This window comes from Haliotis rubra, unplaced genomic scaffold (genome assembly GCF_003918875.1).
Source record: "Haliotis rubra isolate DU_JTF1 unplaced genomic scaffold, ASM391887v1 Scf779, whole genome shotgun sequence".
Taxonomy (NCBI): Eukaryota; Metazoa; Mollusca; class Gastropoda; order Lepetellida; family Haliotidae; genus Haliotis; species Haliotis rubra.
The window spans coordinates 119,966-245,138 of NW_025767500.1; the positions used below are offsets into that span (position 1 = coordinate 119,966).

The 125,173-nt window shown below is 40.8% G+C and overlaps 1 protein-coding gene across 1 annotated transcript; it reads right to left on the reverse strand.

Annotated features, from left to right (window-relative positions):
- Positions 1-7,025: 7,025 nt before the first annotated feature.
- Positions 7,026-121,016, reverse strand: LOC124260839 (neurofibromin-like). Its single transcript, XM_046695159.1, is given in 67 exon segments — positions 7,026-15,884; positions 16,555-16,601; positions 17,941-18,080; positions 19,542-19,642; positions 19,947-20,189; positions 23,488-23,786; positions 24,497-24,628; positions 25,466-25,592; positions 26,723-26,863; positions 27,446-27,526; positions 30,002-30,121; positions 30,626-30,740; positions 31,610-31,671; positions 32,997-33,217; positions 34,432-34,572; positions 35,389-35,506; positions 36,624-36,743; positions 37,874-37,960; positions 39,277-39,364; positions 41,449-41,632; positions 42,347-42,464; positions 43,067-43,129; positions 45,225-45,362; positions 46,337-46,438; positions 47,591-47,755; positions 49,465-49,611; positions 52,921-53,044; positions 53,457-53,503; positions 53,506-53,626; positions 57,379-57,471; positions 67,841-67,987; positions 68,930-69,104; positions 72,193-72,329; positions 77,326-77,418; positions 78,720-78,898; positions 81,226-81,297; positions 81,739-81,855; positions 81,857-81,951; positions 82,593-82,771; positions 83,656-83,695; positions 83,698-83,771; positions 84,969-85,105; positions 86,086-86,158; positions 87,219-87,358; positions 87,851-88,022; positions 89,303-89,484; positions 91,158-91,264; positions 91,267-91,333; positions 92,020-92,093; positions 93,192-93,378; positions 93,824-94,007; positions 94,694-94,773; positions 95,818-95,931; positions 96,559-96,687; positions 97,280-97,402; positions 98,280-98,492; positions 99,267-99,443; positions 100,420-100,485; positions 102,385-102,488; positions 103,031-103,106; positions 103,536-103,606; positions 104,984-105,090; positions 106,986-107,104; positions 108,415-108,483; positions 109,627-109,710; positions 117,856-117,999; positions 120,887-121,016. Coding segments are annotated over 67 exon segments (8,382 nt in total). The 5' UTR covers positions 120,947-121,016; the 3' UTR covers positions 7,026-15,554.
- Positions 121,017-125,173: the final 4,157 nt, after the last annotated feature.

Genomic DNA, 125,173 nt, shown 5'->3' on the forward strand with positions numbered 1-125,173 from the left:
AATAATCTCTCAAAAGTATTACATGACTCAATAGATGGGTCATTGTTTATGGATGATTTTAACGTTTCATGTCGTGGTAAAAATATGCATACCATCGAGAGACAATTGCAGATGTGTCTAAATAAAATTTATAAATGGTCACTTGAGAATGGCTTTAAATTTTCACAGATAAAGACCAAATGTATACATTTCTGTCGGAAATATAAGCCTAATAAAGATCCCAAACTGTACTTGGATGGCTCTCCAATTAACGTTGTAAAGGAAGCCAAGTTTCTGGGACTGATTTTCGAGAAACATTTGACCTTTTTACCACATATTAAGTTTTTGAAGACCAAATGCCTGAAGGCATTAGATCTATTAAAAGTCGTGTCCAATTCAAAGTGGGGAGGGGATCAAACTACCCTCCTTCATTTGTACAGATCACTCAACCGGTCAAAACTTGATTATGGCTCCATCGTATATGGTGGAGCCTGTAAAAGCAATTTGAATCTACTTGATTCTATCCATCACCAAGGTCTAAGACTTTGTCTTGGATCTTTCCGAACTTCTCCTATTGATAGTATTTACGTTGAAGCTGACGGACCTTCTCTAAACCAACGCCGTATCAAATTGTCTTTGCAGTATCTTACTAAACTATATTCACATCAGTCGAACCCTGCATATAACTGTGTCTTTCATCCCCTCTATGAGGATCTGTACAACAAAAAGGTCTTCTCTTGTTCCACCTCTAGGGGTAAGGATTAAACCCTTCCTTTCTGCTGCTGGCATTAAGCTTGAAATTATTTCTCCCTCCCGTCTGATTTCTTCTCCTCCTTGGCAATTGGTTAGGCCACAAGTCGACCTAACATTAACTACATTTAACAAATCAGAAACTAATGCATGACAATATAAACAAGAATATAATCAATTAAAAAGTAAATATAATACTTACAAATCCTTATTTACAGATGGGTCCAAGGATGGTGGCGTAGTGGCATGTGCCACCGTTATTTGATCCAGGACAATATCTTCTAGAATACCAGATAATAGCTCTATTTTACAGCAGAAGCAAACGTCATATTAATGGCTCTTAAATATATTCAAAAGACACCCTAAATATAAACAATATATAATCTTTTCTGACTCTCTTTCGTGTCTTCAGGCTATTAAAAATCTTTCTTGTAAACATCCACTTTTAATAGAAATCATTGAATTATACTATGATCTTGCTACTGGCCAATGCGACATCATCCTCTGTTGGTTACCCAGCCACGTTGGCTTTTCTGGGAACACAATGGCCGATCTTGCTGCCAAGGCAGCGCTCAACAAATCTGTGACACCACTTCTTATTCCATACTCTGATTACAAAGCTAGCATTAGAACCTACATCCCTGATCTGATGCAGAAGAAATGGGACATCCAAGTAGGTATCAATAAATTACATGACATAAAACCTTATATCGGTTACACTTACTTGGGTTGTCAGTCCAGATTTGAAGAGGTCATCATGCGACGATGTCGCATTGGCCATACAAGGTATACTCATGAATATTTGTTAAAAGGCGAAGATCCCTTGTGATGAACGAGTCACGGTCAAGCATGTCCTGCTTGACTGTATTGATTGTTCCATCACAAGGGATAAGTATTTCAATGTAAAAACTGTTAAGGATCTTTTTAGTACTGTTAATTTTCATGTAATTATTGCATACTTAAAAGAAATAGAATTACAGTAGAACACGGATATAACGAACTCCACGGGACCAAGAAATTTAGTTCGCTATATCCGTTGTTCGTTATTCACATTTGACCGCCATCTTGGATTGTAGAGATGTAGACATTCACAGACATTACCTATATCATGTTGATAAATATGAAGTTTATTTTTATAATAAAATTGAAATAATACAACTACAACTTTACTATTTATTTTTTAATGAAAATGCAAGCTTACATTTATAATGTCCAGATAAACCACGAAAGAAGCAAAAACTGTAGCGATTTTTTTCCATTTGTGACATGTCATAACATGCCTGTGCCTTTTTCTTTATATTTTCATTTTTATGTAATCAGGCTTTCCGTTCGTTTACATGACACAACAACGGGAAATACCTCCGTTTTCGAAGCTTCGTATGAATAACATGCGAGGCGAATCAGATAATTTCTGGGTGTTCGGTACCAGCACGACAACGCCAGGCCTCACACAGCTCGTATTGTTGTGAACTTCCTTGCCGCAAACAACGTCGACGTCTTACCGTGGCCGGCATGCTCTCCGGACCTAAATCCCATACAGCACCTCTGGGACATCTTGGACAGGCGTGTTAGGCTCCGACAACACCCTCCCACCAACAGGCAAGAGTTGGTACAAGCTCTACAGGCCGAATGGAACCGCTTGCCACGTAACCTCATTAGACGTTTGACGTCTTCGGTCCGACGTCGAGTTCTTGCATGTGTGGCTGCAAGGGGTGGCCATACACGGTATTTAAGTGACACATTTTGTGACTGGAACCACTATCTTGGTTTGAATGAATTGTACTGGACATCTGGATAACCGAAATTTTACCCCCTACTGGCTTTGGATGTCTGTAGTGCAATGTGTGATCGCAGAACACCAATTTTCTGTTCTTCAATGTTTTCTGGCATTGTTGATATATTAAATATACTTTACCTCAAACTTCTATTGTTTTCAGTTTTGGAATGAGAATGATTTCAATCTGGTGAAAAGTTTCTTTTGCCGGTCGGTTTATATATGTTGTTTTAGACACGATTTGGCTGAAATATTGCCAAAGTGACTTTAAATTTTAACTCACTCACTATTAGATCAAACATATCAAGACGGAACAGAAGGCCACACGAAGGAGATCAAATGACTGCAAAGTAAGCATCTACTGTATTGTGCTATAAGAGAGTGAGTTCGGTTTTACGCCACTTTTAGCAATAATCCAGCAATATCACGGGGAGTGGGGGTGGGGGTGGGGTCACGAGAAATGTTTTTCACACATTGTGCCCACGTGGGGAATTGAACCCGGGGCTTTGGCGTGACAAGCAAACGCTTTAACCACTAGGCTGCCCAACCGCCCTTTTTTCAGAAATATTAAAATATTAAGGATAATGTATGTATTTGAGTCTATGGCATTAGAACACACCGTTATGCCCTGGTAGTGAAGGCATTCAACTTAATGAATAAGCCCTATAGTCCCTCAAGCATGGAGTTAATAACAGTTCTATTTGTTACGTTCATGGTGACAGTCACGTAAAATGAAAAATGACCTTCGGTGTAGCCATTAAATGGCTTGAGCAATCAAAAATTCAAATTTCTATCGAATGTCTATTTGTGTGTTGCTTGACGCCGCACTTAGCAATATTTCAACTGTGTGACGGCGGTTTGTAAATAATCGAGTCTGGACCAGACAATCCAATGATCAACAACTGAAGCATCGATCTACGCAATTGGGATACGATGACATGTGTCAACCATGTCAGCGAGCCTGACCACCCCGATTCCGTTAATCGCCGGATTAATGTGTTTCCATTGGAAGTACATATGAGAGAGAATCATATAATTACAAAATGACACAGGTTGAGTAAATTTCACAGCTGGCTTCCGTCCCGGCCGTAATGCCTAGTCCTTCAACTTCCACTGTCCATGTATCCCACATAAAACGTGGCATGTCAGGTCTTTTCCAAATTTGGGAATAGTAGGGTGGTTATCAACAATTATTTCCGTGAATAAAGTTAGCGGCGACTAAACTTAGCGTGTTCACGGCCTGAATTTGGGCGAGTCGATTGTCATACAGTAGGGGAGATCAATAATTCGCGTAAGAAAAATCAAATAAATTTACTTGCTCACAGTATAAACTGTATTTTTTTTATGTATGCTACTTGTTACAAATACAAGTATACTGGTTCCTGAAATATAGCATTTATTTTGTTCATTACACAACCCGTCCCTCAACGGGACGATTCCAAACGATTTCCAGGAAAAAGGCCCCTTTGCGCCTTGTGTTCTTGCGCGCCAAACAGTTCGGTTTAAAAACACTTATCAGTCATGCTAGAATGAAGATAAAGCTACTCTGTTTTCAATTTTGCGGTCCATTAACGCGTTCGGTTTTTAAATTTAATCGTTGATTTAAGACCGTTAAATGTGTAATTTCAAACCTCACGCTAACGCGTTCGGTTTTAAATTACATTTAGCGGTCTTAAATCAACGATAAAGGACTTCACAAAATTGAAAACAGAGTAGCTTTATCTATTAATTATTTTAAATCGAAATTTCTTTTTGTTTATCTTTTCGAAATGCCGAGTTTTTCATTGTCGCGTCGATGACAACTTCTTATTTTCGATTATTTTTTGTTATGTCAAGAAACGTTTTTTAATTACTTGAAATTTTGATTTTTCTCTTATTGTTTCGATTATTTTCTGGTAATTTCAATTGTGGTTTCAACATTTCTAGATTTTGGTCGTTATGACAAAGTAGTTTTCTCGTATTTCAAAACAAATTCTCGTTCGTTCAAGGTAATTTAAACAACGCGAAACATTTATCTGAGAGTGGTTGAGTTTGACTTTGAAGCAAATTTCCAGCACTATAGCAGCGGTCTGTAAATAATCGAGTCGGAACCAGACAATCCAGTGATCAACAGCATGAGCATCGATCTACGCAATTGGGATACAATGACATGTGTCAACCAAGCCAGCTATGCTACTTGTTACAAATACAAGTATACTGGTTCCTGAAATATAGCATTTATTTTGTTCATTACACAACCCGTCCCTCAACGGGACGATTCCAAACGATTTCCAGGAAAAAGGCCCCTTTGCGCCTTGTGTTCTTGCGCGCCAAACAGTTCGGTTTAAAAACACTTATCAGTCATGCTAGAATGAAGATAAAGCTACTCTGTTTTCAATTTTGCGGTCCATTAACGCGTTTCGTTTTTTAAATTTAATCGTTGATTTAAGACCGTTAAATGTGTAATTTCAAACCTCACGCTAACGCGTTCGGTTTTTAAATTACATTTAGCGGTCTTAAATCAACGATAAAGGACCGCAAAATTGAAAACAGAGTAGCTTTATCTATTAATTATTTTAAATCGAAATTTCTTTTTTTTGTTTATCTTTTCGAAATGCCGAGTTTTTCCTTGTCGCGTCGATGACAACTTCTTATTTTCGATTATTTTTTGTTATGTCAAGAAACGTTTTTTAATTACTTGAAATTTTGATTTTTCTCTTATTGTTTCGATTATTTTCTGGTAATTTCAATTGTGGTTTCAACATTTCTAGATTTTGGTCGTTATGACAAGTAGTTTTCTCGTATTTCAAAACAAATTCTCGTTCGTTCAAGGTAATTTAAACAACGCGAAACATTTATCTGAGAGTGGTTGAGTTTGACTTTGAAGCAAATTTCCAGCACTATAGCAGCGGTCTGTAAATAATCGAGTCTGAACCAGACAATCCAGTGATCAACAGCATGAGCATCGATCTACGCAATTGGGATACAATGACATGTGTCAACCAAGCCAGCGAGTCTGACCACCCGATCCCGTTAGCCGCACAATACGACAAGGATGACTTGCTTGAAAATCAATTCTAACCCCGATCTTCACGGGTGAGCATCTCATGTATGTGGGTATGCATACATACTTACCGTCTAGGGAATCTTATTTACAGCTATCAGCGATTTGAACATCCACCGATAGTCCATATTTATAAAACGACCAAAAATCAGATAGGATATGCAGGGATTCCTGCCTTTAGAGTGAGTGAGTGGTTAAAGCGTTCGTTCGTCACGCCGAAAGCCGTGTTCGATTCCCCACATGGGTACGATGTATGAAGCCCATTTCTGATGTCCCTCGCCTTGATGTTGCTGGAATATGGCTAAAAGCGGTGTAAAACGATACTCTTTCACTCACTTTACTGTACTAACTGGTAAGCAAAATTCAAGAATCAAATAGTATCAATGACAGATTCAAATATGACACTCTGATGTTCTCCAGCATAGTAACGAGGTTATCTAAATACTGAAAGTCGGATGAAGGTGTCTGCAACTTTAGGATCCGGAATAGACGATGTCAGAGTCAAATAATCGAGTGGTGGCGGAAGACTCTTCCCGATGGTCCCCAGCTCATCAGGAATACGGTTGATACCAGTGCATGTTTTCCAGGCAGCAAATGCTTTGGCTCATAGGACGACTGCGTCAATTTGGCTCCAAGGAGACAAGAAGAGGCAAATGTGGTGCACCAAGACAACCAGAAGGCTGGAGGTGAAACCCTGGCGTCCAGGCAAAAGGTTCTCATGTAAGATGATCGCGCTTATCCAGGAGTGAGTGAGTGAGTGAGTATGATTTTACGCCGCTTTTAGCAATATTCCAGCAATATCACGGCGGGGGACACCAGAAATGGGCTTAACACATTGTACCCATATGGGGAATCGAACCCGGGTCTTCGGCGTGACGAGCCAACGCTTTAACCACTAGGCTACCCCACCGCCCCGCTTATCCAGGAACCAGAGCACGCAATAAGATAATACTTGGAAGTAATCTTCTGCACTTGTGGCAACCCAAAGTTTCCAGCTTCAGCAATGTTGCCCGCTAGTTTAACAACGCACTGAGCAATATTCCAGCTATAGGAAAACAATGTTTAAATAAGTGAATCTGGACCAGGCAATTGAGTTTGTCATTACGTGCCTCTGTGGAATTTGGAATACGATGGCATGTATGAATCTCAATCACGTCAACGAGCCCGACCACCTGATCACGAATCACCCTTTTAAATGGGTTATGGGTTATGGGCATGGGTTACAGAATACTCAGTCTAGTCCGGATCTTCACTAGATGTATTGGAAGTGTATTGTTTATGAAATCTGTCGAAATGTGGTTTAGCAAAATCGAATTATTTAGCAGTAGTAGTACTCAAACGTGAGCACACACTTCAAGCAACACATCTCACTACCCTTCCCCTAAACTTGGTTGTTCCATAACGTTTGGTAAAAGAATGCAGGTGCAACGAACGTGACTGTTTCGCTGGGACTTGATGAAGAAATAACAAACACTGCCAGTGACTTGAGTGGTTTACTTCGACAATGTCCCTATTGATCAGTATTGACCACAATGAAATAATGATGACAGGACATCATTGACAAGAACAACATATCATTATGCACCAATCAGACATGCGATGACCAACAATGTAACCAACCAATCAGGCTGCAGAAGATTGTCACATGACAAAAACCAACAGCGAACCAGATTGCCCGAAAAGTTGACTGTTCTAAAGTCTGGTTGGGGCTGATGCATTTCCCATTCTACACATACGTCAGTTAAACTGTTTTCCGCAAATTTACATATACACAATTTGATGCACTAATGTCATTAGCCACTTCAACTATAAATGCAGTGTTTACAATACCTTCCATAACTTGATAACTGAGTACCACATTGCACTTGTAAAAACCGGAACCATAAAATATTCAAGGAAGGGAATTTGACCTTTGCTCAGACCTCTATATTTATCTGTGCTTCAGATTATGTAATTCTTTTCCTCGGATGAGGGGCGAACATTTTTATTACAACGCAGTCGAGTCCGTACATCGCTTATGTCTACACAGCAGTTATGCGTGTGCGCAAAAACAAAACGAAGAAAAAACCCAGCCCTATGTTTCTGGTCTCTTAGTTTGTTCTAAAGTGACGTGACGACAGATAATTTGACAAGCCTTTGTGTGAAACAAACGGGGAATATCTCCAGCATGAAATGTCCTTCTTGTTTTTGGTGATTCATTTAAGTTTGATTAAGCGATGGCTAGCCCCTACATGGTTTTATGTTCAGAGAACTTGCGAAGACACATGAGGCATCACGGCAGTTCGCACATTCAACGTTGTGAAACCAGTTTCGAGTTACCTTCCCTTTGTTCAGCATACAGAAAATATGAAAGGACAAGGGAGGTGTGAAACGTGACAGGAACCAGAAACATAGTACTTGTTGGCTGGACCCTTTAAACCAAAATCTCTTTCGCATTTAGAATAATGTGGCTGGCTAATTATTTGATCTCATCTTTATTTCAACAATACCCACCAGCTCATCCTCTTTGCTCGCCCGCAACAGCCACAGACACACTGACTTGTCACCTCACCATGCTAACACTTAACAACTACAGTCGATACTAATACCTAACAGCTAGCGGCATACTGCAGAGGAAATGAACATTGGTTATATCTGCAATGTGATGTGGCCTGTAAACAGTTCAGCGTGAGGAAATTGATGACATCAGCATCAAGCTACATCCCATCATCCGTATCCTGCACTGTCACCGCCTAATCACCCATAAAAATAAAATCCCATGCTATTTGAAAGGCCGTTCGAGGGATTCCATTCCCGTGTTTTCATCAAGGAAAGAATACCATGGCATTTGGATGGCTAACCAAGGAATTCTTTTCGTTGGTTTTTCATCCAGAGAAAGAATGGGCCACTCTCACTTCGGTCTAACAGTTTCATTGGCTGGCTTGTATTGCATTACTGTTTTGAAACCTGATCTATATAGCCATCTACATGTTTATGGTGTGAAAATCTGAGAAGGTATTATTGCGGCATATCTATTTATGAAAATAGGCTCCTGTATGTCTTTATGGTGTTAAACAAGTAAATAATAATGCTTACAATTCGCCCATTATGTTCACTTCTGTTTAGTTTTATAACCCAATAAACGTAAATTTTTAGTTGGCTGGAGCATATGGTCAATGACCTTCTGCACTAGACCTTACATTTAAGTCAATATATCTATAGTCTCATGTATGCAACCCATTCTGGTCGACTGCTGGTTGGAACCATATCTACAGCCTGGTTGTCTTGGCGATCGTGTTTGTGAAAAACGAGGATCAAATGAGAGCATTTGAAAAAGGTTAAGTGAAAACGCAGGCATATCTCCTGATAATGAACAACAGCAAATCACCATGGTAACACACAGATAATAGGACATGATGTTATTTGATTCTGAAAATGTCTGACAAAATATGTTTCATGTATAATATGTTCAATGTGACAATTTCTTCAAGGAACACAAGAAAACCATTTGAGGACAAACATACTTCTCTCAGACACATCTTGAAGAATTGTCAACAACATGAAAGAAAGACCATTGGACCTTGAACAGATAAGTCAACTAAAAACACATCCTTCTAGCGATAAGCCTTCTATAGATATGCTAAATAAGCAGTACCCAGCAGAGCCACTTCAAAGAACAGGATCTTGTATTGGTTAGCCACCTGACCAAACAGAATCTTGTTCAAGTGGTCCACCTGAAAAACAGGATCTTGCACAAGTGGTCCACCTGAACAAACAGGATCTTGTTCAGATTAGCCACCTGAACAAACATGACCTTGCACAGGTAAGCCACCTGGACAAACAGGACACTGCACAGTTAGGCCACTTGAACAAATAGGACCTTGTTCAGATTAGCCACCTGAGCAAACAGGACCTTGTTCAGATTAGCCACCTGAACAAACAGGACCTTGTTCAGATTAGCCACCTGAACAAACAGGATCTTACACAAGTGGTCCACCTGAACAAACAGACCTTGCACAGGTAAGCCACCTGGACAAACATGACACTGCACAGTTAGGCCACCTGAACAAATAGGACCCTGTGCAGATTAGCCACCTGAACAAACAATACCTTGTACAGGTGCTCCACCTGAACAAACTAGATCTTGCACATATAAGCCATTAATAAGAACTAGCCTCTATACAGATAAGCCACCTTACCGAGCAGAAGAATACAATTGTGCAAAGAAGCCACTCAAAGGACACTGAAAGGTCCGTTTACATTTGGACAGAACCATGCGGAATTGAACAACTCAAAATGGTGTACTGTATCTTTTGAGTCTTTAAATAGAACTGGACAAATGTTTTCAAATCATCCAGACGACACAATAAAGTAAACGAATAGTTGTAGCAGAAACTATGTGAGACATATTTCTTGATAATAATATTGTGTTACCTGTGAACACAACCAAGAGACACCAGAGTACAGTCTTGAAGAATTCTGAGACAGTCTTGACCACACAGACATTAATCATTGAATACTGTCAGGGGCCTGGAATCATATTTGAAAAAAATAACCCTAGTTTTTTAAATAATAAAACACAATACTTGGCACATTCAATGTCCTAAAAACAAGTTGTGCAAACAATAAAAAAAACTTTCTGTTTCCAATGAAAATTTCATCAAATGCTCTACTGCTTTGTGACTTTAACCACTGACAGAAATTTAGCCAAACACAAGTTCTGTTTCCAACAAAAATCTCAGCCCCATGCTCCATCACACTTCACTTTGAACTGCTGGCCCCTGAAAGGCTATCAAACGATTGTGTCCTTAAGTACTGGCAGCAGTACACATCAGTAAAGACTGACTGACTGAGTTTTAGTTTTACGCCGCTTTTAGCAATATTCCAGCAATATCACGGAGGGGGACACCAGAAATGGGCTTAACACATTGTGCCCATGTGGGGAATCGAACCCGGGTCTTCGGCGTGACGAGCCAACGCTTTAACCACTAGGCTACCCCACCGCCCCCATCAGTAAAGACAGAGACTGAAAACAGGATTGAATACAATTCTGAAATCGTCCTCTGCAAAAGATGATATGTTGAGGCCTTGGAACAATGTCCCCATCCACACAGTTACTATTGATACTCATGTCATAAGTATACAATGTTAAGTAACCAAACAGAAAATTTAAGTAATTTGCACGTGTAACTGTCTAAGATTAGAGAGATCTTTAAACTTTAAACCATAACAAAACCCTGTTTAGATATAGGCTTGCACTCTCTAGCCACACACACTCCCCTTTGTTGGCAAGATTATGTGACAGGCAGGTGCTACCGCTAGATCAGGACATACACTTTCATAAAACTGGATGTTTAATATTTAGAGTACAAACAAATGAGATCTAATTATAAATGAAGTTCAGAAAATCATCTTTCATATTGACTACCAATATTCCATTGAATGATCTCTCTGTGATATGAGTTACTTGTTGACATCTCTGGCTTGGAGGACATCTAAAGACTTCATCCTATGGCCATTATATCCTGACACTGTGCTCCATCCTCTGTTTGAAAGCTGCTGAAGATCCATATACGTCAAGAATTACACATCCACCTTGGCTTGGGTTTGTGGCCTTGGTGGATTGAGGAGATATGTAAGCGCTATCTGTTCCCGGGGAAGACATTGGTCAAATCCAACCAGTTCACTGCTCTTTGCCGACTAGGTGGTCAAGTGATGGTCAAGTGACATGAGCAGATACAACAACTCACCAACCAGGATGATCTCTAGTCGTTAACTACACATGGAAACTTAAATGTACATGTGATTGTATCTATGCCTCTTATTCACCACATATCCTGATATGCAATATATGAAACAGAGTATTTGGGTGTGCTCTAAGACAGAAGGCTCACAATAGAACAATTGTGAAAACAAGTAGGCTTTGCTTTGCCTTACCCTTTGTTCTCACAACCATAATATTTTATTCAAACAAAGTAGTCATTCATTTTCTACTGCATAATATTGCAATCCCTTGCTTATCACTGCCCAACTTTCTGAGAAAGGATCAGACAAATATTTCTACGATCAACTGTTCTTTCAGATGTGACAAATAGCTTGCATGTTTTGGTTTTTTCTTTAAGAAGATACTGACTGTAATGTATGGTACCATGCATGTATGCTGTCTTTCCAACCACTTCATTTCATTTTGGCATGCTGATATTATAATAAATGATAAATAAATGGACCACAAACTTGATGCTCTCATCTGACCTAATTCTATATAACATCTTCTTACTGTATGTACTTTTAAAGATATTTGCATTTATCCTATGTCCTGATTTGCTTGCCAATTTGAAACTTAAAACAAGATACTTATGGATACCAAGATGGTACAAGAATGATCCCACCATGGCTTTGCACTGATATTAAAACAACACTGAAATGTGAAATGCCACTGATTTCAACATGAAATAACACTGATATTACCATGGTATAACAATCATAAACACATGGTATAACAATGATATAAACATGATGCATCACAATCAATAGTAATGCCACTGGTTTCATCATTTTACATTGATATCATCATGCCTTATAACAGTGATATCACCAAGTATAAACAGAGATATCAATAGGTCTTAACAATGATATCACAATCTCTTATCATTGATATCACAATGTCTTCAGTGATATCACCATGTCTCAACAGTGATATATCCTAACACTGATATCTCAATGTCTTCAGTGATATCATGTCTTCATCATGATGCCATCACTTCTTAACACTGATATCAGACATCAAACAGTAAACACTGATATCACCATGTTATAACAGTGATATCACAGTGTCATACATTGATATCACAATATCTTAACAGTGATATCACCATGTTGTAACAGTGATATCACCATGTCGTAACAGTGATATCACAATGTCTCACATGGATATCATGTCTTAACACTGACATCATCATATCATAACAGTGATATCAGCATGTCCTAACAGTGATATCACCATGTCCTAACAGTGATATCACCAGAACAGTGATATCAAGATGTCATAAACTGATATCACAATGCCATGACAGTACTATCACCATGTTGTAATGGTGATATCACCATGTCAAAACAGTGATATCACAGTGTCTTAACACTGATAACACTGGTACATCCTCTGATTTTCCATGGTCAATAAAGTTACCCAATGGACAATACAACCACTGATATCACCACTTCAACAAAAACCCAGATAAAACATAGCATGAAATGGACTCTCATGTGGTATAACACGAACTTCACAACGCAGCAAACAAAAGCATAATGGTAAACACTATAACAAATAACAACAAGAGTTCCACAGACATACAAATGGCAGTAACAGTTTCCATGGTGACAGTAATATTAAAACGATGACAAAGGTTCATAGCAGCCATGGTGCTTGCTAGTGCCTCCACTGATAACCCCCTTATAATTCTGAACAGACTCATTCAGAATTCTTTACAGAAATGTTAACAAAAATAATACACGTCTATCTATTTGAATAAGTATTTTGATTATGGTCACCTGGTGCTCTGTCATAATATTGCCATTTACTTGCTGAGCAAATGTTTGTATGACGTTCACTCCCAACAGATATTAATAACCTAACTGAGAAGTAATGGGTATTGAACACTAATGCATTATCTGACTCCCATAGTATGAACAGGGCTCGAAAATTCCACTCGTCCACTCGTATTGACAAGCAAAATTTGTTTCGGGTAAGTGAAAAAACATAATTTGCTCGTCCTAGAGGACGAGTACGTTTTCTGAACCTAAAGTAACATTTTTCTTTTTCCTTGAAGTTCAGCTATCTTAAATGTTGAATAAATTCAATTTTGTAAAGATTTTGTACAGAAGACAAAGTAAGTAATGTTTATTGTAGTTTTATTCCAAGCAAACATTATGAAATTAAATAATTTAAATTTATATTCATTGTGATGCATGATCTATAGGGAAAGTACAATTCTAGAAGGACAAGTGGAAAGTTCATATTACTTTATAGGATTTTTGAAATTTTCGAGCCCTGATGAAGTTTAGACATTGCTGGTTGTTATCACATGGCTGACATATCAAAATATCATCACTGTGAAAAGAGTGAGTGAGTTAGTAGTTCGCTGCTTTTAGAAATATTCCAACAATATCACAGCGGTTGACACCAGAAACGGGCTTACTGTGAAAAGAAAGGATACAAGATGCTTTCTTCCCATTCAGCCTGTTAACAACTATCAACAGTTAAAAGAATTTCGTTTATAATCTAAAATACACATGAAGTAACTAAAGATTTTACATTAAGTGTGTTGGAATTAATGATGCTTGGAGAAATATTATATTTCAAAAAGAACTATCCAATCCATAGGGTATTTTTACCTTAATTCCAACACAATGCTTTTATGAATTCAATTTTTTCTCAAAGAAACAGTGATTCTGATTTAATGTTACAGTTTTGTTTTTATCATTCATAACTTTTTATCAGCTAAACAAACCAAGTAATAACAAGAAGATATGTCTTGGTACTATATCCTCACCAGATACTGAATTCCTGAAAGCTACATTGAAATCTTTTTAACAAGTGTGTATTTTTTAGAAATAAAATAAGCATATATTTACATTTGTTAAAAACTAAAATTGAACATTTTTATATTTGTTCATATAAAGGATTATTGTCTTTGTTGAAAGTGTGTCAATTTGTGGATTGTAACAGGGTTGTACATAGCTCTTCGAAACTGGGAGTCCTAGTGACTCAGGGCATATGTATTCTGAGAGTCCATTTCCAAAATTGGGAGTCCATGAATTTGCATGCAATAATTGATCATGGATGCTTCCCATTTGATAATGATTAGGTTATAATATGTGTTACTTTCTATGTCATTAGAAAAATGATTGCAAACAGAATGTTTATATTTTAATTACGGGATAACATTACAAACTCAGAAAGTTCTTCCCAGAAAAAAATTATTGCGTCCACAAGGACGCACAGGATTTTAGTTTGGGGGTACTTCATCAAATTTCTGAGGCCAATACGCAGGAATCACGCGTCCCGTAAAACCCTGGTGTAGAAGTTGACACGTGTCATATGCAACTAGCCTGCAATTTCAGACTCGACAATGCAAACATTTTAGGTGTTTGAAATAAACGAACATGACTTCTTGATTATGTTACATCTCTAGTGATGCAGTGTCCATGTCTCACTGGTGTGTAAATAGAAGTTTTAGAAAGAATCACTGTAGATTTCAGGATTTCAAGCCCCCTCAATAGTCTATATTCTATAGAAGTTTGAAACTGGAAGAATTAGCCTTGTCTTGAAATATCACAGATATCTTTCATTTCAAAATATAGTTGATCTCTTAAAATATATCATAACTGTACAGGCATTTATGAGAGGAGATTGAACATTCACTATTCTTTTCCATTTTGATGAACAGGGAACTGAGATATGTATCAACACCATGTCAGAACTATAAAAGGGTTTGATAAAAGTTCATCTTAATTGATTAAAACTCAACTAAAATCTCCTTTCGGTAAAACTTACAGGAATAACTCAAAAAATGTTTAACAGATAACATTTACTGACTGATTTTAAGCAGCACGTAAGACAGTGTTGTATCCAATGGCTGACTGACAATGAATGTACATATTTTTGTCCATATTATGAATATGTTGCTGTGGTCTACTTTCTACATGGGCAATGGCGACAGATCTGCAATCAAAAATAAAATTGATAAACTGTACATAAAACTCTCTCCATACACTCCCCACATAAATATTCTCGAAACACATTCAGCTAAAATATCGCTATGGATCTCTCGCCCCATCCCTCTGGTCCCAGGAATCGGATTTCCACGACAGGCAACGTGCTACTTCCGACAGTTCGCGAACAATGGCAGTTAGATACCTTACACAGCGTCCACAAGTCACATGACTTCCATCAACCAATGAACAACTCACATATCCTGTACATCAGTGGCCAACAGCCAATCACAGTCAACCTCAGTGTTCATCAATGTCTCATTCAATTGGTTCCATTAATTTTTTCTTTTCTTTTTGTTTAAAACTCCCAGCTCTATTTTTGGTTGGCAGATTGTTTGCAGAGGCATGGCGTATCCTTCCGCCGTTTGTGCCATTTTTGTCCACAATGTCCTTATCCGTCGGAGAGTGCATGCTCCCAACACTGAGACTCGACATGGAACTCGACAGATTCAGATTGGAGGAGATTCCCAGAGAGCTTGGGTAAGGATTAAGAATGTCAAGGTCATCACCAGGGAGACAGGATTCAACCATCATTGCCTTTTCTAAACAATTCACAAATAATTCCGCTGTGTCACTGCTGCCCGATGACTGAAACAGATGATTGGATATCATTAATTGGACATTTTTACTAGAAAAGCAGCAATTAAACGTAAATTAAAAATCATAGATGTAGTTTGTGATGTTTTCTGCCTTAGTAAAACCCATGAGCATAGTGTTGAGAAATCAGAAATAAATGCCGAAGATACAACCCATACAGTGAACTTTAGTGCCTGAGATACACATTCCACCAAATATTCTTTGAGATTTCAACCCAATCATTTTCTGATGCACATGACCGAAAGCACATTTGAGCACTATTCTGGAAAGTGTGCTAATTTGAACAGTGCACCAGTTATATCGAGTTGTTCCAGCTTGAAGAAGGAAAGTCTGAAGTGAGGCTGATTGAGTTTTGGCTTTAAGCCGCTTTTAGCAATATTCCAGCAACATGACGGGGACACCAGAAATGGGCTTCACACATTGTACCCATGTGGGGATTCAACCCGGTCCTCGGCGTGGACGAGCCAACGCTTTAACCACTAGGCTACTCCAATCGCCCGTGCCTTAAGTTAGGCATGTCTCTGATCTTTACCATGTTGGTGCCGACAAACCCTGAATCTGGAACTAAAACACACAGGTTTCTGGTGGTACAATTCGGCATTGCAAATGCGGCGCTTTACACAACTGAGTCCGTGACCCCCACAACATCATAACAGCTCACCTTTGTGAAAGTACCAGCAAACCTCCATAAACCTCCAAATCCAATACCTGGAACAGTGCATAAGCTGAATTAGTCAACAAGGATTATTATTATTATTATTATTATTATTATTATTATTATACAATATTTACATAGCGCACATATCCAGGCAACTAGTGCTTGCTCAAGGCGCAATATTTTCCCACTAGATCATTGGATGTCAATCTCAATGGCACATCGTATTATCAATCTCAACTCCCTGGGGAGTATACAACTCTTGCAGCCACTAGGCGCACCGAGTTATTGTGGCTTTCTCATCCTAACAAGGTACCCATTCACAGCTGGGTGGACTGGGACACATAGTCACAGTATTTTGTCCAAGTTTACTGCACGTTGCTGTACCCGCAACTAGGTGTTTGCACATATTCATGTGGCCACCATCTGGTCATATACCAACGGATTTGTGGGTTCTTTTAAGTGCACAGGGTTGTGTACTGTATACTAGGGGTTGTGACAACACGGAAAGAGTCTGCACACAAAGTTGACTCCAAGGTTTTTACACCCGGTCACAGGTGGGCTCGATCTTGGCACCTCAACCTTGCTGGATCACTAGCCTGGCGCCTTGGCCGGCTCGCCCACCGCGCCCCTGGTGATGACAGAAACAGATGATGGTCCATTTGGGAGGTAGTGGGAAAGGGCTTTCTGGGGGAAAATGATGGTGACGAGATAGAGGTTATGCTACATTTGGACGAGGTAAAAGCTGCAACTATTTTCAAAAGGGTGTGTGGGTTGTGCTCCATGGAAAGTAGTGGTCCGATGGGTGCTGGCTGTTTGGGGGAAAGAGAGATGTGTTTGTAGGGTGTTTGTATGGGTGTTGCACAGCTCTTTGGAAAGAGGGAGGATAAGGTAATACAGCTTTTAGGAAAATTGTTGGTGAACAACATTTTCGGCAGATTATGTGGACTGTGATGAAACAAAAATGGTAATTGAAATAATTCAATCAACCATTTGTGTCTTCTAGCAAAAACAACCTAAAACTATTTTTTGTTTATTTGCATAGCTTTTAAAAATTCCAACATAATCAGTTTACTTCCAGGAGATAAACAGCTACATGAGTATTGTTGCAACACTGAACTACAAAGTGAGTGAGTGAGTTTAGTTTTGCCGCTTTTAGCAATATTCCAGCAATATCACGGCGGGGGACACCAGAAATGGACTTAACACATTGTGCCCATGTGGGGAATCGAACCCGGGTTTTCGCGTGACGACTGAACGCCTTAACCACTAGGCTACCCCACCGCCCCCTGAACTACAAAGAGCAGCCTTCAATGATTATCCAACCATAAGTTCTAATTCCTACACTCATTACTCTACAACATAGATACCTACATTCCCGCGGACACTTACTCTGGAGGTAGGACAGCTGCTGTTGGGAGGCGTCCTCACACGCAATCATGTTCTGGATAATGCTCTGCACTGCGTTGAGGATGGCCTGGTCGTGGCACAGCGACAGAACATTGTTTATCTTTGCGTCAAGCAGACTGTGACTGTTAGAAAGGGAAGACAGTGATTATTTTTTACTGTCAGAACCGAGTTCTATCGAACATTACAAATAAGTGCCTTTGGCAGACAAACTGAAAAGAATTAATTTTTTTATGTTTTTTATAGGATATTTATATAGTGCACCTATCCACGCAACTAGTGCATGCTCAAGGTGCTGGTAGTTTTCCCTCAATCATTGGATGTCAACTCAACAGCTCATTGTATTATCAATCTCAACTCCCTGGGGAGTATACAACTCTTGCAGCCACTAGGCGCACCGAGTTATTGTGGCTTTCACATCCTAACGAGGTACCCACTCACAGCTGGGTGGACTGGGACACATAGTCACAGTACTTTGTCAAAGTTCACTGCACGTTGCTGTACCTGCAACTAGGTGTTTGCACGTATTCATGTGGCCACCATCTGGTCATACACCAATGGATTCGTGGGTTCTTTTAAGTGCACAGGGTTGTGTACTGTACACTAGGGAATGTGACGACTTATGAGTGAGTGAGTGAGTTTAGTTTTACACCGCAATTCAGCAATATTCCAGCTATATGGCGGCAGTCTGTAAACAATCTGGACCAGACAATACAGTAATCAACAGCATGAGCATCGATCTGCGCAATTGGGAGCCGATGACACGTGTCAACCAAGTCAACAAGCCTGACCACCCGATCCCGTTAGTCGCATCTTACGACAAGCATGGGTTACTGAAGGCTCATTCTAACCCGGACCTTCACGGGTTGTGACGACTAATGGTTTTCTTTGTGGTTTGTCTTTGATGCTACGAGTTGTACTCAGCAATGTATGTATGATGGTCCTTGAGGCAGCCAAGTGATTGACGTCATGAGCACCAGTCGATATGATGACAAGCATCAGCCAAGTTAGCCTGACCTCTCAATTTCATTAGTCGCTTCTAACAAGGATGAATTCTGTGGACTTCGTTGATACTGTTTTACACCCCATGTCTCACTTAAGAATATTTCGCTCATATGGCGACCTGCATGCGTGTGTATGTGTGGCTGCTTGTACTAGCCAAGACTTAAGCTGGTTTTATAGTGCTAGCTCACTGAGATACCATGCCGGAGTGAAGCATGAATACCCCACTCAGACACATTATACTGACTCCGAGCCGACCAGTCCCTGTTGTACCCATTAATGTCGAGCGCCAGGCAGGGACCAACGAGTACCATATTTTAACGTTTCTTGCTATGACGTGGCTGGTATCGAACTTGCGACCTTCCACTCTCTGGGCTCTCCACTACACCACGCAGACGGTGTAACAAGGACAAACCAATAAAAACAAAAAATAATTCTGAATTGTCGCTTATGTAAATTTGCCAACAAATGTGAAAATATGCATGAATTGGAAAAGGTAATAAACTGGAATTGGCCAGACATATTCTGATAGATGTTCAACAGTATTTCAAAGAGTACTGTTTTGAACAGTAGCTTTAACTTACATTACAGGAAAGACTTTGGGGAATACGACTGAGGCTTCAGCTAGATACTCATACAATATTCTTGTCTCGTTCTCGTCTGTAGTGTTCCGAACAAGTGTTGCCTGAAATATAAAGGATACATGGAGTAAGCCCCTTTTCATACTACACACCTCTTGATAGTGATAATCAGATATGAAATATAGTATAAATACACCTGACATATTCTGACAATCAGTTTTGAGAAATCAGTATTTACCTAGCACACACAGGACAAATATAATATTGTGGAAATGCCAAAATGCAGGATTTATGACCATGATGTAATAAAGGCAATGAGTTCAAAACAATTATGGGCTTCACACAACGAACCCAAGAGAAGAATCGAACCCAGGTCTTTACCCACTAGGCCACCCCTGACAGACTTACCAAGACTGTGAGGACTAGAGCCTGTGTGGGGTAGTCCATGAGAATGTCGGGATCTAGAAGAACATTGTTTTCATTGGACACGGAGCTCCGCCCACTGCGAGGCTGCTGGATGGCTGATTTGGAGGACTCCAGCTTGTTGCTGCCAGGCGTCGGCATGGAACTGCTGCGGAACTTCGTCAGCGGCGGCCGTGAATTTTGATCAAGGTCAAGGCTGACGCTCTTGCCCTGCAACAGGTGTTTGAACTATGTGGAGATGAAAATGTCTTTTATTTCACTGGTAGTGGAAAATGAGATTTTTCGGCTGCAGTAAAGTTATCTTAAAGTTTTATCCATGTTATATTTATTACTTTGTTTGCAAATATGTTGTTAAACTCCACAATCAGAAATATTCCAGCTAAATAGCTGTGTTATGTAAATGACCAAGTGTGGATGTGACAATCATGTGATTGACATCCTGATGATCAATCTACACAACTGGGATATGATGACATGCATTAATCAAGCCTGACCACTCAATTCAGTTAATCACTTCTTATAACAAGCATTGTCACTAAGGTGACATAATCCCCAGCTGCAAATTATCAAATCAAACTTAAAAGTAATAAAAGTTAAGATGAAGTTAATTGTCAACAAAAACATGACCAGTCAACCGCTCTTGATATCTTGCTCTTTAGTTGTTCAAACACACAAATATTTTCAAGACTGACTTTGACCTTGAATGTCATAGTGAATGAAATATGCAAAAAATGGTACTAAAGAAATTGCTTTATGAAAAACATTCAAGGGAAGTCTTGAAAGTCTATGAAGAAAATCCAGTGAATTCAGGTTAACATGCTGAAATCTTCAAAGTATCGCAGTGACCTTGAAATCATGTGAAGGTCACCAAAATTGACTGGGCCCTGCACCTTCATTAGATGAAGCTTGGTGTCAAATTAAAAAAAAATCCAGTGAATTGTTTTGCGATATCTTGCTGACCATCTTAACATGCGATTTAACATGCTGAAATCTTCAAAGTGTCTTTGTGACCTTGAAAATGAAGTGAAGGTCACCAAAATCGACTGGGCCTTGCACTTTCCCTAAGTGATGCTTGGTGTTGAAAATCCAGTCAACGGTTCTTAAGATAGCTTAACATGCAGGTTAACATGCTGAAATCTTCAGAGACGCCATGACATAGAAAAATATTTGGAGGTCACTAAAATCGACTGGGCCCTGCGCCTTCCCTAGATAAAGCTTGGTGCTGAATATGAAGAAATTCTAGAGAACGGTCCTTGAGATATCTCGCTGACAAGAGTAAAACGTTAAAGTTCCCTTGTGACCCTGAAATGAAGGTCAAGGTCACCAAACCTGACTGGGACCTTTCCTATACTGTGATGAACTTAGGAACCAAATATGAAAAGAATCTAGTCAACGGTTCTTAAGATATTCCAATTCGTACACACGGATTGATGGACGGAGCCTAATACTATATCCCCCGCTTCGTGCTAAAAGCGCGGGGGATAACAAGCATAGTTTCCTGAAGACTTATTTTAACCACAAACTTTACAGATCTGTTTAATACTTGAATGAGACCATGACACAGATGTAATTCAATCACCTGTCATATAACTTAATTGAGTCAACAAATACATATAACATAATGATGATTATTGTCTAATAACAATAAGCCAGTGATCTGACACTAAAATACCTTTGTATTAAACTGTATGTATTGTTTCGACTTTGTCATACATGATTTGTTACATTTGAAAATTTAGCACTATCCTATGTCACAAACTATATTAAATTTCAATTATTTATTTGTGATATCTTTAAACGAGAGTGATTGTTTCATATCAGTAATCACACTGTGTGATATCAACACTTCTTTCCTCAGACAAAATGTTCCAGGGCCTAGATTTTCAAAGCTCTCTTAGTGCTAAGATAGTCGTAAGTTAATGTTAAGGTATGGCACTTATGACTATCTTAGCGCTAAGAGAGCTTCGAAAATCTAGGCCCAGGTCTACAAAAATATATTTGAATCACAATTTTCAAATACAATGGCTTCTACTTCTAAACATTGTATTAATGGTCCAGCATCAACTAGGCATACTATCTATTCTGTTACTGAAGGTCATGCGAACTAGTGGTCTAGTTCTAGTCAGTCTATCTGTCTAGCCTTAGATTCCATCATGCTATAAAATATCTAGCATCAAGCAGCCTATTTGTCTAGCCTCAGATTCTGGTCATACTATCTGTCTAGTCTAGCATCAATCAGCATATCTATCTAACCATTAGATTCCGTCATGCTCTACATGGTCTAGCATCAAGCAGCCTGTCTAGCCTCAGATTCTGGTCATTCTATCTGTCTAGTCTAGCATCAATCAGCATATCTATCTAACCATTAGATTCCATCATGCTCTACGTGGTCTAGCATCAATCAGCCTTACTGTCTTGCCTTTCTCAAAGTCTAGCATCAACCAGCCTAACTGCCTAGCCTTTAGATTCAGTCCATGCTATCTCTCTCGCATAACACTGTCTATACCTAAGCCAAATGTAGAGATAGCATCAAAATCAGGTAATATGATACACTTGGTCTTATCACCCCTACTGCATATATTGACCATGTTGAACACCAGTGCTTATAATAATAATAATGCATTTGTTTAAGCGCCTAATGTCCAACCAGTGCTGCTCAGTGGCGCTGTGCAGAGAAAGTGGAGAAACTAGTAGGTAGCTAGAAAAAGATGAGTTTTTAGTTGGCTCCTAAATGCTTCCAGGGAAGATACTGATCTCAGTTCAACTGGCAGAGAGTTCCACAAAGCTGGTGCTGCAGCACTGAAAGCTCTGTCTGCCATGGATATTTTTGTAGCTGTTTTTTTCAGGCTGTCTCTTTTCTCAGACCTCAAGACACGAGTTGGACGATAGTTTGTGATGATGTCTTTGAGGTAAGCTGGTGAATTGATGTCATAGAGGTTGAGTAGGTGATGCAAATTATTTTGTACTGTATTCTCCTCTTTACTGGGAGCCAGTGCAACGGCCTCAGCACAGGGGTGATGTGTTCCTGACATTTTGTCACAATCCATTAGACCATGTGGTAAACACTCATACAGTTGGTCTATGAACATGTGGACTCAACAGTGGGGTAAACCTTGTTTGTGTTTAGCAACCTGATGCATTTTGTGGCTAGTTCTATACCAAGAAGAATTCTAATTTCTGGAGATTGGGAGGTGTGATACTCATTACTGATAACCCTTTTTCTGCTGCTGAGAGATCCTAAAAGATGGGGACTTTTCTAGCATTTGGCCTAGGACTATCTAGCCTTTCTTCATGGTCGAGCATCAATCAACAACACAAACCCTTAGATTCAGACATGCTCTGTCAATATGATCTAGATTACACGCTAACCTACTTTTCCAGGCTGATACAGCATGTATTAGATTCCAGCTCCAACTACTCTACCCTTTCAGCCAACTGATAGACAATGCTTTCTACCTATGATGTCTACACGACTAGTTTAGTCTAGCAAGCAGTAAGCAAGCCTCTGCAACACAGCGCCACCTACCTGACTCTGCGTCAGCTGGACGTTCTTGCCCATCCGTGCTGCTGTCATGGCGTTCTGGTCCAGGAGGTCACAGCTCTTTTGTCGCCGTGGGAGAGGGGTGGAGGCATTTGTAGGCGGGGCATTCTGAGGGGGTGTGACTACAGTGGTGGTGGGTGGGGGAGCAGAGGGCGACACCCCCTGGGATGATGACAACTCAGTATTGAGACTCTCTGTTGAAGGGGACTCTGATATCATGTAGTTTGCTGTCCGATGTTTTAGATGGCACCGACTCCGGACCTCTTCTGACACTGATACTAAGGCTGAAGCAAGACACCAAAGGTTTTTCAGTTTTCTGAACCGAATCAAGAAACGTTTAAAGATGCTACATGTAGGAGGAGGCAAATACAAGACATCTCTACTTTAACTGCCATTGTCCTCTGCTTTGTTTTGCTTACTTCAGAAGATTTCATCAAAGTCTGCATTACAAGGACAAGGGAAGTAACTCTACATTTATCAAAGAAGTTTTGCTATGATTCAATGACTAAAATGAAATGAAAACTTCATTAAATATGAAGTCAAACTGAGCATCATATGTTTAAAGTGAGTGAGTGAGTTTAGTTTTGCCCCACACTCAGCAATATTCCAGCTACTTGACGGCAGTCTGTAAATAATCAAGTCTGGACCCGACAATCCAGTGATTAACAGCATGAGCATCGATCTACGCAATTGGGATACAATGACATGTGTCAACCAAGTCAACAAGCCTGACCACCTGATCCCGTTAGTCGCCTCTTACGACAAGCATGGGTTACTGAAGATCATTTCTAACCCGGATCTTCACGAGTCTCATAAGTTTAAAAGATGATGTTCAAACAAAAGTCATCTCAAAACAATGACGTCTGTGTTGGCAGAAAAAGAAAGAACATATATTTTAAAGTAAACAACGTCTGATACAGCCATGATATAACACATAAAATAATAATGGCTACAGATCATATCGCTGTATCATTCCAGTCATAGAGCTACTCACCTGCAAGGTAGGCCACAGTCTGTGTGGTCACCTCAAACTTGTCCCTGACACTGGGTTTCACGGTAATACTGAGTAGCTGATGCAAAACACGGATTGTCCGGGACACAGTCGTGGGGGACGGGTGTCGGAATCCTGTCAGAGAATAAATTGCATTACGAGACCAGTCAGTCAAATCTAGACCGAAAATAATCTGAAATCAGACTCACCATTATACAGACAATCGACATCATCAAATGACATGAGTAGTATATAGAATAGCGGTACGAGATCACTTCTGACAAAAGACTCTGTAAAGCTTTATTTTTGAAATAAAGCTTTACAGAGTCTTTTGTCAGAAGTGATCTCGTACCGCTATGCTATATACTACTACATGTTAGAAAATAATAAGACTGGTTCAGAGTGAGTGAGTGAATTGGTTTTAACATTACTTTGAGCAGTTTTCTAGGTAGGAATGTGACAAGTGAAGTAGATCTCACATGTTTACCACTTTGGGAAAATCCACACCATGGTGCTGACGAACTTAGAAACATATTCAGGGCGATTGAGATGTGAGCACATGATTATAAGCTTCTGAACAGCGAATTGCAGCACCTTGGATGATGTGCATCTATGCCCCATTTCACAATCAAAGCATCACCTCACTCAACAATATTCCGGCTACATGGTGGCGGTCTTTAAATAAGTGAGTCTGGACAAGACTATCCAGTGATCAACAGCATGAGCATCGATCTACGCAACTGGGACACGATGACATGTGGCAACCAAGTCAGCGAGCCTGACCACCTGATCCCGTTAGCCGCCTCTTACGACAAGCATGGGTTGTTGAAGACCAATTCTAATCCAGATTCATGGGTTGTTTGCTTATAAAGACTTAGTTCCCTTAATCTACCCCGGATCTTCATGGGTCAACACTGCAAGATAACAGTAAGCAGCTACAAGATATTCCACAATGTCAGATGCAGTCCCCACCTTTGAGTAAATGTCCAACCAGAGCGAAGTTGAAGTTGAACTGGAAGCTGAGGCCCATGTAGTGATCCAGCTGCTTGAAGTGCCACTCCAGGGGTTCGCGGGTCTCCATCATGATCTTCTCCAGAGACTGCAACATGACAGGTGGGAAATTAAACACAGGTGTATCACAGGACACAGGTGTACCACAGGATGCAGGTGTATCATAGGATACAGGTGTACCACAGGACACAGGTGTATCACAGGACAGGTGTACATAGACGCAGGTGACATAGGATGACTGAGTTTGGTTTCACAGGCAGGACAGATGTATTAGACACAGGTGTATACAGGACACAGCAACATCAGGGCATAGGACACCAGGATAATACAGGCAGGAGTATCACACAGGTGTATCACATGTGGGTATTCAACCCAGGACAGGTCTTTGGCGGATTACAGGACACAGGTGTATCATAGGACAGGTGTATTACAGGACACAGGTGTACCACAGGATACAGGTGTATCATAGGATACAGGTGTATTACAGGACACAGGAGTATCACAGGACACAGGTGTATTACAGGACACAGGTGTACCACAGGACGCAGGTGTACCATAGGATACAGGTGTATTACAGGACACAGGAGTATCACAACACAGGACGCAGGGTGTATCACAGGACAGGTGTATCATAGGACACAGGTGTATTACAGGACGCAGGTGTACCACAGGACGCAGGTGTACCATAGGACACAGGTGTACCACAGGACGCGGGTGTATCACAGGACAGGTGTATCATAGGACACAGGAGTATCACAGAACATAGGTGTATCATAGAGAACAGGTGTATCTCAACACAGGTGTATTACAGGACACAGGTGTATCACAGAACACAGGTGTATCACAACACAGGTGTATAACAGGACACAGGTGTATCACAGAACACAGTTGCATCACAGAACACAGGTGTATCACAACACAGGTGTATTATACAGTCAACAGGTGTATCACAGAACACAGGTGTATCACAACACAGGTGTATTATACAGTCAACAGGTGTATCACAGAACACAGGTGTATCACATAAAACAGGTGGATCATAACACAGGTGGATCACTGTTGTTGTGTATAAGAACAGTACACAGGCATATACAGACTCTCCCTTTAACGCAAACATAAAACCAAGCTATTCTGTTATCCCCAGCTGAAAACCTGTCACAGGCGCACCGTTGAACATCAATAAACAATCAAGCTAATCCGTTCTCCTCCCAAACCTACCTTCTTCTCAAACAGCCCCATGTTGTCTAGCGTGTGGAGATTCTGCTCCAACAAAGCAAGTCCTGCCGCATACAGTGACACTTCATCTAGCTGCAGCACTGAGATAGCCACCCAGAACAAGAACTTGTGGATCGGGGACTCCTGAAATGTGACACAAGCATAATAATCTCCTGATATTCTAGGACTGCCTCTGTGCTGTAGTGGTTACGGCCTCCGCCCGGAGAGCGGAAGGTCGCTGGTTCGATCCCCGACCGCGTCATACAAAAGACGTTAAAATATGGTACTTGTTGGTCCCTGCCTGGCGCTTGGCATTAATCGGTACAACAAGGACTGGTCGGCTCGGAGTCAGTATAATGTGTCTGAGTGGGGTATTCATGCTTCACTGCGGCATGGTATCTCAGTGGGCTAGCACTATAAAACCAGCTTAAGTCTAGGCTAGTACACACATACACATACACACGCATGCACGTCGTCATATGAGCGAAATATTCTGAAGCACAACGTTAAACCCAATTTCACCTCCTGCCATTCTAACATCCAGAATCTTTGTGCTCTGACAACTGATATGAAAGTATTACTGCCAACCACCAGCCAGGATATCAAGTACCATCTTGTTTACGCCTTGGTTATGCCTGGTAAGGTGCAGCTTGAGATTGAACCAGAGCACCAGTCTCCAGGCAGACACACTATCCACGAGGCATGAAATCAACACAATCAACTCACCGCCTTGAGCATGGGCTGTAGCCGGGTAAGACACATGACGACAGCCTCGATCAGCGTCAGGTCTGTGTACGACTCCAGGGCCTGCAAACCAAACCACAGATCAGTGAGGATTTTAAACTGAGTCCCATCATAGGCAATTGGGGAAAATAAAAATATATATTCAAAATTGATTTCTTTTAAAAACATTGTTTCTTTTAATACTACATTCAGCAAAGATGCCTCTTTCTCTTCATTAGACTGACTGACTGAGTTTGGTTTTACGCCGCTTTTAGCAATATTCCAGCAACATCATGGCAGGGGACACCAGAAATGGGCTTCACACATTGTACTCATGTGGGGATTCGAACCCGGGTTTTCGGCATGACGAGCCAACGCTTTAACCATTAGGCTACCCTGCCCCCTCTTCATTAGACCATGATACAAAAGTTACAAATACAAAGTCACAACTTTAGTTATAACTTTCTAAAGAGGAATTAGGATATTCTTTAGTGCAAGTACTAAATGTTTTTACTGAGATGCCTCATACTTTGAGCCAAATATTGGCCTCTGAGTAGGACAACACAAACAATTACAAGGTTGCTGTTCACTGATGATGATCCTGTGTACAGCGTGTCAGATCTACAGTAAACACCTTGATGTGAGATGATATCAGTTTACATTACATCTGGTTTATGTCCTTTGACATTTTAATAAGAAATGTCACCAAGTCTAATGCAGTAAACACAACAGTGTATGATACATGACTTAACTCTCACTGCTGTTACATTACAATTACATTTATAAGCAGATACGTGTCTTAATGGGAGACAATGCGTGGCGGACATTTTGACATTTCTGGCAAGATTGATTTTAGTTGTTCAAACACCACTTTGTCTGTCTGACTATGTGACTTCCATCACTGCTTTATTGTACACATGTATGTACAATATATATATAGGCTATGCATATTGAGGCTAACTAATTCTATCTAGCCGTACAGGTTCTGGGTTCAAGCATAGTCTCCCTGAAGTAAATTCAGGATATATTAAAGCATTTTGTAAATATATGATAGCGTTCATGGACAGAGAGACAGAGACACACACACACACAGAGAGAGGGAAAGAAACAGCGACAGAGAAATAAAGCTTTATAAATGAATGAAATATTGAAGCAATTTTGTAAATATAATATAGTGTGGAGAGAGAGCCAGAAACGGAAAGACCGACAGAGAGAGAGAGACCGACAGAGAGAGACATAGAAAGAGGGTGATAAAGCTAAATAAATGACTGAAATATTCAAGCATCTTGTAAGTATGTGAATCAGGGAATTTACAAATACTCTGAATTTACTATTGATGATTCTAAGAAACATTAAGAAAGCATGGCAGAGCATAATCACCAACACTATTTTACAACATGACACTTTTCCAAATTTTGTTCATATTTTGCACTATAAATAAATTTAAAGGCATTGACTATGAACTTCACAGACAGTTTGTAACAACACTTCTTCCATAATATTTACAGTTATATATTTCATAAACAGGCAACAGGCTGTGAACATACACTGTTTTTGAGCACAAAACAACAGCAAAAATGATTACAAGCACAAAGCGACAAACCACTCACTGTGACAAGCCACAAACAACATCAAACTCCAAAACAGCAACACACATGTAGCAATGAAACTACTTTAGATAGCTTTTCAAGTCTTATTGCACAACTCAAAGTGGGACTTGCTCAAATAATTTAGCCGTGAATTATTGTATGACTTAAATTTTACCAAAACACCCCAAAAACCCAAATCTAACGTAAAACTGGTTTACAAAGGCTCTGTAGCTCACAGGATTTTTTTAGCATTCAACACAAGACATGCACAACATAAAAGTATGCCTTAATACTTTTATAGATGGAAAAGCATTGTTTGGTTTCTTTTTTTACACAATACTCAGCAATATCCAAGCTACCAATATCAGCTGAACAACAATTAAATATTATTATTCTTGACCAAAATAGACCGGTAGGGAACAAAGTACACTATGCAGGAGGTTTGTGTTGAGTAATAGACATCTCAGTGCACTTCCAAAACATTTTCTATTTGCTTTCTCTCCATCAAGAACAAGCAGTGGGGTATCCTAATGGTGTTTGCACGTCAAGCCAAAAACCTGGGTTGAGTCAGTGTGTTAAGCCCATTTTTTATGTATCCCACTGTGATATTGCTGGAATATTGTTAAATATTGTATTGTAAAACAATCCTTAATTACTCACTCCGTCAAGAACAGAATGAGGGATGAGTGACGGATCAAGATTAAAAAGTCTCCCAGTCCCACAGTCCAGGAGAGATAAACATTACTGAAAATACTGCACTAAAATAAACGTCATTCTTAAGCAGGGGAATGGAGAGAACAACAGAATAGCAAAGGATTGGGATCAGAGCTATCAGAAACTGCAACAAGGATTACCGGACATGGGAAGCTCCATGTATTTTGAAAATTAAAAGGTTTGAACACCTGCAATAGAAAGAGAAACAAAAGCATGTATTAGACCATGACGATACAGCCACATCGTAACAGTGTACCTCAATGCACGACGGCTGGGTGCGTCGGGGGCCCATTTGGTCCTGAAGGGAGTCAGACTTCTCGCAGAAACTTTGCAGAGTACAGGTGTGGGTGAAGGTCAAGGAATAGGGAGGACGGCCCTGAAGAAGGGAGCAATCAGGGCGGTTTTATCAGGGCAAGGGCCTCCTTCCATGATACATTACAACTACTGTTCATATATGTGGCCATGTTTCATTTGTTTGGGGTTTTGTTCAATGCCAAACTCAGCAATATTACGGCCACATAATGGCAGAGTAACAATACATCAAAACTTGAGTCGGTTAATGTCAAAGGTGGTCAAATGATCGGGAACATTTCAGCAGCCTGATCATTGTCTGTAAATTTCAAGTAAGCAATCCAGTGGTTGACATAAAGAGCAACAATCCACATCAACAGGGTATGATGAAATGCTATCATTTTTTTACATCAAATATTCCAGTTGTATGATGGCGGCCTGTAAACAATCAATGATGACCCAGACAGTCCAGTGATTGATGTTGTGAGCACCAATTGCCTTTTATGGCCAGCAGGGCAGCTTTGGTAAATCAGAATCCCCACAATGGCATGTACATTGGGTTTGGATGACAGGATGATGCTGGACTTACCTTCATCATGATCTTAAGGAGTTGTTTCACTTCAGAGTCAGTCACAGACTTACTGATACACCCAAACACTATGATGGCCCTTGGCTGCAAGGCTGGGTTATACTGGAATGCAAATCTGAAAGACAGAAGCCATCAGAATTTTGAAGTGGTATCCATAGAAACCGACCGACCATCATTAAATCAACATCATAAATGCCAAAGGTGTAATCATATTTGAATGAATGTCACAATAATCATCATCATTATAGACTTTGTGGCAAATTATTTTTGTGGAATTACTCATCTCAGGTTGGTCTGATAAGGTGGTCCCCATTCAAATACATTCATGATCAACAGCCATCATGGCCACCCCATTCCTTTTGGGCTACTGGGGATCAGTACTGTGCCAGGGTACCACCGGCCATTGTGACCATAAGATACTCTATTGATCACTGGGGACCAGTTTTATGCCAGGGTACCAACAGCCATTGTGGCCACCAGATTAGGACCACTGTGCCGGGGTACAAACAAATATAATCTCTGGAATGACTTCACTTGGAAGCTAAATAGAGAATCTCACCCAAGTGTCTACTCATATCAATTATATCAACACGAGTTGATAAAGTTACAAATACCCGAGGCTTGCCGAGGATATTTTTACCTTTATCAACGAGTGTTGATATATTTGATATCAGGAGACACAAGGGTGAGATTCTATTTAGCATCAAAAATAACTCTTCATTAGTTTTCAATGAAAAATGTACATCTCTCAACACTGTACTACCATTAGACTTGCAGTGCAGCTATGTCATAGCATTGTGATGTCATCAAGTTCATGACATCATAGCATTGTCAGGGCATTGTACAAAACCTACTGTCGATACGATATCTAATAGGAGATATCGTTTGATCATACACAAGCAATATCTCCTATGGAACACAGAATTGGATGATAAATACTTTTTACAGCAAACTGGCAGGGAAACGTCTGACATTGTTACTCACCTCTTGGCGAGGTCTGTCCACTGTTGTAACCACTCACAGCTGGGGATGTCCTTCATACATGCCTGCAGAAAACAACAGCTCATTACTGCACTGGAATAGGTCAGGCACTGAACACGTCATACTTAGTCTGGGGAATAATTGTTTACACGGGGACTGGAATTGGTCAAATATTGAATACATCATACAATAATGTGGGGACCAGGGAACTGGCAATGGCAGATATCAGACATGTAAGCATGTGCCATGAAGCTGTCTGAAACAGCACTAGAAGCTAAGGCACTTATTGGCTACCCTCTCCCCAGCCCGTCTCAGAGACTTACAAGATCCAAATGTAACTTGCAAAACAGCATTTACGTGGTGACTAAAGCTGAAGGTCATCCCCAGCCCTGTTCTCTGCTTCATCCCTACATTCCAACTCCTTCATCCCAGCACCGCTGTAACCATCCTCTTAATTCCCAGCTTCATCCCCCAGTGCTCTGGCAATACTCTACTTCATCCCTACATCCCAACTCCTGGAATCCCTCCCTCCCTTCATCCCAGCACCGCTGTAACCATCCTCTTAATTCCCAGCTTCATCCCCAGTGCTCTGACAATACTCTGCTTCATCCCTACATCCCAACTCCTGGAATCCCTCCCTCCCTTCATCCCAGCACCGCTGTAACCATCCTCTTAATTCACAGCTTCATCCCCCAGTGCTCTGGCAATACTCTACTTCATCCCAACATCCCAACTCCTGGAATCCCTCCTCCCTTCATCCCAGCACCGCTGTAACCATCCTCTTAATTCACAGCTTCATCCCCAGTGCTCAAGGGCAATACTCTACTTCATCCCAACATCCCAACTCTTGGAATCCTCCCTCCCTTCATCCCAGCACAGCTGTAACCATCCTCTTAATTCCCAGCTTCATCCCCAGTGCTCGGGCAATACTCTACTTCATCCCAACATCCCAACTCTTGGAATCCCTCCCTCCCTTCATCCCAGCACCGCTGTAACCATCCTCTTAATTCCCAGCTTCATCCCCCAGTGCTCGGGCAATACTCTACTTCATCCCCAACATCCCAACTCCTTCATCCCAGCACCGCTGTAACCATCCTCTTAATTCCCAGCTTCATCCCCCAGTGCTCGGGCAATACTCTACTTCATCCCAACATCCCAACTCTTGGAATCCCTCCCTCCCTTCATCCCAGCACCGCTGTAACCATCCTCTTAATTCCCAGCTTCATCCCCCAGAGCTCTGACAATACTCTGCTTCATCCCTAGATCCCAACTCCTGGAATCCCTCCCTCCTTTCATCTCCAGCACCGCTGTAACTCCCCTGTAATGCTCTGCTTCACCCACCACCCCATCCCCCTCCCATAAATCCATCCTTCATCAGTATCAACCTTACCTCCATGATCTCCAGCAAGGCATCAGCGATGGCCTCAAGAGAACTCAGTGGCATCTTCTCATTTTCCGACGGGGACATTGTGAACGACCTGTCCCCCGGGCGGTAACTGGTCCTGAAGGCACTGACGGCCGCAGACTTAACTTTGCTGATCCCAAACAGCTGGTAAAACTTGGGGAGTGAGAACTCCGCCAGACTCAGCTTGAGTACCTGGAGGGTGCTCTCTGGGGAGAGAGATCGATTGTCTGAATTTGGGCTCTCTGTGTGTGGAATATTGACACTTGTTAAAGACAGGAAAAGCATGGCAATTGGCAGAGTCAGATCATGTAGTGATGAGACTCCAGGACATAGGTATCTCATGAAAGTATCTCTCTAAGTGATGACAATAATGAAATCATACTTGCATCCTAACTTATTGATAATTACAGTCAATTCCTAACACCAAGTCATGACATATCATAAGGATTTATCTATCCCACTTGTTGCCCGAAGTCAGAAAAGCTCTGAACTGGAATAAAATTTCTAAAAATGTTTCTTTATTAGTAGTTGTAACTATACTATTCACACTTTGCTAGGATAAAATCATGGATTCAACAGAAAACTATGACGTGGGGTCTAATTTGGTTTAAATACCTAACCTTATTGTAAGCATGGATCCTAGGTTTCAGTATGTCATTGCATCTTGTGGATCCATACCTGCTATTGACAGGTGTTGTGTACTTGTCAATGACTCGTTCCATGATTTGCAAAATGGTTGATTGGTGCCATGAAAACCATTTTTATGGTTACTCATGTATCAGGTGCATACGGTTAGCTTAGAGTGACTATTTGCCTAATGAGGGGTTACCATATTTTTATCTATGCAGTTCTAAATGGATACAATTTCAAATTATAAATCTATGTCTAACTCTAGTTGATAATTTTTGTGATCCTTAGCAAAGTGTGAGTAGTATATAATAGTATCGCTTTGCCGATGTTAAGTAATTACAGAGATAAATGCACCAGTAGAGAAGAAGGCATTCTGATGCTTAGTTTATATTATGTTATTTGAAAACAATGTTAAAATACCACTACATTTAAGAAAATAAGGAAATTTTAAAAATTCCAATTGTTTCCCAAGTGATGGAGATTTTCCATACAGCTTGACAAGGGTACTTAGCTTGGTATCCTAGATATATCCTTGTAATATTGCCCTTAGTTTGAGATAATGAATCATATCATATGGTAAAAGTAATTTGAAATTTTACAAGAGAGTGTGAAAAATCACATGCTCATTAGCCAAGCATTGGAGAATATTGCTTAATAAATAGACATTTAATATGAGATTAATCCATGAATTCAACCACTAGTATTGAAAACAACAGCTACAGAAAGTATTGTAATGGCAACAGCATTTAAACAACAAAAACATCTATGAATGACACAGGTCTGAACTCACCCCCGAAGTGTAGTTGTGAACATGTGCAGAGTGAGTGAATGATGTTGATGACGAGGCCGTGGGTAGACGCCCGTAACGACAGCGGTCCCGTGGAGACTAGCAGGGTGACGATGTGGAACAGGAATGGGAGATGACTAGCGACTGAAACAGAAGGCGGCTCATCAGTACATGTACATCTTACCAATATGAGGATGGACTAATTAAGGCCACTATAGTGACACATCAGGAAGAAAATCTGGCCTCGGCTGCGACCCTTAACCCTCGAGTGGTGATGTTGGGGAGTTTGTTTGTCACACTCAGCAATATTCCAGCTATATGGCAGCGGTCAGTAAATAATCGAGTCTGGACCAGACAAACCAGTGATCAACAGCATGAGCATCAATTGTTGCAATAAGACGACCTGATCCAATTAGCCGTCTCTTATAACAAGTCTGGGTTGCTGAAGACCCCAGATCTTCATTGGGTGAAAGGGAAATGATGTTGGTATATTTCACAGCACTGACTGAAGAAAAATTCTGTCTCAAATAAAATAAAAATCTCAGTGTTAAAATAGTTTTGCACAACTCTGGCCTGAAATCAATGGGAAAAGTATGCAATATGATCATCTGAACTTGTTGGTCCTTGCTTGTTTGGTCCTCAAGTCAATGGTAAAGTGTAAGAGAATGATCATCTCAGGGATCAAATCAAATTGTGAAATGAAGGGGGCGCTGGGGTAGCCTAGTGGTTAAAGCATTGGCTCGTCAAGTTGAAGACCCGGGTTTGAATCCCCACATGGGTACAATGTGCGAAGCCCATTTCTGGTGTCCCCCGCCGTGATGTTGCTGGAATATTGCAAAAAGCGGCATAAAAACACAACTCAGTCAGTCAGTCAGTGAAATAAAGCCCCGAAGTCAATGTTAAAGTATGAGAGTAGGATTGTTTTAGCCTTGAGGCATGAAGCTCTGGTGCACTGCTTACCATCAAGTGAGTTATTGAAAGACAACATGAGGAGGTAGCGAGCCAGGATGGCTATGTCGTCCCACATCAGATGCTGCTCCAGAGTAGGTGTGGGGGACGTGCAGGTCTTGTCTATCAGCTGGAAAAACAAACAAGAGTCATCAGAAGATGACATATCCCCCCGGCCCCCACATCTTTGAAAGAACAAATCATCTAACAGTTACTTAAAGTCCAGCTTGATTTTAGACTAAGTGCAAATCATTTCCATGGAAATCATGAAAAACATAAATGACAAAAATCTGCAAATAGCAAAAGGCACCACTTTAAGATCTGCCTCACATATCTGCTAAGTTTTACTGAAAGATATTAAGCAGTTTTTGAGTTGTGCTCCGGAAACGAAACCTACAGCACCCTTTTGAGACTAAGTCTGAATCGTTTCCATGGAAACCGAGAAAAATAAAAATGCCAAAAATCTGCAAATAGCAAAAGGCACCACTTCAAGTTCTGTTTGAAATATCTACCAAGTTTTGATGAAAAATATTGAACGGTTCTTGAGTTATGCTCCGGAAACGAAGACCACCCCTCCTAAAGGGAGGGATGATCTTCGTTTCCGGAGCATAACTCAAGAACCTAAGTCCAAAACGTTTCCATGGAAACCGAGAAAAATAAAAATGACAAAAATCTGTAAATAGCAAAAGGCACCACCTTAGGTTCTGTTTGACATATCTACCAATTTTTTGTTGAAAAATATCGAACGGACTATGAGTTATGCTCCAGAAACAAAATGATTACAGACGGACGGACAGACGGACGAGGCGACGATTTTATTCCCCCGCATTACATGCCGGGGGGATAAAAATACCTGTATCAGGGTACGCCTTTGTAACTATTTCATCACACAATAAGCATTAGCTGAAGTCAGTTTCTTGAGTAAAAATTACTCCTATTATTCCAACACAAATGCCGCTATAAACTACTGAACGAGAAATTCTGATTCACATTAACCTAGCACACACAGAATACAAATCAGGTGTACCACCTTGCTCTTAGAGCAATAGGCAACAGAACACTGTTATCTGCACAACTGTTAATGGATAGTTGACACTAGAGATGGACTGCTGACAGCCAAAATACAGAATTTGTTGCAATGGTGTTAAGACATGTGGGACATTCGCAGACCAAATTACAATTTACCAAACAACACAAAAGTATCTAGTCCCATAATGCAGTCACGGCTACAGCCAAGCACAACTGACCCTGCAGAGGCGGCCGATGACCTTCCGAGACACCAGCTGCACATTGGCGGAGGTGAGCGCCACTGCTGTGTCCGCCATTATCTCAGCCTGTATGGACCCTAAACCACCCGTGACACTTCTCTGAAAACAAAGCAATTCACATAAAATATCTGTCAAATCCGTATCTCATTCAACGATATAAAATATAACATGGGGATGTAATTGATCTGCTCAGAGGTTGATATTTGTTTTAAATCTGGCACTACGGATTTCCAATCGGCACTCAAATATTCCCAATTTCTTTGAAAGTGTGGACATTAGAAAACAAAGAAAATCCAACTTTGAACAAAATCATGATTTTCCCCTAATTTGCTGTTCTTTAATACCAAGGTCAACCATTTTATGCACCAACAGTTTCATTGCATATACAGTGGAAACCTGATAAGTAAAATTTCAAGGGACTTGCCAAAATTGTTTACTTATCAGGTATTTTACTTATCCAAACTTATAAAAACCTGCAAATGACAACCATATGCATGTATATGTATGCATATGTAACAATGAACAACTTATCAGGGCTGGCCTCCAGTTGTCAGTGTATTGTCAACTGCTTGACGCCAGCGAGCTGTAAGTAGGATGTTTGTTTGACTGGAGACTGACACGACTGCCCCTCATGTCGGATTATGTGGTGATCGCTAATTTAGTTATCCAGTATCTTTTGTTAAGTAATTTACTTCCAGGGACCGTGAGAAGACGTTTAGTTAAGCGGTATTGTTTACTTATCCGAGTTTAGTTAACCAGACTCTAATAGTGATAATTAATGAAGAAATTTGCCGGGACCAAAGAAAAGTGTTTACTTATCAGGTCTGTTTAGTTAAGCGGTCTTTACTTAGGCGGTTTACACTGTAATTAGTTATGTTACAGGTTTAACAACTCGATTCTTGTTTGTCTACTCTTAAGACAAGAATCACAACCTGGCATCACAAGGTAAAGTGAGTGAGTGAGTATGGTTTTACGCCGCTTTAGCAATATCACAGCCAAGGACACCAGAAATGAGGTTCACATATTATACCCATGTAGGAAATCGAACCCAGGTCTACAGCAGTTATCCCACCGCCCCTGCCTAGGTAAAGCCTTGGCCTTGTTGTCTAATTATTGTTTAATGACATGCACAGCACTCGTCTCATTTGCAAGGATGTGGCACAGGGATATATTCAACCTGGAATCGCAAGGTAAGCCTTAAGTTTGTTTGTCGAAACAGGTAGCCATACCTTGATGAAGCTGTCTAGCACCATGTCGAGGAGGTCCCCGATCTGACCAATGTTGCCCCAGATCTTGGCCTGGATTGATGGGTACATCTGGGAGGGGAGAAGATCACACATTACACACAGAAGATCACACATTACACGCAGAAGATCACACATTACACACAGAAGATCAGACATAATACACAGAAGATGACACATTCCACACACAGAAGATGACACATTCCACACAGATCACACATTACACACACAGAAGATCACACATTACACACAGATCACACATTACACACAGATCACATATTACACAGATCACACATTACACACAAAAGATCACACATTACACAGAAGATCACACATTACACACAGAAGATCACATATTACACAGATGACACATTACACACAGATCACGTATTACACAGATCACACATTACACACAGATCACATATTACACAGATCACACATTACACACAAAAGATCACACATTACACACAGAAGATCACACATTACACATAGAAGATCACATATTACACAGAAGATCTCACCTCCAATAAACATATAGCTTAGACAATTAGTTACAGCAAAACATTCTCCCGAAGACATGAAACCTTTATCTTGGCAACTCCTTTAATCGTTGTAAAGATGTTTCATTATCTCATACCAAAATACCCAGAGCAACTTCGATTTTTGTAGAAATTCTGCCAAATATTACCAAAAATCAAAGGATGTTTTTCAACATGTGTCAGCATAAATGTCCTTTTCATGAGTCTGCCCTACAGTTTGCAAAGTACATACAAAACTACTTGTTTGTTTTAATATACATGTTCCATAGCATTTCATTTTATCATCCAAAACTGTGTTCCACAGGAGATATCGCATGTGTGAGATCAGACGATTACTCCTAGGAGATATCGTTTTGACAGTAGATTTTGTACAATGCCCTGACAATGCTATGACGTCATGAACTTGATGATGTCACAATGTTATGACATCGCTGCACTGCAAATCTAATGGCAGTACTGTGTTCAGAGATGTACATTTTTCATTGAAAACTAATGAAGAGTGATATTTGATGATAAATAGAATCTCACCCTCGTGTCTTCTGATATCAAATATATCAACACTCGTTGATAAAGGTAAAAATATCCTCGGCAAGCCTCGGATATTTGTTACTTTATCAACTTGTGGTGATATATTTGATATCAAAAGACACTCTGGTGAGATTCTCTACATATTATACAACAACCAGTTCAATAGTATATCAGGAAAATGACCTAAATTAAACCAACAATCATTGCGCTTCTGCATCCTGGCATACTGATACAGAAAACTGTCCCATCAGAAAACTTATATATGACTTCAAGTTTTCACAAAAATAAACATGAGACTGGTTAAGGACTGTCATTGCTCACCTCCTCTTCCTCTATTGTCATGGTGATGAGCTTGTCAAGTATAAGTGCCACCTTCTGCCTCTTGTTTTCATCACACTGCTTGCAGAACCTGACAAATAAACACACATGATCACAATCCATGAATCTATGCACAGATAAAGCGATGTGAGGTGGAACTGGGATTAACGTCATGTTCAAGATACTGCACTTCTACAGCAACGTCAATGAACTTCTGTGTGTTTTGCTGGCTGTACCTGTCAAGGCATATGCTTCTCTTCGTAGTGCTAACCCACAAGGCATCATAACACAACTTCGATACCCATAATTGACAGTGTTTGGATTCAGAGTGAGTGAGTTTAGTTTGATGCTGCTTTTGGTACACTTACAGAATACCGGATACATACCAACTATATTGTTTAATGTCACGTCACCCTAACCCTTACCCTAACCCGAACCGTAAACCTTACCCTACCCCTAAACCTTGCCCTAACCTGAACCCTAAACCTTACCCTTAACCTTGCCCGAACCCTAAACCTTACCCTAACCCTAGGGTTAGGGAGGTATCCGGTATTCTGTAATCTTACCCTGCTTTTACCTATAGTCCAGCAATATCACGGTGGGGACACCAGAAATGGGCTTCACTCATTGTACCCATGTGGGGATCAGACCCTACTCTTCGATGTGAAGGGTAAACACTTTAACCACCACCGCCCCTCTGATTCAGAGCAACAGTCCTTGTTTTATCCCTTTACTGCCAGGCAGAATAACAACAAGTACCATCTTTTAACATCTTTTGATCTAATGAGGCGAGACGATTATACACTGTCTTCCACCCTCAGCTGGTCTCACCCTCCACTACACCTGGAAGTCTGCACTGCCTAGAGCCATTCTTCCACTCACCCACAAAACTGACTGACTGACTGAGTAACCACAGCTTACTGTACCAAACCAATCGACCCGTACACTTCCTGCAGACCACAATTTTACCCGCTTTTAGCAATATTCCAGCAACATCACGGCGGGGGACACCAGAAATGGGCTTCACACATTGTACCCATGTGGGGACTCGAACCCAGGTCTTCGGCGTGACGAGCCAACGCTTTAACCACTAGGCTACCCCACCACCCTCACCCACAAAACAGAATTCCTGATTAGCAACCACTATGACAAGTGATCTATTAAGTCAAAAATAATGTGACAGAGTGACTTTTTTCACAGTCTCTCTGAAACACCACTTGCACTTCATGTGACAAAGTAGTTTTGACGTTTCCCCTATTCAATATTTGTGCTAAAAAGCATGAGCCACAATAGTCTCAGAGCTTATCTCCTGATCACCATTTTATTCTGCTTTAAAAAAAATTCATTGTGTTGTACTTGTTCAGATCAACTCTTTAACAATCCAGCTGAAAACAGCAGGCTGTAAATAATCTAGTCTAGACCTCATAACCCGGTGACTGACATCATAAGCAATGAACCACTGCTTTGGGGTACAAAGACGTGTTTTCAGCCATCTAAGGCAGAGATGCCAACACTATTTTGGGCCTAAGTGTAATACAGGAGGTCAAAAAGTGTAATTTGGACCTAAAAAGTGTAATACTTAGTGAAAGGTGTTAACTTTAAAAATTAATTGTAAGAAGGTTAATTCACATGAATAGCAATATTCTAGACAGAAATACACGTGACCAATCATTATGAAGCTCCATACATCGAAAATTGTTGGTCATGAGACACAAAATACTTTAATTCCTTACAAGTTAATTGGAATGAGCGCGATGCTAAGAGTAAGACCATTTCTGAACTCCTGTACCAGTGCGTTACGAAACACTTCCCTGTGAAATTTTTTCCACTTTATTGATTGTCTTAAAACGAGTAGAAAAGCGTATTTTTCGCAGATTAAGTGTAATGGAGTAATTTAATGGTCAAAATCGTAATAATTACGCCCACAGTGTAAGGGTTGGCATCTCTGTCTAAGGTCTGGCCACCTTTCCACTTGGTCACCTCTTACAATCAGTGTTGTTTTTTGTTTGGTTTTTTTATTGTTGTTTACCCCACACTGAGCAATATTCCAGCTGTATACCAGCCGTCTGTAATTAATCAAGTCTGGACCAGACAATCCAGTGACTAACTCAGTGTTGGTTGCTGTGCCCCAGTTCTAAACAGGGATCCTGAGAGGAGCATCTGTTGTGGCTGTACCTGGTCAGGTTGGGGAGCCAGGGTGTGATGTACTCCAGACACAAGTGCTTCATCTCGATGTTGGAGTTGCCAAAGCCCTGGATGCACTCCTCCAAGAACTCCAACGTCAAGTGCGGCTCCTTCTCCGCCAGCTTCTCACTGATGGACTTGATGAAGATGGTGTTGTTGGCAGGAATACACAGACCTGAACACATATACATGAGTGAGTCAGTAATTTAGACTAAACTGTTGGCAGGAATACACAGACCTGAACACATATACATGAGTGAGTCAGTAATTTAGACTAAACTGTTGGCAGGAATACACAGACCTGAACACATATACATGAGTGAGTCAGTAATTTAGACTAAACTGTTGGCAGGAATACACAGACCTGAACACATATACATGAGTGAGTCAGTAATTTAGACTCAACTGTTGGCAGGAATACATAGACCTGAACACAGGTCCATGAGTGAGTCAGTAATTTAGACTAAACTGTTGGCAGGAATACACAGACCTGAACACATATACATGAGTGAGTCAGTAATTTAGACTCAACTGAAACACCACAGTCTGTAATATTCCACCTATTTATCCTTTAAGTGGCATTTAGAAGCTGGTATGATGAAGAAGAAAATCTCTTATGGATAGAGACCTTCTTTATTCTTTTTTTGACAGAATTAGCAAAAATCTACATATCATGTATTTGGTGTGGTATTTTTGCTAACTGAAACAAAATCATGTCAATTGTTCTAGGTCTGTGTATCAATGCTGATACAAGTAAATCGCTTTACAGGTTCAATGAGTGCAAAAGTAAATAAGGAAGATAACTCTATACAATTGTACAGACACTCTGTATATGGGCCACTGATGTAACGAGCATTCGATCATGACAACTAAGGGAGGTCACCCTTACCATTGGTCTCCAGTAGTTGGCCTTCTATCTTGAGGTCGAAGGTCTGGGTGAGAGCACACAGCAAGTTGTAGGCAGCTGACCGGAGACTGGGGTCCGAGCTGCCCAGATTGAGGAGAGCCTGGACACACAAACACAACACCAGTCACACAATACATCAACAGAATACACCATACTGGCAACCAACCAACCTGACTTCACCAAACGGAAATTAACCGAAGCCATCCACATCAGACGACACCGACCCCTGATCAACAGAGATCAAGGTTATTTCATGCCCTCGGCATACGATGACCTCATCAACCACCCCTAACTGCTTGTATACTTGTATAACATGTCCCATCACTCCGGCTCTGTACACCCCACGGGCTTCTAAATGTATCCATTGTCACTGGCTTCCACATGTAATCCCTTATCATCACATTGTTACTGTACATCTAATTTACTTCTTGTTGTTCTTGTTAATTATTTACTATACATATATATATGTAACCCTGTGTTTTACCTGACTCATACTTGCTTGACAACGATACAAGAATCTGTATCGAAACATCGCATTTTCCGAATAAAGAAGTTGTTCATCCATAAAGTTTGTTCCTTATCTCACACAATACATGGTGACAACTACAGACGTTCTCATAATGATGTGTCCACAAGAGCATCAAATTTTAGGACTGATGTGAGAGTATTTCTATGACTTATCTACATTGTATGTATACTCACCACATTCAGTAGCGTACCGGGCACATCCTTGGGGCGGATTTTGGTGTGAACTGCCACAGTATCCTGGAAAAGGAAACCCACATATCAGCAGAGTTATCCCACATATCAACAGAATTATCCCACATATCAACAGTTACCCCACAAATCAACAGAGTTATCCCATATATCAACAGTTACCCCACATATCAACAGTTATCCCACATATCAACAGTTACCCCACATATCAACAGAGTTATCCCACATATCAATAGTATTATCTCACATATCAGCAGTTACCCTACATATCAACAGTTACCCCACATATCAACAGTTATCCCATATCAATAGTATTATCTCACATATCAGCAGTTATCCTACATATCAACAGTTATCCCACATATCAGCAGAGTTACCCCGCATATGAACAGTTATCCCACATATAAACAGAGTTATCCCACATATCAATAGTATTATCTCACATATCAGCAGAGTTATCCCACATATCAGCAGAGTTACCCCGCATATGAACAGTTATCCCACATATCAACAGAGTTATCCCACATATCAATAGTATTATCTCACATATCAGCAGTTACCCTACATATCAACAGTTACCCCACATATCAACAGTTATCCCACATATCAATAGTATTATCTCACATATCAGCAGTTATCCCACATATCAACAGTTATCCCACACATCAGCAGAGTTACCCCACATATGAACAGTTATCCCACATATGAACAGAGTTATCCCACATATCAATAGTATTATCTCACATATCAGCAGTTATCCCACATATCAACAGTTATTCCACATATCAGCAGAGTTACCCCGCATATGAACAGTTATCCCACATATAAACAGAGTTATCCCACATATCAATAGTATTATCTCACATATCAGCAGTTATCCCACATATCAGCAGAGTTACCCCGCATATGAACAGTTATCCCACATATCAACAGTTATCCCACATATCAATAATATTATCTCACATATCAGCAGAGTTATCCCACATATCAACAGTTATCCCACATATCAGCAGAGTTACCCCGCATATGAACAGTTATCCCACATATCAACAGAGTTATCCCATATCAATAGTATTATCTCACATATCAGCAGTTACCCTACATATCAACAGTTATCCCACATATCAGCAGAGTTACCCCGCATATGAACAGTTATCCCACATATAAACAGAGTTATCCCACATATCAATAGTATTATCTCACATATCAGCAGTTATCCCACATATCAGCAGAGTTACCCCGCATATGAACAGTTATCCCACATATCAACAGTTATCCCACATATCAATAATATTATCTCACATATCAGCAGAGTTATCCCACATATCAACAGTTATCCCACATATCAGCAGAGTTACCCCGCATATGAACAGTTATCCCACATATCAACAGAGTTATCCCATATCAATAGTATTATCTCACATATCAGCAGAGTTATCCCACATATCAACAGTTATCCCACATATCAGCAGAGTTACCCCGCATATGAACAGTTATCCCACATATAAACAGAGTTATCCCATGTATCAACAGTATTATCCCACATATCAACAGAGTTATCCCATATATCAACAGAGTTATCCCATGTATCAACAGTATTATCCCACATATCAACAGAGTTATCCCACATATCAACAGAGTTATCCCACTGTCTGGGGCGGGTAATTTATGCCAAGGACAAGTGAAATGGAAAATACACATCCCTCTGCTCGTGATGGGTTCACCCATCCTGTGGATGGTCATATCTTTTTCTGCCAGTCAATGGTAATATACCATTATAAAATCAAACAGTTACAAGGAAGTCAGCTCCAGGAATGATCATCTTTTACAGATACTTAGTATCAGTGACCAGCAATTGAAAACTGACTGTCATTTATTGCAATTCGTGGGCAGTAAAAATTATAAAATAGCTGAGCTTTAAATATTCAACACTGCACACTTAAATATACTGGACAAAATAAGTTAGGGATATTGGTATTTTTATGATTGATATTTTATCAAGGTGTCAATGAATAAAAACATCATTATTCATCATTTCAAAATTTACATATATCCCTAACTATTTTGTCCAGTATATAAATATTCACCACAGTACAACACAAGTAAATGTCTGTTAAGCTATCTGCATGTACATAGCTCTTACCGGCTGCGAGAGTTCCCAGCGGGTCCTGATATGTATGATGGCTTGGACAATGTTATCACAGTCATTGTGTATGAAAGACAAAGGGCCACTCTCATTGGCTATAGTCAACGTGAACTGATTGTCGTCTACTAGACACACCTGCAAGACAAAATGAGCACAAGGTAATTATACAATCATCAATGACATTTGACAGTTTCAACCAATCAGTGTTAAATTTCGCTATCAGAAATATTATACCTGGATGAGTGAGTGAGTGAGTATGGTTTTTACACCACTTTTAGCAATATTCAAGGAATATCACGACTGGAGACACCAGAAATGAGCTTCACACATTGTGCCCATGTGGGGAATCAACCTCAGGTCTTTGGCGTGACGAGCCAACGCTTTAACTACTAGGCTACCCCACCGCCCCTATACCTGGATGAAGGCAACTTCTAAATAAACAAATCTACATAAGACAAACCAGCAACACATATTATGACTTGTTTGCTTGTTTGATGTTTAAAACACCACACTCAGCAATGTTCCAGCAATATAATGGCAGTCTGTGAATAATACAGTCAGGACTAGACAATCAGGTGAACGAAATTAGTTAAACATGGAAGCATGATGTCTAACACAGAGTTACCATGGATACTTCACACAGACATTTACCATGGATACTTCACACCGACAGTTACCATGGATACCTCACACAGAGTTACCATCGATACCTCACACAGAGTTACCATGGACACCTCACACAGAGTTACCACGGACACCTCACACAAACAGTTACCATGGATATCTCACACAGACACAGTTACCATGGATACATCACAGTTACCATTGATACCTCACACAGTTACCATGGATATCACACAGACAGTTACCAATAGATACCTCACACAGAGAGTTACCATGGATATCTCACACAGACAGTTACCATGGATACCTCACAAAGACAGTTACCATGGATACCTCACACAGTTACCATGGATACCACATACAGAGTTACCATGGATACCTCACACAGACAGTTACCATGGATACCTCACAAAGACAGACCACAAAGCAGTGTAGTGGGGAGACATGGACATTGCCACCTCACGACATCAACAGTGGCAACTCACCTCCTCTATCTCAGCAGCGTAGTAGACGTCGTTGAGGAGCACCTGGTGTCCCAACACTCTGCTCTTCTCTGACGAGGTCACCTGGATGGCATTAGGACCAACCTGGAACACACATAAAACACCATTTGACTGTGAAACACATGCACGTGAGATGACCAAGAGACATAGGTGTTTGTTTGATTGTTCCAGCTATATGGTGTTGGTCTGGAAATAACTGAGTATGGGCCTGACAATCCAGTGATCAACACCATGAGCATCGATCTACAGAGCTTGGATACAATGACAGTCAATCACTTCTAACCGCAAACCCAGATCTCCACAGGTCCCATACAGACATCACAAGACAAGCATCTGCCAGACATGATTTACCGTATATCACCGTCTATAAGCCGAATTTTGAGGACCAAAAAAAGCAGTCTGTAGAAGGGGGTCGTCTTATCCTTGGGTTACGCGGTAATCAGTTTCGCTTGTTGAATGGGGTAAAATAAGCAAGCCACTTTGTTGCTACAATAAATATGATATTTAGAGAAACAAAATATATTATGCATTTTCTGTCAACTACACTTCGTTTCGATCCGTGAGTAGACACAATATATATGATTGTGAATTCTTTGAATAATGTGGACCAAAGTTATAATTATTGGTAACTGCCAGTTGTCTGTGGTCTGTGTTTGCCGCGATTAGGACCCCATCGTGGGGGATCGACTTATGCACGGAACATACCATTTTGACTCTGATTTTAAGGGTCAAGTTTTGGGTCGTCTTATCCATGGGGTCGTCTTATAGACGGTAATATACGTTATTTCAGAATGAGTTTAACCCCACCAAATAGAGATGGTTGACATCCTCTTGTCTTAATTCCTCCATTGGAAAAATATTCAATTATTCAACTAGCTCAAAGCAACTATTTCCCCTATGCATATTTAATGTGAATAATCTTGAGAAGTAAAAAAATGGAACAATGTTACCATGGATATATTATATCAAGGGAGGTAATTTGAACAGCATCATGACATCAGCTAACACTCACAACGTATATTTATTGCACGAAAAGCACTGTCATCACCTTGGATCAATTAGTGAATCATCTTAGATAATTCAATAAATATTAACTTGAGTTGGTAAATGAAAGCCAAACCTTAATGGCAACCTTGGTGTCTTTATGAGAAAGATTGAGTGCATCGTTGAACACCTTAGTGAATCATCTTAGATAATTCAATAAATATGGGCCTGAGTTTGTAAATGAAAGCCTACCTTAATAGCAACCTTAGTGTCTTTATGAGAAAGTTTGAGCGCATTGTTGAACACCCTGAGATCCTCCTCCAAGGAGACCGTTGTCCCGGGCAACTTCTGCTGGTCAGGCTCGATGTACTCGTTCAACTTGGCTGGATGATCGATGAAGTTCAGCTTCCGGTTGTTCTGTCAAGAAAGACATTTATATTTCGATTCAGAGTGAGTGTGACAAACAATTTATCATCACACAGCATTTTAGAATACCTGAAACAAACACAAACTGCTCACTTCAGTGTGAGTTTTGTTTTATGATGCAGTCAGCAAATTTTCCAGCAACATCATGGTGTCCAATAAATTATCATGTCTGGAAGAAAACCAGCATCTTCAGCAACATCCAACACCATCTGGACATCAACGACAGCATTAGATCTAATTTAGCAGCCTCCAGTGACCAGGAAATAGTGAGTGAGTGAGTTTAGGTTTGACCCGGTTTTAGCAATATTCCAGCAATATCATGACAGGGGACACCAGAAATGGGCTTCACACATTGTACCCATGTGGAGATTTGAACCCGGGTCTATGGTGTGACGAGCAAACTCTCTAGGCTACCCCACTGCCCCTTCAAGACTATTAAAACGCAATGAAGAGATGGGGGACACCAGAAATGGGCTTCACACAATGTACTCATTTGGGGAATCAAACCAGGAGCTTCGGCGTGACAAGCGAACGCTTTAACCAATAGGCTACCCCACCGCCCCAACCAGGAAATAGAGGCAAGCTGAAGACAAAATGGGGTTTCAAAGAGTGAATGGGACAAGCAAAGACGGAGGAGTGAGTCCAAATTATTCATCAGTCGATATTTCAGGATATCAGAGACAAACACAAACTGCTCACTTCAAACTGATTTTTGTTTTATGCTGTAGTCAGCAAATGTTCCAGAACCATTACATAGTCCAGTAAGTTATCATGTCTGGGCCCAACCGGCATCATTAGCAACAACAACTCCATCTAGGCAACAGCCACAGCATTAGAACTAAGTGACAGTGGAATCCGTCTATTACAGACTGGCCAGGGACCGACTCATTTGTCGGGGCGGTGGGGTAGTCTAGTGGTTAAAGCGTTGGCTCGTCACGCCGAAGACCCGGGTTCGAATCCCCACATGGGTACAATGTGTGAAGCCCATTTCTGGTGTCCCCCGCCGTGATATTGCTGGAATATTGCTAAAAGCGGCGTAAAACCAAACTCAGTCAGTCAGTCAGTCGACTCATTTGTCCAGATTATAAAGCAGTCAGGACTAGTCAACTTTTGTCCGTTACCGTAGAAACTGCCAATATGAGTTACCTCTCTTTGTGAAGGACAACCAACAACTTGGATAGTTCTTTTTTGTTTGTTTTTTATTTATACTCAATAACAAGCAAGTAATCTGTCATTTATTGGACTTAAACCCATTAAATTATGTGTTTTATAAAATCAATTAACCATTGAGAACAGAAGTAACAGAGATGTTTATTCAACAGACTGTTATTTTAGTCAGCTACATCCGGATTACAAAGCATTGTTCTCATAGCCAGTTGATTGCCGGCACTGTAATTTTAGTCCGTAATCCATAATTGAGAGAGTCCGGATTATAAAGCAAGCTTTAATGATAAATTAAGAATTTTGTCGGGACTCAGAGAGTAGTCCGGACCATTGAGAAAACCGGTTTATAAAGAGTCCGGATTTGACAGATTCCACTGTAGTTGCCATTAGTGACAAGAAATAGAGACAAGCTGAGGTGAAATGGTGTTTTTCACCTTATTCAAGTTCATTTCAGAGGTAAAAACCCAATAATTTGACACAAGCTTTTAACTGTAATATCCTGAAATACCAAATGTTATAAGTGTTGATTCACTTACATAGTTGACCCGAAGAGGAGCAAGGATACGATCATGGTACTTGGTGTATTCGCGCACCCAGGAGTTGCAGTTGTAGATGTAGGCGGCGACGATGTTCTGATACACGTTCTCTGGCATCACCACGAACCATTTTGATAAGAAGTCGGTCTGAAACAGACAATAAGTAGACAGACTCACACAACCTTTGAATGTGGGCACCGTACCGCAGTGCCTCGTATGTCTTTTAAGTGAATATTAAATGGAAGGTTATCAAAATAACAGCTTGACTGATATGAGAATATGAAAAAGCTATTCAAAGAAGCTTACCATTACAATATACACTGATCAAAAATAAATTAGGGATCGTGAATATGCTGGGATATATTTTTTATATCGTTTTCTTAGTCTGAACTACAAAACAAATAATGTTCCTCATTGGTTGAGTGAAAACAGATTATCTTCAGACGCATTAAAAAATGGGGTAATCCTTAACTTTTTTTAATTTTTATAGTTAGACAATAGTTACCATAATGATTTAGGGAATTAAAGTTGTCTTTATTAGATTAGATTTATTAGATTTTAAACTACAAAAATCATTCTCAATAGCATTTGCAAGCAACTTTCTTTCCATGGTGAGTATGTTAACAAGCAGCTCCAAAATGCATTCTTTGCTCTGCACACCGGGTACATTCGTGCATCCTGTACTTCATTCAGAAACAATAAAATATGACACAACACACAGAACAAGGCAGGAAGCTCATCAAACATACAGTTACAACAATTGACCCCCTCACCAGTCATGACGAAAACACAGCCTCACCAATCATGCACAGTCTGACTTTCATCAGATAGCTGAATCATAGCCAGCTGTATCAGAACCAGCTGAATCAGAACCAGCTGAATCATTACCAGCTGTATACAGAACATACAAAAGAACTCTCACCAGTTGTGTTTCTTTAACCGTATGTTAGCGTTATGACCATCATGAGTCTGTGTTAATGAACTGGAGTAATGCTAGTCTTAGCTCAGAACCAATTTGATGAACGGGACCATACAGAGCTGACAATAGCAGAAGATTAGGTACCCGTCTCAGACAGATATGCACGGAATACAGCTGAAACCTCATCAATCATGAAGAGCAGATTTTACAGCCATGTAGAGCACCACACTCACCGACTATGCAGAGCACCACACTCACCGACCATGCAGAGCACCACACTCACCGACCATGCAGAGCACCACACTCACCAACCATGTAGAGCACCACACTCACCAACCATGTAGAGCGCCACACTCACCAACTATGTAGAGCATCACACTCACCAACCATGCAGAGCACCACACTCACCAACCTCACACCAACCACCCGACCATGCAGAGCACCACACTCACCAACCATGCAGAGCACCACACTCACCAACCATGCAGAGCATCACACTCACCAACCATGTAGAGCATCACACTCACCAACCATGTAGAGCACCACACTCACCAACCATGTAGAGCACCACACTCACCAACCATGTAGAGCATCACACTCACCAACCATGTAGAGCACCACTCTCACCAACCATGTAGAGCACCACACTCACCAACCATGTAGAGCACCACACTCACCAACCATGTAGAGCACCACACTCACCAACCATGTAGAGCATCACACTCACCAACCATGCAGAGCACCACACTCACCAACCATGTAGAGCACCACACAATTTCACCGACCATGCAGAGCACCACACTCACCAACCATGTAGAGCATCACACTCTCACCAACCATGTAGAGCACCACACTCACCAACCATGTAGAGCACCACACTCACCAACCATGTAGAGCACCACACTCACCAACCATGTAGAGCATCACACTCACCAACCATGTAGAGCACCACACTCACCAACCATGTAGAGCACCACACTCACCAACCATGTAGAGCATCACACTCACCAACCATGTAGAGCACCACACTCACCAACCATGCAGAGCATCACACTCACCGACCATGCAGAGCACCACACTCACCAACCATGTAGAGCATCACACTCACCGACCATGCAGAGCACCACACTCACCAACCATGTAGAGCACCACACTCACCGACCATGTAGAGCACCACACTCACCGACCATGCAGAGCACCACACTCACCAACCATGTAGAGCATCACCCTCACCGACCATGCAGAGCACCACCTTTGTCAATCAAGCACAGCAGGCCAATCACCAACATTGTAGAGCAGAAGTCACAACCAAGCAGAACACCATCACCCAACATGCAGAACACCATCACCCAATCACCCAACAAGCAGAACACCATCACCCAACAAGCAGAACACCATCACCCAACAAGCAGAACACCATCACCCAACAAGCAGAACACCATCACCCAACAAGCAGAACACCATCACCCAACAAGCAGAACACCATCACCCAACAAGTAGAACACCATCACCCAACAAGCAGAACACCATCACCCAACAAGCAGAACACCATCACCCAACAAGCAGAACACCATCACCCAACAAGTAGAACACCATCACCCAATATGCAGAACACCATCACCCAACAAGCAGAACACCATCACCCAACAAGCAGAACACCATCACCCAACAAGTAGAACACCATCACCCAATATGCAAAACACCATCACCCAACAAGCAGAACACCATCACCCAACAAGCAGAACACCATCACCCAACATGCAGAACACCATCACCCAACAAGCAAAACACCATCACCGAACATAGCAGAACACCATCACCCAACATGCAGAACACCATCACCCAACAAGCAGAACACATCACCCAATATGCAGAACACCATCACCCAACAAGCAGAACACCATCACCCAACATGCAGAACACCACCATCACCCAACAAGCAGAACACCATCACCCAACATGCAGAACACCATCACCCAACAAGCAGAACACATCACCCAACATGCAGAACACCATCACCCAACATGCAGAACACCATCACCCAACATGCAGAACACCATCACCCAACATGCAGAACACCATCACCCAACATGAAGAACACCATCACCCAACATGCAGATCACCATCATCCAACATGCAGAACACCATCACCCAACATGCAGAACACCATCACCCAACATGCAGAACACCATCACCCAACATGCAGAACACCATCACCCAACAAGCAGAACACCATCACCCAACATGCAAAACACCATCACCCAACATGCAGAACACCATCACCCAACATGCAGAACACCATCACCCAACATGCAGAACACCATCACCCAACATGCAGAACACCATCACCCAACATGCAGATCACCATCATCCAACATGCAGAACACCATCACCCAACATGCAGAACACCATCACCCAACATGCAGAACACCATCACCCAACAAGCAAAACACCATCACCCAACAAGCAGAACACCATCACCCAACATGCAGAGAAGATCATGCAGGAGAATAAACAGTGGAACATACCATACTTACCCTGAATCGGTTCTCAGAGCATGTGTGGGTGAAGTCTATGACCAGCTCAAAGGGCTTGTGGTAGAAAGGCTTGAGAGTGAGCAGCACATGGTAGATCAGCAGGTCGCCATTAATTTCACCCACTCTGGAAGAAGAATCAGACAGTGTTGGTTAAGCACTCCTTTGAACCATATTCAAGTCTATCACATGTTGGCTTATGAGAAAGGAAAGCACAATGTGAAGTAGGGCACAAGTGTTGCTGGTATGATGTTCATAAACCGAGAAACATAATCCGAGCAAATTTTGATTCAAAACTACAATCATAGGCTCCTGTTGTGACAAGGGACACAACTCTCCACATGTAATTGCTGCACCTACAGACTAGGCCACCTGTGCCTAACTGGAGAAGAAAGCAGCAATTCCAAAAGTCAGATGTTTAAAAGATTTATTGAAAGACAAATGGATGAAAAACATGATACTATGAACACCACTGGTCAACAACGAAACAATGACTCAAAAACTCAAAATCAAAACTGGTGATTGAAATAGGTACAGACTTGTATCTCCTGGCGATGTAGTAGAATACAGGGTTGCCTCCCTTGCTTTCGTCCCTGCCTGGTAGAAGATGTGTTGGTTTTTCAACGACTTGAACTCATCTTTCTCGTGCATGTTGTGCTTCGACATGATCTCTTCAAACTTGGTGCTGGTCATATCCATGCTGCTCCACCTACAGGCAAAACAAGGGAGGTAAGCACATGCAGCCATTATGCAAGGATTTTACCATTTTCCCCATTTTTGTCACCCATTCTTGGACCAGGCTCTTATTAAGATATTACTGAAGCATCTGTCAACTCCAAAAAAAAACAAAATTTGTAAATGTGAAAAGAATATAATGTTACAAATTGAAATGAAGTTTTTTAAGAATCAGTTGTTTAGAAAACTGTAAAGTTTAACCAAAGATGAATTATTTCAAATCCTGTAATTAAGTCAAAAAGAATAATCTGAAATTGCATTTCTATTATTTCAACCAAGGATCGTCATTTTGTGGTAAGACCAGACCAATTGTATTTCTTGTTTTACGGATCCGCCAGTTTTATTTTTTCAAGAATAAGAAAAAATAAATAAATTAATTTCCCCCGCTCAAAAAATAAAATCGTTGAAGTTTTTATTGGCCCAAAATGAAAACTTATAAGAACTCTTTTTTATTGTTTTTTTTGCCCCATATACACTTCATAAATTGCCACATGTAAAATACGTTTAATATTTAGAAGGAATATTACTTTGATTGGTGATTTTATTTTTATTTTTTCCCCTCCTGCCTTCAGGTTTTCTGAGGACAAAAGTCCGTGAAACAAAAAATAAATTTGGTCTGTCCCCAAAAGAAATATACGAAGATATGAAAAAGTTTCCATAAACATAATGCAAATGCCTGCCATTTGTCAGTAGCAGATAACTCACATAACAAATTTCTGACCCTTGTTTTCCTTTAAGTACTTGGTTTCCCATTCAGTCCAACCAATGTTAAACATTTTTTAGCATTAAGCAGGGATGGCAACAGGAAAATCTATTTTCAGCTGAAAACTTAATATTGTGTCATCGAGTTGAGGGCTTCTCAATGGATTTAGACGATTCACAATTGAACAATTTGAAATAAAATCCCTGGAAATCCACGGATCAGCGGAAAATTGCCGTCCCTGATTAAGCAAAGTTACATGTGAATGCTGGAAAGTAACCGCTTGACTGGACATTGAAAATCTGCCCGTCCTTCCCCCAACCAACTTTTAGACCCACCTGTTAGTAATCTTCGAAAGCATCCCCTTCTATATGTGACACTGTATATGTTCTACTGTATATTAAAGATCTTTTTACAGAAAGATCAAATAGGGGTACATAACTACCTATAAATACCACTGAAATATTTTACGATATTTCATCAATGTTTGAACTAACTTTGTACAGGACAATTTAATCTCTGAAATGGGCATTCTCTTTTGTTTATCTCCTTATCAGCACCTCATTTTGTCAAAGTTCACAGGGTATATTTCAATTTATCAAAGGTTAGCAAAACTTCATAAAAAAATATTCAAGTTTTTACACGTAAGATAAAGTGTTTATTATCATCAAAAAAAACAAAAACTATGACAATAGGCCTGCTCCATATTTCAAGTTTGTTTGTAGTCAAACCCCAACATAGCAATAATCCACCTATGGAACAGCAGCCATGCAATCCGGAAGTCAATAAGCCTGCCCCCCAACCAAACATGCCTCTGATGAATAACTTAAAAAGCTGCTGAGGATATTTCTGATCCGGATCCTCACAAGGGGTCCATGTATTCCCTGTCTTTGTCATGTTTACTTTATCCACCTGCCTACCCAAAAATGTCTGGATTGTTTGTTGGTTATGTTAACGCTGCATTCAGCAACAGCCTTGCTGCAGGTAGTCTAAATATAACAGAGTCTGTGACACATCATGAGCATCGATCCACGCAACCAAGCCACCTAGTCTGACAACCCGATCCAATTTGTAGCCTGACAAGCAGAGGTTCCTGAACACGGACATTCTTACCGGAATCCAAACAGGAAAATGCATGACAGAAATGATAAGATGATGATGATGATGATAATTCTAGTTGTCTGTGAGACATGGGGACTGTTGATAGCTAATGTTAAGATGTTGGCTACATAAGCAATGAGAAGCAAGCTAGATCCCAACCCTGCAGAAACATCTAGCTAACAGTTCTATGTCCCTGTAACAGTCATACTGGACTGGCCTTTAACAGAGAATGAGGCTGTCCTCCTTGGCCGGTACACCAGTGGAATACCATTCTCTTCCCACAGAGGTTACTCCTGTCATATCTTCCTACATAACCTCTGTTCTAATACGGCCATATTTCCCGGTCCTCGTAAAATCCCCTAGCGGCAAAAGATCGCAACACGAATTATCTCCCTTCTTTCTATCCAATCAGAACACGTGTTACATCGACTTAGATTCAATTTGACTAACACAAGCAAATGCGGGGCCACAAATATCCCCCATCTGCCGGGGAATTGTGTTGATGTTACACACAAGACGTTTAATGGCTAGCTTGTCCGTTGTCAACGAGGGCGATGGAGACGCCATTGATACGCCATTACATGACTGAGTTCTGTCTAGAAGAAACGTTTGCGCATCGCGCTCGGGAAGAGGTTCTAGTTTTCCCGAAGCATACGGAAATTACCGAGGCCTTGCGAATGATCACTTTTGAAACAACGTCGCTGATTGCACAACTAAATCGGCTTGTCTCCAATCACGAGCCTTGAACGCTGACACCAAGAAAGGGTCGTATTAGAACAGAGGTTATGTAGGAAGATATGACAGGAGTAACCTCTGTGGGAAGAGAATGGTGGAATACAGGCATATCAGCATTCATTGATACCATATAGACGGACCAAACTGTTTGTTTGTTTGTGAATGTGGGCTGACTCTGCATTCAGCTGTATAGCAGCCATATCGAAGAAGGTTTGAATAATCTGTACCAGGCAACCAGTGACAGAAGGCTGAACAGCCTCCACCATTGTGGCAAGAAGACATATATTCAGCAAAGGCTCAGAGAGACTTGCCAGATGATCCAGGTAGCCTCTTCTTGAGGACCCCTCCTAACCCAGTCAACACAGGGACCTGTACTTAGGCAGGTGTTGGTCATTCCACAGATTAACAATCAGTTTGCAGTATGGGGACAATGACTAGAAGATTGTGTCATTTAGAGAGTTGATCAGAGATATACAATATTTCCTCCAAATCATTTGTGGACTCTCAACTACCATCCGCCCACACACTTACTGGAAATCTCGATCTCATCATTTACCTGAGATCAGTTTGTCTCACAGTTACTGTCACTTAAACATATTTCAATAACTTTTAGAAACAAAATGGGTTTTGGGACAATTATTGTAGGAAACATTCCGATATAAAGGGACATAACTCCACATCTGTAGTTTTCTTGAAAATGGTTTACCTGGGATGTTTCAGAAAAAGCATTTAGGGTTGTCTTCCACTGCTTTCAGAAAAATTCCAACAATATTGTTGGGTACACCAGAATTGAGCTTAACACACTGAACCCATGTGGGAATTGAACTCTGCTGGTATGACAAGTAAACTGCAAGACTACCCATCACCTACTTGTAACAGCATTGGGCTTTTTATAACTAAGACGTGATGTGAAGTAAAGGGAGATTAACCCGAGATGAAAGGTAGGGATGTTCACTGACCCATGGCCCAACCTTGCAACCCACATTTCTGTGTTCACAAGCCTTACAAGTCACCGATCATATGATTTTGTGATTTTGGTGCAACCAATTTTAATGTGCAACTGGTTTTCATGTGCAACCTATTTTCCACGTGCAACCAATATTTGAAATCCCTGGTTCCACCACAACAGGACTTTAATATACTGACACTGATTGGAGGAAACCTTGTTACGAAGGAGACAGTTCACTCACTGAGAGTCAAGAGGCCGATGCTCTGGAGGGCCCAGATACGCCAACAGTGTCGCCATTTTGTCAAATGGTCGTCTTCCCACAGCCTTGTGATCCCTGAAATAAACTTGTCTCATTCAGGGAGCATTTGGCTTTGTACGTCTCACTCATAGCAATCTACAATGGTTTCAATTTGATATCAGTCTCTAAAGGGTATCACAGATATCATTTTGTTCAATTTGGTTAACACCATTTAACTGTCTCAGAGACAAAGAACAGAGGGATCTAACAGACGTCCAAATGCTCCCAGAATATGAATATTATTTTTGTTCAAATTCTTAACAGTGTCAAACTAAAAAATAAAAGCACGATGATACTTTGAATCGCAAACTAAAGTTATTTCTGGACTAAATCCGGGCAGCTGACACAGACTACTGTCGACGCATAAAGCTACATGCACACTACGCTGAGGAGCGCTACATTTGCTACAAAAGACTAAGATCTGTGAAGGACCTGGGTCAGAAGCTGATTCTCAGATTCATGGCAGATTTGTAGAAATGGCAGATGTTTGCACGGCCATATCGCTCATGAATGATAAAGAAGTTTATATGTACAAATAAGAGCCCATCTCTGAAATTATGGAGAGTGAAAGTGCCCAATAGAATAGGAGATGTGATGTTAACAAGAGATGGAATGAAGTTTCAGTGAGAATGATGTCATAAAGGGAAGGATGTCATAGTGGGAATGAAGGCTTCCTGAGCATGATGTCATAAAGGGAATGATTTCAGAGGAAATGATGACACAGACAATGATCTCATAGTGGCAATGATGTTAGAAAAAGAATGATGAGAATGAGAGAATGATGTCACAGTAGGTATGATGTCATAGAGGGAAGGATGTCATTATGGAATGATGATGTCATCTATAGAGGGAAGGATGTCACAGTGGGGATGATGTCATCTATAGAGGGAAGAATGTCACATTGGGAATGATGTCATCTATAGAGGGAAGGATGTCACAGTGGGCATGATGTCATCTATAGAGGTAAGGATGTCACAGTGGGGATGATGTCATCTATAGTGGGAAGGATGTGACTGGGAATGATGTCATCTATAGAGGGAAGGATGTCACAGTGGGGATGATGTCATAGAGGGAAGGATGTCACAGTGGGCATGATGTCATCTATAGAGGGAAGGATGTCACAGTGGGGATGATGTCATCTATAGTGGGAAAGATGTCACAGTGGGGATGATGTCATAGAGGGAAGGATGTCTGAAAAGGAAAGACGTCACAGTGGGCATGATGTCATCTACAGAAGGAAGGATGTCACAGTGGGGATAATGTCATCTATAGAGGGAAGGATGTCACAGTGGGGATGATGTCATCTATAGAGGGAAGGATGTCACAGTGGGGATGATGTCATCTATAGAAGGAAGGATGTGACAGTGGGGATGATGTCACAGAGGGAAGGATGTCACAGTGGGGATGATGTCATCTATAGAGGGAAGGATGTCACAGTGGGGATGATGTCATCTATAGAGGGAAGGATGTGACAGTGGGGATGATGTAATCTATAGAGGGAAGGATGTCACAGTGGGGATGATGTCAACTATAGAGGGAAGGATGTCACAGTGGGGATGATGTCATCTACAGAGGGAAGAATGTGACAGTGGGGATGATGTCATCTATAGAGGGAAGGATGTCACAGTGGGCATGATGTCATCTACAGAGGGAAGGATGTCACAGTGGGGATGATGTCATCTATAGAGGGAAGGATGTCACAGTGGGGATGATGTCATCTATAGAGGGAAGGATGTCACAGTGGGCATGATGTCATCTATAGAGGGAAGGATGTCACAGTGGGCATGATGTCATCTATAGAGGGAAGGATGTCACAGTGGGGATGATGTCATCTATAGAGGGAAGGATGTCACAGTGGGGATGATGTCATCTATAGAGGGAAGGATGTCACAGTGGGCATGATGTCATCTATAGAGGGAAGGATGTCACAGTGGGCATGATGTCATCTATAGAGGGAAGGATGTCACAGTGGGGATGATGTCATCTATAGAGGGAAGGATGTGACAGTGGGCATGATGTCATCCATGGAGGGAAGGATGTACAGTGGGGATGATGTCATCTATAGAGGGAAGGATGTCACAGTGGGCATGATGTCATCTATAGAGGGAAGGATGTGACAGTGGGCATGATGTCATCTATAGAGGGAAGGATGTCACAGTGGGCATGATGTCATCCATAGAGGGAAGGATGTCACAGTGGGGATGATGTCATCTATAGAGGGAAGGATGTCACAGTGGGCATGATGTCATCTATAGAGGGAAGGATGTCACAGTGGTCATGATGTCATCCATAGAGGGAAGGATGTGACAGTGAGGATGATGTCATCTATAGAGGGAAGGATGTCACAGTGGGCATGATGTCATTTATAGAGGGAAGGATGAGACAGTGGGCATGATGTCATTCTATAGAGGGAAGGATGAGACTGGGAATGATGTCATCTATAGAGGGAAGGATGTCACAGTGGAAATGATGTCATAGAGGGAAGGATGTGACAGTGGGGATGACGTCATCTATAGAGGGAAGGATGTCACAGTGGAAATGATGTCATAGAGGGAATGACATATGTAATCCTCTTCATGAAGTCATATGACAAAGAGATTGTACACTTCTGCCACATATTCTCCAAACTGCCATGGATGTGAGCTGAGCTGTAGATCTGAGTCCTACACCTATGCAGAGGGGAGTGAGAAGCACACAACAGCTATTGGGGTAACATGAGTGAGGATAGCTCCACAAAAACAACAAGCATGGGTGGAACTTCAGGGGGCCTCAATATCACTAGTCCAATTCCGTTTCATAGTAAATACTGTCAAGTCTAAGTCTAGCATTTAATGGTAGCATTCGTGTCAAAAACAGATGAAATGCTGAAATTGTGTTGTTTATTGTCTAATCACAGCTAGCTGATCTGTCCCTCAGTTTGAGATCCGAAAAAGATGAGTGAGTGGGTTGGACATGACACTGCTGTGAATGGTACATCTGTTGTATTGAACCAGGTCTGCTTAACGTGGGAGGAAAGTCCAGAGTAACCCATGGTAAAACCCATGACTATGATGCTGTCAAAACAAAAATAACACAGCAAATCTGGAATTTGAAAATATGATCATTACATTCTGACACAACTATGGGATTCAACTGGACAGCAATTTCCATAACTCTAGATCATGATGACTTGTGTGCCTCCATCATTGTCCAGAATGGTTGTATTCGATAATGAATTATTAGTCCTCGTTATACCACTGTACACTGCATCTTATAATCTAAATGTATTATGAGTGAGTGAGTGAGCTGGGCTGAACATGGCTTAGAGTTCCAGTTATATCACCCTGGGGATATAATGGGAAAGAAAAGCCTGAAGTGATGCAGATGTTTACCACTGGAAATCACACAGAAGAGGCAAACCTGAGTTTTAAAAAATGTTCCTGGCCTGCACAAGAGACACAACTCTGTATATGTGGTGTATCAGATGATTGGGCAACTGATATCCTCTCACAATGAAAAGATGATCACAGATTATATATAAATGTTACAACTGAGAAGGTGAGAGTTAAATGAAGGAAATCACAAATCCACATATTTTCTAGAAAGCTTTACACTAACCACTGTAATAAAATACAGAAATCCTGTGACATACTCACTAGGAACAAACAGATTAACATTTTCTCAAAGAAAATATCAGCTCCTAATTGAAGCATTGAGACAGGTTGACTATTATGACCCAATCTGAAGGTGTGATTGTAATATTGACGCCTATTGGTCAAAGCTGCATTCAACCCAACTCACACTTGTGTAACTGTGTATACGATGATGGTGCAAGTGAATGCACGATTTCAGCCACATCTATTTGCTGCCAGGCAAATCAAAAACATTCTAATGTTGGAGCTGCCATATTTTCTCGAGCATAGTGCAATTTCCTTTTTCTTTTAAAAAAAAAACCTCAGTTGAGTAGATTTTTTGATTTTTTGAATAAAACACAGCTGAGTAGAGGGGGTTGTGCATTATATAAGCCACAAAGAACTTTGAAAAAAGGTTTTGTCCATGCGTTTGCTCATACCTGAATTTGTTAAAGGGAAATGATGTAGATTTCTTTCTGCACCTAATACTCTAAAATGTTATGCCCAAAAATATTAACTTTTCTAGCGGGATTTACGTTATGCTCAGATGCACGATATACTCCAGAATATATGGTAATGGTAGATTTAACTCGGCACTTCAAATGGGAGGCCATCTGGACAAAATAAGATCTATTTTGTTAACACCAATTTTCACAAGAGAAAAAGACAATGACAGACAATCAGCCAGGTCACAAATTACTCGCACTCTAATCACTCTCAACCGTGTGTATGTTTGTTACACAACCTATCACACACACCCGCACACAAGCGGCATCCTCTTCCACCCACATTGTATCTGCTTTGTCTGTTGTTGTTGCAAAATTCCAGCAATATAGCAGTAGTATGTAAATAATCGGATCTGGACCAGACTATCCAGTGATCAACCATGGGCATCGATCTACGATATGATGATGTGTCAACCAAGTCAGCAAACCTGACCACCCGATTCCATTAATCGCCTCTTTCGACAAGCAAGGGTTCCTTAAGACCAATTCTAACCCAGATTTTCATGGGTATACCACCCATATTAAGCTAGCATGCCAATATATAACTGTAATACTGTCCTAAGTGGCATAAAAACCCAAGTCACTCACTCACTCTATCATACAGGGTGTGTTAAAAAAAACACCATTAGCGTTAAGACTATTGTAGCGCTAAGATCACTTTTGGACAACAACAACCAGGTCAGCACAAATAGGTTACGTGGACATGTGGCGGAAAAACAAAAAGGTTCTTAAAAATTTGGGGGAAAAAGACTGGGATGAAAACATGGGATACAGTATTTCTACCTATTTCGGGATGCCTGGTAGCATCCCCCCCCAATTCTAAGGTCAGGATGCACCAAACACTGGGAACATGCACTCATCCTCTCCCTGCCTTTGTCCGAGGCTCTTTACCATAGTGCTTTCCTCAAAACTAGTCATTCATAAAGTCAGCACTGTACTGAATTATAATTCAAATTGTTATCAACAGCTAATTTTCAGAAATTATCAAAGTCTGGTTGCAGTCTGTGCCAAGCACTTTTGATCTGTGTAACTTTTCACAAGTTGATGAACAATAAGAAAGGTAGGATAATTTATGGATATAAATTCTTCATTATACTAAGATGCGATGTTTCAGTAGTATATAGATCATTACAATCTTGCTTGACAGCGGGATAAGGATCTATGCCGAAACATCCCATCATGAGTGAGTGAGTGAGTGAGTTTGGTTTAACGCCGCTTTTAGCAATATTCCAGCAATATCACGGCGGGGGACACCAGAAATGAGCTTCACACATTGTACCCATGTGGGGAATCGAACCCAAATCTTCGGCGTGACGAGCGAACGCCCCATCATGAGCCATGAACAACCACTTGGTGATTGGATATAGGGCCCTATACAAATGGACTTATTATTATTATCAAAATATAAGAGTTGATATCCATAAACTATCATACTTAGTAATAACTTTTGAGTCCGAACCTGCCTCTTGACATCATTTTCTGAAGATTTTTGTGTTAATGTATCAACTTTTATAAGCAAACATGCAAGACCGAAATCCATTTTACAAGATTGAGACTATGGACTAGTAACTTAAGTCACACAGGCTTTGCTTACAGTTGATATATTAGCTTGAAAAATTTGTGAAGTTGAAAAAGCCCACATCTTGTTCTTGTAATTTTTATTGGGCTTGTTATTTGGTGAAGGTGAACCAACAGATCAAACATGGTTCTAAAAGAGGATTTTTGGAAATGTAATACTCAGACATGGGAACGGCAAAGCACAAAAAACACTGAAAATTTAGCTGGGAATTTTGGGGGTCTTTATTGCATATTTACATCAATCTCAAAACAACTATCCCGGAAATCCGCGGAAAATTCTCATGTCTGAATACCCTGGGATTAGACTTAAAAACCATTGAGGGAATAAAACGGAGAATTCAAACTTTCCATTTGCAAATATCAGTTTCATACAATGGGTGGATTTTGTCCTTGAAGTGTGATGCATTCATACCCAGGACTCTTTAAATCTGAAATTCTAAGTATCATCACAAGGCCCCTTGAACTCTTATCTTACATTTTGGGCACTAAAAAGGTTATAGTAATATATTTTGGCTCTAAACAGGTTATAGTAATATATTTTGGCTCTAAACAGGTTATAGTAATATATTTTGGGCTCTAAAAAGATTATAGTAATATATTTTTCAAACTACAGAGTAGTAGGACATTGACCATAGACTATGTACAACTTAAGGGCCCCAATCCACAAAGCATTCATAGCTGTTGTAAGTCATTATTAATCAAAGAGTTACAATAGCAACACTTGGAAGGGTTCGAAATGAACTTAACTTCACAGGTCCAAGATGACAAAATCCAGGAAAGACGGTGAATACACAATGCATATGCCTAATATATGTTACAGGAAAGACTACTGATATTTGATTGTTGACTTCCAAATTACCAATAGGTACACGGCAATCTGGAGCGGATCGGTTTTGAGGACTTGTGAAAAAAATTAATTTCTAACCCTTCTTTGTGGAATAGGGCCCTGATTGATATCAAGGATGTAAAATGCACAGTCAGCACTTTTTACAAACGGCCTGTACACAAAGGCAGTGAAAGGGGCTAGGCAAAGAGGAAGGCAAGGGTTAGAGCAAGATGATGTTAAGATGATGTTAGCATACATACAGGCGAGCCGGGCCGTCCCCAGCCTCACATACGTAATTCTCCGTGTGAACCTCCAGACTACAACAGATAGTTACACTTTCAAAATGGCCGCTGGAGAAAGCTTACAGGTGGCTAGTGATGGTAAAAACATCCTTGATGTTGTACATGAAGCAATGATGTTGCTGAAACTCTAGACGTACCGCAAAAATTTGGCAGATCAAACAAAACGATAATGTTACACGATTACATGTTGATGATACAAAAACTTTCAAAATTACAACTGCCAGTTGATCATGTACAAATGATACAGAATGATAATTTGATCAAATTTGATCTTATTGAAAGAAAATGAATGATTAAAAATTATGACTTTTCATATATTTTTTTAAATTGTACATATTAATATTATAATCATGATTGTTATGAATAAATGTCATGTTTATGATACTTCGCACGACAGCAAAATATGCAGACATGCTATCACAACATTGTACACCATGGAAACAGATACGTAACAATGGAGATTCTATTTGTGTACACAGATGGGTCTGATGCTAGCAAACATCAATACTGACTCAGCAGTAGTTTTTGGCAAGTAGCACCTGACTGAATTGTGTTTTTTTACTGGCACACAAACACTCAAGGCCCTAACTCAGCACACAGAAAACAGAGTTGAACATCATGCACAAGAGAACAACAGCGTGCCTGCATGCTGGATCTCCTTGATTACCCTAGCAAAAATATTCTTGGTTCTAAAGAAATTTATAATCAGCTTCAGTCATCATCCTTAGGCCATTTTACATTTACAACAAGCGATGACTTGGGAGTATGTTCTAAAAACCTCACAATAAATTACGTCCTGAGAACCAAACACTTTTTTTTGACCAAATTGCAAAATATGGAACAAATTCATTTCAAACAGAAACATTGTACATTTCGACAATGTGTACTTATATATATATTTATTATCTAAGCTCAAAATGAATGGCACTTTCAAGCAGAATTGATTATCATTTATTTTTCAAAAATAAGTTTCTTAAGTCATTTCTCTAATATTTCTTTTCCTTGATTCTCATCACAAATATTTTACCAAACTATTTTTTGGCATATTCAAAAACTGAAAAGTGTTGCCAAGTGTCATGCAAGGATAGGGGTCACATGCAACAGAACAATACCGAGCAGGCTGTGACAATCACAAAATATCATTATTATTTATCATTATTATCATGTCTGTATAGAAACAAGAAAACTATCGCATGATCTGAATACTGGGTGATTTACATTCCCGAAACTACAGCCGATCTGATTAAAATAAAAATAACTTCTCACTTCGGCTACGGAAGGATCTTATGTCTTCCCATTTTGGATTGAGCCAGACCAACTCATAATGGTTAAGATGAAGTAGGTAATCTGAATGGAAATTGTTGGCTGTATGACTCATTCCCTCAAAAAACTGTCTATCTGTCTGTTCAATGGGATCAACGCTGGAAATGGAAGGAAGAGACTTTCCAAGGCATGTACTGTCATACAGAATCAGCCATTTATTAAATATTTCAATTATTTTTATTTATTTTTTCAAATTTTGAATTATAGCATTGAAAGGAAGTCATCAACTTGAAACCATAACGCTTGAGTGAGCTGCTTTCTAAATGGCTAATGTCGACTTCTTGTTACCGGTAGTCATTTCATTGTTCAGTCAACATTCATTCTCAAGAGGTCGTTGAGACATGTCCAGGATGGGATATCCCCATATTGTGTCATGGTAGCAGGCACTATGATCTGATTCACATGAGAATGGCAGATGTTGTTGATCACCAAAACATCATTAATCCAGAATTATTCGCGAGATAGATCTATTTATATTTCAAAATGCTTAACAAGCCCTTTCCTAATTTTCTTTTTAAACAGCACAAGAGTATTAAAACTGGACATATAAGTCCATTACACTGAAATGCAAGTATTAAAAAGGTTTTTTTCACCCCAAAAGTAAAACAGTTATTTCCCTGACTTGAGATCATATTGAGCACATCACAACATGCATGTTGTACCACTCCATATGGTCTCCTAAATGAAATGGATTTACAAAACAACTGTATATGAAGACTTCCTCAATTATCTAATGTTTTACATCTTCATTCAGTTCTGATAAATATCCTGGCCCCATTCCAAGCCAAAGCACAGTCGAGGATGTGGCGCCGAAATTGCCAGTTCTTAAACAAGCAAGAAGGAAGGTCTAATTCTGTTAGGATTTCCCAGCTGTTTGTTTATATTATTGTTAACTGTTTTCAACAATATTGCAGCTTTATGAAAGCAGCCGGAAATTATAAACCCAAACCAGAAAATCCTGTGATTGACATCAGGGGCATCTATCTATGCAGTTGGGATCCTCAATAACCTCCAGGGTATATGTTCCAATAAATCTCCACTATGCCCTGGATGCATCTATGGCTCGGCCCCATGATTTTATTACCTCCCTTGGCCGGCTTTTTAACCAATCAGGTGTCTATGCTGGGAAGATAAGTGTACCAATCACAACTCACTTTCGCTTCTTTTATCTAACCGATTAAACTTGGCAACATAATTGTTGCAGAGGTACTCTAAAAGACGTAGAAAGGGTTCTTGCATATATTTTTATGGTTTCAGAGCTGTCAATCTGTCTGTATGATTTCCCCATAGATCTGAATCGTACTGCAAACAAACCTTCGCGACTGCGACTGCTATCTTTTTTTACACTGGCAGGCTCGGTTGTAACGGCGGCTTAGCTGATTGGTTACTGTGAGAATGCGGAGCCAGCAAAGGGAGGTAATAAAATTATCGGGCCAAGCCATAGATGCATCCAGGGTACTAGTGGAGATTTATCGTAACATATCCCCTGGAGATTATCGAGGATGGGATACAATCAACCCAGTCTGCTAGCCTGACCATCCCGTCCTGTTCACTGTCGCATAATGTGGTGCCGGAGACCAATTCAAACCCAGATTTTCAAAGGGTTTCCCAGTTGTATTTCAAACATGAAAGAAGCTGGTAATTTGATTGAACAGCTATCTTTTCAAATCTGACTCGAAAAGAAGCTTCGATGGTGGACTGGCCAGAGTAATTATATTTATACAGAATGAAGACTAAAATCATTGGAGAGTCGAGGATGATATCCAAACATACACAACCAAAACATTAAACACAACTGACAACTCATTCCTCAGACAAAGTGTTATTGTTATAAAGACTAAACTAAGCCAGTATTAGTACTTATTAGACACTACACGATTTACTTAATAAATTCAATATCCAGGAAATGAATGGAATTTAAAACTAAAAATTTCCACTAAAGCAAAGAAACAAAATCCTACAAAGAATAATAATTTCTGTTCCAAATAAAAAAATTAATTCATAATATTTTTTCTGACTTTGTCAGTGGGGATTTTTGCTTTTCAATTTTCTTTTAAACAGTCAATTTTTTATTTCTTTTACTGCGAAACTTCACTATAACAATAACAGAATCACTGATATATATATATATAACGCTACCAATTTGTACAGTCCAATGAGAACACACACAGTGATGACAAACTTCACCACACAACCATGTTAAAATACCACCACAATGTTCAAACAGTGACGCTTGTCAAGGGAGGTAACTCTACATACCTGCTGCTGGATAGGTAATCCCCGATTTTCTCTTGGTTATTCCACAGTAACCGATGTAACGCAATGACGTTTGCATCGTTGATGAAAGACAAACTGTGGTTCCCTGCATCAAGCGTCTCGCAGTCTGATGCAATCTCCGTAAAAAATCTAAAACAGTAATGTACATATTATTTCCATACATTACAAGTCCATGCATCGTTATATGGAACACTGCAGTCATCAACAGTATAAACTCATCAGTACTGCCTGTAAATAATCAAGTCTGCACCAGACAAATACCACTGGTCAATATTATGAGCACCAAACAAACCAGTGGTTAATATTGTGAGCACAAGGCAAACAAGTGGTTGATATTGTGAACACAAGGCAAACCAGTGGTTGATATTGTGAGCACCAGGCAAACAGGTGGTTGAAATTGAGAGCACCAGGCAAACCGGTGGTTGATATTGTGAGCACCAGGCAAACCGGTGGTTGATATTGTGAACACCAGGCAAACCAGTGGTTGATATTGTGAACACCAGGCAAACCAGTGGTTGATATTGTGAGCACAAGGCAAACCAGTGGTTGATATTGTGAACACCAGGCAAACCAGTGGTTGATATTGTGAGCACCAGGCAAACCAGTGGTTGATATTGAGAGCACCAGGCAAACCAGTGGCTGATATTGTGAGAAACAGGCAAACCGGTGGCTGATATTGTGAGCACCAGGCAAACCGGTGGTTGATATTGTGAACACCAGGCAAACCAGTGGTTGATACTGTGAGCACCAGACAAACCAGTGGTTGATACTGTGAGCACCAGACAACCCACTGGATGATATTATGAGCCCCAGACAACCCACTGGATGATATTATGAGCCCCAGAGAAAACATTGATTGAGTGAGTGGGTATGGGTTTATGCTGCTTTTTGCAATATTCCAGTAATATCACACAGCTTCACACACTGTACCCATATGGGGAATTGAACCCGGGTCTTCAGCGTGACGGGTGAATGCTGTAACTACTTGACCACCACCCCTAAACACACCCAACGAAGCATTGCCATGGGGTACATGTGATGATAAATTTTTAACAAAACCATGCAGCTTACTTTCTGCCAGCCTCAAAGTTGGACTTGAGGAATTCATTGAAGGCTGTCATATGCTGCTCCTTGGTGAAGAGCAGGTGGTTGGCGATGTTCTGCATGATCTTGCACATCAGTGTCAGTCCTCTCTTGATCCGCAGCGTCGGTTCTTCCTCCACGATGCCAGACTCGTACGGTGAAACTATAAACATGATCAACACACCCTCAAGTTAAGCCCGGAGTCTCAACAATGGCTGTGCTTCATGTCTGAATCAGTCTGATGCTTTAAAGAGTATCACATTTCCTTAGTTTTGCTTCTCGGCCATTTGAGGACTCAAAAATAAGAATTTCAAATATATTTTTTATTTCTTCAAATACCTGAGGAGAGCCAACTTATTTTGGAATTGAGAAGTCAGTTACTGCTCCATCAATGCATGGATTAATTATCATTCAGTCAGCCGTTGATGTTTTGGGTTCAAACTCGGGTCCTGAAAAGGTCATCACGTGACTGATGCTTACATTTGGTCCCTGAAAACTTTTTGAGTAATTTAGAATATTCAATAAATGTCACTGATGTTGTATATCCAAATGATACATGACATTTTCATGATTTTATCAACTTTTGATCTCTGATGCACTTTTTGCAAGTATCTTTTTAAACCTACCCACCTACACAAGAATTGGTATCCTCCCCTAAAATATCTGGCTTAATATGAGAATGCTTTTCTAGCCAGAACCCCAAATGTGTCAAACTTACAAAGAACAATGAGTTGACAGTCAGCTGGAGGATTCTGCAATTACTTGTTACCATGGTTACTGACAAAAAATAATACTATTTACAAAACTTATATACTCTTTCCCAGAATTACAGGAATGAAAAAGCTGTTTGAACCAGAACGTCAAAATACCAAACAACAAGGAATTACAGTCAGTTAAAGAATTCTGGAATTATGTTACCATGGTTACTGACAAACAAATACTGTTTTACAGAAATTTGATGTTACTGTCTCATCATTACCGGAAGGGTGGAAATATTTACAGGCTACACACAAGATGATGTGTTAGTGCACATGAATGATGAATGGTCTTGATATTGCAAAAGCAGCTGTGAGAATTAGGGGTAAGTGCAGCCACACTCACATATCAGAACAATGGAATTAGTTGTCCAGTCAACACAATCAGCCTTCGTGCTATCAATTTACCTTTGTCGATGAGGAAATCAAATTGTGGAGAAAATTGGGCCATTATACGGCCATTAAGCATGAAGTACCAATTTTACTTGGAAAGAGCAATTGAGTATGGTTTTACGCCGCTTCAGCAATATTCCAGCAATATCACGGTGGGGACACCACAAATGGGCTTCACACGTCTTCGGAGTGATGAGCAGGCACTTTAACCATTAGGCTACCCCACCCCCCTACTTGGGAAGGAGATATTTCAAAATAACACTCCCAGCAAACCAAACACCATCCTGAATGTCCACGAAGAACAAACAAATTTTAGTTGCACAGTTACAATACACTTCACAACAAAAGCATACAGTTACAGAATTACAATTACAAAATGAAAAACCTTCAACAAAACTTCAAGAACAACTACAGGCAATATCTTCAAGTAACCCCAAAACTTAACAACTGCTGTTATAAATTATGTAAAAAGTGGCCTGAAAAATGGTATTTTCACAAGTATAGAAGTACACTGACATGCTGGTCTTGCCATGCTTCTCAATGACATGCACTACGAAACATATCACGCATGGCAGATGTCGCAGGAATCAACTAATTACTATTGCATGCAGATGTATATACAAGTATAGGCTTCCTCTCTATTCCCTATAGTCTCAAACATGCAACTTTCCTTCAAACAAAAGAATACACTGACATTTCCAAGCTACAAATAGTATTACAACACACCCATACTACTCAAAAGTTGTTTAGAAGACACCCAAGTTTCACATGACTACAGTGAACACAGTGACCAATTCCCTATAGTCATAGAACATGGGCTGTTCCTTAACATCATTTGAGTAGTATACAAAGGAAGTGACAATATCCCATTTCTAATGTGTACACTATTGTGTAATATTCCATCAAACTGTTTCCCCAAATACACTCTTTATATATTTTCAATTGTGAATTTATTGTCCTCAAAATCCTCAATCTTGGATTTTTGTAGTTTTCAACTACTTCATGTAATATGAACTCTAAATTATATGAAAGCAAACTGTTCCCTTTAATATTTTTTAACCTAACTGCAATTAATTGACAAAAAAAAGAGTTATTTTCATGATAAAGGTCATCATTTATGCATACATAAAGTCTTGAGGGCCTAAAATATCAATGACTTTAAAAAAAACACTATCAGGTTATTTTGTAAGTATAAAGAATTTAAACACATTATTCCCAATTTCTTGCAAGCAGAAGTGAAAATATTCACATGTTCTCTATTCACGTAAGGCCAGACCAATTTTATTCTTGTATTACGGATCTGCCAGTCGTATTTTTTCAAGAATAAGAAAACAAATTAAAATTAATTTTCCCCGCTCAAAAAATACAATTTAATATTTTTATTGGCCAAGAAGGTAAATGTGCAAGAAAATGTGTTTAGATTGTTTTTTGCCCAATATATACTTTAATTGCCAAAAGTAACATACTTTTAGAATTTAAAAGGAATATTACTTTGACTGATGATTTTGATTTATATTTTTCTCCCTCCTGCCTTTAGGTTTTCTGAAGACAAAAATCCGTGTAAGAAATGAAATTGGTCTGGCCTAACTGTAAAATAGAAATTGCCAGGATTCATTGTTGTTCAATGCTTTTTATTTTTCTCTTTTAAAATTCAGGTTGTTATGTTTTGGCAGTTAAATCAATAAACCAACTAAAAAAAATACACATGAGATCATATTTGTACTTTAAGTCATATTTTGTTGACAATTCATGCAGACTGTACATGAGCCCCTATGACCAGAAATATCACAAATTGATGATTATTCATTACCATTTGAGGAAGGATAAAATTTTATGGATCAAAATCCCTGCAATGCTAAAACTAGCAGAAAGACTTCAGCCTTTTAATGTCAAGCGACATGATTTCCTTTTTGCTTTGGTCCCTACAAAATATACAAGAATTCAAAACAGTTATTCCAAAATGATGTTCATGCATATCTATCCAACTGCAACACGTCGACAGAGAACCAAAGAACCCAATCAAACCCACCAACCAATCACAAGACAATATCAGCAAACTCCTAACAGGGTTGAGGCAGGTGCCCCTGCAGTGTGTGGAGTTACCTATGGCAGGGTTGATGAAGCGTAGGAATATAACTGTCCCAATCACTGTCCACACTGCTTCAGCACTACTTTGTTGGAAACGCTGGGTTACCACCTGGTACAGGCAATGGCACATACTCCGGAGTTTAGGAGGGAACCTGCACGAGCAACAGACAGAGTTACTTCCCTTAGCTCTCCCCCACAGTGCCACCTGTGATAACACGTGGAATGAGCCACCACATCACTGGAGACAGTGGACCCTGGATACACACTGAAAGTTATTCACATCGTCAGTTTGGCATGAACAAATTAGTAAAAACACATCACAGTAACAAAGCACATATTAAATCCAATGGGTAGTCTAGTGCCAACCATTCCAAGAGCGGCAAGCGGGATGGGTCTGTTAGAACATGATGGTCGATAGAATCGCTGCAGGCAGGCATGCGTAGGTGGGCGTGGCCGGGTGTCAACATAAGTAATAGAGGCAATCGAAAATGGACACATATATAACAATTTTAATATTCTTATCAACTGATATGAAAAACAGAATTAATTAAAAATTTACCTTTTATGGATAATTTGTACACAAATTCACTTTTACCAATAATTTGTAAACAGGTTTCCCAAATGAAAACAACAGACAAAATGAAAAATATTAAACTTGACATCCAAATATAACTTCTGATCAAAAAGTTTAAATGAAGTTAAATTCAAATCCGAAAAAAAAAAAAAAAATTCCATTAAGGTTGACTGCAAAAGTATCTTATCAGAAGTATCTTTAAGCTTAAGCCTACCAGAGGTAACAGGGCTGAAGGAAGCTTGACTGACTTCAGCCAAGCACTAAAAGCCCATAGTGTGCGACAGGTTGTGCTCCACTCTCTGACACGCCCCTACTACTCTGTGAGGAGCCCTACTTACAACTGCTGGGGAGTATTGGCCGTCCGTGACACGGGGTGAGAGGGTCAACTTGTAGGTTGTGTGTTCAAAGACCATGTGTCATTACCATATCTCTTTTCTCAGTTTTTAATGTGATACTTAGTACTTTCACAGCAATTTAAAACAGTGGGTTCTAATGTAAATGTTACATGACTGTAAACAGCAGAAAATTTGTTGAAATAAAATGTTTCCGTTTTGAGTGGCCTTTCAGAAAAGCCAAATTTACAAAAGAATTAAAGAAAAGTAATTACAGAAAAGGAATAAATATCCAGAATATGAATATGATATCATACAGCTTAAATTATCAGCCAAGCGTATACTTTTCTTCTTAAGAATGGTCAAATCTGATGAGCAAGTACTGTTCTTAACTAAATGTATTCACAGCAATTTGTATTCACATGTATAATTGCATGTCAAATAAGCAATAGTCATTTGTAAAGTAAGTTCAGGTCCCAAATATAAACATGTTTGTAGAGGTTTTAAACATCTATAATACATTTGAATTAATCATCTCAAATTGGTATAAGAAATGTCTCAAACATGCATAACAAGTTTGTAAATAAAGTAAGTTAGTATTAAAAGTAGAGGTATCAAATATGTACAGTAAGTCTGAATTGAAAGTAGAGATTTCAAATATGCATAATCTTTTTTAAAAGTAGAGGTATCAAATATGTACAGTAAGTCTGAATTGAAAGTAGAGATTTCAAATATGCATAATTTTTTAAAAGTAGAGGTATCAAATATGTACAGTAAGTCTGAATTGAAAGTAGAGATTTCAAATATGCATAATATGTTTTTTAAAAGTAGAGGTTTCAAATATGCACAGTAAGTTTGAATTGAAAGTAGAGGTTTCAAATATGTACAGGAAGTTTCACTGTAACTGTAAGCAGTGGTTTCAAATGTGTACAGGAAGTTTCTATTGAAATAGAGGTTTCAAACATGTATAGGAAGTTTCATTGTAAGCAGAGGTTTCAAATGTGTATAGGAAGATTCATTGCAAGCAGAGGTTTCAAATATGTACAGAGTTTGCATTGAAGTAGAGGTTTCAAATATGTAATGATACTGGTCCCTGAACACAAGTGAGTTGAGGACGATTCATGACCAGAGTGAGTAACGGATGAGAGAAGAATAAAGCAGCATACAGGGCCTACAATCTTCCATGTCAGGGCGCAGTCACATGACATGGTCACATGACCAGGACACAGGACAGTTACCTAATACTGGGTTGTAAAATCGGAGAAATATAACAGTTCCTGTTGCAGTGATCATATCCTGTGGAAATCTGAATCCGATGACCTGACCAAGACAATGGCACATTGTCCGAAGTTTGGGAGGGAATCTGGAAACAAGTGACATGCTTGTTATCACAACCATCAACACATGTCACTCACTATACTCAAATACAGAGGTCAGATGAAACACTGGTTTCGATGATGCTGCAATTTCAAATACCAACACCACATACACAAGTTTGGTCAGTCTCAATTTAATCTGAATGCCTGTTGATGTAACACAAATTCCTGAAAAGGCAATCAGTATAATTTTATTCTATTCTATGACCCATGTGGCTTTTTCTCAGGGTCAATTGTATTTGTTTTCAGTAATATCAAATCTCAAGAGCACATTATTCAAGTTTATTGGTCCGAACATATCAACTTTCTTACCCATGTGGCATTTCTTGTATTTCCGCAATTTCAAATACAACAAACAAGGCTTCATTTTCTTTCCCATCTGAATGTGTATTTAATATTTCTGTACGAAATTACAGCTCCAACCAGTTGAATCGATTATAAACTGCAACCATAGGACTTCATGCAAAAATGAAATTTCTAAAGCAAATAAAACTGAAATAGGATTAAAACAATAAAAATGAAAAGCTACCTTTTCTTCACATAGTATATATATGGCACCTTAAAAAACATGTTATTTAGCACACGACTGTACAATCCGATAATTTGACATGCATGAAAAATCTGTACAAGGCATTGTAAAACACAGATATCATCATAAATACTAGCACTGTCATGTTGTAAATATAACACATTAACACTGGAAAATAATCGGTCACCTCTGATTCCATAGTCATGACAATAAAATTGTTTGTTTGTTTGTTTGGTGTTTAATGCCGCACTCAGCAATATTCCACCTATATGGCAGAGGTCTGTAAAAAAACAGTCATCAACATCACGAGCATCGATCTACGCAGCTGGGATACGATGACTCATCAACAAAGTCACATGAAAATTAAATGAAAGGTCACTGAAAATTAAGGATGACACCAGGTGTTCCCAAACAGTTCGTAGTTTCATTTTCATATCTGAAAAAAATCATCAACTCCATACGGTTTATTTGATTAGCATCCTGGAAACTGGCGAGACATCGAAAACTACATCGGAAAGTCGCAATTTTTAACCACAACTATTATATATATATAATAATAATAAATAATATTTTCATCTAAATGTTTGAAGAATTTTTTTTTTTCTGTGGACATTAAATTTTGAATGATGACATTCACACATAATTTGAATATTTGGTCAGAAATCAATAATTAAGTTATTATTGCTTCAGTGAGTGAGTGAGTTTGGTTTTACCCTGCTTTTAGCAATATTCCAGCAATATCACGGCGAGGGACACCAGAAATGGGCTTAACACACTGTACCCATGTGGGGAATCGAACCCGGGTCTTCGGCATGACGAACGAACGCCTTAACAACTAGGCTACCCTAATGCCCCTCACGGCTTCAGGAAGCCCTGCCAACAAAAATGAATGTTTCCAGAACCCACTGAATGCTCATTCCTCTGTAATCCCGATTTTTATACTCATCATGAAAAAAAAACAGGTTTCTACAAATACAGGGTCCAGACTATGGAGGTTCCGCTATACTCAATTCCTATTTCATTTCAGTTAAACTGTAGCATGGCTTATTGACTCACAAAAGTACCCACCTCCAAGTCTATACCGTACACGACAAATCATTTAGTGTTCATCACAGAAGTCAAGGATGCTAACATAGCTGCAGCATTTTCAATTAAATGCAAGAAGTATCCCCTGCATGCTGATCTCCATGATTCGCAATAGAAAACAAGATGAACGTAAGATGCATTTAAAACAAAACATTCATCAATACACTTCCAATGCTGGTGTGTTTACACCAAGAGTAAGCAGAGGACATTCACCAAGTTCTGGAACAAGCTACCCTCCAAAAACGTAACCCACAGTATCAGGATGCACAGATGCATTGGCATGCTCATGTGTTTGTTGTTTATTGGTATGTGCAATAGTTTCTTTAAATATGTCCCCTTTTTTCAAACATAAACCCCACCCACCCCATTTTTCACCAACTATTTGTTGGTTGGGAGAGCCTCGCGTTTTTCACTAGCTGTTTGTTGAGAGTTGGTTGGAACTGTTTGTTTGTGTGGAAGTCAGGGGTGGAAATAACTTGCTAGTGTACTCCGGAACAGTGGCACATGTAAAATTACTTGCCCTGATAATTTTTCCACTATACCGGCTGTTTTCTTGTTGATTTTTTAAAATAAACATCATAATTAACATTGGACAGTCAACTGGACACCGGTACAGTGTGATATACAAATTTGCTTGCCCGACAGAAAATAACACTGGACTCAGACGTCGGGCAATGGGTTATTTCCACCCCTGGGAAGTGCCCCACCTTTTCACAACTAATTGCTGGCTGAAGTGAGTGAGTTTGTTCAAAATCGCTTTCAGCAATATTCCAGAAATATCACGGTGGGGGACACCAGATATGGGCTTCACACATTGTACCCATGTGGGGAATCGACCCCGGGTCTTCAGCGTAAAAAGCAGACCATTAGGCTGTAACCAATAGGCTACCCGCCTCCCCAGTGGATGGAAGAGCCCGATGTGCAGTATAGAACCCCTGTACAGTATGGAGTATGTTCATTAGAAGTAACAGCTTGGTTTCTTCGTTGCAAACTCTGACTATTAATCCCTGTAAAGAATGAAAAATAGTCGTAGACCATTAGGCTACCCCGCCTCCCCAGTGGATAGAAGAGCCCTATGTGCAGTATAGAACCCCTGTACAGTATGGAGTATGTTCATTTGAAGGAACAGCTTGGTTTCTTCGTTGCAAACTCTGACTATTAATCCCTGTATTAATAATTTCAAAACAGTTTATGTCATCATATTTCATGTTGCAGCCCTGTAAATGGCTTATGACTCAATGTTTGTCTCACCTCTGTGCGGAGCCCACAATTGCACTGAACACCTTCAGGGTCATGTCCAACAGGTTCTTCTTGTTCTCGTCGATGTTCTCTCCTGGTTCCAGTCTGAAACAATCAACAGAAATTGTTCTCCATTTAGCGTTGACTTCAATATTTTCTACATTAATGGGGATATAACGGCAAAAATCAGGTTACTCAGGACTGTGTTTGTTGCTTAGGTGAGGTGAGGTGAAATTGGGTTTTACGTCGTACTTGAGAATATTTCTGCTCATATGACGACGTGCATGTGTGTATGTGTATGTGCGGCTGCTTGTACTAGCCCAGACTTAAGCTGGTTTTATAGTGCTAGCCCACTGAGATACCATGCCGCAGTGAAGCATGAATACCCCACTCCGACACATGATACTGACTCCGAGCCGACCAGTCCTTGTTGTACCCATTAATGCCGAGCGCCAGGCAGGGACCAACAAGTACCCTATTTTAACGTCTTTTGGTATGACGCAGTCGGGGATCGAACCCACGACCTGACGCTCTAACCACTACACCACGGAGGCGGTCGTTTATTGCTTAAAGTGAGTGAGTTAAGTTTTAGCAATATTCCAGGAATTTCATGGCGGCGGACACCAGAAATGGGCTTCACACGTGGTACTCATGTGGGGAATCGAAAGCTTTAACCACTTGACTACTCCACTGCCCGTTGTTGCTTAAAGACACTAGCATATATACTACTCTCACTTTGCTAAGGATCACAAAAATTCACAACTTTACTTAAACGTAGATTCATAATTAGAAATTGTATCCATTTAAAACTGGATAAATAAATAAATTATAACATGGTAACCCAACTTTAGGCAAACAGTCACTTTAATCTAACCTTATGCACCTGATACACGAGTAACCATAAAACGGTTTTCATGGCACCGGTCAACCATTTTGCAACTCATGGAACGAGTCACTGACAAGTACACAACACCTGTCAATAGCAGGTATTGGTTCAAAAAGATGAAATGACTAACTGCAACCTAGTATCCATGCTTACAATAAGCTTAGATAGTTAAACCAAATTCGACCCCCACATCATAGTTCTCTGTTGAATTCATGATTTGATCCTTAGCAAAGTGTGAATAGTATATGTTCCAGTGATGTCTTGTCAGCATGGAACTTACCCTTCATTTTGGTGCTTAACTTTGTTTGTGGTAATTCTTAACTTTGCTTTTGTTTCATCACTGTATCACAGGGATCTACGGCCAGTACAATTTTATTACAATGTCAACAGGAGCTATCTGACCAATACAATACAAAATACAAAAAATAAACTCATCTAAATTTTCACTGTGTAAAACAAAAGAGAAACAAACAAATAACAATGACAAGAGTTGTTCCTCACAGGCTAACATTGTCCTTACCTGGCAGGGTCGATCTCATAGGAGCAGTTGTCCCTGTCCATAAGGAACATGTCCATGATGAGCGGCTGTAGCAGCTCGCGCAGGTAGCCCTGGCCGTAGAAGCGGAAACAGTAGGCCATGATCTTGCTGGCCAGACTGTTCCCCCGGAACAAAGTCTGCATACAGTCAGCTATCTCCACCTGGAAGCAGGCCTTTGAAGTGATATAGTGTCTTAGAAAGGTGGTCATTGCTTACCGCACAACACCCGTCAACTTGGTGCAAGTTTTTGTCCTTCTTGGTGTTCGGTTTATTTTAGACGACTTCAACCGAGGCTGTATGTCACAGCCTGTTGGAAGTCTTCAGCAAGGCCGTGTAAATATATGGCCGTAACCTTTAATGTTAATAGTTTGGTTAGTTGGTACTGGTGATTGAGGCGATTCTGTTCTGATCAACAGACTGGTTGAGTGATGTGGATTGACGTGTTCTCGCTTCTACCAACAAGGATCAAATCGTACACAAGTTACAGACGCTGTTTTTGCGACACCTACATCTACACAGGTCACAACATGCACATGCCACACAGCTGACGGAACAAGCAGACTTGACAGAAATTCTTGGCCATTTTGGAACTTGCTAACATTCTGTGACGATAGCCTAGAGACATCCATATGCCTCCATTCTGGACACAAACCCAAGATTGGTGGCAGTGTCGGTTACAATCTAAATATTAAAAATAATTTTAAAAATTAAATTCCCTGAACTAAGGCATCTTCCGAATGTGTAAGAACCTCACATTTTCTATGCAAAGTTAAAATTCACACCAACCTTTTCAGGTTGCTGATTCTTTGAAGAGAGTCCTCCTTGGGGTACTTATAAGCATTCTTAATGGCCATAAAAAATTCCTATGACAGTTGTAACTACCGGTATATTTTTGATAAAATATTTACACAAAAATATAACTTGTTTTTGTCATGTTTGACCACCCTTGCAGGGTCTTGAAGGCCCGCAGCCAAGAGAAGGTAACTCTAACCTCACAAATCACTTTCCATGTTGATCTTGATCAGACAGAAGGTGGGGAGGTGGTGATGTCAAATATTTCCCTGATACAGTAATAATATTAACCTGGTGCAATGTACCAATACAGTGTTAATCACAACAATAGTATTAACGTGACGAGAACAAACCTGGTTCCTCATAGCCAGGCGCAAGACATATATATTAGCACTATATGGGGACTATTAGTTAATCCCATTTCTTGCACCATATAGAGAACCTGTGAGTGAGTGAGTTAAGTTTTACGCCGCTTTTAACCATATTCCAGCTATATCACGGCGGTGGATACCAGAAATGGGCTTCACACAGTGTACCCATGTGGGGAATCAAACCCGGGTCTTCTGCGTGACGAGCGAACACTTTAACCACTAGGCTACCCCACCTCCCCGGAGAACTTGTGACACAACAGCAACATTAGTGTTGTTAGACACTGTCAACATTACAATCAGTTTTCTTTCAGAAATGCAATGCTTTATTCGCGATAACGAGATTGTTTACAAAGACCTGTTTTTATGTGAATTTGGGTGTTATTTATCCAAACGGATTATATGGTGAATTGAGATTTAACATTATGAGTGAGTGAGTGAGTTTAATTTTACGCAGCTTTTAGCAACATTCCAGCAATACCATGTCAGGGGACACCAGAAATGGGCTTCACACATTGTACCCAAGTGGGGAATCGAACCCAGGTTTTCGGCTTGATGAGCGAATGCTTTAACCACTAGGCTACCCCACTGCCCCCTTAACATCATGTTGCCACATATATAGCAACACGTGTGTGTGGTGGCTGGTACTAGTCCAAACTTAAGGCAGTTTCTCAGAGATATGACTCTGGAGTTTAACATGGATACCCTAATCGGACACAGTATAATGACTCAGCCGATGAGTCCATGTTTTATTCCTTGAAAACTGATCACAAGGCAGGGTAACGGGACCGATTTGGCGGGAAAAGGGAGGCTCCTCTGGGTGAGTGATTTTACGATCGCTTCATGGAATTGAGAAGGATTCAAGTTTCCATTTAACCGTCGAAAGGAGAAGAGAAATAAGCAATACATTACATCAAATACTATCCGACACTTGTGGTATGATGGGGCCAGGATTTGAACTACCAACATTCCACTCCCAGGGCAGATACTTCATCCACCGGACCAGTAGAGATTTCACTTACATAGATATTAATTAGTCTTAGACTGTCGTGCAATAGTCTCACCTACACTGACAGTCTTATACACTTTAAAGTGAATAAGGAATCAGGGAACCTATTTTATCCAGAATCCCAACAAGATATTAAAAGCATTACATTCATACTGAAACAGTTCATATCAAGGACAACATAGTTTGAGTATAAATAGAGTGTCATGGAAAATTAGGAACATTGTATAATTATGATGATAACTGTTAGATTACGACACCAATAAGAGCTGGTGTTATTCTGTTGGCCTCCCCCACCGACAAGTTGACTGTATGTACTCACCTCTTTAGAAAACATGTTCCACAACAGCTGGTAGAGCAGCCTCTTGGCATCAAACAGATTGACAAACACCCGCTAGCTCATCCTGAAATTTCAAACATCATGTCAGCATCAAACAGGTTGGGGGTTGGGGGCACCAGAAATGGGCTTCATACATTGAACCGTTGTGTGGAATCGAACCTGGGTCTTCGGCATGACGAGCGACTGCTTGAGGTGGCAGAGTGTGAGGGAGTGAGTTTAGTTTTGCGCCGCTTTTAGCAATATTCCAGCAATATCACGGTGGGGGGACACCAGAAATTGGCTTCATACACTGAACCGTTGTGTGGAATCGAACGCTTGAGGTGGCAGAGATTATACAAAGTCTACATGATATTGGCAGACATCCTGCTACACAATGTACTGCCATGGCAGTGATAAACTAAACACATGACACAGGGAAATCGTCACTTTTGCCATTGTTAGACAGCATATATCAAATTCCCATCCCTTTAAATTGGGCAGCCTCAAAGAACTCACCATCTGAGAGTTGGACACCACTGTTGCTAACGCCATGGCGATGGGCAGTTCCCCTTTGTCTCCAATCATGGTGACTAACTCGACCAGACGCTCGAATCTGTCGGCCAACGCTGTCTCCTGCCAGCGTCTCGAACTCTGTACCCTGCTGAAGGATCTTCGTGAGGACCTCCATGAAAGCAGCCCTGGTCTGAGGATCTTTGTGGTAGCCGAGAGCTGGGGAAGAAGATCAGACTAACAGAACAATCTCGGACATGAAGTCGACTAGTTACATAGTCACAAATAATTAGCCATCAAATTTTGGGCCTTCTAAGGCAAAGCACTGGCGATTAGGGCTTTTTCACGTCTAAAACAAATAAAGGGCCTTTTTAGGGTATATTGTCCAGATTTCAGGCTTTTTCAAGGCTGTGCGAACCCTGTATATTATTACAGCAAAAAGAAAGGGTCTTAAATTCTATTCCATCAGAGAATCAAATGACACAGAACCACAACAAAGAGAAAGGTTAGAGTGAGTGAGTAAGTATGGTCTTACGCCACTTTTAGCAATATTCCAGCAATATCACAGCTGGGGAACACCAGAAATGGGCTTCACACATTGTACCTATGTGGGGAATCGAACCCAGGTCTTCGGCGTGACAAGCCAACGCTTTAACCAATAGATTACCCCACCACCAAGCTAGGTTAGAATTTCTTCAGCAATAAATGTTTGTCGTAAGAGGCAACTAACAAGATTGCTGGGTCAGACTCGCCTACTCAGTTGATGCATGTAATTGAATCATAATCCAATCTTGATGATTACTTAAAGACAGCTCTCATAGATGGTATATTCCTAGGAACAGCTTCAAACAAACACTCACCTATGGAGTGCATCAGGCCACTGTCTATGTTGGCATTGAGGAGGTTGGACATGGCCTGCACTGTACAGTTTCGGAGTGCACTCAGATTGGACATGCTGCGCTTCCTGTTCGGATCCATCGCCTTGTCCTGTTCCTCCTCAGAACAGTCGTTGAGCAGGTTCATGAACAGCGTCAGGTACCTGAAACACGTCACACAAATACAACCTGGTCACCGTGTGTTGCATATGAGTGACATTTACTACATTTATAGAGACACATGAATTCAAGATGCTGAACACATATCTCAAGGAATCTAAGACAAAGCATATGAATCATAGAAGTAACTACCAGTAGGTATATAAGTTCAAATCTGCCCCGGATGATCAAAGTCATAATAGTTATGCAATATGTTGCAAGTGTCTAAGTCCATGGACAAAACTCTTTTTCAAATCTCCCTCATTTAAAAGCATACAGATATAGTGGTGTAGTGGTTAGAGCGTCCGCCCGAGGAGCGGAAGGTCGCAAGTTCGATCCCCGACCGCGTCATACCAAAAGACGTTAAAATATGGTACTTGTTGGTCCCTGCCTGGCGCTTGGCATTAATGGGCACAAGGACTGGTCGGCTCGGAGTCAGTATAATGTGTCTGAGTGGGGTATCCATGCTTCACTGCGGCATGGTATCTCAGTGGGCTAGCACTATAAAACCAGCTTAAGTCTAGGCTAGTACAAGCAGCCGCACATACACATACACATGCATGCATGTCGTCATATGAGCGAAATATTCTCAAGCACGACGTAAAACCCACTTTCACCTCACCTCACCTCATATTCTGCCTGGCCTCAAACATTGAAAAAACATGCTGTTCAGAATGTAATGTAATTTCAATCCTTCTAATGCTCTAGACACTTTATTCAATCTTAGAACCATTGTAAATAAAGATCATAAATTAACACTATCATGGAAATATATCATCTGACAAAATCAGGCAATTTTATTTATAAGGTTTAAGCACAGCCTGCATACACAATGTCCATTGGCTTAACTTCCAATAACAAATCCTGGAGAACCAGTGTGATGACTTACTTGAGGAAGAGCTGCGACTTGGCCTCCATCAGGTCACCCGGTCACTCTCCTCAGGCTGCAGGGGCAGTCCGGCCAGCAGTGCAGCCACAGCCTCCATACTGGCCTGGTCCAAGTCCCTGGTCACACACAAAGATACACAGCATGATTGAGTTAAGACTTAGGTCACAGCGTTATTTCAGTCAAACAGCGACAAGGACACGCTACACTCATTACCATAAACAGGTGAGAATTCGAAATTATTTTTCTTCGCAAGTGACATGTAAAGATCCGGGTTAGAATTGGTCTTCAGCAACCCATGCTTATTGTAAGAGGCAACAAACAGTATCAAATGTCAGGCTCGCTGACTTGGTTAACACATGTCATCATATCCCAACTGAGTAGATCCCTGCTCATGTTGTTGATCACTGGATTGTCTGGTCCAGACGATTATTTACAGACCACCGCCATATAGCTGGAATATTGCTGATTGCGGCGTTAGACAACAAAAACAAAACTCTTCACAACCTTTACTTATATCCCCACCAAAACTAAGGGAAGTAACTACATGTTAAACCAGTGCAGGGAAAAGTTACAGTGATACTTTACTTCTTCTATCTAGTCATGAAATGACAGTTTTGCTCATTTAAAATAGCAAAGATTATGATTATTATTTCTGTGTCATTAAGCAATGTAAGGTTTAGCTCTTTTTGTCCATTTTTTGCATTATGATCATATCTCATATACTGAACCGAAACGGACCGAACCGAAGGCCTTGTACCGCAAAACGTACCGTACCGTGGTAAGAGCATACCGTTTCACCCCTACTAGGTAGGGCTGCACAATATAACCGGTTTACCGGTATTTACCGGTTCAGACATGAAAAAGATACATATTGCGATAGGCTGATCGAAAACCGGTATTTTGACATGCATTCGGAAAACGTCGTAACACTCGGAAATCTTCGGATAGTTCCTTGTTTCATTTGTGCCAAATATTATTCACATTTTTATTTTGTCATGATTAAAATTTGTTATTAAAGCTTAATCAAGCATAGTAATCTTGCTGTGTATTTGCTCTATAAATCAAGCAGTAACTCGATTATAAGTAGTTTTTGTATAAAAATACTTCATGCAATATATCGCAATATGAATATTCTCTGCACTACCCACCGTACTACTAGGCTAGCACTATCTAACCCTGCTGGACTGGTTATGTGGTGTTAACTCAGTGGTAGAAACCTGGCACCAACTGACAGGATCTGAAGATGATTGTTACCAAACCCTGACCTGCCTGTCGGTGATTGCGATTGGTTCACACTGTCACTACCCACTGACCTGGACATGCTGCAGATGTCGCCCTGAATGTTGACCTGGTGAGAGTTCCCCATGATCCAGTCTGTCAGGTACTCCACCAGCTTGTTCCTAAACTTCATCTCCTGGCGGAAGGTCAGCTCATCTCGACGCTGCATCATCTGAAAGAAGCGGTATTGAATAGAGTGAGTAAATAGGATGGTATTACTGCCACCAGTATCTCAAGTCTTCGCTGCAGATCTGGGAACAAGTATAGGCCTCTTGTCAGATCCTGATAAATCTCTGGCATCTGTGACAATATGTCAGCAAGGTCACAGAAAGTCAAACTCATCCACCATCAGCAGGCAAGTCCTGAGAGAGTGAGTGAGTGTGTATGGTTTCACGCCGCTTTTAGCAATAATCCAGCAGCATCACGGTTGGGGGACACCAGAAATGGGCTTCACACTTTGAACCCACGAGGGGAATCGAACCCGGGTCTTCGGCGGGACGAGCCGACACTTTAAGTCCTGAACAAACACCTGTGTACTTGCTATTTAACATCACGATCACAATATTCCAGCTATATCACAACAGCTTGTAAATAAAACAGTTTGGACCAAACAATCCGATGATTATCACTATGATAAACACCACTAATGTACGACAAAACAGGTTAAAGGATTTGGATTTGAATCCTGTGGGTTATTCCTACCCAGGTTAGACCAACATGTAGCTGGAATATTGCTGAGTGCTGTGTTAACAAACAAGCATGACAAATCAGCTTAACTATTAATGAAACAAGTACAAGTTTCTGGGGACAGATATTTCCAGGAGTGAGTGAGTGAGTTTAGTTTTACGCCGCACTCCAGCAATATTCCAGCTATATGACGGCGGTCTGTACATAATCGAAGTCTGGACCAGACAATCCAGTGATCAACAGCATGAGCATCGATCTACGCAATTGGGAACCAATGATATGTGTCAACCAAGACAGCTAGCCTGACCCCCGTTTTCCGTTAGTCTCCTCTTACGACAAGCATGGGTTACTGAAGGCCAATATTCTAACCCGAACCTTCCGTCGATATTTCCATGAATATCAAACGGCAGAGAAGAGGGTACTGCAGTGGAACTATAAACGGTAAACAGTAAACAGTAAACTTACCGCTTCCACCAGCTGACATAACTTGGTCTTGATCTGTATGGCATGGACTGATGAATCCAGGTGTCTCACATACCTGTAACAACAATAAGTCTGTGAATAGTGGATAGGAAAATAGCATTAATAATGCAAGGGACACAACTCTCAATACAAGCTGTTGCTCAACACATATATACAGAATTCTTCCTGCAAATGGTTATAGCTCTGTGCTGTCTCTACAGTCTTCTTAAATATCCTGTACCCAAAACCTTTGAGTCAGTTTGCTCAAACTCAGTTTTTGGCTTCAAATTTTGTACATTCTGTGTAGTCATGTAGACTGTTATCTTACTAGTTGAGTGAATGAATGAGTTTAGTTTTACGCCACTTTGAGAAATATTCCAGCAATATCACTGCGGGGGACACCAGAAATGGGCTTCACACATTGTACCCATGTGGGGAATCAAACTGGGTCTTCAGCGTGACGAGCGAACGCTTTAACCACTAGGCTACCCTGAGTGATATTAGTTTCAGGCTTTTGACAATTGGCAAAGTTGCAGATATCTTTCAGCTCTTGCATAAATCTTAACATCTAAGCATTCTCCATGACATACCTTACTTCTGCCAAACTCAAACTTTACCATGACGAATCAAACTTTACCATGATGAATCAAAAGCTTGAGGACAGGCAAAATCAATATGATCCTCCATATATGTCAAGTGTTGAAACGACTGCAGCCTTTCTAGTCATTACAAAATAAATTATCCTTTGGTCTTCTTGTTCCTACATAAGCATGAGTGAGTTTTAGCTTTACATCACTTTCAGCAATATTCCAGCAATATCATGGTGGGGGGACACCAGAAAGGGGCTTCACACATTGTACCCATGTGTGGAATCGAGCCTGGGTCTACAGCGTACCCCACCGCCCCACATAAGCATGAAATTCCTGTCTTATCAGTTAAAAACAAAAAGCTTGTGGTTCCGACCCTAAATATTCCCGCCGAGCCTAACAATTTTACTCACCTCATAATAAATGAAATTTATTTTCTGACACATGAGTAATCTAAAAATATTTTGCAAAAAAACCCAAAACCCCTACCTACCCTAGTTCTGAAATGTAGGAAATCGGAACCACAACATTTATTTTTTTGGGCCTTACCTGACAATGGTGAGCATAAGTGACTCAATGCTGGCCAGTCCCAGGTATTCACAGGGCTGGTCAGACTTCATCTCTAGGATGTTCTTCATGATGAAGATGACGTTCTCCACAAACTGGGTGTTCATGTCTGTGACAATCACCTGAAATATGAACCAGTATGACAGTCAAGGCAATGTGTAACTGAAGTTTTCATCGGGGTGATACAAGACAGTAAAAGGGGTCAAGTTGAATACAATCACCATATGTACTAGTTTCTTGGGAAACATGAGTGAGTGAGATTATATGCCTCTATAAACAATATTCCAGCAATATCGGGGGACACCAGAAATAGGCTTCACACAGTGTACCTATGTGGGGACACACAGTGTACCTATGTGGGGAATTGAACCCGGGTCTTCGGCGTGATGATCTAACACTATAACCTTTTAGCTTCATATTCAGCCAATTTCATTATTGAGTGAGTGAGTATGGTTTTACGCTGCTTTTAGCAATATTCCAGCAAAATCCCGGCTGGAAACACCAAAAATGTGCTTCACATATTCTACCCATATGGGGAAATCGAACCCAGGCCTTCAGCATAATTTCATTAATGAATTCGAAACATGAGTTATCAAAAACCAGCTTCTACCCACCTGTCCAGTGGCGTCGAAGTACTTGTCGACACAGACCTTGATCTGGTCAAACAGAATGGGGTAGAGGGCAGGGTTCAGCTCATGCCCCACCAGCTCCTTCACATGCTTCTGGATCTGCGCCCCGAACTTCTCATTCTGGAAGATCAGCAGCTTCAGGAGGTTCCCGATAAATCTGGAAACAGGCGAGGCTGGTGTTTACTACTCGTTCATTACGGTCTTGAAATCAATACTGCTCAAAAGAAGTTGAGAACTGCTTGCTTTATTCATATTTTGATATAAGGGTAATGCTATTTTTGAGGGCATTATCATTTGCAGACTGACTGACTGACTGAGTTTGGTTTTACGCACCGCTTTTAGCAATACTCCAGCAATATCATGGCAGGGGACACCAGAAAGGGTCTTCACACGCACTCCATGTGGAGATTCGACCCGGGTCTTCGGGCGTGACGAGCCAACGCTTTAACCATTAGGGCTACCCCATCCGCCCCATCATTTGCAGAAGCCCTAGGTCTTCCAGGCAGTTGCAAATTATAATGCCTTCAAAAAATAGCATTTCTTATTATTGCTAAAATACATGGAATTTGTTTTGAAAAGAAAAAAGGAAACAATGAAGGAATTTGACTGTAAGTTTACTAAAAGCCAACTTCTGACGGGTTGACTGACCCGAATGCAATTACGCCATTGAACAATTCAGGTGACATCAAAACAGAACGTGACGATATTCGACCTTGGCCTTTGACAAGACAATGGCCTGCAACATGTCAAACTATGTCAGACACAACATCAGTTTTCAGTGTTCGGTTTTGGTCCAACAACAACATTAAAAGTGCAATTGTTAAGGTTAGCACCAGCAAGGAAGCCAATATTACCGCTAAAGCGGGAATTCGGGTTGCTTTGACTTGTTTGCCCCAGAATGTCTGCCAGTCCAAAGCCAAAGTCGAATGAACCGTAAGCCCACGCACCCACTATGACGTCACTTGACACCAGAACTGATAGTGGCCCGTCATTAAGCAGTCCAATATCATCTGCAGTGGCCCGCAAATTTCTGATAATAGGAGGGCCGTTTCATGATAATTCCATGTATTTTAGCTATAATGAAGATCAATTCTAATCCGTGTCTATATTGGGGACAAGCATGGTTATCTGAAGACCAGTTATTACCTCAATCTTTATTGGGGACAAGCATGGTTATCTGAGGACCAGTTATTACCTGAATCTTTATTGGGGACAAGCATGGCTATCTGAAGACCAGTTATTACCTGAATCTTTATTAGGGACAAGCATGGTTATCTGAAGACCAGTTACAACCCAAATCTTTATTAGGGACAAGCATGGGATGCTGAAGACAAGTTCTCCCCGAGTGTTAAAGAGGTTGTCCTAAATCCCCTCTTGTGTTACATCAACCTACAGGAGTTTGAATTTAATGGAATCAAGTTATCCTGCTTCACTCACTGTGTGACTGGGCAATACTGGGTGTCATTGGCACAACTCTGCATAAGGCTAGACTTCCGCGCTGTGTCGACGTTGATGCCGGACATGCTGATGGTGCTGACGCGATGTGACTTGTTCTGCAGCCGGACACTGCCCAGGGCACACAGGAAGCCCGTCATGTTGGCCCACTCGTTCAGCTGGTCCTACAAAACACAATCATGGACACGTCACATAAGATGGGGTCACATAAGGTGGGGTCACAAAGGTGGGGTCACATAAGGTGGGGTCACATAAGGTGGGGTCACATAAGGTGGGGTCACATAAGATGGGGTCACATAAGGTGGGGTCACATAAGCTGGGGTCACATAAGGTGGGGTCACATAAGGTGGGGTCACATAAGGTGGGTCGCATAAGATGGGGTCACATAAGGTGAGGTCACATAAGATGGGGGTCACACAAGATGGGGTCACACAAGATGGGGTCACATAAGGTGGGGTCACACAAGGTGGGGTCACACAAGATGGGGTCACATAAGGTGGGGTCACATAAGGTGGGGTCACAGGAAGGTGGGGTCACATAAGATGGGGTCACAGAAGGTGGGGTCACATAAGATGGAGTCACATAAGGTGGGGTCACACAAGATGGAGTCACATAAGGTGAGGTCACACAAGGTGGGGTCACACAAGGTGGGGGTCACACAAGATGGGGTCACAGAAGATGGGGGTCACATAAGATGGGGTCACATAAGGTGGGGTCACATAAGGTTGGGTCACATAAGGTTGGGTCACATAAGGTGGGGTCACATAAGGTGGGGTCACATAAGATGGGGTCACATAAGATGGGGTCACATAAGATGGGGTCACATAAGGTGGGGTCACATAAGATGGGGTCACATAAGGTGGGGTCACATAAGACAAGATTACCAAGCTAACCACAGTCAAAGGTGAAAATGAGGCATTTCAGGTAAAGCAAAAGACAGTGTTTTCCTTTAGGAAGTTTCCATGTTCCCACAGACTTCACATACAGACCGTCGCAATGTATTTTGGAACAACTTTAGAAATCAACGTAGGCTGACAACCAGAAATGACAAGAAGTGACCAGTAATAATTTGACAGTCACTGGCTTCACTAATACAACCACTGTTTCCAACCAGAGTAATATGTCATGTCCTAAAAGGGCCAACCAGAAGTTGAATGAGTGAGAAACATTCAAGATGAAGATAACTATCACCTATAACCACATCCACACAAAGATCTTACAGCATCAGCTTCTATACATCTGATAGATCTTCAGACTTCTGACAGTCATACTATGAGTTGAGTTGAGGTGAGGTGAAATTGGGTTTAACGTCGTGCTGGAGAATATTTCGCTCATATGACGTCGTGCATGCGTGTGTATGTGTATGTGCGGCTGCTTGTACTAGCCCAGACTGAAGCTGGTTTTATAGTGCTAGCCCACTGAGATACCATGCCGCAGTGAAGCATGAATACCCCACTCAGACACATTATACTGACTCCGAGCCGACCAGTCCTTGTTGTACCCATTAATGCCGCGCCAGGCAGGGACCAACAAGTACCATATTTTAACGTCTTTTGGTATGACGCGGTCGGGGATCGAACCCGCGACCTTCCACTCTCCGGGTGGACGCTCTAACCACTACACCACGGAGGCGGTCACGACAGTCATACTATGCAAGCACAGACTCATGAGAGCATACAGCTAAGATTGCCATGTGGAGTGGGGTGATAGTTGTTCTTACCATTTGTCAGTAGTGTACGCATTGCTCATATTGTGACCAATCTTGTCTTATTCAGACCTCCAGTAAACCTAGCTACGACCTGAAAGTAAAACATGCTGTTGTTGCTGATGGACCTACCTCCAGTTCATGTTCGGTGGAGGCATGGTTGGGAGGTTTCCTCTTCATTTTGATCATGTCAGCAACGGGTCACCCTCTGAGTGTCATCGAAGAGTTCATGAGTTGGGTTTGGGGTAGGACTATTTCAGGTAACGGGTCACCATGTCCCAGTTCCGAATGCAGTCCTAGACCCAGGCCTGTAGGTTGGAGGCATGAGAGTGAGTGAGTGAATCAATGATGGTATTCAACCCCAAAATGAATTGTCAGCTTTAATGTGGTTGGAGAACTCGAAGTGATGCAGTCTAAGACTTTCAGCTCTTAGGTGAAGAACATGGTTTGGGACACACACGCCCAGAAATAAAACCAGTGTGAATGGTATTTAACCCCATGATGACAGACGCCTGGCCCATCCAAGGGACACAACTCTGCAAACATGTGGCACTAATGACAAGGTCACAGACACCAGAGAAAGATATAATGGAATGAAACAGCTCAACTTGTACACATAAATGTGGAAATATCTCACTTTGACTGAATAAATGAATAATTTTGTACATTTCCATTATAAAGTCACATCACATTTGCCTATAAATATTTGAGTGACCAAGTGAATGTTAAAGTTTTAAAAGGCATTTAGAACTGATATGCACAAAGGGGAAAATTTATAGATGTCAACTTCTACTTAATGATAATGAACACAACATATTGGAAGATATTCTTGAATCAGGTGAATGGTGCGTAAATGTTGCTTCACACCACAAGTAAAGCACAAAATATATCTCCGTAATCTACATGTATAACAGAGTCTGGAGAGTGACAGTGGAAGCAGATCATCCAGTCTCCTCACTCAAAAGTGTAAGACTTAGAGGCTTGATGTTTGTACCTGAGAGTTTCCTGGTGTGGACTGATCTATCTTCCTCAATAAGGCCATTATACGCTTCTGGAGGGCTGCTCGACCTGGTCAAAAACAAAACTCAAATGAAATCCTGACAAATTACAGCTTCAGTCTTTCATTGTCTATTGGTTATTTGGATGTGTTTACAATCTTTCAACACTAAACACAAGATCCCTCTGTAACGTGTAATAAATCAGCCCTTCATTATTCCTGACATGAATTAAGAAATCCAAGGAATACTGTATATGAGGTAAATGGCGTCGAGATTCCACTTGGTTTCTGCTAATGTGTTACAAGGGAGGTATTATCTAGTAGATTCCATCATTTTGGTCTCAGAGGCTCTGAAACTGGAGTGAATATTACCTCACAGTTATCAATATTTCAGCTAAAACGTCTCCTGTACATTATTGGGTGATAAATAATGCAGGAAAACACACAATCTGCCAGGACACACGTCACCTTGACCCTCTTCTTCAGTCTAAGTAAACTTAGGCTCAGTATTATTCGTTACACTGCTATACTGAGTCTAACAAAACCTAGTAGAAGGTCCGTTAGCTAACCTTCTGGACTGACCAATCAGAACACAGCTTACCAAATCGCGAAAGTTAATATTCGCGCATACCGTTTGAACCTTTACCTAAAAAACTCGAACGATTATTTTCCACACCTGAGTGATACACGCAATGAGTAAACAGTCGCTGGAAATAGCGTTTTTGTCAATATTCAAGGATGTCATCTTGCGGAAATATAAGCTAATGGTAACCATGTTATTAGAATTTAGAAACCCCTAAGCATATATACTGCAGGTAGTCGTTGTCTGATTGGTTAAACCTGTTGGTCCGTCTCGACGGTCATTGGTCGCTCAAAGGTTAGCTGACGCGACCTTCTACAAGGTTTTGTTAGACTCAGTATAGCAGTGTAACGAATAATACTGAGCCTAAGTTTACTTAGACTGCCCTCTTCTTAAAACATTGGGCTAAAATGGTTTTACTGATCTGGCCGCTGATTCTTACCAAAACGGGCAAGGTGTACTTTGGTGATATTGTGTCCTGGTATGGGCCATATTTCAACCCTTAGGGAACAAACACCAATATCTAGCATCATCACCTACTACACAACAGATGCTGCTGCACAGTTTAATATCTTAAGGTTTCCCCTACCAGTGGTAAGGACGGTGCTAGCAGCTGCCAGTTCTGCGTAGACGTTGTAGTTGGGAAGTAGTTGTGTGACGGCCATCTCGTCAGCGCCGCACCGGATGTCTGCCTCCTCACACAGCAGACGGAAACAAGACATCGCCGTCAACACTGCGTCCATGTCGATACTCCACAGATACATGAAGAACACCACCTGCAGACAGGGGAGACAAACTCTTGAGTTCCGATTTTAACATCCTCTAATGAGCGACCAGAAAGATGGTCCCTAAAACTAATATTCCATCATTGCTGCTTATTCAGTGAGTCCAGCAGCACCTGATTTTCAACGTAGAAAACAAATGTAATGCGAGATGAAACGTACTAAATGTTTCTCTAAACTAATATCAGCATACACAAGTGAGCATACACTGAACACTGTTTTTAAATCTTCATGGTTTAGAGAGTATGCTTCATCTTAGGAAATCAGGAAATCTTCATCTTAGGAAATCAGGAAATTGGAAAAACTTTCTTTGCTGGCAATAAAAACAACAAATATGCTGGACTTAAAGTGACATGCGAATCGTCAAGAAAGAACATTCGTTATGTAAAGCCCAACAATCATCTTATTTGAACTGTCCCATGATGTTTGAAGCACTGACCTCCAGTTTGATGTGAGCTTGTATGCACACTGGGATGTTGCTGCCAACATTGGCATTGGCGCTGTGTTTCTGGAGGAATCGGTTCCGACACACCAGGATGTCCCGAAGCCACTTGAGGATCTCTGTGTAGTTGACGATCTGGTGCTGGATGAGGCGTTGGGAGATGTAGAACAACACCTGCGAGCTGAAAACAAACCACATTCATGTATGAGTGAGTGTGTATGGTTTTACACAGCTTTTAGCAATATTCCAGCAATATCAATTTCATACCCAGGGGAATTGAACCTGGATCTTTGGCATGACGAGTAAACACTTGAACCAATAGGCTACGCCACCACCCCACCACATTCATGTAGGCACAGTGAAAACATGCTAGCCTAGAAACCCTGTTAGTCTGAAAGCCCTATTAATCTAGAAACCCTTCCAGTCTGGATATGTCATGTTTGGCAAACTCTTTAGACCACAACCCCTTTGAGTCCGAATTTCTTGTTAAGCCAGAAACATTGGTCTTTACTTTCTCGTCAGCCTAGCATCCCTGAACAGGTTATTCTGTACAACCCGTAAGTCAAGGAATCCAGTTAGAGAAGAAACTCCATCAGTCCAAAAAACCTAACTTTCTGCACACCCAGTTAGTTCGGAATATCTGTTAGTTCATAACAATAACCTTTTGGCTCATCTACATAAAAGCTTGATTTTCTACTTTTCATATGACACAATAAGAACAACACTTCAGTTTAGCTGTAGAAACCATTTCATCAACAACATAAAATATATTCACACAACACTCCCATATTTCAATTGATACCATTTTTCAGCAATCCAGCAAACACTGACAAACACATCAGGGGAGACAACTCCTGCAGGACTAACCTGATGTCCCAGAAAGTGTTGATGGGAGCCTCAGGATTCCACAGCTCAATGTTCTCCGGCTGATGTAGGCAAAGCAAAGCCTAGAGAGAAAGGAAAACACACAAATTAGATCAAACCAAATATATTTTGCTGAAAATAGCCATGTTTGTCTCACATGTTCAGACAAAAATCTAATAAAAATGATAAGTACCATATATTCTATATCCGACACATTATTTAATGATGAAGTAATTTTGCCCCAAGATATTATCCCTCTTTATTAGAGTCAAAACAACAATGTTCACATAACAGCAGAATTAATAATGGGTGCCAATTTCAAGGCCTTTTCAAGACTTTCCATTCACTTTTCCAGACTTCTCAAAGCAGAACAAAACAAATAGTGCCATGTCAAAGCCCTTTCAATACCCTGGAAGTGAAATCCAGAACAATCAAGCCTGAACCAACCCTGGTTTAACAACTCTGATGTCATGTGAAATCAGAACAATCAAGCCTGAACCAACTGTTGTTGCAGATTTGGAGTCAAGGTTTCCAGAGCTTTTCTAACTGTACATTTTAACAAATACACCTGACACAAATATTGGTAAATTAGGGACCGTTCATAATTTATGACTAGGGGGTGATGATGATTATTAGGGGTCACCCATTTTGTTCGGTGTGTGTGTGTCCATGCAATGGTGTAAAGGCGGCGAGGTAAGGGTGTCCGTTCCAGCAATTTTGCACACATGCACTAGGGAGTCAGCAATATTGGACATAAAATTATTACAAAAATATGATCAGTAATTATGGGAAGGATGGGGAGAGGGGTGTGTGTGTGTGGTGTGTGTGGTGTGTGTGTGTGTGGTGTGTGTGTGTTGGTTATTGATTTTGTACATGACATGCAGGGGAGTTCACTTACATTTTACCAACAACAAAAAAAATTTGGGGGGGGTGTGTCATTGTACATGCTTCACCCCTTAGCCATAAATTATGAACGGTCCCTTAGTCAGATTTTTAGAGATCTTATATATCAACCATAACATGATTCAAGTCAGTGAAATCACTTGAGTCTGTTGATGTTGGAATAAGTTTGTTGATTTGAACACAACAGATTCTCGTGGTTTCTCCATTATGTATTTATACTGTACCTCCATGGCTTTCTGGGCAACATCAGTCATCCACTGTTGATGTACGAGGGACACCAGGCTGGTGATCAGCTCCAGGGTGCTGCGCTGGATCTCATGCCCTGGCTTGCCTTGATTCTGGGACACAAACCACACAAAGTCACTGACAGGAGGATCGGGATCATTTACAGCTAACACCTTACCTGTCCAGGCAGTGATGACAAATCCTACATGGAATCTGATTCAGTTCAAAGTGATTAGTGTTAGTGATGATGTAAGTATTTTTGTGATTTATTTTAGATAACCGATCCCATAATGTTTAGATAGTATCTTTTGATAAGACATAAAGTTAGTTGATCTAGTTTTAAGCCACACTCATCAATATTCCAGCTATATGGTTGTAGTCTGTAAATAATCAGGGCCCCGTTCCTCAAAGCGATCGTAGCGCTACGACAGTCGTAAGTCTATGTTGAAGTATGGGAGTTACGATCATCTTAGCGCCACCCTGCTTTGAGGAATGGGGCCCAGGTCTGGACCAGACAATTCAGGGATCTACAGCATGAACATCGATCTACACAATTGGGACCACGATGACATGTGTCAACCCAGCAAGTGAGTCTGTTAGTGGCCTCTTACAACAAGCATGGGTTGCTGAAGATCAATTCTAACCAGGATCTTCATGGGTCTCAGACATAAAGATAACATATATACTGACACCTATCTATCTGGGGACACACTTAAACACCAACAACCAGATATACTCACATGCAACATGAGATACGGATCAGCGTGGATGAGCTTCACTATCCACAGTAGGATGTACTTGTAGCTAGTCAGTGTCTCATCTGACGTGGCTCTCGTTAACGTGATGGCCTTCGTCATTCTGGTTAATGTCTGTCAAAAGAAACAACAACGCTCATTTTCAAGATACGGGTAAAAAATGATGCACAGTATTTGATCAGAGAGGAATTTATTCCAAAACACAATAAGTCAAATGGATTAGAGTGCACTCAAAATCTATTTTCAACTCCCTGGGGAGTATACAATCCAACCTGGCAATGAGGTTTAAGGTTACCATCACATCCTACCAGGTACCCATTTACTGCTGGATGAACATGGACACATTTCAAACAAACTCACATGTCTAAAGACTAAAATGGTATACCACTTGTAATATACGTTAGGGTGGGTCACTATATGGTGGAAACAACACCAATGCAACATTAAACTTTTATATACAGCAGCAGTCTGTAAATGATCAAGTCTGCACCAGACAATCCAGTGATCAACAGCATGAGCATTAATCTAGGCAATTGAGATACAATGACAGGAGTCAACCAATTCAGTGAACTTGACCACCAGATCCCGTTAGTCACCTCTTACAACAAGCAAGGGTGGCTAAAGACCAATTCTAACCTGGATCTTCACCGGTATCTATTACACCGAGTTCTAACTGCTTCTACAACCAACACATTGGCAGCTTTACCTTGGGGCAGTTATGGCTGCTGAAGCCCTGTGTGACCTTATTGACGATGTCTGTGAACATGTTCCTCAGTTCTCCGGCTTTGCCGTAGTTGAGGCTGATGTCTGGCCACCACGCCAGGCGGGGCTGGAGACAAGAAACATACATGTTACTGGGGTGACAACTAGTTGACATAAACATTAGTCACAACCATTACACAACCAAGAACCGATTTTAGTAACTGACATCAGATTTTAATTATTTCCACAATAGCATACTTTCTCTAAATCCCCACTCCCTGGCCTCAATGAATCCCCATTCTCATGTTATTTTCACATCAGATTGACTCAAAGAACAGATTGACTTTACTTGAACATTAACTCTCAAATGTTTCCACTTTGATCAAGCTTTCAAAGAACTGTTAACTTTTAACAAATTAAGCCTTGGTTTCACAATGTTTGACACACCATCACGTGACTATTGGCACGCTTGGATGCATAAAAGTGAAAATAGATATTGTGACATTGCTTCAGTTCAGGCCAAACAAATACCCACAGTGAGTGAGTGAGTTTAGTTTTATGCTGTTTTTAGCAACATTCTGTCGGGGGACACCAGAATTGGGCTTCACACTTTGTACCCATGTAGGGAATCGAACCCATTCTTCAGTGTGACTAGCAAATGCTGTCACAACTAAGCTACCCTCTGTTCCAAATACACCCAGAAACATAGTTCTACTTCTGTTGTGAGTGATTGAGTGATTGAGTGAGTGAGTTTAGTTTTACGCCGCACTCAGCAATATTCCAACTATATGGCGGCGGTCTGTAAAGAATTGAGTCTGGACCAAACCATCCAGTGATCAACACCATGAGCATCGATCTACGCAATTGGGATACGATGACATGTGTCAACCAAGTCAGCGAGTCTGACCACCCGATCCTGTTAGTCGCTTCTTATGACAAGCATGGGTTACTGAAGATCAATTCTAACCCGGATCTTCACGGGTCTACTTCCGTTTTCGTCTTACCTGTGTGATGATCCGATGGAGGGCATTGACAAGCACAAAGTGATACATGGGAGGTGAGTGGCTGTTGAGGCAGACTTTGAGTACATCATTGTTGTGTGGCGTGATGCGGAAACAGGACACGAAGCAGTCGATGTAAAGGTCAAGGTCCTGCCCGAACATGCCCTGACCCTTGTAGAACGGTTTACTGTTGGAGGGCGGATTGAACAGCAGCGTCTGGCCAAACAACATGAACAATGTATAACACTTGATGATTTTACATTCAAACTGCTCATAAAGAGGGACCAGAATTTCTTGTAGTGGGGTGGTAGTTGTGTAGACGGATTAAACAGCAGTGTCTGGCCAAACAATATGTATAATGCATAACACTTGATGATTTCATATTGAAACTGCTCATTATTTTAGCAGGGTAGAAGACTCAGCCAAATTGATTGTACAGGAGTCTAGTCTGGGGCAAATAGATTATTAGTTTCCTTATTGTTTGTACATAATCGAGAGTCTGGACCCGACAATCCAGTGATCAACAGCATGAGCATTAATCTACACAATTAGGATTCGATGACATGTGTCAACCAAGCCAGCGAGCCAGACGACACAATCCCATTAGTCGCCTCTTAGGACAAGCACAGGTAGTGAAGTCAAATTCTAACCCGGATCGAATTTGATTATTAGTGCAGACTAGGCCCCTGTAAATTGCTTAGGGGTTTAAGCTACTAGGAGGATGGGAAAGTGAAGTTGCCCAGTGGTAATAAAACAATTCCTTTCAAGACATCATGACAGGGATTTAGATGGGTTATACATTTTTGAGTCCAAAGGCCTCAGAATCTTTAATGGTTGTGATCCCAGGAGAAAAAAATGGGAATACCAACCCAAAATATGACTGTCACAGAAAAATTTAAAAAGATTAATATAGAAAAACTTAGTAAAAAATGGCTAATGATAGCATTCCACTGGGTATTTTATGACAGCAGTATGAAGCAGTGAGTGTACCTTGAGATCCTGAATGACCGACTGCACCAGAGAGAAGAGAACGTTGAGACTATCATTGATGCTGATGTATGTGGAGGCTTTACATAGTCGCACACACGTCACAGCAGCGCCCTCTGTGAACTGCTTGTTGCCACCGTGACACGCGATAGCTCGCTTCACTTCATCTATAAAATGTTTCTGTAAAACAAATAATGGGGATAAGATTCCCTGCACAAAACCTGTCACAACTACCTGTCAATCGTTACAGTTTGTCAATGGCTACAGAAAAGTCAGAAATACATGTTCCTTAGAAAAGTTAATCGAGTGAGTGAGTTTAGTTTTACGTCGCACTCAGCAATATTCCAGCTATATGGCGAAGGTCTGTAAATAATCGGGTGGGGACCAGATAATCCAATGATCAACAGCATGAGCATCGAACTAAGCAATTAGGAACAGAAGACATGTGTCAACCAAGTCAGCGAGCCTGACTATCCGATCCTTTCAGTAGCCTCCTTCGACAAACATGGGTTACTGAAGATCAATTCTAACCCAGATCTTCACGGGTGAGACTTGTGGTGTGGTGTGGTGTGGTGTGGTGTGTGGTGTGGTGTGGTGTGGTGTGGGTGTGGTGTGGTGTGGTGTGGTGTGGTGTGGGTGGTGTGGTGGGTTTGGGTGTGGCGTGCATGGTTGTGGTGTGGTGTGGTGTGGTGTGGTGTTGTGGTGTGGTGTGGTGTGTGGTGTGGTGGTGGTGTGGTGTGGTGTGGTGTGGTGTGGTGGTGTGGTGTGGTTGTTGGTTGAGTGTGGTGTGGGTGTGGTGTGGTTGTTGGTTGAGTGTGGTGTGGTTGTGTGGTGTGGTGTGAGTGTGGTGTGACATGGTGTGTGGTGTGGTGTGGTGTGGTGTGGTGTGTGGTGTGGTGTGGTGTGGTGTGGTGGTTGTGTGGTGTGGTGTGGTGTGGTGTGAAGTGGCATGGCATGGCTGTGGTGGTTTGGTTTTGGTGGCATGGAGCATGGTGACATGGTGGCGTGCGCATGGTGGGTTTGGTTGTTGGTGAAGTGTGACATGGTGGTGTGATGTGATGCTGCGGCGTGACATACACGTCACCTTCATTACACTGTTCTCACAACTTCACTTGGTTAATGTGAGACCCACTGACTACAGGTAGCGGTGACTCACCTTCCTGAGGTGTTGCTGGGAACACGGTGCTCCTGTGTCAGCGTTGTTGATCTCCTCCAAGATTTTCTAAAAACAAAACAAAGTTTAATATCTGACCACTTGCATATAGCTAGATTTTGTACCAAAGAGTCAGGATATATAGAGTATTTCAAACTTCGAACTACTAACAGTAAAACTGGAAAGCAAATCTGATGAATTTAATTTTTTATTTTCATTAATTCAGAGAACATAAACATTTTCCTCTCAGGCAAAACCAATAAATGACTGTCTGTTTATCAGAGTCTTTGAAAGTTCAGTCCTTGTGGTTTTAATTTCGTAGGTTGGTATATTATTTGTAAGAATTAAGGAAGAAATTGCATGTTAATATTTTGGTTGGAAATTTGTATCAACATGAAAAATAAGGCCAGCTGTGATTTCAGGTAATGCTGCAGACCATCAAGATGTGTTACAAAATCAAATACAGCACTCTATAGTTGAGTCTTTGGAGAGGTGACGAGCTGATGAACTGAGTTATTTCTCACCGGACAGAGAATGAGTAGCATCATCTGAAGGGGGCCAGACCGACACTCTCCTCTTGGACCCTCTGTCAGTGCATTTGAAGTGTTCAAACATCTTGTCACAGCACTCTGGAAATAACAGTATATATTGCATCAAATTTCAAGCCTGACCACCCTATTCCGATAGTCGCTTCTTAACGACATATCGATCATGGGCTGCTGAAGACCAATTCTAACCTAGATCTTCGTGGTGTGGTGTGGTGTGGTGTGGTGGTGGTGTGGTGTGGTGTGGTGTGGTTTGGGTTTGGGCGTGGTGTGGTGTGGCTATCTGGCAATTTGGTAATGTAGTGGTTGTTGGTTGAAGTGTGACATGGTGTGAGCGGTGGTGTGGTGTGGTGTGACATGGTGGCGTGGTGTGGTGTGGTGTGGTGTGGTGTGGTGTGGTGTGGTGTGGTGTGAAGTGTGGCAGTGGCATGGTTTGGTTTGGTGTCCCTAGCCATGGTGTGACATGGTGGTTGGTGTGGTTTAGCCTGAACCCCCATTCCAAGGCACATGAGAAGCCTGACAATCAAGGTTTCACAAGCACTCAGACAGACCTAGGAGCTGCCAGGTGACAGTCACACCCGCAATACCTCGATGTTAGGTCAATTGGTGAAGTGTGAACTAATAGTAATGGGTTGGTTCAGAGAATCAAGAGTCGAAGCTCAGCTGTTCGACCGAACTCCTATCCCGAGACATCGAGTAGCCTGTGGTTTGTGGTGGTGTGGATGTGACACTGTGCGTGACGCTTAGGGTCGCCACAAGTGTGACATGGTGCTTCATGCATGTGACCTGCATGTGGCCTGCTGTGTCGCGTGACATACCGCGTCACCTTCATTACACTGTTCTCACAACTTCACTTGGTTAATGTGAGACCCATTGACTACAGGTAGCGGTGACTCACCTTCCTGAGGTGTTGCTGGGAACCACGGTGCTCCTATGTGTCATGGCGTTGTTGATCTCCTCCAAGATTTTCTAAAAACAAAACAAAGTTTAATATCTGACCACTTGCATATAGCTAGATTTTGTACCAAAGAGTCAGGATATATAGAGTATTTCAAACTTGAACTACTAACAGTAAAACTGGAAAGCAAATCTGATGAATTTAATTTTTTATTTTCATTAATTCAGAGAACATAAACATTTTCCTCTCAGGCAAAACCAATAAATGACTGTCTGTTTATCAGAGTCTTTGAAAGTTCAGTCCTTGTGGTTTTAATTTCGTAGGTTGGTATATTATTTGTAAGAATTAAGGAAGAAATTGCATGTTAATATTTTGGTTGGAAATTTGTATCGAACATGAAAAATAAGGCCAGCTGTGATTTCAGGTACGTTGCAGACCATCAAGATGTGTTACAAAATCAAATACAGCACTCTATAGTTGAGTCTTTGGAGAGGTGACAAGCTGATGAACTGAGTTATTTCTCACCGGACAGAGAATGAGTAGCATCATCTGAAGGGGCCAGACCGACACTCTCCTCTTGGACCCCTCTGTCAGTGCATTGAAGTGTTCAAACATCTTGTCACAGCACTCTGGAAATAACAGTATATATTGCATCAAATTTCAAGCCTGACCACCCTATTCCGTTAGTCCTCTTACGACGATCATGGGCTGCTGAAGACCAATTCTAACCCAGATCTTCATGTGTACCTAATTATTGAAACTGATGCCATGGCAGACATATTTCTATATAGACAGATATCAGTCATTGATTTATCATCATTTTCAACATGTTCAGTGCTCACATAACCAAGTGAGTGAGTGAGTTTAGTTTTATGCCGCACTGAGCAATATTCCAGCTATATGGCAGCGTTCTGTAAATAATCGAATCTGGACCAGACAATCCAGTGATCAACAGCATGAGCATCGATCTGCGCAATTGGCAACCCATGACATGTGTCAACCAAGCCAGCAAGCCTGACCACCCGATCCCGTTAGTCGCCTGTTACGACAAGCATGGGTTACTGACGGCTCATTCTAACCCGGACCTTCACGGGTACATATAACCAAGAAATACTAACGTAAAATTGCCAGTAACAGATTTCACTGAGTCTTCACGAGACGTACAACATACCCTGAAGCTCATCATTGGGCCTCTTCTGGAGATCTGTGAACTCATGAGGGTAGTTGTCCATCCAGTTCCACACCGCCTGCAACACGGAGCCACAAGGTACCAAATGGAGGACGAGAACACAGGCAAGTGGAATGACCAAACGCAAAATATTCAAACCTCTGAATAACCTGCATTTTCACGTAATTTTCACAATACATGTCACCATTGCCCAATAATTTGTAAATTTAAAAAAAACAAAACAAAAACAAAAAAGTATAACGAAGGGATGCCGAGAAAGTGCGGGCAGCTTGAACCCCAAACCATCAGTTGTGGTTATGCTTGTCCTTGTGTTTCGACAGTTGTAACCCTTTTAATTTTTTATCAAACAGAAAAATCAGTATTTTTGCTTGTGTAATTTAAAAAAACAGACGATAACTGCCTTGTGATCCTCCCCAAAATCTGACCATGACATGGATTATCTCCCTTGAGATATTAACACGCCACTATTGTCCTGTCGACTACTCACCTTCTCCAGGTTCTGGCCCAGCGTGATGAGTACCTGCCTTGACTTGAGAGACTTGAACTTTGACACAACTTCTGTAACAAACAGCAACAATAACAGCCAACAGCAACAATAACAGCCAACAGCAACAATAACAGCCAACAACAACAATAACAGCCAGCCAACAGCAACAATAACAGCCAACAGCAAGAGCACTGACAAAGTGGAATGGCTACCCTTGTTTTCAGGATACATATAGAGTATCGGCAGTGTCAGTGAATTTTATCACTGAGAACACACAGCATCACCATTCTATGAAGATCTACTGAATCCTCACTCTTCCTTATGTTCTCCCCTAAAACTCACTTTCCACACTCCATTATCCTCCCTCCATGTTGATTCTGATTTAGAATAGGTCGTTTCCAAACATGTCTGTTCGTACAGACTTAATCGGCAATGTGTTTGTCCCTGCTGACTGCCATTCATCATTCACCAACATTATGGATTGTCATTATGTCAATCCCTGGTTTGTCTGCTGTAGACTAAATTATTTCCCTGAATGATGACCCAGTGACCCCCTGACCCTGTACCCCCCTACCTCCCCTGATACCCCACACACCCTCCCATAACCCATCCCCTGTCTCAGTACCCCCACACCCCATTACCCTCCCCTGTCCCAGTGCCCCCCAACCCCATTACCATTCCCCCTGTACCCTACCCACACACCCCTTACCCTCCCCATTACCCAGTACCCCATTACCTCCCTGTACCCTCCTCCCTGACCCAGTACCCCCACACCCCCCATTACCCTCTCCTGACCCCTGACCAAGCACCCACACCCCCATTATCCTTCTGTCCTAGTACCCCCACTACCCTCCTCCCCTGTCCTAGTACCCCCACACTCCCATTACCTTCTCCTGTCCCCTGACCCAGTACCCACCCCCCACACCCCATTACCCTACCCTCCCCTGTCCTAGTACCCCCACACCCCCAACCCCTCTCCTGACCCCTGACCAAGCACCCACATCCCCCCCATTATCCTTTCCCTGTCCTAGGTACCCCCCACCCTCCCCTGTCCCAGTACTCCCACACCCCATTACCCTCTCCTGACCCAGTACCCCACACCCCCATTACCTCCTTCCCTGTCCCTGTTCTAGTACCCCCACCCAGCTCCATTACCCTCCTCCCCTGACCCAGTACCCCCACACCCTCCCCCCTTGTCCCAGTACCCCCACACCCTTTACATTATCTCTCCTGTCCCCTGACCCAGTACCCCCACACCCCATTACCTTCCCCTGTCCCCCCAGTACCCCAGCCCTCCCCTGTCCCAGTACCCCCACACCCCCATTTACCCTGACCCCTGACCCAGTACCCCCACACCTTCCCCTGTCTCCTGACCCAGTACCCCAACACCCCCATTAACCTCCCTTGTCCCCAGCACCCCCACACTCCAACACTCCCACTGGCCTCACCATTGAGCAGCTTGCTGAGTCTGGCCAAGTCCATGTTCATGTGTTGGATGAGCTCCAGGTCCGTGAGATCTGACGGGTCTTCACTGCACGTCGATAGAGTCACCAGTCTGAAAATTGACATTCCATGAACTTGGTTAACAAACAAACATTGTAATCTCACAGTTAGACTAGTCGCAAAATACAGAATTCATGAAGACTGACTGACTGACTGAGTTTGGTTTTATGCCGCTTTGAGCAATATTCCAGCAACATCACGGCTGGGGACACCAGAAATGGGCTTCGCACATTGTACCCATGTTGGGAATCGAACCCGGGTCTTCGACGTGACGAGCCAACGCTTTAACCACTAGGCTACCCCACCGCCCCGAATCCACGAAGAAGGGGAACACAAGCAAACATTGTACTGCTCATGTTCACACAAATCTGTAAATGGATGAATAAGTGTGTATAACTGTAATGTTCAAAGTTAAAGGTTCAAGGAGGTACTAGATTCAAACACCACTGGAGAAGATCCATGGAATTTTAGAAAGCTGATTAAAATAATAATAACTATAACTTAAATAATTTTATTTTTGAATGAAATGCAAGCTACATTTATAACGATCCAAATAAACCACAAAAGGAGCAAAACTATGGCTATTTTTCCATTTGTGACATGTCATAACATTCAAGTCTTTTCTTTTATAATTTCATTTTTACGTAATCAGAAAATTATTGAGTAAAAGATTCTTTAAATAATATGTATGGTCAGCTTATTTCTCGAAGCTGACGTTTTCTTCGCTGTAACATGATGAAACAACGGAAAATACCTTAAGCTTTCGGGCTAAGTGATAATCGATCCGAGAGAGAACGCTTGATGTCGGGCAAGTCAAAGCTCTCGAACATATACAACATCACTGTAGCCTGCTAAATGGTATTTTCACAGTTGTACAGTTTATTTTATTGATAAAGATTGTTTTTCTAACGATCGCCTACAGTCTGCTATAAGGGTCGGATTGGTCAAAATCAGACAAGTGACCTAAGGCAGCCAATCATATTACGGCAATGGATACCGCCCCTCGTGAAACGGTAAAACTTTTAGATTTGACAAACAAAGTTTTGGGGTAAAATAATGCTATTCTGGAACATGGTTAAGCAAGAAATCACGTCACCTATACGTGAATTATGGAACTTTATTGGACGTGACGTGCTAGGTTATGACTCGCCAGACAAAAAATGCTTCATGTATGTATTTGTACGATTAAACATCGTGAAAGTCCTAATAAACTTTATGAATGCTGTTGTTGATTTTATTCATTAGTTTATTCAATTCTATTTAATAATTTCCTCTAAACATCAAGTACTTTGCTCTTTGACAAATGTTATTGTGGCCCCAGCGTCGGGCTATACGTAGTTCGAGAATCGTTGTTTTCAATAACATTGGGGAAAATAGTTTATAATTTTAATTCTGCTGATAATATATGATAAATTGAAATTTAATAAGTGTTTTGTAGACATTGTGAAATGTGATAGATTTGATATATGAATCAAAAGTCAGGTAGGTTCCTAAAATTATGTCGGTGTTTGATAATGTGCCAGCAACATGGTAAACATGATCCATTTGCCCTGAAACACAATTTTTAAGATTATTGCTTGGATCAGTTGAAGAGCTGTCATATTCCATAAGGAATCACAATGGGTTTTAAACCTCTTTGTAGACATGCTGGGACATGGTGATGGACAGCAGGACACGATTCCCACAAACTGACTGAAAGGCCTTCAAATCCCATATCAAGCACTGGCATCCCTTTAAGCATTGAACAGCTATTCCTGGAAGTTGGTAATCTAGACCATGCCATTAGGAAAGCAGCATTCGAATTAAAATTTCACAAACATATGTATCAGCTAATGGTTGGTGTAACAAATCAAAGGAATATAAAATAATTCAAATAATAAAATAATACAAAAAAATCAATAACTGCAATCATAAAATATAAACATGATATTGTTATCACACACGCACCTTGCTGAGATGCGGCTGAAGACGGCAGTGAAGTTGTTGAGGCTGAGGGCAAACAGGACCTCGGAGGCCAGCTTCTTGAGCTGCATCATCACAGGGGTGTCACTCTGCTGGTTCAAGAACTGCAACAGAATTATAGCATTTAGTAACACTACGTTACATGCTGACACAGCAATATTCCTACAAACCAATGGTTGATGTTAAGAACATCACCCATGGGAAGGTCACTGAGCCTTAAACCACTGAATTAGTCACCTCAACTGATGAGCATAGGTTACTGCAGTGAGTGAGTGAGTGAGTGAGTGGGTTACTTCCAGTTACATCATGAGGTGAGGTGAGGTGAAATTGGGTTTAACGTCGTGCTTGAGAATATTTCGCTCATATGGCGACGATGCATTGGCGTGATTGTATGTGCTTTTCTTGGATATATGTGCTTCCTGCTTGTACGAGAGAGACTATGAGTGAGATAGACTTAGGCTGGTCTTTATAGTGCTAGCCCACTGAGATAGTTCATGTAAAAAAAGTGAAGCATGAATACCCCACCCTGAGACACATTATACTGACTCGAGTCGCCCAGTCCTTGTTGCTTTCCCATTAATGCCGCTTAGCATCAGTACGGGACCATCAGTACCATATTTTAACGCCTTTTGGTATGGACGTTGTCGTTGATTGATTGACCAATTGATTTACGGTGGTCTCAACCACTACACCCGTGAGGCGTTAGTTACATCATGACCTGTGAGTTGACTGTCGCAGGAAAATGCAAGTGATGCAGGTCTCAAACATTTACCATTAGCTGAATCCTGTGAGCATGAGTATGGTGCTTACAAGCACGGAAACCTTTTCAAGGCAACACAGGGTTTGATCTACAATCATATGTTTCTGGTGTGCCAAAGAGATCCAACTCTGCACTGTTAAGAGTAATGCCTTAGACAACTGGGCTGCCCTTGTCCCAAATGTACATTCAGTACACAGATGACACAGATGGGTGTCATATGTTGCCATAGGGATAGTCTGGTTTTCAACAGCATTTAAGCTCGATCTCAAATTAAAAAGAGGAAACCCAAAATGAAGCAGTTGAAAGGGGACATCACTGACTGACTGACTGAGTTTGGTTTTATGCCGCTTTAAGCAATATTCCAGCAACATAATGGCGGAGGACACCAGAAATGGGCTTCACACATTGTACCCATGTGGGGATTCGAACCCGGGTCTTCAGCGTGACGAGCCAACGCTTTAACAACTAGACTACCCCACCGCCCGGACATCACTGAATTCAACAGCATAAAAAGACTATATCAAGCATCACTCTCAGGATGAAGGCACTGAACCCATGACCTTCAAGTTCCTGAACAACAAAGGGACACAACTCTGCCCACTCATACATGTGTTGGATCACCTTGAAAATGATCTCTCCAGATTGGAGCCTTACCTTGCATATCTCCGGGAGAAGCAGCTTCACATACATAGCTTCATCCAGGCGGGAGGTGTCCTTCGGTTGCTGGCAACAATACAACAGTGTAAGACAGAGGTCAAGGTCACATTGCTACATAAGTTGAATACATAAGAAAACATAGGCGAGGACTAACTGACTGAGTTTGGTTTTACGCCGCTTTTAGCAATATTCCAGCAACATCACGGCGGGGGACACCAGAAATGGGCTTCACACATTGTGCCCATGTGGGGATTCGAACCCGGGTCTTCGGCATGATGAGCCAACGCTTTAACCATTAGGCTACCCCACCGCCCCACATAGGCGAGGAAACAAAGTGACTAAAACTTTTACCAAAAAACAGTTCGGCCTTTTGTATTTTGGTCGGTATACAATTGATCTTGTCTACTTCAAGATAACATATCCCACACCAAGAGTTTTTGACACATATGAAACATTCATTAGGCTAACATTTTAGCAATTCCAGTCTCTTAAATATATTTTGTTCTATTTACCTAAAATCGAAAATATCCAAACACATGATAAGTATTGAAAACATTAGTGATCCAATATTTCAAACATAAAGCAACATTTCTTTCTACTTTATGGCCAGGGTGCCGTTGTACAAAACAACCTTAGCGCTAAGGTTACCCTAAGTCTATGTTAAGGTATGGGAGTTACGGTCACCTTAGAGCTAAGATCGCTTTGTACAACGGCACCCAGGCAAACAAACTGATGGCTGAAATCATGAGCATCAATCCATATCACTTGATTCTGAGAATACAATCTGCCAGGGCTCCGTTTCACAAAGCTCTCGTAAGCCTAAGATCCTAAGATAGCATTCATTCTCCCATACTGTAACAGCTCCATTTCACAAAGCTCTCGTAAGCCTAAGATCTCGTAACTTTTCTCGTAGCATTTGTACCTCCTATACTGTAACGGCTCCGTTTCACAAAGCTCTCGTAAGCCTAAGATCTCGTAACTTTTCTCGTAGCATTTGTACCTCCCATACTGTAACATTGACTTACCACAGTCGTAGCGTTACGAGAGCTTTGGGAAACGGGGCCCTGGTTATTACAAGTATTACAAGTCGATCAAGCACTCAGCTGTTAAGACTGATCATGGGAACTGGAAGCTATTTTATCCACAAACCCCTACTGTTTATTAATTATCAGGGAGCGCACAAAGTGTGCTAAGTGCAAGTGTACTCACCGAGTTGAGCACCTGCTTGAGAGTGTCCAAGATGATGAGCTGGGACTCATAGTGACTTCGCTCCGCCTCAGGGTGGTAGATTCTCTGTAATATATAGAGGCATCAGCTATCACACTTGTATATCAACTTTTCAGTGACATTAGAGATTGTTGTTTATTTGTGACAGTGGCACAATATGATAGATCTGCTAGACAAACATGACTGGAATTACCTCCCCTTGTTGTTTACAAACAAGAGTTAATCATTTGAGAAGTTTCAAAATGGAACAGTTTATCAGAGGTTGTTTGCAATAACACAAGGGAAGCGAAAGTAAAGAGCTCTTTTATATGACCATTCTCTTCACATAGAGGTTACTTGTCATATCGTCCTACGAACCTCTGTTCTAATACGGCCATATTTCCCGGTTCTCGTAAAATCCCCTAGCGGCAAAAAATCGCAACAATAATTATCTCCCTTCTTCTTATCCAATCAGAACACGTGATACATCGACTTAGATCCATCTTGACTAATGCAAGTGAAAATGGGGCCACAAATATCCAACTTCTCTGCCGGGCATTTGTGTTGATGAGATCAGGCATTACATGACTGAGTTCTGTCTAGAAGAAACGTTTGCGCATCGCGCAGGGGAAGAGGTTCTAGTTTTCCCGAAGCATACGGATATTACCGAGGCCTTGCGAAGGATCACTTTTGAAACAACATCGCTGATTGCACAACTAAATCTGATTGCAACCAATCACGAATCCTGAACACTGACAAGTAACAATGAAAGATGTTATATGACATGGTTTACCTATTTGATAAATGTGGATGAAAACACAGCTATATCAAAACACCAAACTACTGCCATTTCAAACACCACTACAGATTCAAGAACAAAATGGACCCTGTTTCAAAACATTCAGTAACAAAATATTCTGGACATTCTTGAGCACACTGACACATTATCAAACATCCATGAGGTCAAATTCCAGGCCACTGACCGCTCCATAGTAGTCACCTAAGGTCACTGACTACTTTCCTGATTAGAATTCATTGATAAGTCACTCTTCCTTCAGTAAACGTGAGGGTTACACAAGGGATGAGTTGTAAGCCGAATGACGTCATTCTTAGGGGCACGTATTGAGGAACGAGGCCTTCAGTTTGGTCCGTTTTGGTACGGTACATGAGACATGATCATAATACAGAAAATTGACAAAAAGTGCCAAAACCATCAAATTTTTGGATTGCATTACTGTATGCAAAATACCATGATTCTAATCTGCTAATAATACCGTGGTTTACCGTTTCTCCCCTAAGAATTATCAGTGTGAAAACAAGACAGAGCATAGCCAATAAAATGTGTACATTATTGAATAAACACATTACATAAAGTATGTAGATTCTCACACTAATCTAACACATATGAAATATAAACAGGACCTAAACTATATATACATTTGTATTGTGGATAACACATGACTTATATCCCCTGGGTGATACCATTAGTGTAGATCCTTTGTTATACAGTGTACATATCATCAATGCACCTAAATGTCTTTATTATACAGCATATAACATAGATCCCTACATTGTCGGTATCATACATTACATATTACAGGGTATTATAGATCATTACACAGTGTGTGTTAGAATTAATGTTACAATATTACGTCTATACTGGCAAAAGGTAATTGTCAACATTGCCAAAAATAGAAATTTGGAAATTTCTTACATTTGGAATTTATAACATATCCTGGAGGGAACTTCACAGTGGGAAGAATCACAGGTGGCTTGGGACAATGCTGGATCGATTGATCAAATAATCGGTCAATCGATCAATCTCACTTGCATCAGTGATTATCGATGGGCTCAGGAGACAAAAAAATTAAGTATTACTTAAACTTTAGAAAGTACCTATATTGTTATGTTTCATGGAAACTTTCAAGACATAGTTGCTCCAGGGCAAAATTGAAACTACCAGACTGGAGAATTCGACATATCATGAGTTTCTCAAGTTTGTTCATTTTCCATGTGGGTGAAAACTGGTCTAGAACCTATGCCTTTCTTAAGAGTGAGTGAGTGAGTTAGGTTTTAAGCCGCTTTTGGCAATATTCCAGCAATATCACTGCGGGGGACACCAGAAATGGGCTTAACACATTGTGCCCATGTGGGGAATCAAACCCAGGTTTTCGGCGTAACAAGCGAACGCCTTAACCACTAGGCTACCCCACCGCCCCCCTTGCGTAAGAACAGACCAACAGGACTTGGTAGACACATGTCATCATATCCCAATTGCTTAGATTGATGCCCATGATGTTGATCACTGGATTGTCTGGTCCAATTGATTATTTACAGACCACCGCCATATAGCTGGAATATTGCTAACTGCAGTGTTTAACAACAAACAAAAGCTTTTCCAAAAGGTCCGAGACCCTGCTTATTTCATGGACTTGTCACAGAAAAACAATGTTTTGTTCAGTTGACTCCATTTTTTGTGGATAAATCTCTGTGGCATCCAGTAATGTCCACATCAAAAGATTTCAACATTGGTTCCTTCTGTATGAATATCGGAACACATTAATCCTCCCTCATTTTGGGTTGTAAAATGTGTGTACCGGTAGTAGTTTTACGTAGTGGTGGTCCGATTAATTGAAATAATCGAAGATTGGTCGCAATGACAAAACGACCAAGCAATCGATCATGTTTTCTCATAATCGAACACAATCAATTTTGGAACAGTTGTTTGCAATAACAATATTTTTCACAAGGTTGGTTTTGTCTGTTAGATTTCATTAGCACTACAAGCTCTTCCAATTCATGATTGAATTAATTTTAAAGACTCCATGAAATTCATGTTCCTAACTTGCTAGTCATCCTTTAAAGATGTGAAATTTGCAAATGCATTTTGTGCAATTTGCAAAGAAAACGAAAGAACTACATGCTTTTTCTTTATCATTTGTGCATTAACAAACATAACCAGGAAAATTTGATAAATGACGCTAACCAATTATTTTCGATGATTGATCGGTTGTAATGAATCAATCACCAATATGAGATTTAAACCAATTCCCAACACTAGTTTTACGTGTGTGTCTTGCCTAATGTTCATTCTGACCCCTTTAATCATCCTCACCTTCTACTGTAAACAACTTCACTGAGTTGTCAGTGTTATCAGATGAACCGGTCGCATTGTTTAAACTAAAATAACGTAATCAGATGCACCACACTGATAACCAGAGGAGGCTTGACCCACTTACGACTGTAACATGTGATGCTGATGCCCTCATAGAAATAGAAATCGAAAACATAGGCCTTTAGTACTGTTTATGTTACAATCAGTAACTGTGAAAAGTCACGTTGACAACGAGTGGGTTTGGTTTACACTGCTTTTAGCAATATCACGGTGGTTGACACCAGATATGGGCTTCACACATTGTACCCATGTGGGAAATTGAATCCCGGGCCTACCCAGTGACGTGCGAATGCTTGCATTGGCAATGAACACGTTAAAACTGGAAACAAATGTAAATATCCCACCTGACTGGTTATTTTCACCACAATCTACTTACTGGACGTTTTTACAAAGACAACTGAACAGAAATGAGCTGCGGGCTTGTTTGAAGTGATCAATGGTCATCAAAGAGTCTAACAAATAATATATACTCTAAATATACTTTTCATTTTGGACCTGTGAAGGTCCGGGTTAGAATTGATCTTCAGCAACTCATGCTTGTCGTAAGAGGCGACTAATGGGATCGGGTGATCAGGCTCGCTGGCTTGGCTGACACATGTCATCGGTTCCCAATTGCGCAGATAGATGCTCGTGCTGTTGATCACTGGATTGTCTGGTCCAGGACTCGATTATTTACAGACCGTTGCCATATACTGTAGCTGGAATATTGGTGAGTGCGGCGGAAAACTAAACTCACTCACTCACTTTTCATTTTGTGCCTAATATACATATATTTAAACAGATTATAATCCCAGATATTTAATAAGGCCTAAAAGAAAAAGCTTGTGGTTCCGATTTCCTGACCAACCCTAAAGATTCCCGCCGAGCCTAACAATTTTACTCACCACATAATAAATTAAATTTATTTTCTGACACACGAGTAATGTAAAAATATTTTGCAAAAAAAACCAAAACCCCTACCTACCTACCCTAGTTCTGAAATGTAGGAAATCGGAACCACAACATTTATTTTTTTGGGCCTAAGACATTTAGCTATTTCATACTTCATCATGAAACAAATTGTTCTATTTATTAGCATCAAGATTACAGTTTCTGACTTATCTGAGTAGACATCCGAGTTCAGGTAGCATGTTGTTAACCTTCTGACTGCACGTTCGATGTGATAACTCTCACGCTTAGATAACAGTATAACAGTCCTGAAGGACGACTGGGTACAAGTAGTAGTCACTCCTGATTTAAGTTATCATCTTTATCTTAGTAGGACATGGCTTTCACAACGTGGTTAGCAGACATTACGTAAACTATAACACTTTCCATTAGCCCGGTGTTACGTTCGGTTGTGTCAGCGACAGTGAGGGTAGACAAAACAGTTTCGTCCAGACACCCAGTCTAAACGGTGTACAAGGAGCCTGGAAGGCATTTATTGGACGAAGAGAAAACCTCTATAAGTATAACTTTCATTTTGCCAGGTGTTTCATTCAGCTTTGTCAGCTATAGTGGGAGTAGCTTAAAAAGTATTGACTGGCTTGTGCACATTGACATTCAGGCCAAGCTGTCTAGAAGGAGTAGTCCGCCTGGAAGCTGTTCATTGGATGAAAAGAAAACTAGGTTTTTCAAGTACTCCGTCAATGGATTGAGAAAACTAGCATTAATTGTTACTGGACTGGATTGAGTAAAAGTTGCCTCCACAATTACTGACTTGGATTGAGAATACTAATTCAAGTATTGGCCTGGATTGAGAAAATTAGCCTCCAGCATTACTCACTTCATGTGAGAAAAGTCCTTTAGAATGACTCATTTGGATTGAGAAAACTAGCCTTAACAATCATTCAACTGGCTTGCAATACTAGCCCCTACAAGAACTGAACGAGACTGAGAAAAATAGCCTCTGGGATTACTTGCTTGGATTGAGAAACCCAGCCTCTAGAATAACAGACCACGACTGAGAAACCAGCCTCTAGAATTACTCACTTTGATCTAGAAGACAAACCTCTACAATTACTGATTTGGAACTGAAGGCAAGCCTACACAAATACTGAATAGTTCCACAAGGAAAACCAGCCTCTAAAACAATGAGTGTCAACAAAGACACTACTCTTGGAATAAACAATCCAGTATACGATACTTCCAATGAAACACTTCCAGAATCTTCGCCTGAAGACAAGGAACCACAGCTCCAACTATCATCAAAACAAGATGGCCATTATGAAGAAGACCCAGCTGAAGAGAACACCACCGTTTCCAATGATCCTAAAGACCTAACAGAAAGCACCAGTGTACATGGAGCCGATTCTCCATCACAAAATGTCTCCCAAGGAGCAAGGGGGTTGAATTACTCCACAGACACCCAAACAGAAACACTGCATACAACTGGCCATGGGAATGATACCTTAATCAACCTAAGCAGCCATGATGAGACAGTGTTGAACACGTCAGCTCGGGATGCTTTCAATAATCATAATAATACAGATGGCATGTATAGTGTTACTATGGTTACAGGAGATTCCACAAATATGCCAAATGGTGAAAGAGGATCAAATTTACATGAAAATGTAACACGAAGCAGCACATCGAAAGGTTCCGATGATGTTACAATCAGGACACAACATAACAACACAAGCACCAATGGAGTACCAGCAACACAACACGACAACCATCTTGACACAAGCATCAATGGAGCAATACAAGAAGACGGACATTTTTCAAATGACAAAGAGTCCTTTTCTAGTCAAAGAAACATGTCCCCTGACAACCTGGGTCTGGACCTTGGTGATGGTCAGAATGTGTTTCCATTGCAAGATGCTACATCACTAAAGGCCTTAAATGGTACAGAAATCAAAGGAATCATCAAAATTAGTGAGTACCACACTTCTTCATTATCCCTTATTCACATTATTGTTGATTCTTTAAGAGCAAATTTGTTTGTTTGTTTGTTTGCTAACAGTCCACTTAGAAATATTCTAGCTATATGAGCGAGTGAGTGAGTGAGTTTAGCTTTACGCCGCACTCAGCAATATTCCAGCTATATGGAAGCGGTATGTAAATAATCGAGTCTGGAAAAGACAATCCAGGGATCAACAGCATGAGCATCAAACTACGCAATTGGGAACCAATGACATGTGTCAACCAAGTCAGTGAGCCTGACCACCCGATCCCCTTAGTCGCCCTTACGATCTAGCTATATGAGACAATATTGGAAATAATGGATTCTGGACCAGACAATCCAGTGATTGATATCATGAGCAATCATCCACACCATAGGGTGCAAGGCTATCAATAGATTCACAGGTTTTACAACCCGATCAAGTTGGTCCCCACTTTTAGAACCAGCAGGGGATTGATATCATGAGCAATCATCCACACCATAGGGTGCAAGGCTATCAATAGATTCACAGGTTTTACAACCCGATCAAGTTGGTCCCCACTTTTAGAACCAGCAGAGGATTGATATCATGAGCAATCATCCACACCATAGGGTGCAAGGCTATCAATGTCTTCACAGGCTTTACAACCGGATCAAGTTGGTCCCCACTTTTAGAACCAGCAGGGGATTGATACTATGAGCAACCTATCTTAGTAATGGTGTAACAAACCACAACATCAATCCATTTTAAAATATCACAATATGCATATTTACATCAAAAACATGAGAAAATTTGTTGACTATAAATACTTCAGAGCAGGTTCAAAATGAAAATCATGATGTCAAATTATGTTCAACGTGGTTATTTTCAGCAGTAAATTTGAAACGCTAATTACATGTGTTTTTTCAAAATGTCACTGTCAAAAGCACTGAACGGTATTTGAAAAAGAAGCAAACAATTTATTTCACTTTTAGCAAATGTATCGGTAAGTATCGATTAAAAAAACATTCATTAAAATTAAGACAATGCAGCAATGTACTGATGTATGTTTTACCCCTACTAGAGTTAGGTTCATGCTAGCAGCCTAAAACATTTTGGGCACAGGCTGCTTTTGGGATAACATGAAACAAAAGTTTGTTTGTTGTTTAAAACGCCGCACTCAGCAATATTCCAGCAATATGCGGCAGTCTGTAACTAATCGAGTCTGGAACAGACAATCCAGTGATCAACAGCATGAGCATCGATCTACACAATTGGGATATGATGACATGTGTCAACCAAGTCAGCTAGCCTCATCACCCGATCCCGTTAGTCACCTTTACGACAAATATAGGTTACTGAAGACCAATTCTAACCCAGATCTTCACAGGTATGAAACTAAAGTAGAGGTGTGACAATGGAAATGATATTATGAGGCTGTGATATTATACGTATCCTAATAACATGGATATGATTTGTATTCCGATGCAGTACTCCTATTTCATATGTTCATATTCTCTCCGTTTCTGTAGGTTAATTGAAACCCTGAATAATTAGATAGACAGTGAAGATGGGATCCTGTAGGTGAAGACCATACAAGCTTTGGGGCATTGTGAAGATTCTGCTATTTACAGCCAACCAGGAAATTCTAGAGAATTTGCAAATTAATGTTATTTTAACATTTTAATATCAATGTAACTTATAATATACAATTATAGACTCTTGTAGAGGTCGATATCGGTTTTTATTGACCTGAGTAAAACAATATCGACCGAGCTTGCGAGGTCGATATTGTTTTTCTCAGGTCAATAAAAACCGATATCGACCTCTACAAGAGTCTATAATTGTTTTATTATATAATGAAAGAGAAACGGGTTTTAACATAAACTTTTAATGCACACACTGTGCCATCTATCCGAGTGATCTGATTGGCTGAAAAGCGGGGGAAGCCCCTTCGTACGGGATTCCTTGTCTATTTTTAGTGACCCAAGTCAATATCGTAATTTATCAGAAAACTCAAGTCAATATCGTGTTTTGTAGTCAATCACTTGACGGTCTTTTGACCAATCGTGGTACAGGAAAAATACTACCTATATAATAATGTAATGTATTGTGTGTAATGAGATGGAGGAATTGTAAATCGATATCATGAGCCATGTATCATGATACAATATTGTTGTATCATTACACCAGTAAACAAAAGCCCCGACTGACCATCTGAGAGACGGACTGCAGCGTCTTGGTCAGGCCGTTGATGACAAGAGAGAACTTGTACTTGCTGACGTTCACCAAACATTCCTTGTTCTGTTTGACGTTCTGCACAGACTGCGTTGTGTGTAATCCTGTCTTGATAGGCAACTGAAACAAACACAAACAGGATATTTATAAATATCATTCTTGTTTCTCAAGTTAACATCGCACTCAGCGATATTCTAACATCATGACTGCAGTCAGTAAATAGTCAGGTGTCAACCAGACAATCCAGTGATCGGTATCGGAGCAACCATCCATGTCATCAGGGTACAATGTCACACAAAGAACCAAAACATTCATTCATATACGTAATAACAACAGCCTTATTTCTATGTAGGGGTGAAATGGTATGCTCTTACCACGGTACCTATTGTGGTACAAGGCCTTTGGTTCTGTCTGTTTCGGATCGGTATATGAACATGATAATGAGAAAAGAAAAGAAACGCATAGATTTTGTCAAAATGATTTGATTTCTAGACATTATAGAAAAAGTTAATAAAATGATGGTACGAAAACATAAAATACCGATTTTTTTTATTGCATTACGATATACCGAATCGAAGGCAAAATACAGCAGTTCTACTAATACCGTGGTATACCGTCTCGCCCCTATTTCCATAATAGTTGGTCAATTTACAAAAATAAAAAAATATAATACAGTGACAATTCACTATTCCACAAAGTACTGGTATCAAACTGGTGGCCAATATCATGAGCAACATCTGATGATGTCAGTGTTCGACTACATTCACTCAACCAGTTTTCCAGCATATTCACTGACCTTACAAATTTATGCCCTGAATTTTTGCCAAAATATTACCTGAGTAAGCATTAGCCGCATCATACATTACAATTTTCAAACCATGTTCTTGATGGAAAAGCCTGATACTTTACAGTAACCAGCATAAATCAGGGGTGGAAATAACTTTAAAATTGCTAGTGTACTCCGGTACAGTGGCACATGTAAAATCACTTGCCCTGATAATTTTTCCACTATACCGGTCGTTTTCTTGTTGATTTTTTAAATAAACAACATAATTAATATTGGAAAGTCAACTGGACACCAGTACAGTTGATATACAAATTTGCTTGCCCGACAGAAAAAAACACTGGACTCGGGCATCGGGCAATGGGTTATTTCCACCCCTGATAAAATGTATATAGCTTAGTATATTTTTCTGGGTGACTTGCACAGTATTTCACTGAAAAAGGGCATACATAACAAATTTGTTGTCATCTAAAGCAACTGAAACCCATTCACTAATTAAAGGTCAAATCTAATTAAAGGTGTTTTCATTGCAGTTTTGTCCTTTTTTCAAATAAAAATGTATTTCAGCTTACAGAATATGGAGGATCATCAGCTACACCCTTCCTGACGTGTAAGATGAAGTGACCTAATTATCAATTATTCCTAAATCCCTCGAACAATCATAATAAAGAATGGGCACATGTCGGGTGGAATATTGTTAATGCAGTAGGATAACTAAATGCTGATTTTGAAAGATGTAATAACTGCCTGTTAAGAATTTCTGTCATGTCAGCAGATTTAACAAAACTATGTCACTTCCAAATCCATGGTCCACGTCAAATATATATTGCTAGTATGTTATAAATTATATATGCCAGGCTTAATGACAACATTGTGCCAAATTCATGAACAATTAACCACGAAATTGAACACATTGTAGATATTCAGCTATTGTCTACAAAACCTTTCTTTCTAGTCAGCATTTTAACTATTATAATGTGACAGCTGTATTTGGTATACTTTCCAACACCCAAACGAACATCACTAACGGATGTGTATTGAGAAGTTTGTGTGCCATTCAGAAATGAAAGAATTTAGCTTATTAACATTTACAACAATGCAAGTGAGTGAATATAGTTTTACGCCGCTTTTAGCAATATCCCAACAATATCATGACGGGGATACTAGAAATGGGCTTCACACATTGTACCCATGTGGAGAATCGAACCTGGGTCTTCTGTGTGATGAGCAAACACTTTAACCACTAGGCTAAACCACTGCCCCACAATGCAAGTAGTTCCACAAAAGGCATGTCTTTAGCAAAGTGAATGTACAGTTGTAATATAAACCAAGAGCGATATGATTTATTGAATTCGGTTCTGGATAGACATTTCCATATTAATATAATACTGACAATATTAAGATGATTTACAGGATTGAAAATATATCAGTCACAAATATGTGTATACTTCCAAATATGGACTTTGTAAACTCAAACCAGGTGTGCCCTCAATGCAATCTGATGCCAAGCCCTTATCACCACCTACACAATTGTTTTTTACACTTACAAATATGCACCATGATGCATCTAAGTGTGCATGCTGTCATGAGTTGACTATTATCATTCAAATCCCATTCATTGCTAGACATCTTTAATAGACTTTAAATTTATCTTGATGATGTCAAAAACGAGCTGCTATTTTAGTTGGAACTTCACCGATGTAAAAATACACACATGAAACGTGTGTTTGTGGAAATCCTTTTGAATTATAATAATGTGAGATTGACATGTATACACCATACAGCTCAAAATGTGTAATAAAGACTCACTAAAATATATGCTACGGGAAAAGTGATACTGGTAATGTTGCAACAGGTCCCTTCCGAGGTTCAGCGTCCAAATTGACAGGTACAGTAGTGCCCATTAGTGACACTGACTAGCTTATGTATGTTTATTTTCTGTTATTTACAGCGTTTACTGGTCTAGCTCGAATAAACACGGCTGAGTTGGTAAACAGGTGTCTGTGTCAGTCACAACAGACAATCTGGCCTTGTTACTGAACCAAACACATCTCACAATAAACGCGGTGTCAAAATATCCCCAGATCTTCATAAATAACATTCAAGCAGTTGACATCTGTGCAGAGGAAAATTCATTCATAAATTTCAGCGACGGTGCCACACATCGCTTCACTGGCGATCCCACGATGCATGCATCGACATGTGCACGCGCTGGGTACTAACCTGGGCGTCAAACCGAGCAATGAGTGACTGCACCCATTCGCCCGGTTTCTGCGTGGCCATCGCTCAAGGTAAATTCAGTATAAGCTTGTCTTCACTTCGCTAACCTCGCGGCCATCATGCCTCCGTATTTTTAATGAAATCGCGCGCATGCGCACTCGAGACCCTCACTCCATTTTTGGTAACGCACCTTCTAACATATTTATGACATCATTGACCGAGAGCGAGTCTGACCCGGTTTTGATACCACCGCGGTCATCATTGGATGTTTACGAGACGCCCCCTCACTCATCTGATAACGGGATCTGCCGATGTTTCCCGAACGCATGTTTCCCGTAACAGTTCCGCTAAGTAACATATTCCCAACTATAAATTATGTATAAGGCCCGTCCATTTAATAAAGAAGCGATATCACATTAACGGTGTGTGTCGTTTCATATCAGTCTGAAAATATCCATATTCTTTGTGTGTTGATTTTCATCTGACTTTCAAAATTCATTTAGATCTATAACGAGGTCACATCAGAGACCATATAGTAGAGGTGTCGGTATATATACCATCGGTATATTGTTTCTGTGTAAACTTTAAAATATTATTCGAGTTTTGTATTAAAGGGGGTTGTTTTTATTTTGCTTATTTAAATTACAACCGTATCAAAAATATGAGTGAGTGAGTTTAGTTTACGCCGCACTCAGCAATATTCCAGCTATATGGCGGCGGTCTGTAAATAATCGAGTCTGGACCAGATAATCCAGTGATCAACATCATGAGCATCGATCTGCGCATTCACGGGGATGAGTGATGACGCGCTTGTCAACCAAGTCACGGCGGGGCAGAGCCTGACCACCCGATCCCGTTAGACGTCTCTTTACCTGGGCTACTGAAGATAAATATTCTGACCCGGAGCTTCACGGGTAAACAAATATGAGTGAGTGAGTGAGTTTAGTTTTACACCGCTTTTAGCAATATTCCAGCAATATCATGGTTTTTTATGGGGACACCAGAAATGGGCTTAACACATTGTGCCGACGTGGGGAATCGAACTGATACAGGGCTTCGGCGTGACGAGCGAACGCTTTAACCACTAGGCTCACAAATTTCAATTTGTATTTGGCATTCGTTCACACACTGCGTGCAATCAAATATGAATCACATCGAAACAGTTGAATAGAAACGAAGAGGTCAGGCGCTTCACCATCTAAACGTAATTTACGTCTCTCTAGAATCAAATATAACCGAATCAGATTGATTGTTTGTTGTTTATCACCGCACTCAGCAACATTCAAACTATATGGCGGCAGTCTGTAAATAATCGAATGTGGACCAGACGACCCAGTGATCAACAGCATAAGCATCGATCTACGCAACTGGGATACAATGACATGTGTCAACCAAGTCAGAGAGCCTGACCACCCGATCCCCTTAGTTGCCGCTTACGACAAGCATGGGTTACTGAAGATCAATCCAAACGAAGGATCTTCACAGGTTGAACCGAATCAGAATCACCTTCGGAAGATGTATTATGCATATACAGAAATATTAAGATGGCGGGCGAAGTCAAAATTATACATACAGGGTCGGATCAAGGATTTTGAAAAGGAGGAGGGAGAGGAGTGTTTGGGATTGACATCGGTGTTCCTTCCCCCCAAAATAATGATAAAAAAAATGAGAACTGGGAAAATATTATTTAAAGCCCCAGTCTATAATTGAACATGACGATTTTATGTAAAATTTATACACATAATTACTTGTAACAGTATAATTACATATACGCAAATATTTCATCTCTTTATTATTTGTTAATTCACTGATAAAATGGAAAACATATGCTGTCATCCAATTCGTTCCACATATACAGTAGCTGAGACATTCTTTTGGTATCCATTTTGAACCGGATGGTGAAACCATCCACTCGTTTATAAAACTAGAAACTAGTTTCACTTTGAAACCATGTATCCGAAACTAGACACTCGTTTATAACAGGAGAAACCAGTTTCAAAAAACCAAAACCAGTTTCGCAATAATCGGACAGGCCCTTAGTGTAGGTGAACTGGGGTGTAGGTGAAATGAGAGTGTAGGGGTTATGGGTGTAAAGCTTGACATCATGAGCATCGATCTGCGCATTTGGGATACGATATTATGACGTCAAGCAAACAAACGAGCCTGACCACCCCTTAGGACAAGACCTCCTCCGTGGTGTAGTGGTTAGAGCGTCCGCTCGGAGAAAGGAAGGTCGCGGGTTCGATCCCCGACCGCGTCATACCAAAAGACGTTAAAATATGGTACTTGTTGGTCCCTGCCTGGTGCTCGGCATTAATGGGTACAACAAGGACTGGTCGGCCTCGGAGTCAGTATACTGTGTCTGAGTGGGGTATTCATGCTTCACTGCGGCATGGTATCTCAGTGGGCTAGCACTATAAAACCAGCTTCAGTCTGGGCTAGTACAAGCAGCCGCACATACACATACACACGCATGCACGTCGTCATATGAGCGAAATATTCTCAAGCACGACGTTAAACCCAATTTCACCTCACCTCACCTTAGGACAAGTACAGTTGCCTCTTCCGACATGCTGAAGACCAGAGGCTCCTTTCACGAAGCAACCTTTACTAAGGTTAACCTTAACTCCCATTCTTTAGCATTGCACCAAGGTTACCTTAGTGACTTACGATCACCTTAGTGTTTTGTGAAAGGAGGCCCTGTTCTTTTCCTGATCTTTACACGTATATATACCCTTATACGTCACGTTTAGTTATTTTGCGGTGAACGTGTAACGTGTCACCCATTTCGGTATGTGCTGAGAAACGTATTCTCAGCGAGCTCGGATTCAAACACACGATCACAAGTTCCGGGCGTACACAAGGGAGGCAACTCTGCATAGCGAATTGCGTCGACTGGGCCAGTTGTTCCCCTTCCTTACAGACGAAGCAGTGGTAGTTGCAATATGTGACGTATACATCACCTCAACACTACTATTTCATAATTTACATGACGGGACGATAACTTCATGGATAAAACATTAATTCAAAAGCCCCGGCTTCGATAACACTTGAGGATAAAATGTCTTAAGTCCGTTTCTTGTGTCACATAGCGTGATTTTGCTGGAATAGTGCTAACTGCGGCGTAAAACAATGCTCACATTTCACTAGCTAAGATACATAGCGTTCACTGACATTAAAGTGAACGCTATGTATCTTTAGCTAACATTTCACTGGGTGCTTCTTTAGTCATCTTGATTTCATTTTAACTCATTTTAACAGCACCAAAATAAGCGAGGAAACAGGTTGGGGTCCACTTTATGAATCGGATGGTCAGGCCGGCCTGGTTTGTTGGTGACGCATTATCGTACCCAATTGGCGTGGATCGTTGTTCCAACCTGACGAAGGGTTGTCAGACTCGAATACAGACGTGTAGCTGTAATATAGCTGGACAGTTAACAATGTAAACAACAAACAACAACAACGTTAACATCAATACTATGCACAAATTTTCCGTAACACGTATATTTCATCCTGTTTTTACCGAGACAGTGTTTCGACATTGGAATCAATTTTGTATGTATACTCGTCAAAAATATAAACGCACAGCCAGACTATTGTTGCGGGAAGTAGCTAACTTTTTCTGAAACATCCCGCTGAGAGATAACTGCTTCCAATCACCTTGTGGCCTTATTCTGTTTCATTTATTCATCGCACGACTCCATAATTAAACAATTTAAACAGCAGAATTGTTAAAATTGGTCTTCAGCAACCCAAGCTTGTCGTAAGAGGCGACTAACGGGATCGGGTGGTCAAGCTCGCTGACTTGGTTGACACATGTCATCGTATCCCATTTGCGTAGGTCGATGCTCATGCTGTTGATCACTGGATTGTGTGGTCCAGACTCGATTATTTACAGACCACTCCCATGTAGCTGTAATATTGCTGAGTGCGGCGTAAAACAACAAACAAACAAATCAAAATCTAACAGACAATATTTTAGCAACGTGTTTGCATTGATTGTTCTCTGGCTGGATTGGTGGGCGGTGGGATATAGTCTATAGTAGTTTAGTGTTTGCTCGTTTCGCATCAGACCAAGGTTCGAATCCCCACATGGGTACAATGTGTGAAGCCCATTTCTGGTGTCCCCCGCCGTGATATTGCTGGAATATTGCTAAAAGCGGCGTAAAACTACACTCACTCACTGATAATGCTGGAATATTGATTTTTAAACGGCGTAAAACAATTCTCACTCTCTAATGTGTTACGTTCCTCGTATTGTTTCGTTTTAGCTATACATTTGGTCGTTGC